The 123061-nt window shown below is 49.1% G+C and overlaps 2 protein-coding genes and 1 long non-coding RNA gene across 9 annotated transcripts; 1 reads left to right on the forward strand and 2 right to left on the reverse strand.

Annotated features, from left to right (window-relative positions):
• Positions 1-45753: 45753 nt before the first annotated feature.
• Positions 45754-53987, reverse strand: LOC119707350 (coiled-coil domain-containing protein 81-like). Of its 2 annotated transcripts, none has more exons than XM_038152180.1 (11): positions 49851-53987; positions 49338-49491; positions 48888-49144; positions 48275-48360; positions 48042-48115; positions 47846-47942; positions 47512-47635; positions 47323-47439; positions 46644-46780; positions 46432-46557; positions 45754-45942 (listed from the first exon to the last, which is right to left on the reverse strand). In XM_038152180.1, the coding sequence occupies exons 1-11, from the start codon at positions 49863-49865 to the stop codon at positions 45918-45920; spliced, it is 1212 nt and encodes a 403-aa protein (XP_038008108.1). In that variant the 5' UTR covers positions 49866-53987; the 3' UTR covers positions 45754-45917. The 2 variants fall into 2 exon arrangements, with proteins under 2 accessions (XP_038008108.1, XP_038008107.1); XM_038152179.1 differs by lacking the exon at positions 45754-45942 and adding an exon at positions 45966-46208.
• A 1188-nt stretch (positions 53988-55175) lies between these two features.
• On the reverse strand, positions 55176-105233 carry MORC2 (MORC family CW-type zinc finger 2). Of its 6 annotated transcripts, XM_038152172.1 has the most exons (26): positions 104953-105233; positions 98731-98784; positions 97226-97260; positions 96202-96270; positions 87866-87956; positions 86187-86295; positions 84815-84974; positions 84622-84733; positions 83277-83402; positions 78944-79023; positions 74021-74103; positions 73060-73145; positions 69250-69390; positions 68678-68832; positions 68422-68550; positions 67061-67166; positions 61865-61997; positions 61386-61460; positions 60899-61273; positions 60341-60481; positions 60193-60247; positions 59298-59439; positions 58782-58973; positions 58594-58687; positions 56345-56533; positions 55176-55490 (listed from the first exon to the last, which is right to left on the reverse strand). In XM_038152172.1, the coding sequence occupies exons 1-26, from the start codon at positions 105036-105038 to the stop codon at positions 55422-55424; spliced, it is 3087 nt and encodes a 1028-aa protein (XP_038008100.1). In that variant the 5' UTR covers positions 105039-105233; the 3' UTR covers positions 55176-55421. The 6 variants fall into 6 exon arrangements, with proteins under 6 accessions (XP_038008100.1, XP_038008102.1, XP_038008104.1 ...); XM_038152174.1 differs by lacking the exon at positions 56345-56533 and having other exon boundaries at positions 104953-105046; XM_038152175.1 differs by lacking the exon at positions 55176-55490 and having other exon boundaries at positions 56424-56533; positions 58572-58687; positions 104953-105046.
• Positions 105234-105547: 314 nt separating this feature from the next.
• LOC119707659 lies at positions 105548-110666 on the forward strand. The gene is made up of 2 exons (XR_005258803.1): positions 105548-106326; positions 109134-110666. It is a non-coding gene; the product is annotated as an uncharacterized LOC119707659 (long non-coding RNA).
• The last annotated feature ends 12395 nt before the right edge of the window (positions 110667-123061 follow it).

Consider the following 123061-nt stretch of genomic DNA (forward strand, 5'->3'; position numbering starts at 1 on the left):
GAGTTGGCACAGGTGGCAGCTTGTCCCTGGGCGGCATCTTGATTTTGGCGGAAATCCAGAAGGCAGCAGGCCCCAAAGGACCAAGGACCTACCTGGTACTGCAAATGCTTCTGCCCGGGGAAACAAAAGTCAGCACCCCACATTCCTGGTCTCAGTTTGCAGAGCTCCATGGGCACTCTCAAAGCAGCCCGAGTCTGCAATGGTGGCAGCTTGTCCCTGGGCGGCATCTTCAGATTCCGGAAATCCAGCTACCAGCAGGCCCCTAAAGCCCGAGCGCCTACCGGCTAATGACAAAGGCTTCTGCCTGGAAAACAAAACTCACCACCCCACATTCCTCATCTCACGTTGCAGAGCTCCATGGGCACTCTCAAAGCAGCCCGAGTTGGCACAGGTGGCAGCTTGTCCCTGGGCGGCATCTTGATATTCGTGGAAATCCAGAAGGAACCTGTTGCCGAAGGGCCGAGCGCCTACCTGGTACTGACAAAGGCTTCAGCCCGTGGAAACAAAATTCGCCAACACACGTTCCTGGCCTCAGTTTGCAGAGCTCCATGGGCACTCTCAAAGCAGCCCGAGTTGGCACAGGTGGCAGCTTGTCCCTGGGCGGCATCTTCAGATTCGCGGAAATCGAGCTGCCAGCCGGCCCCAAAGCACTGAGGGCCTACATAGTACTGAGAAAGGCTTCTGCCCCGGAAAACAAACCTCCGCACCCCACATTCCCCGTCTCAGTTTGCAGAGCTCCATGGGCACTCTCAAAGCAGCCCGAGTTGGCACAGGTGGCAGCTTGTCCCTGGGCGGCATCTTGTTATTCGCAGAAATCCAGCTACCAGCCGGCCCCTAAAGTCCGAGGGCCTACCGGCTACTGACAAAGGCTTCTGCCTGGGGAAATAAAACCCACCACCCCACCTTAATAGTCTCAATTTGCAGAGCTCCATGGGCACTCTCAAGGCAGCCCGAGTTGGCACAGGTGGCAGCTTGTCCCTGGGCGGCATCTTCAAATTCGCGGAAATCCCGCTGCCAACCGGCCCCGAAGGGTTGACGTCCTACCTGGTACTGACAAAGGCTTCTGCCCTCGAAAAAAAAAAACTCACCATCCCACAATCCTGGTCTCAGTTTTCAGAGTTCCATGGGCACTCTCAAAGCAGGCCGAGTTGGCACAGGTGGCAGCTTGTCCCTGGGCGGCATCTTCAGATTCGCGGAAATAAAGGAGGCAGCCAGCCACGAAGGGCCGAGGGCCTACCTGGTACTGAGAAAGGCTTCTGCCCGGGAAAACAAACCTCAGCACCCCACATTCCTGGTCTCAGTTTGCAGAGCTCCATGGGCACTCTCAAAGCAGCCCGAGTTGGCACAGGTGGCAGCTTGTCCCTGGGCGGCATTTTCAGATTCGTGGAAATCCAGCTGCCAGCTGGCCCCGAAGGTTCGAGGGACTACCTGGTACTGAGAAAGGCTTCTGCCCGGGAAAACAAACCTCAGCACCGCACATTCCTGGTCTCATTTTTCAGAGATCCATGAGCACTCTCAAAGCAGCCCGAGTTGGCACAGGTGGCAGCTTGTCCCTGGGCGGCATCTTGATATTCGCGCCAATCCAGAAGGAAGCTGACCCAGAAGGACCAAGGGCCTACCTGGTACTGAGAAAGACTTCTGCCCAGGGAAACAAAATTCGCCACCCCACGTTCCTGGTCTCAGTTTGCAGAGCTCCATGGGCACTCTGAAATCAGCCCGAGTTGGCACAGGTGGCAGCTTGTCCCTGGGCGGCATCTTCAGATTCGCGGAAATAAAGCAGGCAGCATACCCCAATGGAAAATGGGCCTATCTGGTACTGACAAAGGCTTCTGCCCGGGAAAAACAAAACTCACCAGCCCATCTCAGTTCCTGAACTCAGTTTGCAGAGCTCCATGGGCACTCTCAAAGCAGCCCGAGTTGGCAATGGTGGCAGCTTGTCCCTGGGCGGCATCTTCAGATTCGCGGAAATCCAGCTACCAGCCGGCCCCTAAAGGCCAAGGGCCTACCGGCTACTGACAAAGGCTTCAGCCTGGGGAAATAAAACCCACCACCCCACGTTAATGGTCTCAGTTTGCAGAGCTCCATGGGCACTCTCAAAGCAGCCCGAGTTGGCACAGGTGGCAGCTTGTCCCTGGGCGGCATCTTGATATTCGTGGAAATCCTGAAGGAAGCTGACCCTGAAGGACCAAGGGCCTACCTGGTACTGAGAAAGACTTCTGCCCAGGGAAACAAAATTCGCCAACCCACGTTCCTGGTTTCAGATTGCAGAGCTCCATGGGCACTCTCAAAGCAGCCCGAGTTGGCAATGGTGGCAGCTTATCCCTGGGTGGCATCTTCAGATTCGCGGAAATAAAGCAGGCAGCCGGCCACGAAGGGCCGAGGGCCTACCTGGTACTGACAAAGGCTTCTGCCCGGGAAAACAAACCTCTGCACCCCACATCCCTCGTCTCAGTTTGCAGAGCTCCATGGGCACTCTCAAAGCAGCCCGAGTTGGCACAGGTGGCAGCTTGTCCCCGGGCAGCATTTTCAGATTCGTGGAAATCCAGCTGCCAGCCGGCCCCGAAGGTTCGAGGGACTACCTGGTACTGAGAAAGCCTTCTGCCCGGGAAAACAGAACTCAGTACCGCACATTATTGGTCTCAGTTTTCAGAGCTCCATGGGCACTCTCAAAGCAGCCCGAGTTGTCACAGGTGGCAGCTTGTCCCTGGGCGGCATCTTGATATTCGTGGAAATCCAGAAGGAAGCTGGCCCAGAAGGACCAAGGGCCTACCTGGTACTGAGAAAGACTTCTGCCCAGGGAAACAAAATTCGCCAACCCACGTTCCTGGTCTCAGTTTGCAGAGCTCCATGGGCACTCTCAAAGCAGCCCGAGTTGGCACAGGTGGCAGCTTGTCCCTTGGCGGCATCTTGATATTGCCGCATCTTGATATTGGCGGAAATCCAGCGAGCAGCCGGCCCCTAAGGGACAAGGGGCTACCTGGCACTTACAAATGCTTCTGCCTGGGGAAATAAAACCCACCACCCCACAATCCTGATCTCAGTTTGCAGAGCTCCATGGGCACTCCCAAAGCAGCCTGAGTTGGCAATGGTGGCAGCTTGTCCCTGGGCGGCATCTTGATATTCGTGGAAATCCAGAAGGAAGCTGGCGCCGAAGGGCCGAGGGCCTACCTGGTACAGACAAAGGCTTCTGCCCAGGGAAACAAAATTCCCCAACACACGTTCCTGGCCTCAGTTTGCAGAGCTCCATGGGCACTCTCAAAGCAGCCCGAGTTGGCACAGGTGGCAGCTTGTCCCTGGGCGGCATCTTCAGGTTCGCGGAAATAAAGCAGGCAGCCGGCCACGAAGGGCCGAGGGCCTACCTGGTACTGACAAAGGCTTCTGCCCGGGAAAACAAAACTCACCACCCCACATTCCTGGTCTCAGTTTGCAGAGCTCCATGGGCACTCTCAAAGCAGCCCGAGTTGGCAATGGTGGCAGCTTGTCCCTGGGCGGCATCTTCAGATTCGCGGAAATAAAGCAGGCAGCCGGCCACGAAGGGCCGAGGGCCTACCTGGTACTGAGAAAGGCTTCTGCCCGGGAGAAACAAAACTCACCACCCCACATTCCTGGTCTCAGTTTGCAGAGCTCCATGGGCACTCTCAAAGCAGCCCGAGTTGGCACAGGTGGCAGCTTGTCCCTGGGCGGCATTTTCAGATTCGTGGAAATCCAGCTGCCAGCCGGCCCCGAAGGTTCGAGGGACTACCTGGTACTGACAAAGGCTTCTGCCCGGGAAAACAAACCTCAGCACCCCACATTCCTGGTCTCAGTTTGCAGAGCTCCATGGGCACTCTCAAAGCAGCCCGAGTTGGCACAGGTGGCAGCTTGTCCCCGGGCAGCATTTTCAGATTCGTGGAAATCCAGCTGCCAGCCGGCCCCGAAGGTTCGAGGGACTACCTGGTACTGACAAAGGCTTCTGCCCGGAAAACAGAACTCAGTACCGCACATTCCTGGTCTCAGTTTGCAGAGCTCCATGGGCACTCTCAAAGCAGCCCGAGTTGGCACAGGTGGCAGCTTGTCCCTGGGCGGCATCTTGATATTCGTGGAAATCCAGAAGGAAGCTGGCCCAGAAGGACCAAGGGCCTACCTGGTACTGAGAAAGACTTCTGCCCAGGGAAACAAAATTCGCCACCCCACGTTCCTGGTCTCAGTTTGCAGAGCTCCATGGGCACTCTCAAAGCAGCCCGAGTTGGCAATGGTGGCAGCTTGTCCCTGGGCGCCATCTTGATAATCGTGGAAATCCAGAAGGAAGCTGGCGCCGAAGGGCCGAGGGCCTACCTGGTACTGACAAAGGCTTCTGCCCGGGGAAACAAAATTCGCCAACACACGTTCCTGGCCTCAGTTTGCAGAGCTCCATGGGCACTCTCAAAGCAGCCCAAGTTGGCACAGGTGGCAGCTTGTCCCTAGGCGGCATCTTCAGATTCGCGGAAATCCGGCTCCCAGCCGGCCCCAAAGCACTGAGGACCTACATAGTACTGACAAAGGCTTCTGCCCTCGAAAAAAAAACCTCACCATCCCACAATCCTGGTCTCAGTTTGCAGAGGTCCATGGGCACTCTCAAAGCAGCCCGAGTTGGCAATGGTGGCAGCTTGTCCCTGGGCGGTATCTTCAGATTCGCGGAAATCCAGCTACCAGCCGGCCCCTAAAGGCCGAGGGCCTACCGGCTACTGACAAAGGCTTCAGCCTGGGGAAATAAAACCCACCACCCCACGTTAATGGTCTCAGTTTGCAGAGCTCCATGGGCACTCTCAAAGCAGCCCGAGTTGGCACAGGTGGCAGCTTGTCCCTGGGCGGCATCTTCAGATTCGCGGAAATCCCGCTGCCAACCGGCCCCGAAGGGTCGACGTCCTACCTGGTACTGACAAAGGCTTCTGCCCTCGAAAAAAAAAACTCACCATCCCACAATCCTGGTCTCAGTTTGCAGAGCTCCATGGGCACTCTCAAAGCAGGCCGAGTTGGCACAGGTGGCAGCTTTTCCCTGGGCGTCACCTTTATATTCGCGGAAATCCAGCTGCCAGCCGTCCCCTAAGGGCCATGGGCCTACCTGGTACTGACAAAGGCTTCTTCCCCTGAAAACTAAACTCACCAACACACGTTCCTGGTCTCAGTTTTCAGAGCTCCATGGGCACTCTCAAGGCAGCCCGAGTTGGCGCAGGTGGCAGCTTGTCCCTGGGCGGCATCTTCAGGTTCGCGGAAATAAAGCAGGCAGCCGGCCACGAAGGGCCGAGGGCCTACCTGGTACTGAGAAAGGCTTCTGCCCGGGAAAACAAACCTCAGCACCCCAAATTCCCGGTCTCAGATTGCAGAGCTCCATGGGCACTCTCAAAGCAGCCCGAGTTGGCAATGCTGGCAGCTTGTCTCTGGGCGGCATCTTCAGATTTGCGGAAATCCCGCTGCCAGCCGGCCACGAAGGTCCGAGGGCCTGCCTGGTACTGAGAAAGGCTTCTGCCCGGGAAAACAGAACTCAGTACCGCACATTCCTGGTCTCAGTTTGCAGAGCTCCATGGGCACTCTCAAAGCAGCCCGAGTTGCCACAGGTGGCAGCTTGTCCCTGGGCGGCATCTTGATATTCGCGCAAATCCAGAAGGAAGCTGGCCCAGAAGGACCAAGGGCCTACCTGGTACTGAGAAAGACTTCTGCACAGTGAAACAAAAGTCAGCACCCCACATTCCTGGTCTCAGTTTTCAGAGCTCCATGGGCACTCTCAAAGCAGCCCGAGTTGGCACAGGTGGCAGCTTGTCCCTTGGCGGCATCTTCAGATTCGCCGAAATCCAGAAGGAAGCTGGCGCCGAAGGGCCCTGTGCCTACATGGTACTGACAAAGGCTTCTGCCCAGGGAAACAAAATTCGCCAACACGTGTTCCTGGTCTCAGTTTGCAGAGCTCCATGGGCACTCTCAAAGCAGCCCGAGTTGGCACAGGAGGCAGCTTGTCCTTCGGCTGCATCTTGATATTGGCGGAAATCCCGCTGCCAACCGGCCCCGAAGCGTCGACGTCCTACCTGGTAGTGACAAAGGCTTCTGCTCTCGAAAAAAAAAACTCACCACCCCACGTTCCTGGTCTCAGTTTGCAGAGCTCCATGGGCACTCTCAAAGCAGCCCGAGTTGGCACAGGTGGCAGCTTGTCCCTGGGCGTCACCTTTATATTCGCGGAAATCCAGCTGCCAGCCGTCCCCTAAGGGCCATGGGCCTACCTGGTACTGACAAAGGCTACTTCCCCTGAAAACTAAACTCACCAACACACGTTCCTGGTCTCTGTTTTCAGAGCTCCATGGGCACTCTCAAAGCAGCCCGAGTTGGCACAGGTGGCAGCTTGTCACTCAGCGGCATTTTCAGGTTAGCAGAAATAAAGCAGGCAGCCGACCACGAAGGGCCGAGGGCCTACCTGGTACTGACAAAGGCTTCTGCCCGGGAAAACAAAACTCACCACCCCACATTCCTGGTCTCAGTTTGCAGAGCTCCATGGGCACTCTCAAAGCAGCCCGAGTTGGCACAGGTGGCAGCTTGTCCCTGGGCGGCATCTTCAGATTCGCGGAAATAAAGCAGGCAGCATACCCCAATGGAAAATGGGCCTATCTGGTACAGACAAAGGCTTCTGCCCGGGAAAAACAAAACTCACCAGCCCATCTCAGTTCCTGAACTCAGTTTGCAGAGCTCTATGGGCACTCTCAAAGCAGCCCGAGTTGGCACAGGTGGCAGCTTGTCCCTGGGCGGCATCTTGTTATTCGTGGAAATCCAGCTGCCGGCCGGCCCCAAAGCACTGAGGGCCTACATAGTACTGACAAAGGCTTCTGCCCCGGAAAACAAAACTCACCACCCCACATTCCTCGTCTCAGTTTGCAGAGCTCCATGGGCACTCTCAAAGCAGCCCGAGTTGGCACAGGTGGCAGCTTGTCCCTTGGCGGCATCTTGATATTGCCGCATCTTGATATTGGCGGAAATCCAGCGAGCAGCCGGCCCCTAAGGGCCAAAGGGCTACCTGGCACTTACAAATGCTTCTGCCTGGGGAAATAAAACCCACCACCCCACAATTCTGATCTCAGTTTGCAGAGCTCCATGGGCACTCTCAAAGCAGCCCGAGCTGGCACAGGTGGCAGCTTGTCCATGGTCGGCATCTTCAGATTCGGTGAAATCCCGCTGCTAACCGGCCCCGAAGGGCCGAGGGCCGACCTGGTAGTGACAAAGGCTTCTGCCCTCGAAAAAAAACTCACCCCCCCACGTTCCTGGTCTCACTTTGCAGAGCTCCATGGGCACTCCCAAAGCAGCCTGAGTTGGCAATGGTGGCAGCTTGTCCCTGGGCGGCATCTTGATATTCGTGGAAATCCAGAAGGAAGCTGGCGCCGAAGGGCCGAGGGCCTACCTGGTACAGACAAAGGCTTCTGCCCAGGGAAACAAAATTCGCCAACACACGTTCCTGGCCTCAGTTTGCAGAGCTCCATGGGCACTCTCAAGGCAGCCCGAGTTGGCGCAGGTGGCAGCTTGTCCCTGGGCGGCATCTTCAGGTTCGCGGAAATAAAGCAGGCAGCCGGCCACGAAGGGCCGAGGGCCTACCTGGTACTGACAAAGGCTTCTGCCCGGGAAAACAAAACTCACCACCCCACATTCCTGGTCTCAGTTTGCAGAGCTCCATGGGCACTCTCAAAGCAGCCCGAGTTGGCAATGGTGGCAGCTTGTCCCTGGGCGGCATCTTCAGATTCGCGGAAATAAAGCAGGCAGCCGGCCACGAAGGGCCGAGGGCCTACCTGGTACTGAGAAAGGCTTCTGCCCGGGAAAACAAACCTCAGCACCCCACATTCCTGGTCTCAGTTTGCAGAGCTCCATGGGCACTCTCAAAGCAGCCCGAGTTGGCACAGGTGGCAGCTTGTCCCTGGGCGGCATTTTCAGATTCGTGGAAATCCAGCTGCCAGCCGGCCCCGAAGGTTCGAGGGACTACCTGGTACTGACAAAGGCTTCTGCCCGGGAAAACAAACCTCAGCACCCCACATTCCTGGTCTCAGTTTGCAGAGCTCCATGGGCACTCTCAAAGCAGCCCGAGTTGGCACAGGTGGCAGCTTGTCCCCGGGCAGCATTTTCAGATTCGTGGAAATCCAGCTGCCAGCCGGCCCCGAAGGTTCGAGGGACTACCTGGTACTGAGAAAGGCTTCTGCCCGGGAAAACAGAACTCAGTACCGCACATTCCTGGTCTCAGTTTGCAGAGCTCCATGGGCACTCTCAAAGCAGCCCGAGTTGGCACAGGTGGCAGCTTGTCCCTGGGCGGCATCTTCAGATTCGCGGAAATCCCGCTGCCAACCGGCCCCGAAGGGTCGACGACCTACCTGGTACTGACAAAGGCTTCTGCCCTCGAAAAAAAAAACTCACCATCCCACAATCCTGGTCTCAGTTTGCAGAGCTCCATGGGCACTCTCAAAGCAGCCCGAGTTGGCACAGGTGGCAGCTTTTCCCTGGGCGTCACCTTTATATTCGCGGAAATCCAGCTGCCAGCCGTCCCCTAAGGGCCATGGGCCTACCTGGTACTGACAAAGGCTTCTTCCCCTGAAAACTAAACTCACCAACACACGTTCCTGGTCTCAGTTTTCAGAGCTCCATGGGCACTCTCAAGGCAGCCCGAGTTGGCAATGGTGGCAGCTTGTCCCTGGGCGGCATCTTCAGGTTCGCGGAAATAAAGCAGGCAGCCGGCCACGAAGGTCCGAGGGCCTGCCTGGCACTGAGAAAGGCTTCTGCCCGGGAAAACAGAACTCAGTACCGCACATTCCTGGTCTCAGTTTGCAGAGATCCATGGGCACTCTCAAAGCAGCCCGAGTTGCCACAGGTGGCAGCTTCTCCCTGGGCGGCATCTTGATATTCGCGCAAATCCAGAAGGAAGCTGGCCCAGAAGGACCAAGGGCCTACCTGGTACCGAGAAAGACTTCTGCACAGTGAAACAAAATTCGCCACCCCACGTTCCTGGTCTCAGTTTTCAGAGCTCCATGGGCACTCTCAAAGCAGCCCGAGTTGGCACAGGTGGCAGCTTGTCCCTGGGCGGCATCTTCAGATTCGCCGAAATCCAGAAGGAAGCTGGCGCCGAAGGGCCCTGTGCCTACATGGTACTGACAAAGGCTTCTGCCCGGGGAAACAAAATTCGCCAACACGTGATCCTGGTCTCAGTCTGCAGAGCTCCATGGGCACTCTCAAAGCAGCGCGAGTTGGCACAGGAGGCAGCTTGTCCTTCAGCGGCATCTTGATATTGGCGGAAATCCCGCTGCCAACCGGCCCCGAAGCGTCGACGTCCTACCTGGTAGTGACAAAGGCTTCTGCTCTCGAAAAAAAAAACTCACCACCCCACGTTCCTGGTCTCAGTTTGCAGAGCTCCATGGGCACTCTCAAAGCAGCCCGAGTTGGCACAGGTGGCAGCTTGTCCCTGGGCGTCACCTTTATATTCGCGGAAATCCAGCTGCCAGCCGTCCCCGAAGGGCCATGGGCCTACCTGGTACTGACAAAGGCTACTTCCCCTGAAAACTAAACTCACCAACACACGTTCCTGGTCTCTGTTTTCAGAGCTCCATGGGCACTCTCAAAGCAGCCCGAGTTGGCACAGGTGGCAGCTTGTCCCTTGGCGGCATCTTGATATTGCCGCATCTTGATATTGGCGAAATCCAGCGAGCAGCCGGCCCCTAAGGGCCAAGGGGCTACCTGGCACTTACAAATGCTTCTGCCTGGGGAAATAAAACCCACCACCCCACAATCCTGATCTCAGTTTGCAGAGCTCCATGGGCACTCTCAAAGCAGCCCGAGCTGGCACAGGTGGCAGCTTGTCCATGGTCGGCATCTTCAGATTCGGTGAAATCCCGCTGCTAACCGGCCCCGAAGGGCCGAGGGCCGACCTGGTAGTGACAAAGGCTTCTGCCCTCGAAAAAAAACTCACCACCCCACGTTCCTGGTCTCACTTTGCAGAGCTCCATGGGCACTCCCAAAGCAGCCTGAGTTGGCAATGGTGGCAGCTTGTCCCTGGGCGGCATCTTGATATTCGTGGAAATCCAGAAGGAAGCTGGCGCCGAAGGGCCGTGGGCCTACCTGGAACAGACAAAGGCTTCTGCCCAGGGAAACAAAATTCGCCACCCCACGTTCCTGGCCTCAGATTGCAGAGCTCCATGGGCACTCTCAAAGCAGCCCGAGTTGGCACAGGTGGCAGCTTGTCACTCAGCGGCATCTTCAGGTGCGCGGAAATAAAGCAGGCAGCCGGCCACGAAGGGCCGAGGGCCTACCTGGTACTGAGAAAGGCTTCTGCCCGGGAAAACAAAACTCACCACCCCACATTCCTGGTCTCAGTTTGCAGAGCTCCATGGGCACTCTCAAAGCAGCCCGAGTTGGCACAAGTGGGCAGCTTGTCCTTCGGCGGCATCTTGATATTGGCGGAAATCCCGCTGCCAACCGGCCCCGAAGCGTCGACGTCCTTCCTGGTAGTGACAAAGGCTTCTGCCCTCGAAAAAAAAACTCACCACCCCACGTTCCTGGTCTCAGTTTGCAGAGTTCCATGGGCACTCTCAAAGCAGGCCGAGTTGGCACAGGTGGCAGCTTGTCCCTGGGCGTCACCTTTATATTCGCGGAAATCCAGCTGCCAGCCGTCCCCTAAGGGCCATGGGCCTACCTGGTACAGACAAAGGCTTCTTCCCCTGAAAACTAAACTCACCAACACACGTTCCTGGTCTCAGTTTTCAGAGCTCCATGGGCACTCTCAAACCAGCCTGAGTTTGCAAATGTGGCAGCTTGTCACTCAGCGGCATCTTCAGGTTCGCAGAAATAAAGCAGGCAGCCCACCACGAAGGGCCGAGGGCCTACCTGGTACTGACAAAGGCTTCTGCCCGGGAAAACAAAACTCACCACCCCACATTCCTGGTCTCAGTTTGCAGAGCTCCATGGGCACTCTCAAAGCAGCCCGAGTTGGCAATGGTGGCAGCTTGTCCCTGGGCGGCATCTTCAGATTCGCGGAAATAAAGCAGGTAGCATACCCCAATGGAAAATGGGCCTATCTGGTACTGACAAAGGCTTCTGCCCGGGAAAAACAAAACTCACCATCCCATCTCAGTTCCTGAACTCAGTTTGCAGAGCTCCATGGGCACTCTCAAAGCAGCCCGAGTTGGCAATGGTGGCAGCTTGTCCCTGGGCGGCATCTTGATATTCGTGGAAATCCAGAAGGAAGCTGGCCCAGAAGGACCAAGGGCCTTCCTGGTACTGAGAAAGACTTCTGCCCAGGGAAACAAAATTCGCCAACCCACGTTCCTGGTCTCAGTTTGCAGAGCTCCATGGGCACTCTCAAAGCAGCCCGAGTTGGCACAGGTGGCAGCTTGTGCCTGGGCGGCATCTTCAGATTCGTGGAAATCCAGCTGCCGGCCGGCCCCAAAGCACTGAGGGCCTACATAGTACTGACAAAGGCTTCTGCCCCGGAAAACAAACCTCAGCACCCCACATTCCTGGTCTCAGTTTGCAGAGCTCCATGGGCACACTCAAAGCAGCCCGAGTTGGCACAGGTGGCAGCTTGTCCCCTGGCGGCATCTTGATATTGCCGCATCTTGATATTGGCGGAAATCCAGCGAGCAGCCGGCCCCTAAGGGCCAACGGGCTACCTGGCACATACAAATGCTTCTGCCTGGGGAAATAAAACCCACCACCCCACAATCCTGATCTCAGTTTGCAGAGCTCCATGGGCACTCTCAAAGCAGCCCGAGTTGGCAATGGTGGCAGCTTGTCCCTGGGCGGCATTTTCAGATTCGTGGAAATCCAGCAGTCAGCCGGCCGCCAAGGGCCGAGGGCCTACCTGGTACCTCAAATGCTTCTGCCTGGTGAAACAAAAGTCAGCACCCCACATTCCTGGTCTCAGTTTGCAGAGCTCCATGGGCACTCTCAAAGCAGCCCGAGTTGGCACAGGAGGCAGCTTGTCCCTGGGCAGCATCTTCAGATTCCGGAAATCCAGCTACAAGGCGGCCCCTAAAGGCCGAGGGCCTACCGGCTACTGACAAAGGCTTCTGCCCTGGAAAACAAAACTCACCACCCCACATTCCTCATCTCACGTTGCAGAGCTCCATGGGCACTCTCAAAGCAGCCCGAGTTGGCAATGGTGGCAGCTTGTCCCTGGGCGGCATCCTGATATTTCTGGAAATCCAGAAGGCAGCCGGCCCCGAAGGACCAAGGACCTACTTGGTACTGCAAATGTTTCTGCCCGGGGAAACAAAAGTCAGCACCCCACATTCCTGGTCTCAGTTTGTAGAGCTCCATGGGCACTCTCAAAGCAGCCCGAGTAGGCACACGTGGCAGCTTCTCCCTGGGCGGCATCTTCAGATTCGCGGAAATCCCGCTGCCAACCGGCCCCGAAGGGTCGACGTCCTACCTGGTACTGACAAAGGCTTCAGCTGTCGAAAAAAAAACTCACCACCCCACATTCCTGGTCTCAGTTTGCAGAGCTCCATGGGCACTCTCAAAGCAGCCCGAGTTGGCACAGGTGGCAGCTTGTCCCTGGGCGGCATCTTCAGATTTGCGGAAATCCAGAAGGAAGCTGGCGCCGAAGGGCCCTGTGCCTACCTAGTACTGACAAAGGCTTCTGCCTGGGGAAACAAAATTCGCCAACACGCGTTCCTGGTCTCAGTTTGCAGAGCTCCATGGGCACTCTCAAAGCAGCCCGAGTTGGCGCAGGTGGCAGCTTGTCCCTGGGCGGCATCTTGATATTGCCGCATCTTGATATTAGCGGAAATCCAGCGAGCAGCCGGCCCCTAAGGGCCAAGGGGCTACCTGGCACTAACAAATGCTTCTGCCTGGGGAAATAAAACCCACCACACCACAATCCTGATCTCAGTTTGCAGAGCTCCATGGGCACTCTCAAAGGAGCCTGAGTTGGCACAGGTGGCAGCTTGTCCCTGGGCGGCATCTTCAGATTCGCGGAAATCCAGCAGGCAGCCGGCCGAAGGGCCCTGTGCCTACATGGTACTGACAAAGGCTTCTGCCTGGGGAAACAAAATTCGCCAACACGCGTTCCTGGTCTCAGTTTGCAGAGCTCCATGGGCACTCTAAAACCAGCCCGAGTTGGCGCAGGTGGCAGCTTGACCTTGGCAGCATTTTCAGATTCGCGGAAATAAAGCAGGCAGCCGGCCACGAAGGGCCGAGGGCCTACCTGGTACTGACAAAGGCTGCTGCCCTGGAAAACAAAACTCAGCTCCCCACATTCCTGGTCTCAGTATGCAGAGCTCCATGGGCACTCTCAAAGCAGCCCGAGTTGGCACACGTGGCAGCTTCTCCGTGGGCGGCATCTTGATATTCGTGGAAATATAGCTGCCAGCCAGCCTCAAGGCGCTAGTGTTCTGTGGCTTCCTTCTTCACCTCCTGCAAACTGCCGTCTCTCCGTCTACCGAAGGCGAAAGAGCCGCTTCTTCGCGCACTGCTACTTGTGCCTGCGGCGGTGCGCTCCGGAGTGCTGCTTCGGGCGAAAGACGCCCGCGAGCGGCACTTCGCTCCGGACAGCCCCGTACCTCCTGCTTCTGCCTCTCTCGTCGTCTGCATCCTAGCCAAAAGCTTCTCCATCACTTCTCGCCGAGAGAGAAAGTGTGCCAGCTCTGCAAACATCTTCCCATCTTGCTTGACGAGTTCAGCCAGTTCTTTGCATCTCGCAGCGCAAAGAGACCCGCAAGAGTTTCCACGGAGTGTTGCAGGAGCACTAGCTAGATGCATTGCAAAGTTGTCCAAAAACTTCTTCCATTCGCATGCTAACGTGATTTTTAAAGGCATGCGAGTGGCAATCCACCATCCCGCAGCAGTTCGAGAGCTGCGCACACAATGCTGGTTATGTGCGGCTTGCTTCTTCACCTCCTGCAAGCGTCCGGCTCTCCGTCTACCGAAGGCGAAAGAGCCGCTTCTTCGCGCACTGCTGCTTGTGCCGGTGGCGGTGCGCTCCGGAGCGCTGCTTCGGGCGAAAGACGCCCGCGAGCGGCACTTCGCTCTGGACAGCCCCGTACCTCCTGCTTCTGCCTCTCTCGTCGTCTGCATCCAAGCCAAAAGCTTCTCCATGACTTCTCGCCCAGAGAGAAAGTGTGCCAGCACTGCAAACATCTTCCGATCTTGTTTGACGAGTTCACCCAGTTCTTTGCATCTCGCAGCGCAAAGAGACCCGCAAGAGTTTCCACGGAGTGTTGCAGGAGCACTAGCAAGATGCATTGCAAAGTTGTCCAAAAACTTCTTCCATTCGCATGCTAATGTGATTTTAAAAGGCATGCGAGTGGCAATCCACCATCCCGCAGCAGTTCCAGAACTGCGTACACAATGCTGCTGTTGTGCGACTTGCTTCTTCACCTCCTGCAAGCCGCCGGCTCTCCGTCTACCGAAGGCGAAAGAGCCGCTTCTTCGCGCACTGCTGCTTGTGCCGGTGGCGGTGCGCTCCGGAGCGCAGCTTCGGGCGAAAGACGCCCGCGAGCGGCACTTCGCTCCGGACAGCTCCGTACTTTTGGTTTCTGCCTCTCTCGTCGTCTGCATCCTAGCCAGAAGCTTCTCCATGACTTCTCGCCGAGAGAGAAAGTGTGCCAGCTCTGCAAACATCTTCCCATCTTGCTTGACGAGTTCAGCCAGCTATTTGCATCTCGCAGCGCAAAGAGACCCGCAAGAGTTTCCACGGAGTGTTGCAGGAGCACTAGCAAGATGCATTGCAAAGTTGTCCAAAAACTTCTTCCATTCGCATGCTAACGTGATTTTCAAAGGCATGCGAGTGGCAATCCACCATCCCGCAGCAGTTCGAGAGCTGCGCACACAATGCTGGTTATGTGCGGCTTGCTTCTTCACCTCCTGCAAGCGTCCGGCTCTCCGTCTACCGAAGGCGAAAGAGCCGCTTCTTCGTGCACTGCTGCTTGTGCCGGTGGCGGTGCGCTCCGGAGTGCTGCTTCGGGCGAAAGACGCCCGCGAGCGGCACTTCGCTCCGGACAGCCCCGTACCTCCTGCTTCTGCCTCTCTCGTCGTCTGCATCCTAGCCAAAAGTTTCTCCATGACTTCTCGCCGAGAGAGAAAGTGTGCCAGCACTGCAAACATCTTCCCATCTTGCTTGACGAGTTCACCCAGCTATTTGCATCTCGCAGCGCAAAGAGACCCGCAAGAGTTTCCACGGAGTGTTGCAGGAGCACTAGCAAGATGCATTGCAAAGTCGTCCAAAAACTTCTTCCATTCGCATGCTAAGGTGATTTTCAAAGGCATACGACTGGCAATCCACCATCCCACAGCAGTTCGAGAGCTGCGCACACAATGCTGGTTATGTGCGGCTTGCTTCTTCACCTCCTGCAAACTACCGGCTCTCCGTCTACCGAAGGCGAAAGAGCCGCTTCTTCGCGCACTGCTGCTTGTGCCGGTGGCGGTGCGCTCCGGAGCGCTGCTTCGGGCGAAAGACGCCCGCGAGCGGCACTTCGCTCCGGACAGCCCCGTACCACCTGCTTCTGCCTCTCTCGTCGTCTGCATCCTAGCCAAAAGCTTCTCCATCACTTCTCGCCGAGAGAGAAAGTGTGCCAGCTCTGCAAACATCTTCTTATCTTGCTTGACGAGTTCAGCCAGTTCTTTGCATCTCGCAGCGCAAAGAGACCCGCAAGAGTTTCCACGGAGTGTTGCAGGAGCACTAGCAAGATGCATTGCAAAGTTGTCCAAAAACTTCTTCCATTCGCATGCTAACGTGATTTTAAAAGGCATACGACTGGCAATCCACCATCCCGCAGCAGTTCGAGAGCTGCGCACACAATGCTGGTGTCGTGCGGCTTGCTTCTTCACCTCCTGCAAACTACCGGCTCTCCGTCTACCGAAGGCGAAAGAGCCGCTTCTTCGCGCACTGCTGCTTGTGCCGGTGGCGGTGCGCTCCGGAGCGCAGCTGCGGGCGAAAGACGACCGCGAGCGGCACTTCGCTCCGGACAGCCCCGTACTTTTGGTTTCTGCCTCTCTCGTCGTCTGCATCCTAGCCAAAAGCTTCTCCATGACTTCTCGCCGAGAGAGAAAGTGTGCCAGCTCTGCAAACATCTTCCCATCTTGCTTGACGAGTTCACCCAGCTATTTGCATCTCGCAGCGCAAAGAGACCCGCAAGAGTTTCCACGGAGTGTTGCAGGAGCACTAGCAAGATGCATTGCAAAGTTGTCCAAAAACATCTTCCATTCGCATGCTAACGTGATTTTCAAAGGCATGCGAGTGGCAATCCACCATCCCGCAGCAGTTCGACAGCTGCGCACACAACGCTGGTTATGTGCGGCTTGCTTCTTCACCTCCTGCAAACTGCCGGCTCTCCGTCTACCGAAGGCGAAAGAGCCGCTTCTTCGCGCACTGCTGCTTGTGCCGGTGGCGGTGCGCTCCGGGGCGCTGCTTCGGGCGAAAGACGCCCGCGAGCGGCACTTCGCTCCGGACAGCCCCGTACCTCCTGCTTCTGCCTCTCTCGTCGTCTGCATCCTAGCCAAAAGCTTCTCCATCACTTCTCGCCGAGAGAGAAAGTGTGCCAGCTCTGCAAACATCTTCCCATCTTGCTTGACGAGTTCAGCCAGTTCTTTGCATCTCGCAGCGCAAAGAGACCCGCAAGAGTTTCCACGGAGTGTTGCAGGAGCACTAGCAAGATGCATTGCAAAGTTGTCCAAAAACTTCTTCCATTCGCATGCTAACGTGATTTTCAAAGGCATGCGAGTGGCAATCCACCATCCCACAGCAGTTCGAGAGCTGCGCACACAATGCTGGTTATGTGCGGCTTGCTTCTTCACCTCCTGCAAGCGTCCGGCTCTCCGTCTACCGAAGGCGAAAGAGCCGCTTCTTCGCGCACTGCGGCTTGTGCCGGTGGCGGTGCGCTCCGGAGCGCTGCTTCGGGCGAAAGACGCCCGCGAGCGGCACTTCGCTCCGGACAGCCCCGTACCTCCGTCTTCTGCCTCTCTCGTCCTCTGCATCCTAGCCAAACGTTTCTCCATGACTTCTCGCCGAGAGAGAAAGTGTGCCAGCACTGCAAACATCTTCCCATCTTGCTTGACGAGTTCACCCAGTTCTTTGCATCTCGCAGCGCAAAGAGACCCGCAAGAGTTTCCACGGAGTGTTGCAGGAGCACTAGCAAGATGCATTGCAAAGTCGTCCAAAAACTTCTTCCATTCGCATGCTAACGTGATTTTTAAAGGCATGCGAGTGGCAATCCACCATCCCGCAGCAGTTCGAGAGCTGCGCACACAATGCTGGTGTCGTGCGGCTTGCTTCTTCACCTCCTGCAAGCGTCCGGCTCTCCGTCTACCGAAGGCGAAATTGCCGCTTCTTCGCGCACTGCTGCTTGTGCCGGTGGCGGTGCGCTCCGGAGCGCTGCTTCGGGCGAAAGACGCCCGCGAGCGGCCCTTCGCTCCGGACAGCCCCGTACCTCCTGCTTCTGCCTCTCTCGTCGTCTGCATCCTAGCCAAAAGCTTCTCCATCACTTCTCGCCGAGAGAGAAAGTGTGCCAGCACTGCAAACATCTTCCCATCTTGCTTGACGAGTTCACCCAGCTATTTGCATCTCGCAGCGCAAAGAGACCCGCAAGAGTTTCCACGGAGTGTTGCAGGAGCACTAGCAAGATGCATTGCAAAGTCGTCCAAAAACTTCTTCCATTCGCATGCTAACGTGATTTTTAAAGGCATGCGAGTGGCAATCCACCATCCCGCAGCAGTTCGAGAGCTGCGCACACAATGCTGGTGTCGTGCGGCTTGCTTCTTCACCTCCTGCAAGCGTCCGGCTCTCCGTCTACCGAAGGCGAAAGAGCCGCTTCTTCGCGCACTGCTGCTTGTGCCGGTGGCGGTGCGCTCCGGAGCGCTGCTTCGGGCGAAAGACGCCCGCGAGCGGCACTTCGCTCCGGACAGCCCCGTACTTTTGGTTTCTGCCTCTCTCGTCGTCTGCATCCTAGCCAAAAGCTTCTCCATGACTTCTCGCCGAGAGAGAAAGTGTGCCAGCTCTGCAAACATCTTCCCATCTTGCTTGACGAGTTCAGCCAGTTCTTTGCATCTCGCAGCGCAAAGAGACCCGCAAGAGTTTCCACGGAGTGTTGCAGGAGCACTAGCAAGATGCATTGCAAAGTTGTCCAAAAACTTCTTCCATTCGCATGCTAACGTGATTTTAAAAGGCATACGACTGGCAATCCACCATCCCGCAGCAGTTCGACAGCTGCGCACACAATGCTGCTGTTGTGCGGCGTGCTTCTTCACCTCCTGCAAGCGTCCGGCTCTCCGTCTACCGAAGGCGAAAGAGCCGCTTCTTCGCGCACTGCTGCTTGTGCCGGTGGCGGTGCGCTCCGGAGTGCTGCTTGGGGCGAAAGACGCCCGCGAGCGGCACTTCGCTCCGGACAGCCCCGTACCTCCTGCTTCTGCCTCTCTCGTCGTCTGCATCCTAGCCAAAAGTTTCTCCATGACTTCTCGCCGAGAGAGAAAGTGTGCCAGCACTGCAAACATCTTCCCATCTTGCTTGACGAGTTCAGCCAGTTCTTTGCATCTCGCAGCGCAAAGAGACCCGCAAGAGTTTCCACGGAGTGTTGCAGGAGCACCAGCAAGATGCATTGCAAAGTTGTCCAAAAACTTCTTCCATTCGCATGCTAACGTGATTTTCAAAGGCATGCGAGTGGCAATCCACCATCCCGCAGCAGTTGGAGAGCTGCGTACACAATGCTGCTGTTGTGCGGCGTGCTTCTTCACCTCCTGCAAACTACCGGATCTCCGTCTACCGAAGGCGAAAGAGCCGCTTCTTCGCGCACTGCTGCTTGTGCCGGTGGCGGTGCGCTCCGGAGCGCTGCTTCGGGCGAAAGACGCCCGCGAGCGGCACTTCGCTCCGGACAGCCCCGTACCTCCTGCTTCTGCCTCTCTCGTCGTCTGCATCCTAGCCAAAAGCTTCTCCATCACTTCTCGCCGAGAGAGAAAGTGTGCCAGCTCTGCAAACATCTTCCCATCTTGCTTGACGAGTTCAGCCAGTTCTTTGCATCTCGCAGCGCAAAGAGACCCGCAAGAGTTTCCACGGAGTGTTGCAGGAGCACTAGCAAGATGCATTGCAAAGTTGTCCAAAAACTTCTTCCATTCGCATGCTAACGTGATTTTCAAAGGCATGCGAGTGGCAATCCACCATCCCGCAGCAGTTCGAGAGCTGCGCACACAATGCTGGTGTCGTGCGGCTTGCTTCTTCACCTCCTGCAAGCGTCCGGCTCTCCGTCTACCGAAGGCGAAATTGCCGCTTCTTCGCGCACTGCTGCTTGTGCCGGTGGCGGTGCGCTCCGGAGCGCTGCTTCGGGCGAAAGACGCCCGCGAGCGGCCCTTCGCTCCGGACAGCCCCGTACCTCCTGCTTCTGCCTCTCTCGTCGTCTGCATCCTAGCCAAAAGCTTCTCCATCACTTCTCGCCGAGAGAGAAAGTGTGCCAGCACTGCAAACATCTTCCCATCTTGCTTGACGAGTTCACCCAGCTATTTGCATCTCGCAGCGCAAAGAGACCCGCAAGAGTTTCCACGGAGTGTTGCAGGAGCACTAGCAAGATGCATTGCAAAGTTGTCCAGAAACTTCTTCCATTCGCATGCTAACGTGATTTTTAAAGGCATGCGAGTGGCAATCCACCATCCCGCAGCAGTTCGAGAGCTGCGCACACAATGCTGGTTATGTGCGGCTTGCTTCTTCACCTCCTGCAAACTGCCGGCTCTCCGTCTACCGAAGGCGAAATTGCCGCTTCTTCGCGCACTGCTGGTTGTGCCGGTGGCGGTGCGCTCCGGAGCGCTGCTTGGGGCGAAAGACGCCCGCGAGCGGCACTTCGCTCCGGACAGCTCCGTACTTTTGGTTTCTGCCTCTCTCGTCGTCTGCATCCTAGCCAAAAGCTTCTCCATGACTTCTCGCCGAGAGAGAAAGTGTGCCAGCACTGCAAACATCTTCCCATCTTGCTTGACGAGTTCACCCAGCTATTTGCATCTCGCAGCGCAAAGAGACCCGCAAGAGTTTCCACGGAGTGTTGCAGGAGCACTAGCAAGATGCATTGCAAAGTCGTCCAAAAACTTCTTCCATTCGCATGCTAACGTGATTTTTAAAGGCATGCGAGTGGCAATCCACCATCCCGCAGCAGTTCGAGAGCTGCGCACACAATGCTGGTGTCGTGCGGCTTGCTTCTTCACCTCCTGCAAACTACCGGCTCTCCGTCTACCGAAGGCGAAAGAGCCGCTTCTTCGCGCACTGCTGCTTGTGCCGGTGGCGGAGCGCCCCCGTGCGCTTCTTCGGGCGAAAGACGCCCGCGAGCGGCACTTCGCTCCGGACAGCCCCGTACCTCCGTCTTCTGCCTCTCTCGTCCTCTGCATCCTAGCCAAACGTTTCTCCATGACTTCTCGCCGAGAGAGAAAGTGTGCCAGCACTGCAAACATCTTCCCATCTTGCTTGACGAGTTCACCCAGTTCTTTGCATCTCGCAGTGCAAAGAGACCCGCAAGAGTTTCCACGGAGTGTTGCAGGAGCACTAGCAAGATGCATTGCAAAGTCGTCCAAAAACTTCTTCCATTCGCATGCTAACGTGATTTTTAAAGGCATGCGAGTGGCAATCCACCATCCCGCAGCAGTTCGAGAGCTGCGCACACAATGCTGGTTATGTGCGGCTTGCTTCTTCACCTCCTGCAAGCGTCCGGCTCTCCGTCTACCGAAGGCGAAAGAGCCGCTTCTTCGCGCACTGCTGCTTGTGCCGGTGGCGGTGCGCTCCGGAGCGCTGCTTCGGGCGAAAGACGCCCGCGAGCGGCACTTCGCTCCGGACAGCCCCGTACTTTTGGTTTCTGCCTCTCTCGTCGTCTGCATCCTAGCCAAAAGCTTCTCCATCACTTCTCGCCGAGAGAGAAAGTGTGCCAGCTCTGCAAACATCTTCCCATCTTGCTTGACGAGTTCAGCCAGTTCTTTGCATCTCGCAGCGCAAAGAGACCCGCAAGAGTTTCCACGGAGTGTTGCAGGAGCACTAGCAAGATGCATTGCAAAGTTGTCCAAAAACTTCTTCCATTCGCATGCTAACGTGATTTTAAAAGGCATACGACTGGCAATCCACCATCCCGCAGCAGTTCGACAGCTGCGCCCACAATGCTGCTGTTGTGCGGCGTGCTTCTTCACCTCCTGCAAGCGTCCGGCTCTCCGTCTACCGAAGGCGAAAGAGCCGCTTCTTCGCGCACTGCTGCTTGTGCCGGTGGCGGTGCGCTCCGGAGTGCTGCTTCGGGCGAAAGACGCCCGCGAGCGGCACTTCGCTCCGGACAGCCCCGTACCTCCTGCTTCTGCCTCTCTCGTCGTCTGCATCCTAGCCAAAAGTTTCTCCATGACTTCTCGCCGAGAGAGAAAGTGTGCCAGCACTGCAAACATCTTCCCATCTTGCTTGACGAGTTCAGCCAGTTCTTTGCATCTCGCAGCGCAAAGAGACCCGCAAGAGTTTCCACGGAGTGTTGCAGGAGCACTAGCAAGATGCATTGCAAAGTTGTCCAAAAACTTCTTCCATTCGCATGCTAACGTGATTTTCAAAGGCATACGAGTGGCAATCCACCATCCCGCAGCAGTTGGAGAGCTGCGTACACAATGCTGCTGTTGTGCGGCGTGCTTCTTCACCTCCTGCAAACTACCGGCTCTCCGTCTACCGAAGGCGAAAGAGCCGCTTCTTCGCGCACTGCTGCTTGTGCCGGTGGCGGTGCGCTCCGGAGCGCAGCTGCGGGCGAAAGACGCCCGCGAGCGGCACTTCGCTCCGGACAGCTCCGTACTTTTGGTTTCTGCCTCTCTCGTCGTCTGCATCCTAGCCAAAAGCTTCTCCATGACTTCTCGCCGAGAGAGAAAGTGTGCCAGCTCTGCAAACATCTTCCCATCTTGCTTGACGAGTTCACCCAGCTATTTGCATCTCGCAGCGCAAAGAGACCCGCAAGAGTTTCCACGGAGTGTTGCAGGAGCACTAGCAAGATGCATTGCAAAGTTGTCCAAAAACATCTTCCATTCGCATGCTAACATGATTTTTAAAGGCATGCGAGTGGCAATCCACCATCCCGCAGCAGTTCGAGAGCTGCGCACACAATGCTGGTTATGTGCGGCTTGCTTCTTCACCTGCTGCAAGCGTCCGGCTCTCCGTCTACCGAAGGCGAAAGAGCCGCTTCTTCGCGCACTGCTGTTTGTGCCGGTGGCGGTGCGCTCCGGAGCGCTGCTTCGGGCGAAAGACGCCCGCGAGCGGCACTTCGCTCCGGACAGCCCCGTACTTTTGGTTTCTGCCTCTCTCGTCGTCTGCATCCTAGCCAAAAGCTTCTCCATGACTTCTCGCCGAGAGAGAAAGTGTGCCAGCTCTGCAAACATCTCTCAGTCTTGGTCCTGATTTTTGTCGTGGCTGCGCAGTGTTGAAGCATTTATCTTTTTAATAAAGCGACGAATTTATTTCGAGTTGGCTGTGATCTCTTCATACTTATCCTTGTTCGGTCAAGACACAGCAACAATACATTTATCAGAAACAAAAAGATGTCGAGAGATATTCCTGTCCATTGGTGTGGCGCAGCTGCTGAAAAAGGGCAAAGCTGAAGAACCTTGCTCAGCTTAATTTCTGTGCAGCTCACAGCATGCGAAGCATGAGGTAGCTGAGCACTGCGCTTTTGTGCACTAATGGAATTGCAAAAAATCCCGCAGCTTTTCATCCACAAGCACAGTCAGCTGCATTCGCTTTTGCTTCTTGAAAAACTCACCGCTCTCCTTATATCGGTGTAGATCTTGATCTCTGGTTCCTGGGACTTTACCCAAGTGATTGCTGTTTTGTACTTTCTTCTTTGGCATTTAGAAACTTGTGGTATAATCTGGTACATGTTTCTTGGAAAACATTTCCTGTCTAAAAATGATACATAGCTGCAATTTACCCGACTGTACATAACTACTCTTTTACTGTATAAAAAAAGATTATTAGAATGAGTCACCACCTGAATTTCAATGATTGAAAAAAGCGTCTTACTTCTTTTTCCTATTCTTTGTATTTCCTTCTCTTTGTCATGTTTCTTTGGCTATTATGTGCGTGCCCAATGGTTATTCTGTTCCTGTTGTCGGTCAGCAAATGTTCAGGCTCTTCTAATTTTGTCACTAATTAAATAATCCATCTTCCCCGCTGGAAAGATGCTGGATGTGTCTCATTTTCACTGCTCCTGTTTCGTTTCCTTATTCTTTTGAATGGCTCCTTGTCTTCCTACTCACACTCTGAGTAATGAATTTCTAATTTTCTTTCCTATCTGCCTTTACCAATTTTTCTCTGACTTGGATGCTATTGACTTAAGCCATGCCAAGTTGAAGAATTGCATCAAGAGTGCTCAATGAAAAAGAAAAAACATTTAGTTTTGGAGTTCTATCCACAAGAGGGTACAAAGACTCTTCCCATGTGAAGAATATCTGATGAATATCTTTAAAACTATCATCTCTGTGTAAGTATTTTGCATCCAGTTCTTGCTCTAGTCCTTGCTTTGGCATATTTGACACAAGTGCGGCATTGTGTGTTTTGCAGCTTCTAGGGAGATGGTTCCAGGTCTTGAGAAAGCCGTGGGCATTGTCTCAAATTTAGACATCTGAAAATCATCTAGGCACCCCAAAGACACATTAGAAATACAAATACCTGCAGGGAACTGGAGGTGAGCTTCATCTTACCATGTGTCTTGAACAGGGTGTTCTATGTGTGAAAGAGATTCTAGTCAGAATTCTGCTCAGTACAGTCCATCAAGTTGAGAGAATTGATCATTTTAATCTAGGCTTTATATCCACAGATGCTGAAGGCGTCTCCATGCTCCAGTGCCTATCAGTCTTCTCAAATATTTCAATCCATGAGTTGAATTCTAGCAGCAAAAACTTTTCTCCAGGTGACCTTTACCAAGAGACTCAATGTTAGGTGGAATCAAACAACTCCTTTTTCATCCGCTTTATCGAAAGTGATCTTAAAGATTCAATCCATATGCTTAGGTGAGAGAAATCCTACCATTGGCAGATGGCATGTATTGGCCAGTATTGACAGCAGCAAGAAGCAAAAAAGCATGCAAAAAATGCTGAATGCAGTCAGCAGACCTTCAAGCAAACCGGTGGAAAAATAGTTGCTTTGTATGTAAGATGAATCTGAGAGATACATATGGAGTTCTTCATGATGTTTTTCATTGACATTTAAAATAGGAAAGAGGTTAAACAATGATGGAACGGATTAATGGCTTGATGTTAGAGTATTTCTTTAGAGAGACGTACCAAGTGAATACATGTTTAACCGGTTATCAGCTTCCCATCAGCAATGGGTGCACTTTAATTGACTTTAAAAGCTGTAATGAAATACTTTTTAAAGCAATTTTTCCCCCTATCTTTGCATAAGCTTTTTTTCTGTTATTTTTGAACAATAAGGAAAAATTTCCAGTAAAGGATCAACTGGCTGCTCTGTCATTTAATATTAGAAAACACATATGGTATACTTTCTAGAAGAAAAAGTACCTAAATATAGGAGTATTCCCATTATGCTTGTAAAACATTTTTCCAACCATAGGAAAAACAAAAATTATACTATTTCCAGAATCCCACACTCATAGAACACATTCATTTAACACACTCATAATTTATCAAACACAGCTTGTAATTATATATTAAAGAGTCCAACAGAGTGTTGTATCCACAGGCAATGTCAGAGCAGCCTGAGTTGGCACAGGTGGCAGGTTGTACGTGAGCTAGATCTTGATCAAAGCGGAATTACAGCAGCCAGCCGGGCCCTGCACGCAAGGGCCTTTGAAAAAATGTGGTGGACTATTTCCAAGGGAAACAAAACTCAACAGCTCAACTTCCTGGAGTCAGGCCCCAAAGGGACACAAAAGTACTGTGCGGGAATCAGCCAAGGAAAAAAAACTCAACAGCTCAACGTCTAGGTCTCAGTTTGCAGAGCTCTGTGGGCACTGGCCAAGCGGCCAGCGTTGGCACACCTATCAGCCTTATATTGGATGGCATCCTGATTATTGAAAAAATGCAGCAGGCAGCCAGAATCACCGTGCAAAGGGACACCAAGGTACTGTACAGGATAATGCCCAGGGAGACAAAACCCACCACCCCACGTTCCTGATCTCAGTTTGCAGAGCTCCATGGGCACTGTCAAAGCAGCCTAGGTTTGCACAGGTGGCAGCTTGTCCCTGGGCGGCATCCTGATCAATGTGGAATTTTAAGCAGCCAGCCGGCCCCGGGGGGAAGGGGCTTTCCAGATAATATGGCGGCTTTTTCCCAGAGAAACAAAACTTACCACCTCAGGTTCCTGCTCTCATTTTGCAGAGCTCCGTGGGCACAGCCTAGGGCATCATGAGTTGGCATAGGTGGCAGCCTGTCCCTCTGAGGCATCTTGATTATTTTGGGAATCTCACCAGCAGCCAGCCCCTGCAGGCCGAGGGCCCCCAAGGAATTTTGGAGGTGTGCTGGATTTTTCCTAGAAAAACAAAACTTACCACCTCACCTTTTTGGTCCCAGTTGGCAGAGCTCAGTGGGCACTGTCCAAGCAGCCCGAGTTGGCAAAGGTGGTAGGTTCTCCTTTAGATGCATCTTGATCAAGACAGAATTTCTGCAGCCAGCCGATCCCCGCGGACCAAGGCCATAACAGGAAGTGTGCGGGCTTTTTCCCAGAGAAACAAAACTCACCACCTCAGATTCCTGGTCTCAGTTTGCAGAGCTCCATGCGCACTGTCCAAGCAGCCCGAGTTGGCACAGGTGGCAGCTTGTCCCTGGGCAGCATCTTGATCAATGCGGAATTTTAGCAGCCAGCCGGACCCTGCAGGCAAGGACTTTCGAGATAATATGGCAGGATTTTCCCAGTGGAAAAAAACTCGCCACCACATGTTCCTGGCGTCAATTTGTGGAGCTCCATGGGCACTGTCCAAGCAGCCCGAGATGGCACAGGTGGCAGCTTCTCGTTTAAAGGCATCTTGATCAATGCCGAATTTCTGCAGCCAGCCGGCCCCCGCAGACCAATGCAATAAAAGCTGGTCTGCGGACTTTTTCCCAGAGAAACAAAATTCAAAACCTCACGTTCCTGGTCTCAGTTTGCAGAGCTCCATGGGCACTCTCCAAGCAGCCCGAGTTGGCCCAGGTGGCAGCCTGTCCATGGGTGGCATCTTGATTATTTCGGAAATCCCGCCAGCCGCCAGCCCCTGCAGGCCGAGGGCCTCCCAGGTATTTTGCAGGCTTCTGCCCAGGGAAAATAAACTCACCACTTCACGTTTCTTGTCTCAGTTTGCAGAGCTCCATGGGCACTGTCAAAGAAGCCTGACTTGGCACAGGTGGCAGCTTGTCCCTGGGCAGCATCTTGATCAATGAGGAAATAAAGCAGGCAGCCGGGCCCTGCCGGCAAAAGGGCCACCCAGGTACTGTGCAGGCTTCTGCCCAGGGAAACAAAACTCACCACTTCAGGTTTCTTGTCGCAGTTTGCAGAGCTCCATGGGCACTGTCAAAGCAGCCCGTCTTGGTACAGGTGGCTGCTCGTTCCTGGGTGGCCTCTTGATCAATACGGAATTTCTGCCGCCAGCCGGCCCCTGAGGTCCAAGAGTTTCCCAGGTACTGTGCAGCGTGTTTCTTGGGAAACAAAACTCACCGCCTCACGCTCCTGTTCTCACTTTTCATAGCTCCATGGGCAGTGACCAAGAAGCCCGAGTTGGCAAAGGTGGTAGGTTCTCGTTTAGAGGCATCTTGATCAATGCCGAATTTCTGCAGCCAGCCGGCCCCCGCAGACCAATGCAATAAAAGCTGGTCTGCGGACTTTTTCCCAGAGAAACAAAATTCAAAACCTCACGTTCCTGGTCTCAGTTTGCAGAGCTCCATGGGCACTCTCCAAGCAGCCCGCGTTGGCCCAGGTGGCAGCCTGTCCATGGGTGGCATCTTGATTATTTCGGAAATCCCGCCAGCTGCCAGCCCCTGCAGGCCGAGGGCCTCCCAGGTATTTTGCAGGCTTCTGCCCAGGGAAAATAAACTCACCACTTCACGTTTCTTGTCTCAGTTTGCAGAGCTCCATGGGCACTGTCAAAGAAGCCTGACTTGGCACAGGTGGCAGCTTGTCCCTGGGCAGCATCTTGATCAATGAGGAAATAAAGCAGGCAGCCGGGCCCTGCCGGCAAAAGGGCCACCCAGGTACTGTGCAGGCTTCTGCCCAGGGAAACAAAACTCACCACTTCAGGTTTCTTGTCGCAGTTTGCAGAGCTCCATGGGCACTGTCCAAGCAGCCCGTCTTGGTACAGGTGGCTGCTTGTTCCTGGGTGGCCTCTTGATCAATACGGAATTTCTGCCGCCAGCCGGCCCCTGAGGTCCAAGAGTTTCCCAGGTACTGTGCAGCGTGTTTCTTGGGAAACAAAACTCACCGCCTCACGCTCCTGGTCTCACTTTTCATAGCTCCATGGGCAGTGACCAAGAAGCCCGAGTTGGCAAAGGTGGTAGGTTCTCGTTTAGAGGCATCTTGATCAATGCCGAATTTCTGCAGCCAGCCGGCCCCCGAGGGCCAAGGCCATCACCGGAAGAGTGGGGGCTTTTTCAAAGAGAAACTAAACTCACAACTTCACGTTCCTGGTCTCAGTTTGCAGAGCTGCATGGGGACTTTCCAAGCAGCCCGAGATGGCACAGGTGGCAGCTTCTCGTTTAAAGGCATCTTGATCAATGCGGAATTTCAGCAGCCAGCCGGCCCCCGCAGACCAATGCAATAAAAGCTTGTCTGCGGAACTTTTCCCAGAGAAACAAAATTCAAAACCTCACGTTCCTGCTCTCAGTTTGCAGAGCTCCATGGGCACTCTCAAAGCAGCCCGTGTTGGCACAGGTGGCAGCTTGTCCCTGGGCAGCATCTTGATCAATGCGGAATTTCTGCAGCCAGCCGGCCCCTTAAGGCTCAGGCTATCACAGAAAGTGTGGGGGCTTTTTCCCAGAGAAACAAAACTCACCACCACGCGTTCCTGGTCTCAGTTTGTAGAGCTGCATGGGCACTGTACAAGCAGCCCGACTTGGCAGAGGTAGCAGCTTCTCACTGGGTAGCATCTTAATTGTAGCGGAAATAAAGCAGGCAGCTGGACCCTGCCGGCCAAAGGGCAACCATGCGACAGTGAAGGCTTTTGCCCAGGTAAACAAAACTCACCACTTCAGTTTCCCGGTCTCACTTTGCAGAGCTCCATGGGCACTGTCAAGGCAGCCTGAGTTGGCAAAGGCGGCAGCTTGTCCATGGGCGGCATCTTGATCAATGCGGAATTTCTGCAGCCAGCCGGCATCTGCGGGCATGGGCCTTTCAGATATTATGGCCGCTTTTTCCCAGAGAAACAAATCTCACCACCCCAGGTTCCTGGTCTCAGTTGCCAGAGCTCCGTGAGCACTGTCCAAGCAGCCTGAGTTGGCGCAGGTGGCAGCTTGTCCCCGGGCAGCATCTTAAACCACGCGCAATTCAAGCAGGCAGCCGGCCCCTGCGGGCCTCACGGCAGCCCAGGCAGAGCGCAGGCTTCTGCCCGGGGAAACAAAACGCACCACCTCACGTTTCTTGTCTCAGTTTGCAGAGCTCCATGGGCACTTTCAAAGCAGCCTGAGTTGGCGCAGGTGGCAGCTTGTCCCTGGGCGGCATCTTGATATTCGTGGAAATCCAGCGAGCAGCCGGCCCGTAAGGGCCGAGGGCCTAGCTGGTACCAGCAAAGTCTTCTGCCCGGGGAAACAAAACTCACCACCCCACGTTCCTGGTCTCAGTTTGCAGAGCTCCATGGGCACTCTCAAAGCAGCCTAGGTTTGCACAGGTGGCAGCTTGTCCCTGGGCGGCATCCTGATCAATGTGGAATTTTAAGCAGCCAGCCGGCCCCGGGGGGAAGGGGCTTTCCAGATAATATGGCGGCTTTTTCCCAGAGAAACAAAACTTACCACCTCAGGTTCCTGCTCTCATTTTGCAGAGCTCCGTGGGCACAGCCTAGGGCATCATGAGTTGGCATAGGTGGCAGCCTGTCCCTCTGAGGCATCTTGATTATTTTGGGAATCTCACCAGCAGCCAGCCCCTGCAGGCCGAGGGCCCCCAAGGAATTTTGGAGGTGTGCTGGATTTTTCCTAGAAAAACAAAACTTACCACCTCACCTTTTTGGTCCCAGTTGGCAGAGCTCAGTGGGCACTGTCCAAGCAGCCCGAGTTGGCAAAGGTGGTAGGTTCTCCTTTAGATGCATCTTGATCAAGACAGAATTTCTGCAGCCAGCCGATCCCCGCGGACCAAGGCCATAACAGGAAGTGTGCGGGCTTTTTCCCAGAGAAACAAAACTCACCACCTCAGATTCCTGGTCTCAGTTTGCAGAGCTCCATGCGCACTGTCCAAGCAGCCCGAGTTGGCACAGGTGGCAGCTTGTCCCTGGGCAGCATCTTGATCAATGCGGAATTTTAGCAGCCAGCCGGACCCTGCAGGCAAGGACTTTCGAGATAATATGGCAGGATTTTCCCAGTGGAAAAAAACTCGCCACCACATGTTCCTGGCGTCAATTTGTGGAGCTCCTTGGGCACTGTCCAAGCAGCCCGAGATGGCACAGGTGGCAGCTTCTCGTTTAAAGGCATCTTGATCAATGCCGAATTTCTGCAGCCAGCCGGCCCCCGCAGACCAATGCAATAAAAGCTGGTCTGCGGACTTTTTCCCAGAGAAACAAAATTCAAAACCTCACGTTCCTGGTCTCAGTTTGCAGAGCTCCATGGGCACTCTCCAAGCAGCCCGAGTTGGCCCAGGTGGCAGCCTGTCCATGGGTGGCATCTTGATTATTTCGGAAATCCCGCCAGCCGCCAGCCCCTGCAGGCCGAGGGCCTCCCAGGTATTTTGCAGGCTTCTGCCCAGGGAAAATAAACTCACCACTTCACGTTTCTTGTCTCAGTTTGCAGAGCTCCATGGGCACTGTCAAAGAAGCCTGACTTGGCACAGGTGGCAGCTTGTCCCTGGGCAGCATCTTGATCAATGCGGAAATAAAGCAGGCAGCCGGGCCCTGCCGGCAAAAGGGCCACCAAGGTACTGTGCAGGCTTCTGCCCAGGGAAACAAAACTCACCACTTCAGGTTTCTTGTCGCAGTTTGCAGAGCTCCATGGGCACTGTCCAAGCAGCCCGTCTTGGTACAGGTGGCTGCTCGTTCCTGGGTGGCCTCTTGATCAATACAGAATTTCTGCCGCCAGCCGGCCCCTGAGGTCCAAGAGTTTCCCAGGTACTGTGCAGCGTGTTTCTTGGGAAACAAAACTCACCGCCTCACGCTCCTGGTCTCACTTTTCATAGCTCCATGGGCAGTGACCAAGAAGCCCGAGTTGGCAAAGGTGGTAGGTTCTCGTTTAGAGGCATCTTGATCAATGCCGAATTTCTGCAGCCAGCCGGCCCCCGAGGGCCAATGCAATAAAAGCTGGTCTGCGGACTTTTTCCCAGAGAAACAAAATTCAAAACCTCACGTTCCTGGTCTCAGTTTGCAGAGCTCCATGGGCACAGTCCAAGCAGCCCGAGTTGGCCCAGGTGGCAGCCTGTCCATGGGTGGCATCTTGATTATTTCGGAAATCCCGCCAGCCACCAGCCCCTGCAGGCCGAGGGCCTCCCAGGTATTTTGCAGGCTTCTGCCCAGGGAAAATAAACTCACCACTTCACGTTTCTTGTCTCAGTTTGCAGAGCTCCATGGGCACTGTCAAAGAAGCCTGACTTGGCACAGGTGGCAGCTTGTCCCTGGGCAGCATCTTGATCAATGAGGAAATAAAGCAGGCAGCCGGGCCCTGCCGGCAAAAGGGCCACCCAGGTACTGTGCAGGCTTCTGCCCAGGGAAACAAAACTCACCACTTCAGGTTTCTTGTCGCAGTTTGCAGAGCTCCATGGGCACTGTCCAAGCAGCCCGTCTTGGTACAGGTGGCTGCTTGTTCCTGGGTGGCCTCTTGATCAATACGGAATTTCTGCCGCCAGCCGGCCCCTGAGGTCCAAGAGTTTCCCAGGTACTGTGCAGCGTGTTTCTTGGGAAACAAAACTCACCGCCTCACGCTCCTGGTCTCACTTTTCATAGCTCCATGGGCAGTGACCAAGAAGCCCGAGTTGGCAAAGGTGGTAGGTTCTCGTTTAGAGGCATCTTGATCAATGCCGAATTTCTGCAGCCAGCCGGCCCCCGAGGGCCAAGGCCATCACCGGAAGAGTGGGGGCTTTTTCAAAGAGAAACTAAACTCACAACTTCACGTTCCTGGTCTCAGTTTGCAGAGCTGCATGGGCACTGTCCAAGCAGCCCGAGATGGCACAGGTGGCAGCTTCTCGTTTAAAGGCATCTTGATCAATGCCGAATTTCAGCAGCCAGCCGGCCCCCACAGACCAATGCAATAAAAGCTTGTCTGCGGAACTTTTCCCAGAGAAACAAAATTCAAAACCTCACATTCCTGCTCTCAGTTTGCAGAGCTCCATGGGCACTTTCAAAGCAGCCTGAGTTGGCGCAGGTGGCAGCTTGTCCCTGGGCGGCATCTTGATATTCGTGGAAATCCAGCGAGCAGCCGGCCCGTAAGGGCCGAGGGCCTAGCTGGTACCAACAAAGTCTTCTGCCCGGGGAAACAAAACTCACCACCCCACGTTCCTGGTCTCAGTTTGCAGAGCTCCATGGGCACTCTCAAAGCAGCCCGTGTTGGCACAGGTAGCAGCTTGTCCCTGGGCAGCATCTTGATCAATGCGGAATTTCTGCAGCCAGCCGGCCCCTTAAGGCTCAGGCTATCACAGAAAGTGTGGGGGCTTTTTCCCAGAGAAACAAAACTCACCACCACACGTTCCTGGTCTCAGTTTGTAGAGCTGCATGGGCACTGTACAAGCAGCCCGACTTGGCAGAGGTAGCAGCTTCTCACTGGGTAGCATCTTAATTGTAGCGGAAATAAAGCAGGCAGCTGGACCCTGCCGGCCAAAGGGCAACCATGCGACAGTGAAGGCTTTTGCCCAGGTAAACAAAACTCACCACTTCAGTTTCCCGGTCTCACTTTGCAGAGCTCCATGGGCACTGTCAAGGCAGCCTGAGTTGGCAAAGGCGGCAGCTTGTCCATGGGCGGCATCTTGATCAATGCGGAATTTCTGCAGCCAGCCGGCATTTGCGGGCATGGGCCTTTCAGATATTATGGCCGCTTTTTCCCAGAGAAAAAAATCTCACCACCCCAGGTTCCTGGTCTCAGTTGCCAGAGCTCCGTGAGCACTGTCTAAGCAGCCTGAGTTGGCGCAGGTGGCAGCTTGTCCCCGGGCAGCATCTTAAACCACGCGCAATTCAAGCAGGCAGCCGGCCCCTGCGGGCCTCACGGCAGCCCAGGCAGAGCGCAGGCTTCTGCCCAGGGAAACAAAACGCACCACCTCTCGTTTCTTGTCTCAGTTTGCAGAGCTCCATGGGCACTTTCAAAGCAGCCTGAGTTGGCGCAGGTGGCAGCTTGTCCCTGGGCGGCATCTTGATATTCGTGGAAATCCAGCGAGCAGCCGGCCCGTAAGGGCCGAGGGCCTAGCTGGTACCAGCAAAGTCTTCTGCCCGGGGAAACAAAACTCACCACCCCACGTTCCTGGTCTCAGTTTGCAGAGCTCCATGGGCACTCTCAAAGCAGCCTAGGTTTGCACAGGTGGCAGCTTGTCCCTGGGCGACATCCTGATCAATGTGGAATTTTAAGCAGCCAGCCGGCCCCGGGGGGAAGGGGCTTTCCAGATAATATGGCGGCTTTTTCCCAGAGAAACAAAACTTACCACCTCAGGTTCCTGCTCTCATTTTGCAGAGCTCCGTGGGCACAGCCTAGGGCATCATGAGTTGGCATAGGTGGCAGCCTGTCCCTCTGAGGCATCTTGATTATTTTGGGAATCTCACCAGCAGCCAGCCCCTGCAGGCCGAGGGCCCCCAAGGAATTTTGGAGGTGTGCTGGATTTTTCCTAGAAAAACAAAACTTACCACCTCACCTTTTTGGTCCCAGTTGGCAGAGCTCAGTGGGCACTGTCCAAGCAGCCCGAGTTGGCAAAGGTGGTAGGTTCTCGTTTAGAGGCATCTTGATCAATGCCGAATTTCTGCAGCCAGCCGGCCCCCGCAGACCAATGCAATAAAAGCTGGTCTGCGGACTTTTTCCCAGAGAAACAAAATCCAAAACCTCACGTTCCTGGTCTCAGTTTGCAGAGCTCCATGGGCACAGTCCAAGCAGCCCGAGTTGGCCCAGGTGGCAGCCTGTCCATGGGTGGCATCTTGATTATTTCGGAAATCCCGCCAGCCACCAGCCCCTGCAGGCCGAGGGCCTCCCAGGTATTTTGCAGGCTTCTGCCCAGGGAAAATAAACTCACCACTTCACGTTTCTTGTCTCAGTTTGCAGAGCTCCATGGGCACTGTCAAAGAAGCCTGACTTGGCACAGGTGGCAGCTTGTCCCTGGGCAGCATCTTGATCAATGCGGAAATAAAGCAGGCAGCCGGGCCCTGCCGGCAAAAGGGCCACCCAGGTACTGTGCAGGCTTCTGCCCAGGGAAACAAAACTCACCACTTCAGGTTTCTTGTCGCAGTTTGCAGAGCTCCATGGGCACTGTCCAAGCAGCCCGTCTTGGTACAGGTGGCTGCTCGTTCCTGGGTGGCCTCTTGATCAATACGGAATTTCTGCCGCCAGCCGGCCCCTGAGGTCCAAGAGTTTCCCAGGTACTGTGCAGCGTGTTTCTTGGGAAACAAAACTCACCGCCTCACGCTCCTGGTCTCACTTTTCATAGCTCCATGGGCAGTGACCAAGAAGCCCGAGTTGGCAAAGGTGGTAGGTTCTCGTTTAGAGGCATCTTGATCAATGCCGAATTTCTGCAGCCAGCCGGCCCCCGAGGGCCAAGGCCATCACCGGAAGAGTGGGGGCTTTTTCAAAGAGAAACTAAACTCACAACTTCACGTTCCTGGTCTCAGTTTGCAGAGCTGCATGGGCACTTTCCAAGCAGCCCGAGATGGCACAGGTGGCAGCTTCTCGTTTAAAGGCATCTTGATCAATGCGGAATTTCAGCAGCCAGCCGGCCCCCGCAGACCAATGCAATAAAAGCTTGTCTGCGGAACTTTTCCCAGAGAAACAAAATTCAAAACCTCACGTTCCTGCTCTCAGTTTGCAGAGCTCCATGGGCACTCTCAAAGCAGCCCGTGTTAGCACAGGTAGCAGCTTGTCCCTGGGCAGCATCTTGATCAATGCGGAATTTCTGCAGCCAGCCGGCCCTTTAAGGCTCAGGCTATCACAGAAAGTGTGGGGGCTTTTTCCCAGAGAAACAAAACTCACCACCACACGTTCCTGGTCTCAGTTTGTAGAGCTGCATGGGCACTGTACAAGCAGCCCGACTTGGCAGAGGTAGCAGCTTCTCACTGGGTAGCATCTTAATTGTAGCGGAAATAAAGCAGGCAGCTGGACCCTGCCGGCCAAAGGGCAACCATGCGACAGTGAAGGCTTTTGCCCAGGTAAACAAAACTCACCACTTCAGTTTCCCGGTCTCACTTTGCAGAGCTCCATGGGCACTGTCAAGGCAGCCTGAGTTGGCAAAGGCGGCAGCTTGTCCCTGGGCGGCATCCTGATCAATGTGGAATTTTAAGCATCCAGCCGGCCCCGGGGGGAAGGGGCTTTCCAGATAATATGGCGGCTTTTTCCCAGAGAAACAAAACTTACCACCTCAGGTTCCTGCTCTCATTTTGCAGAGCTCCGTGGGCACAGCCTAGGGCATCATGAGTTGGCATAGGTGGCAGCCTGTCCCTCTGAGGCATCTTGATTATTTTGGGAATCTCACCAGCAGCCAGCCCCTGCAGGCCGAGGGCCCCCAAGGAATTTTGGAGGTGTGCTGGATTTTTCCTAGAAAAACAAAACTTACCACCTCACCTTTTTGGTCCCAGTTGGCAGAGCTCAGTGGGCACTGTCCAAGCAGCCCGAGTTGGCAAAGGTGGTAGGTTCTCCTTTAGATGCATCTTGATCAAGACAGAATTTCTGCAGCCAGCCGATCCCCGCGGACCAAGGCCATAACAGGAAGTGTGCGGGCTTTTTCCCAGAGAAACAAAACTCACCACCTCAGATTCCTGGTCTCAGTTTGCAGAGCTCCATGCGCACTGTCCAAGCAGCCCGAGTTGGCACAGGTGGCAGCTTGTCCCTGGGCAGCATCTTGATCAATGCGGAATTTTAGCAGCCAGCCGGACCCTGCAGGCAAGGACTTTCGAGATAATATGGCAGGATTTTCCCAGTGGAAAAAAACTCGCCACCACATGTTCCTGGCGTCAATTTGTGGAGCTCCATGGGCACTGTCCAAGCAGCCCGAGATGGCACAGGTGGCAGCTTCTGGTTTAAAGGCATCTTGATCAATGCCGAATTTCTGCAGCCAGCCGGCCCCCGCAGACCAATGCAATAAAAGCTGGTCTGCGGACTTTTTCCCAGAGAAACAAAATTCAAAACCTCACGTTCCTGGTCTCAGTTTGCAGAGCTCCATGGGCACTCTCCAAGCAGCCCGAGTTGGCCCAGGTGGCAGCCTGTCCATGGGTGGCATCTTGATTATTTCGGAAATCCCGCCAGCCGCCAGCCCCTGCAGGCCGAGGGCCTCCCAGGTATTTTGCAGGCTTCTGCCCAGGGAAAATAAACTCACCACTTCACGTTTCTTGTCTCAGTTTGCAGAGCTCCATGGGCACTGTCAAAGAAGCCTGACTTGGCACAGGTGGCAGCTTGTCCCTGGGCAGCATCTTGATCAATGAGGAAATAAAGCAGGCAGCCGGGCCCTGCCGGCAAAAGGGCCACCCAGGTACTGTGCAGGCTTCTGCCCAGGGAAACAAAACTCACCACTTCAGGTTTCTTGTCGCAGTTTGCAGAGCTCCATGGGCACTGTCCAAGCAGCCCGTCTTGGTACAGGTGGCTGCTCGTTCCTGGGTGGCCTCTTGATCAATACGGAATTTCTGCCGCCAGCCGGCCCCTGAGGTCCAAGAGTTTCCCAGGTACTGTGCAGCGTGTTTCTTGGGAAACAAAACTCACCGCCTCACGCTCCTGGTCTCACTTTTCATAGCTCCATGGGCAGTGACCAAGAAGCCCGAGTTGGCAAAGGTGGTAGGTTCTCGTTTAGAGGCATCTTGATCAATGCCGAATTTCTGCAGCCAGCCGGCCCCCGCGGGCCAAGGCCATAACAGGAAGTGTGGGGGCTTTTTCAAAGAGAAACTAAACTCACAACTTCACGTTCCTGGTCTCAGTTTGCAGAGCTTCATGGGCAGGGTCCAAGCAGCCCGAGTTGGCACAGGTGGCGGCTTGTCCCTGGGCGGCATCTTGATTATTTCGGAAATCCCAGAAGCAGCCGGCTACTGCCGGCCGAGGGCGTCCCAGGTATTGTACAGGCTTCTGCCCAGGGAAACAAAACTCACCACTTCATGTTCCTGGTCTCAGTTGGCAGAGCTCCATGGGCACTTGTCACGATCCGCCCTTATGGACGATATTGTGATGGTTCGTTATCTGATCTCAGGGTACAAAACACCAACACAGCAAGGGGGGTTTGCAGAAACAAAATCAATGTACTTTATTGGACAATCACAGCAAAATGCATTGGAGGGAATTGGGGAGAGAGAGAGAAAGAGAGAGAGAGAAAGAAGAACCCTATAGGAAAGGAAGGGAAGACAGAGTAGGTATATCTACCAACATAGAGGCGATGCAATTCTTCGAGGTCCAGTCGGTTTCCAGTCGAGGAGTCGCCTTTACGTTGGGGAGATCTCGAAAGGCTAGCTGACTTGAGGGGCCTTTTATATTGAAAGTTGGGAAGGAGGGGGGAAAGAATACAATAGTCTTATGATCTCAACAGTGGGGAGAGCTATTATTTTCCTGGTTCACTCCCTGCAGGCAAACATGATCAGTTTGATTAGCTGTTCTCCACACACATACTGCCCTCCTCCCCCCAGATTACAGGTTTCAGTCCTTGAGGAGAAAAAGAGTCTTGTCCACATAGGGGTTTCATGTCTCAGTCTTCGAGGGAGTGGTTCCTCCCATCTCAGTCCATCTGCCACGGTGGTTGTACAGTAGATGAACGGTCTTCTGTGGAGACCACCAAAGGGTAATTCCAGAAGAGAGTCCAGCCAGGCTTGGGGGTGGAAAACTCCAGGCCATTGTTACAGAGCAAGGCAGGCGAAGGAAGGTCAAGATGCTCCTTGTCCTTTTCACTGGGAGCAGTGTAGAGTGAGGTACAATAACTCAAGTTCCAGTCCCGGGAACTTGGCGAACCCCCACCAAACCAGGATGTAGGATCCTCTTTCTTTCGGTGGTCTCAGTCTTTTTTTTTACTACGATCGTGAGGCAGATGAGAAAGCAATCTTGGGCAGAGTCTTACAGCACTGTCCAAGCAGCCCGAGTTGGCACAGGTGGCCTCTTGTCCCTGGGCAGCATCTTGATCAATGCGGAATTTCTGCAGCCAGCCGGCATCTGCAGGCAAGGATCGTCCAGATAATATGGCAGGATTTTCCCAGTGGAAAAAAACTCACCACCACACGTTCCTGGTCTCAGTTTGCAGAGCTGCATGGGCACTGTCAAAGCAGCCCGACTTGGCACAGGTGGCAGCTTCTCACTGGGTGGCATCTTGATCAATGCGGAAATAGAGCAGGCAGCCGGACCCTGCCGGCCAAAGGGCAACCAAGGGAAAGTGAAGGCTTCTGCCCAGGAAAACAAAACTCACCACTTCAATTTCCCGGTCTCACTTTGCAGAGCTCCATGGGCACTGTCCAAGCAGCCCGAGATGGCACAGGTGGCAGCTTGTCCCTGGGCGGCATCTTGATTATTTTGGAAATCCCACAAGCAGCCGGCCACTGCCGGCCAAGGGCCTCCCAGGTATTGTGCAGGTTTCTGCCCAGGGAAACAAAACTCACCACCTCACGTTCCTGGTCTCAGTTTGCAGAGCTCCATGGGCACTGTCCAAGCAGCCCGTGTTGGCACAGGTGGCAGCTTGTCCCTGGGCAGCATCTTGATCAATGTGGAATTTCCGCAGCCAGCCGGACCCCGCGGGCCCAGGCCATCACCGGAAGAGTGCGGGCTTTTTCCCAGAGACACAGAACTCACCACCCCAGGTTCCTGCTCTCATTTTGCAGAGCTCCGTGGGCACTGTCCAGGGCATCATGAGTTGGCATAGGTGGCAACGTGTCCCTGGACGGCATCTTGATTATTTCGGAAATCCCGCCAGCCGCCAGCCCCTGCAGGCCGAGGGCCTCCCAGGTATTTTGCAGGCTTCTGCCCAGGGAAACAAAACTCACCACCCCACGTTCCTCGTCTCAGTTTGCAGAGCTCCATGGGCACTGTCCAGGCAGCCCGTGTTGGCACAGGTGGCAGCTTGTCCCTGGGCGGCATCTTGATTGTTGTGGAAATCCTGCAAGCAGTCAGCACCTGTAGGCCAAGGGCACCCACGTATTGTGCAGGTTTCTACCCAGGGAAACAAAACTATCCCACCTAACGTTCCTGGTCTCAGTTTGCAGAGCTCCATGGGCACTGTCCAAGCAGCCCGAGATGGCACAGGTGGCAGCTTCTCGTTTAAAGGCATCTTGATCAATGCGGAATTTCTGCAGCCAGCCGGACCCCTCGGACCAAGGCAATAACAGGAAGTGTGCGGGCTTTTTCCCAGAGAAACAAAATTCAAAACCTCACGTTCCTGGTCTCACTTGGCACAGCTCCATGGGCACTGTCAAAGCAGCCCGAGTTGGCCCAGGTGGCAGCTTCTCCCTGGGCGGCATCCATATCAATGCAGAATTCCAGCAGTCCGCTGGTTGCCCCGAACCTCAGGGCCCTGGGAAATTCTGCAGTCTATTTTCCTGGGAAAACAAAACTCACCACCTCATATTCCTGATCTCAGTTTGCAGAGCTCCATGGGCACTGTCAAAGCAGCCCGAGTTGGCACAGGTGGCCACTTGTTCCTCGGTGGCTTCTTGATCAATGTGGAATTGCAGTGGTCTGTCGTCCACTCCTGGCCTCAGGAGCTTGAGCAACTGTTCTGGCTTTTTCCCTGGGAATCAAAACTTACCACTTTATGTTCCTGGTCTCAGTTGGCAGAGCTCCGTGGGCACTGTCCTAGCAGTTGGCACAGGTGGCAACTCTTGTCTTGGAGGGATCTTGATTTATGCAGAATTTCAGCTGGCAGCCAGCCACTCCGTGCTGTGCATCAAACGCAGCCCCAGGCTGGGATGCAGTCACTGACTGCTTTTTTTGGGACGAAACCCTCTTTGTATGTGACACCGGCTTGTCCTCTACCTGTGGGACCTCCAATGTCCATGACCAGCCTCATTTGGTCAACGTCCAGGTTCTGTGTTAGAGCCAGAGGGGTCAAGGCTTTTCAGAACCATAGGTTCCTTTAGGTTGGAAAAGCCTTCTAAGGTCATTGAGCCCAACTGTTGCCCATGCACTGCCAAGCCCCTCCCAGATCCCTAAACACGACATCTACACATCATTTAAATGTCTCCTGGGATGGGGACTTCCCTGGGCAGCCTGCTCCAATGCCTGGCCACCTTTTCAGTGAAGAAATTTTTCCTATAATCCAATCTAAGCCTTCCCTGGTGCAACTTGAGGCCATTTCCTTTTGTCATGTCACTTCTTTCTTAGGAGATCTCATTACTTAAACCTTACCTGCTTGTTACCTAGGAGGCCTCTGGATTGGCTGGATGAGAGGAGAAACACTCCCACCACAGGAATGGGAGCTCAGGATATCCCACACCAAGGCAGAGGGAGCAGCAATCCTCACCAGAGCTCAAATGTCAGTTTTCAGTGACTGGCTCTGCTTTTCATCCCAGGCAGATCTATGCAGAGTGCTTCAAAATTGGCTGGGGGGAAATTAGGTTAGCCAAGTTTTTTATCCAGACTTATCTTATGTCTTTGCCTGCTTTGCCTCTTCCTGACTTCCTTCTGCTAAGAAAACAGCTGCCTTTGGACTTCTAGGGGGAGCTTTTATGCAATGCTCAAAAAGGAACTACAGAAAAATGCCTTAAATTTAAAGACTCAGCAAAGAAGACAGATAATTGCAGCTTCTCCATCCCCACTGCATGCAGAGCTGTGGCACCAGACCAGCTCTGCTCCTACTTCAGTTTGTTTCCAAATCTGCTGGAAGAACTGAAGGCTACTTCAGTGTTCCATTGCTCTGGTTTTCCTGAAAAAGATATTTCAGTGCTGTTCTCCCTCCATGGGAAGGGCCTTTCTATCTCACACCCCATGTGACACAAGGCTACATGAAGCTGCAGCAGCCTCTGCTCCAGACGGGAAGGGCTTTCTTCCTCCTCTGGCACCTGGCTGGCACAGGCTGCCCACAGGATGCTGTGGCTGCCTCATCCCTGGAAGTGTTCAAGGTCCACTGATGCTCTGGGATGAGGCTCTGAGCAAGCTGGTCTAGGGAAAGATGGCCCTGCCCATGGCAGCAGGATTGGAATGAGGTGATCTTCAGAGTCCCTTCCAACCAGAGTTATTCCAGGATTCTATGAACTCAAAAAACCTGGAGAAGCAATCTGTAAATGTCACTAAATACATAACAGCACATCCCCATCAGCATATTTTTGAATGAAAACTAATTTTACAAAGAGGGAGAAGTATTCTATGTATTTGATCTTTCTAGCTTTCAGGTGTCATTTTAGCTATCACTTAAAGTTTTAAAATATTTTCTTTTGAAATAATAAACAGTATTAAAATAGCATTGTCACACTATTGCAGAAAGAAAAATTGCTGACAATCAGGCCATGTCATTCTTTATGGAGCAGAGCCATAAGGACTGAATTTCTGTGACAGAAATTTTACAGGATGTCACTCCACCAAGTGTCCCACCTTCCTTCCATACCAGGTGGCAGTTCAGCTCCTCCACCTCAGAAAGCTAACTAGGACCAGCCAACCTCGGACTTCACGAATGGCAAGGCAATAAGAGACATAGTGAGGACACACCTTAATAATATCATTACAATTCCCACATTGAGGAAGAGGATGGATGGCGCAGGATGCAGATTCTTTTCTCTCCCACGCTAAAAGTCCTCCAGGCCACAGTAGATGCTTGGGGCCTGTGTCCGGTAGTTTGGAAACTGAAGGTGCTTAACTCTGCCAGTGAAGGCTAATGGAGGCTCTTTAAATAATAAACAGGTTTGTAAAGGTGCAGGTTGTCTCTGTCCCCGTGCTGAGCCAGCTGGAGGCCAATGGCCACAGCCGTTGGTGTCTTGGGTCTGGGCTAACTCACTGTCACACCTTCTCCACCAGGCAAAGTGGCACTGATTCCCTGTGCTGCCTGAAACAGTCCCTGGCACCCCTGGCCAGGCTTTGTGCCCCACACATTCCTCGGTCTGCAATTCCAAGGCACGTTGCAGGACAGTTTTTAGGCAGTGTAAGTGCTGCTTAGAGACAGTACAGCCATGGGTCCTGCTCTTCTCAGCTCTGCTGGGGGAGGATTCCCACCCCATTGACTCCTCCTTTGAGCAGGACACGATAAAGCCCCGCCAGCAGCAGCCACAATCCCTAAACCCTCCCTGCCTTTGTGAGCACCAGCTCCCAGCCGTGTAATCCACCTGGCTGGGGCTGGGATCAGCCACCAGCAAAGGATTTAATGCCATGGCAATTACACCTCGCAGATTAGACTGGGGCCTGATGACATGGAGCTAAGAATGCCTGTGGCAACCAGGAGCCTGGATGGCTTAGGGCTGCTTGCAAGTGAGAAGGGATTCCCCTGTCCCACGATACTGTGTGCTCTTACATTCTACAGAATGATGAGCCACAGAGTCTTTAAGAGGAGGAAAGGATTTTGAAGACTCCTGCTACAAAGAAAAGATACCTGAGGGAAAAGGAAATGATATCAAATACCCCTGAAAATCCCATAGGAGTAGGCTACAGAAGTATTTTTATGGGTGTGACAGTTTGAGAAAGAAATAAGCGCAAACAGTGTAGAAAGAGATAAATTCTAGATTTGATGTGTTGGGATGAACAGGACCTTTAGGACTTCTCCTTGTGTCAAAGTCCGTGTGGTCTCTCTGGGAACATGTGTGGAATGGGGATTGCTCAGCTCAGATGACAGATCTGGGGGCAGAGCAAAGCAACCTGGCCAAGGGGAAGGTGTCCCTGCCCAGGACAGGGGGGTAGAACTATGACGTTTTTAAGGTCCCTTCCAACCCAAACCATTCTATGGTGTTGTGAAACAGAAGAGTTCTAGGGGAGAAGAAGGATGAATTCCATTGCAAGGATAATTTTTTGCCTCTCTAGTAGCAGGCTTTCGTTGGAAGAATGGTTTTGCTCTTACATTGACCTTGGCTGAAGGTTTTTCACTGTGCAGAGAGTGGTCACAGCCTGGTGCGCACGCTGTTCTTGGGCCAGATCACACGGGGCTAGAGGGGAAAAAGCCCCCAGTATTTCTGTAACAGGAGAGGTGCTCCTCCCCACCTTTGGAAATCTCCATTAGGAATTTTTCTAGCGGATGGCAACAGCAGACCGGTTTTTAGTGTAAGGCTAGACTTTGCAGGCTGCCTAAAACCTAGCTGGGCTGTACGTAAAGCATCTTCCAGGTCTGCTTCTCCTTCTGCTGGTATTGAGCCTACCCGGTACTCCAGGGAATGGGTACTGTAATGTAGAATAAATCAGTGCTGCAGGAAACTGCACTACTGATGCAGTCTTCAGGGCAGCCAGGACTTGGTGAAGAGACAGAGAAATCTCTTGAGTCCATGTTTCAGAAGGCTGGTTTATTATATTATGATATATATTATATTAAAAAAGACCACACTAAAACTATATTAATAGAACAAATAAACACATCAGAAGGCGAGACAGGAATAGAATGGAATGTATAACAAAGTTCTGTGACTCCCAGAGAGTCTGAGAGCTGCTGCCTCCTTGATTGGTCAGTAAGTAGAAACATCTCACATTGACCAATCAAGGAAGCACCTGTTGCATTCCACAGTAGCACATAACAATTTGTTTACATTTGTTCCTGAGGCCCTCTCAGCTTCTCAGGAGAAGAAAATCCTAGCAAAAAGACTTTTATAAAAATATCATGGCTACACACTACTATCTCTGGAGTTCTTAGTGTGTTTGCAGGGCTTAAAACACATGTGGTGCATTTTAAACAGATGAAAATTATGGCTCACCCTGAAAAAAACCAATTTCTCTCCTAGATATCTTTTTGAAAAATAATAATTCAAGGGGTGATCAGAATGGGAGCACAGAAAAACACAAAGAATAAAAAATACAGTCCCTGATGTTTTATCAAAAGGTGTGTCTTCCCTACCATGTCCAGAAACTGGATTGATGGACCAAACTTTTCACCACATCCTTGTCATTGCTGCTGAGCCGTCACCACCAGCTGCTCTTGGGAATTGCTGGTTATTGCCTTGGAAAGGTGATCATCCTGCTTGAAATTGTAGGCTCCAGGGGGGAGCCAGGGCCGAGCTCCACCTCTCTCTGCCCAGGCCCTGGCGAAGATGTGGGAGTTATTTTTCAGAATAATCACCCCTACAATCATCACCTCCATCAAAATTTTGAGAGCACTATCGTTTTAAATAAATAGCAACACTGTTCTGCCATTTGCAAATTACAATACAAATGGACCTGGAAGACATAACACAAGATAAATTTACAGCTGAAGTTCAAATCTTTTTCTCCAAAATGCAATCAATGTGTAGCTTTTTCCTTAAGCTGAAGTGCGGGCAAGATTCATACAATCATTCAGGTCAGAAAAGACCTTCAGGCAGTGAAAATGAGCATTTGGGTGTGGTACAAAGCTTGGGGAGCACTGAAGAGGCTGTAAAAGTCAACTGATATTTTTTGCAAATGAAAAAAAAATGGAAGTAATTAATTAATAATGAATCCCCTGCAGAAATGACATAAGGGACAGCTTGCAGGGGAGATGCCTGAAAGCCAAAGCTGTGCTTCAGTGGCATCTAAGGTGGGAATTTTGCAGAGTGCCTGTACACAAGTTTGTTTTCATCAGTGGCCACCCCAGAGCAGAAGGTGTTGTGGCTCAGAAGACCTGGCTGTAAAAAATACAAGTTATTGTCCCCAGGCACATGCCAGTGGTCTGGAAAAGGGTGATACTGGTTGACATTACTGTTGTGTTTGCTGAAGGGAGGAGCTGCTCAGTCCTCCTCACTTAACTGATGCTCTCAGTTGGGGTGCAGGTGAATGGCACCACTTGGCTGTGTTTCACCTCCCTTAGATCCCTGGGTACTTTCTGTGCAGGGATCTGCAATGCTATTGTAACTTTTCTGCTCTCACATAATTCTTCCAGAAAAAAAACCAGTATGTTGAAGGGGCAACTGCCTTGTCCCTGTCCCAAAATCCTCTATCACTTGTGGTAACCCAGGGCCCACTCCCTGTGTTATCTTTATGGTAACACTGTTTACAAGTGCTGTGAATAAACCCAAATCCAATTGAGAAAGTTGCTCTTTGCTCACATTTCAATACAAGGGTGGAACTATCACCTTGGAAAGAACTTTAGTGTTTTTCTCTAAAGAGAGAGGGCTTCAATAACTCCCCTTTCTTCTGCCAGTGAAAGAAATAGATACCTGGGGGTAGAAGTGAAAAAAAAGAATTTTTTAATTTTTTTATTAAGAAAAGAAAAAAACCAATTAGGGTGCCCACAAAGCACAGGGAAAAAAAGAAAATAAAAGAAAAGGAAAAAAAAAAAAAGGAAAACTAAAAAAAAAAAAAGTTTGAAACCTTACACTACACCCCCACCTCGTCATGTGGCCGAGGCAATGACAGCGACCACCCTTCTATATCTATGGGGATGGGAGGACATGTACACTAGCCATTCCCAACCAATGAACTGAATTTTATTGGATTGCTGGCCAACTAAGTTAAAACATGATGCCTTCTGATAACATATAAAAATGAACTGTGTGCAATAAAAATTTGGCTTATCGGCACAAAGAAACAGGTGTCTTGTCTGTTTCAATTACAACAAAACCCTTGAGTTTTTTGGCTGTGATTCTAGTTCTAGGGATGCAATAAGCCTTGCTGAAATGATAGGTGTTCATTCTCACAAAGGCACTGACAGACCAGACTGGAGAGCACAGAGATGTGTTGGTGCCTTTTCTGCCCAGGGGAGGTACAGGCCAGGACATTTCTGGCCCCACATCTTATGTGTGGGAGCAATCCCTGAATGTGTTGAAATTTTGGAGGTGGTACCCAAATTTGGGATGTGGGCTCATGAAGGAGAAGGACAGTGCCTTCCCTTCTTGTGGAAGGAAAATACCCAGGCCCAGGGTTGGTGGGGCAGATGTTGGGCCCAGAGAGGTTAAAGGCCACTGACAGCTTTCTGCAGTGCTCCACAGTCTCCCCAGTGCTCTCAGGGTCCTCCTCAGGGCTCCCAGTGCTCCTTCTGTTGCTCCCTGCCTCCTGCACTGCTCCCAGTGTTCTCTCCAGTGCTCCTAAGTTTGCCTCACTGCTCTCCAGTGCTCCTCCTTCCAGTGTTCCCCAGTCTCTCCACTTGGATGGTGGCAATTTGCTGGGCAGTGACCTCCCAGCAGGCATCAATGGTCCCATGGGCGATCATTGCTCCCCAGGCACCTCTCCCTCTGGGTTCCATTTCACCTGTGCCAGGAAATGCACTCTGGAGATCTCCCAGATATCTGGATTCTCCTCCTATCAGGTACCAGGGGAGGGTGGGGATCCTGGGAGCTGGCTCAGGTCCCCCATGAGGACCAGGGCTTGTGAAGGAGCCTCACCTACCTGTGCCTCCTGAAGAGCAGGTACCTGCAAACATGGCACCCACCTTGGGCTATTCTGCTGCTCCTGAGCAGAAGGCAAAGAGGCAAACCCACTTCCTCACCCTCCTGAAGAGCCCGTGCCCCCCCACCATGAGGCCCCCCTCCCCGTCCCAGCCCCCATGGTCCCAGCATGATCCCAGCCACTACCCAGCTTCATCACCAGGCCTAGACACTCAGTCCAGGTGGGAACAGAGGTATTTATTTTGTATCCACAGGTGGACCTCAGCAGGTGAGCAGCCTCCCAGCCCCATCAGCAGCAGCCTCTGCTGCAGCCACAGCTCCAGTCCCAGCCCTTCATGTGCTGGACCAGCACCTGGAGCTGAGGTGAGAGGGAGAGAGAGGGAGAGAGAGAGAGAGAGAGAGGCATTCGATCAAACGGGCAGGCAGAAGGCAGAGAATTTCTGTAGGGTTGGCTCAGGCCACCTGGGATCAGATCATGTTAAGGTGTCCATGGAGATGCCTCTGGAGATTTCCCAGCCCATGAGAAGGTCCCTGGTACAGCTGAGGCAAAGCCAGGTTGAGCTGAGACCTTGGGTGTCCCATACAGGTGTCCCCACTCAGGACAAGGTGTTGTGGGGTAGGATTCTGCCAGGGAAGGACATGCTCTCAGGTTTGGGAAGGGGATGGCCTGCCATCAAGGTCCCTCTGTCTTCAGGCAGGACTTTTCTGTCCCGCATGGGAAGCCGATGCTGGGTGTCCAGGTGGGTGCCAGGGGAGTCCAGCCCACAGGCAGCCTCCAGATCCCACTTCTGTCCCCCAGGGCTGCCTCAGCAGAGGAATGTGGGAAATCCCATTCCTGTGGAGTTACCTGCAGAACTGCCTCTCCTGCTCCTGCCGCCGCCGGTTGTTCTCAGCCAAAAACATGAAGATGTTCCTCCGTGTCTGATGTGGCTCCAGCCCATGGAGCACCTGGATGGCTCGTGGGGAAAGGTGCCTGCAACAACAGGGAATCATCCCAGAGCTGCCAGCTGCCTCTCCCCTCACTCCACCCTGCACCCACACAGTCCCACATCCACCCACCTGGTCCCAGGCTGGAATCTCTCTGCCATCTTCTCTGTGGGGAGGGGGGTTCCAGCTGTCCCCCACCTCACAGTGAGCCCCTTTCTTGGGGGCTGGGATGGACGGTGTGGAGCCCAAGCACCTCCAATGCCAAATACCTGCCAAGGAGGGGACACTCTCAGCAAACCAGAGGTGCCACTTCCCAGAAGACCCCTGGATTATGTGGAAGCCAGGAGACTTGGCACCCTACCATGGCTGATGGCTGCTTTAGCCCCCCAGAGTTCTCCCTTGCGGGACATATAGGCAAATCCCTGCCCTGCATCTGGGTGACCCCCAACTGCACCCCTGGCACACCCATCTCTTTGAGTCCTAAGAGTCCCCTTGAAGCTCCAGGACACCCTTAACCCCATCTGAGACTCCTCTCTTAATCTGGGTCCCCAGGGACTCCTATCACCTGGGGTCCTAAGAGTCCCCCCCAGTCACCAGGAACTACCTCTAAACTAGCCCAGGAGTGCCTAAAAGCCCCCTGGGACACCCTAAGCCCTCTAGAAACATCCAGCCCCTCTCCAAGGGACCTGTCCCATGCCTCATTAGTCCTTTGTGGTCCCTCCTGACCTCTAATTCCACCCACTGTACCCCTGTCCCAGAAGGGTTCTAAGTCCAGCCAGGGTGACCTGACACAGAGGGTCTCTGCCCCTACCTGTGGCATCTGTTGGTCCTCCCCAGCAGCCCAGGATTCCCATGCCGCCCATTCCACCTTCTGTTCTCTCCAGCGGGAATTCCCATGCTCCCATCCTGCACACAGCTGCCAGACCTCCTGGAGGTGTCAGGCATGATTAGGCTCAGCTTTTGAGGGGCTTCCTTCAGGTCTGATCCATCTGGCACATACCTGCAGTGCTCTCTGGCAGTTCTCAGAAGCCAGGAGTGTGATGTCAGGCCTGGCTGAAGGAGCTAACTTCTGCCCACTTGCCTCCCTCATCCTCAGAGAGCTGGCTGGGCATGGGGCGAGCACACTGCAGAAATACCAGCAGTCATCAGGATGAGCATGGGGCAGATAGGGAACCCATTTCCCTCGGGGCCAAAACTCCACAGGTGTTCAGGAGAAGTCGGGAGCTAGGGCTGTTCCCATGGACCTTCCTGAGTTGCTACACAGTCCAAGTGTCTGAGGGGGATTTCACCCAGGGTGCAAGGATGCCTCCAAATCATTCCCACAAGAGTTTCACCTGGCAGGTGGCTTTGACCTTGGCTCTTGTTGCCTTGTGCCTGTCCTCTGGTGTGGCAGCACAAGGAGGGAAAACTTTCCAGGATGCTCTTGTTCCCCTGAGAAAAGAGGAAGCTCTTGGAAGCAGTCTGTGAGGTTGTGTGGTCACAGATGTGATCACCCCATGTGTGACAGAGCAGCGGGAACCCATTCCATACCTGTTCTGATGCTGTGTTTCTCTGCAGCCTTTGCATGTTGGGTGGAAAAAGCATCAGACACAGCAAGCTGAAACCTGGAATCACAGAATGACAATATGCTGAATTGGAAGGGACCCACAAGAATAAGTGAGGCCAACTCCAGAAGCAAATGATGCCACAGGCTTGAGGAATGGCAGACCCCACACTCTGCCGGCAATGGAGGAACCAGAAAATCAACAAGGAAATGTACTCACCTGGGGAACATGTGGGCCTGTGCAGCCTGCACCCCCTGAGCAGTGGTCACTCCATTGTTGACACCAGAACCTGGCATATTTAGACTCTGCAGAGTGACAGGGAGCTGTCAGGAGTTTTCCATGTAGAAAGCAGACAGGTATCCTGCTCCTATAGGAGTCACTTCTCCAAACTTCTCTTCCCAAATCTCATTTGTGAACATCATGGAATCAAAGAACCAGTAAGAAGAACCCTTGGAGGCCAACAAGTCCAACAATGGCCACATCCACATGTCTCTTAAATCTCTCTAGGGATGATGAGTCCACCAGTGCCCTGAGCAGCCTGTGTCAGGGGTGGACAGCCTCTTACATGAAAAAATTTTCCTTAAAATCCCACCTAAACCTCTCCTGGTGCAATTTGTCTTCTAATATCTGGGAGAACAGGCTGACTCCACCTGGCTTCACCCTCCTTTCATGCAGATGCAGAGAGCAAAAAGGTCTCCCCTGAGCCTCCTTTTCTTCAGGCTCAGCCCCCACAGCTACTCCTCATAAGACTTGTGCTTCAGACCCCTTCCCAGCCTCTCTGCCCTTCTCTGGGCACTCTCCAGCACTTCAATTCCCCCAGATTCCAGCTCACCGTGAGCAGCAGAGCCACCCAGGTGTCCTGACTCTCCAGTCCTGCAATGCAGCTGCAGTGGAATTGCATGCACAGAACGTTGTCCTGGCAGGACAGGATGCCAATATTCTCAAAGGCGAATGCGGGGCGCTGCCTGTCCCTCAGCTGGAAGGAGTACAAGAGAATGGTCTCTTCCACACAGCCCCTAACCATGTCAGGTGGGAGGGAATTGGTCTGGGACAGCCACCAGTAATCCAGTGGCATTGTCACGATGTCACCTGCAAAGAGGAGAGCATTGTCACTGCCACAGCTGAGAAAATTTTCATGTGAGATTAATGGCAAAATGTCAGAAAGACAGGTTTGGTCTGGGGGCAACTCAAGCTGTCCTCCAGCTTTAGAGGCAATTCCCCCCTCCCCCAAAGAGCAGAGTGCACACAGTCCCCCCAAATGTGGAGCTAGATCTCTTCTCACCAGGGATCATCACTGTTGGGAACACCAGCTCCCGTAAACAGGACATGTCCATGTCCAGCTGGAACACTGGTCTTCGAACCACATACATCTCTTCTGTACTATTGATTTGCTCAGGGACCACAGCAAAGGTCCCCAGACCTGGGACAAGAACACCCTGCCCAGGAAGAAAACAAAACAGTTGAGATAGCTGTCACATCTCAGACCCTTGAATCCAGGGGTTAAACTCAAGGTTCCTTTACTCTAGCTAGTGCAAAGGAGAAATCCCTACCAGCTATTTTCAATAGGTGAAAAATCACACAAAAGGCGAAAATATAGAAAACTAAGGCTAAAGAAGAACCCAAGCCATTCCAACCCAGGGAAAGATTCCCAAGGATGATCCTTGGCATAGACCCTGTATCTCTCTGCTAGATCTCTCCACCCCTGGCCGATCAGGGCACACTAAGATGAGTTCTCTCGGGGTGGTGCCATGATGCTTGGGGAGGGGGACCACAGGGGTTCAAGACACCAGCCAACCTTGCCCAGCTTCATCTGTCCTAGGATGTAGGCAGACACGACATCCCAGATGGCCACCACCTCTGGAAAATACCAGAAAGGGTCGTCAGGTTGTACTCATGGCATTTTGGGGAGCTCTGTGGAGTGACAGATGGGGCTGACAAAGAGCCTGGACTGGACTGGGCCCCTGGTTCTACTCCCCAAGGGAGCTGGGTTCTCTCTACTCCCCAAGCAGGGCTGGGGCAGAACTGGGGGTGTGAAAAGGTCTCAGAACCAGGGCTGTGGTCATCTAACCCCCAAAAGGAGATGGCAACCCAAGATCCAGCTGGCTCCTCAGAGCCCAGTAGGAGCTGTCAGACCTCCAATAAGAGCCAGAACCTCGAAAGGTCAGAGCTCCCACAGCTCAGAAGTTGGCCCTGGCCCTGGCAGGGGGACATGCTGTGCCCATGGGACCCTCAGAGCAGCCCCAGCCCTGTCCCAACCCTCCTTCTGGCCCCTGAGGGGCTTCCAAAGCCCTTACCTTTGGTGGAGAGACGCAGGAGTGTGGGAAACAAGTAACTCTGCTTCTTGCTGATGCTGATGGTGCAGCACCCCTCCATCGTGCTCCCCAAATTCCTCTCGGATGGAAGGAGAGGAATTTAATGGGAAGGCCCTGCCTGTCCCTGAGAGCCCTCCCATTAAAGCTCCCACACCCACCAGAACAACCCCCCAACACTGCTTGAGGCTACAGGCAGTGCCCAGCAGCCCCCAGTTGTCACCATGGGGGTGCCACCTTGTGGTGTCCCTGGTAGACTAGGGAGGTGCTTTGTGATGTCAGCAGAAAGATGGCACCTTGGAGATGGGGGAGGGGGGTTGTGGAAGGAAGAGCCTGTCCTGGCCCACTTCAGGTGTCGCCAGGTATCAAGAGGTGTCATGGCTGCTGAGCTGTGCTGCCTTCCTAAAGAAAATCATAGCAAGTAACCAAAATAAACATATAAAAATACAAATAATTCAATAATATCTATTAAAAATTATGAAGAATCTGTTTTCTGGGCTTTTTTTTTTTTTTTTTTTTTTTTTTTGCTATGAAATGTAACGGATTAAGGGCTCACACATTTCCAGAGGTCCTCTAGGAAGCGGCACCTCTGGTTTGCTGAGGGTGTTTCTGTTGCTATTGAGGTAGGGACAGTTGATAGAAAGCAACATTTTACTCCATTCTCAGAAGGCAGAAAAACGGACTTTATTAGAACTTTGTGGTATTCACATTCTGTGAACAGAGAGAGACATAATTCTCTCTCCCAGGATTTTTCCTGGAGAAGGCAGTGAGAAGCTCAGAGAAGAGAAAACAATTCTTATCTCTATTCACTGCTCCTGTTGTTTGGCACATGTGGAATGTGTTATGGAGATTGTTTACCGAAGGCAATGGTTGTTTGGCTTGATTGGCCAATTGGGTCAAAGCTGTGTCATGGCTGTCTCCAGACAGTCACGGGGGTTTCTTGAGTATCTCTTTAGTATAGTTATAGTATAGTATCAGTGTAATGTAGAGTAGCTTAATAAAGCATTTCTTCAGCCTTCTGAAATCATAAAGTCAGAGCATGTTATTCTCACATCGGGGGCTGCCCTGCATCAATAGAACTTCACATTTTTAGGCAAAATTGTTCACCCGGAACTTCTGAGTTTTTACATTGCCTGAGAGATGCAATGCGTTGCCATACACCACTAGATCCTAGATCCAAGATAGGGATACAGCAGCTAATAAATTTATTTTTAGGGCAATCTATGGGAGATATCAGGAGGAAACTTCAGAAGCTCTGGGGACCAGAGGGAAGGAATTTGGAGGCCTCGCTAGATGAGGCATGGAGGGTTTTCAGCAATCAAGAAGAAGGATATAAGCAAGGGATGAGAAAGTTAATGGCAGTAGTAAAAGAGGAAGGCAAAGGAAGGTGGAGACAAGGACCCCCTAGGCAAGGGCCACCCTGGCTGGGCAAAGATCAGTGTGCAAATTGCAGACAATCTGGACATTGGAAAAATGAGTGCCCTGAACAAAAAAAGAAATAGGAAAGGGAACTGAGGAAGGGATATGGTGGTTGCTCGTACAAAAAGCGACTGCATGGGATCAGGGGACCTTACGCCAGGGGATCCACTGGTTATAAAAATGAAACTGGGGAAGGAGGGAAAAGAGGTGGAACTTATAGTGGACACAGGGGCAATATTTTCAGTTTTAAATAAAACTTTGGTGCCAGTGGGGAACAAATATGTTAGGGTAAGGGGAGCAACTGGCCAATCTGAAACAGCATATTTTTGCAAGCCACTCAAATACAAGTATGGAAAACAGTGGGGCATCCATAAATTCTTATACATGCCCAATTCCCTGGATTCGCTCCTAGGGAGAGATTTTTTGAAGACGTTGGAGGCAACTATTTAATTTAAAAATTGAGAGGTTACTCTGGAAGTGAATGAGCAAAAATATGTAGAAGTGCTGAGTTTAATACTGACAGCCATTAACGCTAAAGAGGAAATTAACGAAGAGATCCTGAATCAAGTGTTTCTGGGAGTATGGGCCTCCAATGTACCAGGGAGGGTGAAAAATGCACCACCAATATAAATCAAGCTTAAGGGAGGAAAACAACTGGTTAGAATGAAAGAGTATCCTTTTAGATACTGTTGAGAAGATAGAGAAGGAATTAGCCCGATAACTGAAATTTTTTTCACAGCTGGGATTATTGAAGGAGTGCCAATCTGACTTCAACACTCCTATCCTGTCTGTCCGCAAACCTATGTGTCATACTGGCTCATGTAGAACTTACGAGCTGTTAACAAGATAACTGAGGATCTCTACCCTGTGGTGGCTAACCTGTACACCTTGTTAATGTGTTTAACACCAGAGCTAACTTGGTTTACTGCTTTAGATTTGAAGGATGCCTTCTTTTGCCTCCCTCTCCATGAAGCCAGCCAGAAAATTTATGCATTTGAGTGGCAAAATTCCAAAAGTGGATGAAAAACTCAGCTCACATGGATACAAGAACTCACTCACCCTGTTTGGATAACAACTTGCGAAGGATTTGGAATCCTGGGAAGCTCCACCAGAAGGGAAAATATTGCAGTATGTAGATAACATCCTAATAGCTTCCCCTACAGAAGAAGGGTGCATGGACTGGACGGTAAGCCTTCTAAACTTTTTGGGGCTTCAGGGGTATAGAGTATCAAAGAAAAAGGCTCAGGTAGTAAAACAAAAGGTGATCTACCTGGGTTATGGGGTCAGTGCTGGACAACGGACTTTGGGGAAAGAACACATAGAATCAATATGCCAAGCCCCGAAACCTCAAACAATGAAAGAGAGCTGTGGGACAGTCTCCACCCCTCATTTTAAGAGCTCAACAGGAAAATGCCCTGATCCATTTGATAAAGCTTTGGAGTATACTTCACTTGGAGCCAGGAGTTTGGATCCCCTCTGGAGGCATTCTGAGCTATGGGTTTTAGAGGTGTTACTGAAAGCTGATGTTACACACAGACTTGCTTAACAAATTTACAGAAACAAAATCAAGAAAAAGAAAAAAGCAGCTGCAGAGCATTGTCCAAATGGGTTTTTAGAGTGAAAAACTTATTTTGCTGGCACTTAAAAGTTCTTGGCTTGCTCTTCCTAGCAAAAAACCTTGGTAAAAGATAAAAAAAATTAAATGCATTAAAAAACAAGAGTTAAAACTGGAAACGTGAAGTTCTACAGAATAGAGGGGAAAGAAACCAAACCTCAAAACAATTGCACTTTCCTAACATGTAAGAAGTAGGAAATCAAACTGTGCCAGGAAGCTCAAGAACTATGTAAGAACAGGTAGCCCCATACTGGTGCCCTCTGGGTGTCAGAAATTAAAGCCTGTGTGCAGCAGCAGCTCTGAACTGCAATATAACAAAGTCTTCTTCTTTAGAATGTCTGCTGTCTCCTGGGAAGGACAAAGACTTCTTTCACCTTAATAAAAAATGTATCTTCTCTGGATTATTTTCATCAGAAACTGCAGTGTATCATCACAACTAATAAACCTCCAGTATGTGTGAGGAAATGGGAGTCCGGTGGAACCTATTCCTTTGCTTAAGGAACGTTGCCCCTTTGCGCAGGAAGGTGTATGAGGATAGGGGACTACTCCCTACCTTTATCTATTGTGGGATGTCAGGCCCAGATTCTGGATGGAAGCAGTCATCCAGTCTCACCATGTGCTGTGACAAGCACCTGGAATTTAGGGATTAAGCAAAAGCCTTCCCCCTCTTCTGTGGTGTGTAGAAACTTGGGAGTTCTTCAGGACTATAAACAATTAATGCCAAAGATTTTTGGTGCAACAGATATTTAATTTGGAAGGGTTTGCTGCAAAAGATCTACTACACATCCAGGTGTCAATCCCCAGGGTCCATTCCACCTACCTCCCTGACAGTGGGTACCTCTTGCTTTACAACATGTTTACAACCATCTGGCTTGCAAGGGACTCCAGTTTCTGAACATGAGTCCACACATACTTTGTCCTAGCAGGCCTGAGAAGCCGCTGGCCAGCTGACAAACTCTGACCGAGTCCCCTTGGCCACAAGTGGCCTACCAGGAGTTGGCTGCAGCTGAAGGATAAGGGACAGGTGTTTTCCTTGCTGCAGGAACAGGGCCAGATGCCAATCAGCGGTGTAGGGCCCCGGAGGCTCCAAATAGCCTCTCTCTAATAATTAGAAATCTCTAATAATAAAATTACCTGGTAGAGCAAATTGATCAAAGCAACACAAACCTGAGGGGGTGAAAATAGAACACGGGTCACTTTACTGTTAGGTGGACAAGGAGCTCTTCTGATGCTGTCATTATGTCTCAAAGAAACAGCAGCAGAAGTGAGTGATAAAGTGACTGCAAGCAGAGAACCCGAACACCAGCATTCTTCCTCTGATGCTCACAGCCCACTGTGAGCAGTCCAGGAGGTGATCCTCTTCTAGAAGGACCCTCAGCCTCTTAGCTATTACCACAGTGGCAGTTTCACCCATTTCCAGCAACCTCCTGTTCAGGAAGCTCTCTGCAGGTGCCAGTGCCAAATTTCCGAGTTCCACCTAGTTTCCATCCCCTCTATTCACACTCCTACAAGGACATCTCCTTTCTATAGCTCCAATTCATGGCTTGGCTTTCTCTACCTCAAGTTCAGTATCTTCCTGATACAAAAAAAGCCTGACTCCCTCTGCCACAACTCAAGACTTATTTTTTAATTGCTGCCAGGTTCTTGCTGGAGAACCAGTAAGCTAAGCAGGGTGCTCCAAGCTCCCAGGTTTAGCATATGAATATACTTGAGTTGCAAAAGGGGTACTCACACTTCCACATCACTAAAAAACCCATTGTATCAGGCACAGTTCCCATTTCTTTTAAAAATAAATATTTATAAACAAAAGGAAGAGATTCAGAGAAGTACAAAGTTAAAAATTTTCCTGCCAACAGCACAAATATTTCTCATGTACAGTCACAGGAACAAGTTGTACACCAACATGAGCACTGTCAAAAAAACTCTCCTTATCAGCTGCCTCAGTCCACCCACAGAGAGATCCACATCTCCCTTTGCAGCAGCCAGCTCTTCTGCACTTCTTCATGACTTGTACTGGAGCTGCTCAGTCTCCTTTCATGATCAAGTCCTCAATATATGCATCCAGTTCATCATCCGTATTAATATCAATGTCCTGAAACCAAAGCAACAAGGAATACCAGTGAGAAGTGAATGCTAAGGAACAGCACAAGAACAGGGGAGCCAGAGCAGCTTAGCACCCTCTGTTAGATCTGGCCTGCTCAACCTTTATGCCCCAACCTCCAGTACCCTCCAGCTGCTGACAGCTTGCAGTGACAGCACCCCTAACTTTCCCTGTCAGCATCCGAAAAACACAGGAAACCCATCAGCACCTGATGCTCAAACAACACACTCAAGTGATGGATTTACTGTACTGATTTTGGTCGAGGCAGATTTGGCTGGGGTTCTCTTAGATTTAACACATTTTCCTAGCAGGGTGAAATTGCTTCCAGACGTTTTCAGTAGCCTTTCCAGGTTGATTCTGATTTTATTAAAGTAGTTTTTTAGTTTAGAGTTAGTTTCTTTATTTAAATGTTTTAATAATATATTTTCTATTTTAATTTAGTAGTATAACTAATATATCAATTTCACCACAATACTTTTTTATATTGTTTGTTTAAAGGTTTGCATTTCTGTATGTGGAGTTCAGAATCTGCCCAAGACTGTGGCAAAAATTCCCTAATGAGCACTGCCTACACCTGGGGAAATTCTCAAGCAGCCTCACAGCAGAGAACAAACAGAACCTGTGCATTACATACACACCGTGAGAAATCATTCTGTGAGAACTAACACACATCAGACTCTCAGGGCCCGGATCCCAAGTGTGGGCAGTGACAGCCAAGCTGTTCCTGACTGAGGAAGTTGGAGCCCAGTGAGACACACTGGAGTGAAACACTTGTAATGCCTGGAGGGGATGAGCCAGGTGGCTACTCTGAGACAGCTCAGGGCTTGCTGCTACTCCTCACCCACCTCCTGCACTTTCTGTAGAAGGGCCATGATATTAGTCCTCAACTTCTGCAGTTTCTCCTCTGTTTCCCTCAGCTTCCTTTCTAAGTTCCGGAGGTTTTCCTCAGAGGCTTTGGCCCGGGCATCGGCACGTGTCTGATATGAATTGCACAGGTTCTGCAGACCCACCTCATACTGCTTAAAATATTCTTTCTGTAGTAGACAAAACATAACAGATGTCATGTTAAGAGAAATCACAGAATCACAGAATTTCTAGGTTGGAAGAGACCTTTAAGATCATCGAGTCCAACCCATGTTCTATCACTTTAACTAGATCATGGCACCAAGTGCCACATCCAGTCTTTTTTTAAACACATCCAGGGATGGTGACTCCACCACCTCCCTGGGCAGATGATTCCAGTATTTGACCACTCTTTCTGTGAAAAACTTCCTCCTTAATTCCAGCCTGGATCTCCCTTGGCGCAGCTTGAGACTGTGTCCTCTTGTTCTGTCTGTTGTTGCCCGAAGAAAGAGACCGACCCCCAGCTCACCACAGCCACCCTTCAGGAAGCTGAAGAGAGTGATAAGGTCACCTCTGAGTCTGCTTTTCTCCAGGCTGAACACCCCCAGCTCCCTCAGTCATTCTTCATACCGCTTGTGTTCCAAGCCCCTCAGCAGCCTCATCACTCTCCTTTGGACACGCTCAAGCATCTCAACGTCCCTCCTAAACTGAGGAGCCCAGAACTGGACACAATACTCAAGGTGTGGCCTCACCAGTGCCGAGTACAGGGGAAGAATGACCTCCCTGCTCCTGCTGGCCACACTATTCCTGATACTGGCCAGGATGCCACTGGCCTTCTTGGCCACCTGGGCACACTGCTGGCTCATGTTCAGCCGACTGTCAACCAGCACCCCCTGGTCCCTTTCCACCTGAGCACTGTCTAGCCATCAAGCATCACAAAAACGTGAGCACTCACAGGCTGTAGAAGATCCAAACTCCTGGCCCCCATGATCAAATCCTCCCCGCAGTGTGCCCCTGCACACCTTGCCCACGCTCATATTTACATCTGATTTGCCTACGCCAGCCAGCACAGAATTCACACAGCTTTTCACGTTCTTCCAATACCAGAACTGCCCCCAAAGCTGCTTGAATTTAATTTAAAGGTACAGTGTACTTTAAAAAGCGTGAACCCACATGTATGCTGCAGGCCTGACATCCCCTGTAAACTGTGAGTATCCTTGGTACAGATCACCCAGCCATCACAGCTTCTCACTTGCAAGGTAGGGACAGCTACACTAACCAAAAGCCCCAGACACAACCAAGGTGTCCTATGGAAGAAGCAGGAACAGTAACTCCAGCAAATGCCAGCAGATGCCTGAGTTAACAGAAGGGGAGGAGACAAGAGAGAGACTGCCAATACACACTCTGGGAATTTTGCACTGGAGGGCAAAACAGAACTGGCTTTGGTCATGTGCTCATCTGCAGGCGGTTTTTACATGTGCCTCCTTGGTGGTATGTTGGAGAAGGAAAAAGTAAGAGAGGCCAGCTCCCTTACCCTGCATTCTAGCCAGCACTGATACCAGGTAACATTCCTCCCAGTACCGGGCTGCTGGTGGAAGCTCAGTCCCATCTGTCCTGTGCTCAAATAAACAGAGGTCAAAAGTCTTATGGGGTGCAGCTGACTTGCTGGCAGTCAACCTGCTCTCCCGGGGAAGTGAGAAAGGGTTTACTTCCATGTTCTCCCACACTAAAGTAAATGGCCTATAAAGGGATTGAATCCACACTAATTTTGTGTGGGCCATTTACCTAAGAGTTGGACTCAATGATCCAATGTGGCCTCCTTCCAACTCAGAATATTCTGTGAATCAGGGGATAATTATTCGTTATTATTTATAATTTTTAAGATTGTCTCCAGATATTATAAGGCTGGGAGCAAAACAAGCAGATATGTCTACCTCTTGCTTCTACAAACCTGTAACCTGGTCTCTCTCTTTTCTAGAAGTTTAATAGCAATGGTTAGAATTTAGGGTAGTAGCAGCCAACGGCATTCCCACACACATGCATGGTAATTAGAAAAATCCTCAGACAAGTCTTACAAGTCAAGGCATCTCTCAGAGCTCTCATTCTTTTCCTCAACTATGTTAGTCTGCCAAGGATCCAAATTATTTATTCAAGAGTGCACTTCTGCATTAGCAAGATGCACATTTGCCATAAGAATGGAATATGTGTGGGAAAAACACATAAACTTACTTTTCTAGAATACTGAACTCACCAAGGGAAATGCCAACAACCCTTCTGAGCTCATGGAACTCAGCTCATTCTTGGAGATTGGAAAACTTGGAGGCAAGAAGTATCGCAAACAATTCCTTTGCAGGAAAACAAAACATAAAGCCAGAGTTAGGAGTTTCACAGACTGAAGCAATCAGACTGCAGAGTTCACAAGATCTGCAGTGAACCCACCGAAGCATCTGGACTAGTAAGTCAACTGTTTCTTGGCTGCTGCTGGGACCAGTGGTGTCAGGCTCGATTCTCATGCAATCCGAGGTAGAAGGTTCAGCCATGACCACCTCCTCTTCCTGCTGTGTGTCTGGAGCCTGGTACTCAGGAGAGGGAGGCTTCATAAGCCTTACATCCTCACTGCCCTTCTCTACCCTGAGAAAAAGTATTAAGGAAATGTCAGGAATCTTTTTTTACATTGGATATACCTGAAACATGGTTAACAGTTTCATCAGAACCTGTACCCAAGTATCACACAGACCTCTAGACACACAACAGCTGTCCCCAGGGCAGGCATCAGAGTGACAAACTGATGGAGTCTGTCATGCCCATTCCTTATGAAGCCCTGGACAGTCCTAACCTCACACGTTTCCTGACATGACAGCAGTATACTTGTCTTCAGGATCTATGGCAATAAAACAGGCCCTTCCTCCCAGAAAAAACCCAAGCGTCCAAAATTCAGTAGCTCGAGATAGTTACCAGCGATCCCTTGGTGTGGTGTCTGTAGGAACATAATCAAACTTCACCTTCCACCGGATTGCATGCCTGACCCTTTCCACAGCTGTGACACGGCCTGTGAACCATTCCTTGTTCACACGCACTTCCACGTGCACCCCCTTATCTGGGAGGGGAAAGCAAAGGTGTTTGCAAACATTAAACTGCTGAAAAGCACATTCTACAGGAGCTCTAGAGATTCAGGCACCTCAGCAGGGAGCAAACCTGAACCTGTGACAACGCCCTCAAACAGTAGGGACACCATCAAAACACAATGGGCATGCAGGTCAGCTCCTGGTGAGAAACATGAAGATGCATGGAAATGAACTGGCAATTCCAGATGGAAGGTTTCTCCTGTACTCCAAGCTGTTTGACATTGGCTTTATAGTCTCATGATGGGCAATTTGCCACATGTCCCTAGTGGGCCACTTTCCAGACAGCTCCCTGGAAGCATGCTGAAAAGATGCTCTGGCAGATGGTGCAGTACCACCCCAGCTATCACCTTTCCTGGGGTCTCCCAGTCACTCTTCTCTCACAGCAGTGCAGCTCTGGATACAGTCCTGAGCATTTTCCAGCTGGCATGGCTGCATGATCTACTCAGGATGGGTGAACATGCCATCAGCTACATCCTGCAGCCCAGCCCCACCCCTGACAATATGTCACAACGATTGATCACAGACCTTTCCATGCCACAAGTGCCACTTATCAAAGGTTTCTCAGCCAAAATTTTTCATACAAGTTAGAGTAATCTTGGGGTTTGGAATTCAAATCTATATTTATTTTTTTAAAAAAATCTCATTAATGAAATCACACATTTAACTGCTACAACAGTTCTTTTCTACGTCAGATACTGGTGGCAGCCCAAGGGCTCATTTCTCACCTTTCTGTGCTTTCTTCAGTTCCAACAACTCTTCCTCTCCAGCACTGTCTGTGAGCTGGGAGCAGAGAGAGCTCACATTAGCCACCACCCATCAAGATTACAAACACCTGACAAACACCTTCTGCTGGGGAAACTAGCACACTCTTACCTCCACCACCACCTCATTGGAATCCTTGTCTTCTTTCATTGCCAAAACTTTTCCTCGTTTTGTCCTCTCCTTTTTAGGCTCACCCTCCTCCTCAGACCCATCCTCTGGGATGTTCAAGGCCCTTTTTCGAGTGCTGGAGGCCTGAAGGAAGCAAACAAGCTCTAGCTATTAATTCCAGCCTGTTCCAAACAAAACCTTCTTGCAGACAAGTTAAAAAAAACAAATCAACAAAAAAAACCAAAAACAAAATAAACCACCAAAACCCAACATCCAGTATTTAATTTGGTAGTTAATGAGCTTTTCTGGAAGGTTTTAGAGATGCTACATCATCATGCAAACACTCACCTGGGGAAACACTTTCCCTGGGGAAACAATCTTGTCTAACAGGAAAGAGATGAGACCAGTCTTCTCAAGGGGTGTAAATGGCACCCTAACCCAAGAGTAAAGTAGTTTTCTTGTCCTATGCAGTGCCCACAGTGCACATATCACAATATAGAACAGACAGGCTTACAGGACAGTGGCTGAGAAGCTGAGGGATTTCATCCCATTGATTCTTACCTGTAAACTTTTGCCAGAGGCAGATTTCCTTACTGCTGGCACTTTGGCTGCTTTTGGATTGGGTGTCTCACGTGAGCTTTTGGGGCTCTGTTGGCCAGAGAGCGACTTCATGCTTGTACCTGGTTTGGCAAGAGTTTTTAAAGTGCTGTTAGACTTCCCAGCTGTCACAGTGTGATGGTGTGTCCTGGAAGTGCTGGCCTCCTCCTTGAAGAGCATGCTGGCTAGCTTGGGGGAGCTGGTATTTGGACGATCTGAAGAGCTCTTTTTCAGCTGAGTGCAGGACTTGTGAGGAGGTGAAGATCCTGGTGGCCTGCTGGGAGCATTCTTGATTACATCAGGCAAAGGAGGAGATCGTGGGCGCTGAGTTCGGGTGTGCTGAAACAAAGGAGGGTAGAGAGAAAGGAAGGGTAGAAGAGTGGGGAACTGCTGTTCAGAACAGCTAAGGAAGCATGAAAGAGTAAAAAGCCCACAGCAGGATCCCATTTACCTCCCTTGAAGGCCGTGTAGTCACTTCCAGAGGCAGTTTCTTTAAATCAGTCTGAGATAGAACTGGAGTGGTTTTCTACAAAAAAACAAAAAAAAAAAACCAAAACAAACCAAACAAACAAACAAAAAAACAACAAGAAAACCCCAAAAAAACCCAACAAAACAAAACAAAACAAAACAAACAGATCAGAAAGTTCACGTTTACAAGCTGCCAGGGGCTGCCTGAACCCATCCCAGCAGGTTTCCAGGCTAAACCCAACAATTATATGATGTGTTTTGTGTCCTTCAAGAGACATCCCTTCAGCTGTCATTTCCATTTTCCCAACAGAAAATTAAATGCAAGCTGAGATGGTCAATTTCTGTTATTACAACAGCCCCAGCCCCATGAGGCAGCATAGATGGTTTCAGACTTAGCAGCAGCCCTTTGCACAAGGAAGTCCATCACACATGCTCTGCTTAGCTGAAGACCTCCAGACTCACCTGCAGAGCTTCCAGCTTTTTCTGCTGCTGGTGGATTTTCTGTGACAGTTGTTTCTGCTTTTCCTCATTTGATTTCAAGTCTTTTTTTAGAGTTCCCAGTGGTACCTTCTGCTTCTGCTCTGCAGCCTCGCATCTAGCATGGAGGGAATGCAAGACAACCTCAGCAAGGACAGCAGAACCTGTATCATCTCATGCAGGATTATCCCAACATCCCATTCCAAATGCAGCAGGAAAGCCACTTGCCTTTCTGCAGTAGTCACAATCTCAAAAGCAGTGGTTTTCATCTTGGAAAAGAGATATGAATTAAGGATCAAAAGCATAGTTGCTAACAAAAAGGCATTTATGCTGGAAATCACCAATTCAGAGTCCAGGAACTATGACAGTTGTAACAGCTTCTGTACTGCATCTGTACTCCAGACTTTTTCAGCAATTTTCCTTCCTATCAGCTTATTTCTTCATATCAGTTCTTCTTTCTATAGACTTCTTTCCCTTCATAAATGAAAGCACAGTACCAGAAACCCATGACTAAGACATTACCACAAGCCTTCCAGTCTCAGATGCCTTCTGCCTTGCCATTCAAGGCCAGGCAGTGTCCTTTGCAATATCCTGTAGCTATTCACTTTGAACTTTGCTTTCCTGTAGCTGTTTAGCCCAGGGCCTACAATAGTGGTGAGTATCCTACTCTCCCAGGTCCTTTCAGGTGCAGAATCCTGGAAGAGTCCTTGAGAGAGAAGGAAAACAGAGGTAGGAAGTACTCTCTCAAATGGACTAGCATCATCTTTGAAGTGCTGGATGAGCAGCTGGCCCTCAGGAGCACTGCCAGAAGAGGAGGGGACTGAGCCCAGGCTCGTCTCCTGTCACCAAACAGAGTCATGGAAAGACAGACAAGGATCAGCACTACTGGGGTAAAGTCATGGAAGAATGATTTGAGCCAGGAAAGCAGCAGACAGCCCTTTTACAACAGATCCAGCAGATCTCACTGGGTGCTGGAACCAAGCTGGTAACCAGCAGATGTAAGTCTTACTAGTAAAAGGAGAACCCTGTTCTCACTGTAGAACACTCAAAGCTCCAAGAAGCTGGGGAGAGATGATTCTATCAAGATCTCTATCTACCAGATAGAGTGGTTACTTCCTTGGCTAAGGAAGTGTGTGTCATCACTGCAGAATGACTGCCTGACATGAAACCTGCAATTCCCAAACATGAAGTTGAACAAGTGGCACCATAAACAGGTTTCCCAGCACAGAAATGCGTCTTCCAGGTCATGGCAAGGCTGGAAGCATTGCCAAGCTGTGTCTTACAGCACAGTAAAGAATAAAAGCTCCTTGAGTTCTGTGACAAGAAAAATTCAGACTACTAATGGCATCCAAACCCAGAGACTGCATCACTGGAGGCAGCAAATCAGAACAAATGTATTATTCTGGTAGTCAGAATGGACTAAAACCAAGACTCTGATAGTGCTCAAGGAGCTTTGAGACACACAATCATCTTCAGCTGGTGCTTCAGCCACCCATTCAAATGACATTTGGGATCCAACTGGATATCAGATATGAAAATAGAGGCAAGCAAGCCTGACATTATTTCACAATGTGGAACAGGGACACTGCTTTCTCTGCAACAAAGTGAGCGATCAGGGGGCACCTGATGCTGACCTCAACACAGACAGTGGCACTGCTGAGTGACTGCTTCCCACAACACAGACTGAGAAGGGCATTCAGTTCCTGAATGATCTGGAACACCATGCCACGAGCAGCCACTGAAGTGCAGGTGGACAAACCAGAAGGGTGGGGAACAGCTCAGTGCCAATAGTAGACACTGTGCTGAGGCAGCCAAAACTATCATATGACCTCTGATGCCAGAAGAGTCTCAACACCTGATATTGCTCTGACATTGCTTCATTTCCAATTGAAACCCTGCACAGAGCCTCAAAGTACACTAGCTTCAGGATGCCACCCAGTGCTTCTCAAATCCTGTCATCCTTCAGACGCTACAAATAACTGTAATGGTCAGGACACAGATATGAAGGTGTCCAAACTCTGCACAAGGACCCAACAGTGCATCACTTGGAATTATATGATGTGTTTTGTGTTACTTTGGTATCGTTGCCCCAGCCAAAAGCCAGAGGAGTGCTGGAGAAACTTCTGCTTCATGTAAAGGACACAATTGTACTCACTGCTGGAAAGCACATGTAAGCCTACTTAATCAAGAAATGTCCTGGAGTTATTTATTCTCCCAGAGTAAGACTCCTGAAATCCCTTTCGAAGAAAATGACCAGAAGTTTGGCTCACCAGTGCCAAGTGCCCCACCTGCCCTTTCCCAGCTTCCTGCATGGGGGATGTAGGATGGCACAGCATGCACTGCGGAGCTGTTTGGAGGACTCACTCCAAACAACACCTTTTCAATGTGAAAAGCAACCACCCACTCCCACCCACCCCCAATTTTGAAGGTATTGCAAATAAAAAAAATCTGAATTCTTTCATCAGTAAATCAAGTTCCTGGTAGGTGATACAATAAAGACCCCATCTGCAGACAGAAGTGCACAAATATAATGGCAGGTGAGGGGACCTAAATAACACCCTTCCATGGCTACCATCAGGCCATCCCAGGAACTGCCATCCCAGAAGCTACCAGCCCATCTAGGGTCCATTTCCAGAAGCCCAGAGGCCCAAAGGCAGCTCAGGGGATGTGAACTGGGCTTTTTGGGAATTGTGGAATGCAAACCTGTTCAGAGGAACAAAAACCCTTTTGGGATCCTGCCAAGACTGTCCTATGGCTGCCTCAGCCCCAGTGTCTGGCGGATGGGGGCAGTCCTCTGAAACATCTTTTGGACCAACATGAGGAACCAAAGGCAAGTAAAAGAAAGGACTGAGATTATTTGGGAAGAACAAATATGAGAAAAATACACTATAACAAGGGCCCCTTGTACATAAACCTTTGGCTGGTCAGTACACCTCTGTGTACTAACCTCCATGTCTCCCCCTTTCCTAGGCAAGGGCCTCTGTTCCGCATGCACACCTGTGTACTGGGGTGCAAGTGTCAGTAGCTGCAGAGGGACCACTGGTCCCAGTGACTCATGTGCCTGCGTGCCACCAGCTGCTGTGACTACAGGCAAGTGAATGAACACGAGCCACAGGAACATCAGGCCAGAGGAGCCAACCAGGAGGCTACCTGGGAGGAGGGAAGGGGATGTCCAAGGGTGTCCCGCAGGAGCTGATCAATGTAGACATGGGTGAGTCTCCCAGCTTATGGAGATGGGTATAGGGGTGTAGGCGGAACTGTGGGCATCTCTAGGCAGAAAGCACGTTGGGAAGAGCAAGGACCCCGATCCAGTCAAGACAGAGAGATCCTCAGTGTGAGACACTGGGAGGTCTGGAGTGTGTGTGTGCTATGCGTAACCACAGAAGGAGGTCTGTACACCTCTCCCCTGGGACTGCAGGCCTCAGGCCCATCTATCCCAGTGGAAGTAACCAGAGGCATGGGATCTGAAGGCCAGGTATGGACATGAGTATTTCCACTAGTGGTTCTTCATCCTAAAGAGCCAAGAGAGAAAAGGATGAAGCTGCTGGTATGGTCTGTGGGAGCACTGCACATGCCCACTTGTGCAATCTGTGGGCCTGGATGTGTGTATATACATGGTCTGTGTTTGCATGTGTCTACAAGCAACAACTTCTGAACCTCGCTACTCCTTCCACCTGAAGGGCTGAGGATGTGCCAGCCCCTTAGGTTCCAGGCTCAGCCCTGCCCCAGCATTTTGTCCAGGAACATCTTCAGCACTGCCACACTCTGCAGAGCTCTACAGCAGGAGCTCTATATACACATGGAGCAAACAAAGAAGTCAGCACAGGTATTCTTCAACTGGGAGATACCAAAAGGAAGAAGCCAGAAAGTCAATGCTTTGAAATAGCATCAATATTCTGGGAAATTTTTGGCCATAGATGTTAAATTTTTTATTGCAATCAAAACTTACTGCCTGGATTCATCCCCTTTGTCTTTAAGCCCTGAGCCAAGGGACCTGAGTTACAGAGGAGCAGCTTCCCTCCCTTGCACAATACAGACAAGAAGTGGCTTCCAGCAGTACTGCTTTCCACAGAGAAGCAGCCTAGAACAATAATTTCCCTCACTCAAATAAATGACTACATTCTACCTACCTTTTGTGACTGTAACACATATCACTGGAAAGTGAACCATTGTGCTGGTTCCTCAAGCATGCAAAATGTCCCTCCTGGGTTCATCCCAACCAAGTGGAATTGCTGCAGTTTGGTGTCTGATGGGTGGGAGCAGCAGGAGCAATAAAGACAACTGCAAAGCCCCCCTGAACTCACCAAACTCCCAGCCTGCACTATGACAGTTCTCCAACTGCCATCTATCCTGCCCATGGCAAAATTAATATAATCTAAACCTATAATGGTATTTCCGGTGCCAGTGCAGAAAAACAACCAATGATTCAAATTTCACCATATCATTTGGTTGACAGGCTAGAGGCAGCTCTGGGGTCTACCTGGCTCCACCCTGCTCAGGCAGGGGCATCCAACACCAGGAGCCCAGAACCACGTCCTGGAGTATCTCCAAGGATGGAGACTGCACAATCTCCCTGAGAAACCTGGGCAAGGATTTGGTTACCCTCACAGGGAAAAAAGTGTTTCTGATGTGCAGAGGGACCCTCCAGCATTCCAGTTTGTGCTCCTGGTATCTGGTCCCGCCACTGGGCACCACTGAGAAGAGCCAGGCTCTGTCCTCTTTGCAGCCTGCCTTTATATGTTTCTATACATTGATGAGAATGCACTGAGCCTGATCAGCTCTGGGATGGACAGCACATACCAGTGCTGGGGCTGTCCTCCCTAAGGACAGGACTTTGCATTTTCCTAGTTGAATGTCAGGATAGGTTTCTGCTGGCCCATTTCTGCAACCTGCAGGTCCCTCTGGAGGGATCTGTGACTGCCTGGTTTGTCAGCTGCTCCTCCCAGTTTGGTTTCACCTGTCACTTGCTGAGGATGTCCTCTGCAATTTGCACAATGCAAATGCCCACCCAGCATTCAGCTCCCTATACAGTTGCCATTGCCGCCTTTTCACAGACTGTGAGCACAACTTAAAGGTACAGAATCCCTCCAACTGTTTTCAAAGAACACACAACCAGAAAAAAGTTCCAAATGTGCAGATAAAGCACGTTGCAGAAAAGTCTTAATATTAACTGATTCTTACCTGTCTTGTTGAGGATCAGGGTTCATGGAGCACACCCAGTTGTCAGGGTAGTTCTTCTCCACTGAGCTCAGCTGGAACGGGAGAGTCCGCCACTTCAGACAGACATCTGTTAGACAGACACTTTGCAAGTCAGAAATACGCAGCATGAGACACATCATTTTTTCCCATAGCCCATTTAATGCCCAAGGACCACACCAAAGTATATCCAACAACAGTAAGACTAGTGACCAAAAAAAAAGTGAGACAGTCACAGAATATATTGAGTCAATTATTTCTTTGTGCTCACAAAACGCTTGAATGAGACCCTCAAAGACAACCCTAACAAGAATGCAATGAAGCCTGGCACCAATCAACACCAGAGGATCTCACACTCCTGCTGCAACTACGAAATATACAAACTGAAATGAACAGCCAGTCCAGATATCACAGCTCAGCCCAGCAGTCAGGCTGTCTCTCAACGATACCAAAGTAACACAAATCACAGACATATCCACTTAAAAAAATTGTACTAAATTTTTGATGAACCAGGAACATAAATCTGTCTTCCAGAGTATTGCTAGCCTACCAGGAAACCAACAGCTTCACAAAATCAAGTTCTGCCAAGAAAATCCAAATGTCCTTAAATCAGGCTCTGGAAGGATATCAACAAGGGAAGACAAGAAGAAGAGCAAAGCCCCTCCTCCTTCTGAAGAACCTTGAAAAGACTGACACAACCATCAAGGCAGAAGAGCCTAACAACTAATTCCGCAAGAATGGCCTCACATTCCTTCCTACAGCCACATCCTCAAGTCCTGGGGAGAAAATAAGGGAGTTTGGTGTCCCTCTACCAAGTGACAAAGTGACGGTGGGGAGCTTCCCATTACTCTAACAAGGGCTTAGCCAGAGCTGCATAGAGTTGCACAGAAGAGAACTTGCATTAAATTCCAAGGCAACTGTAAAAGGTTCCCTCTGTGCTGACACAGTGCAGGCCAGTGCATCAGGGTACAAATTACCTGGCCACTTCCCATTGCCTGTGAGGATGTTTCAGGTCTTATTCTGGTGCTGGGATGGGTGCCTTTGGTGAGTTGCTGTTCATATGACACTTCTAAACCTGCTCTCAACACTGTTACTGGCCATACCTGCCCTGCTCTGTCAGAAGATCAGTTGTGAAGATCAGTTAGTGAACTGTGCAGGAAAGGAGCTTTATGTCTGGATGTCACAGAATACCACTGAGTGCAGACAAAGGCAAACTGCAGAGGAGACAGGCCCTAGGAAGGGATAATGACAGTCCAACCCAAATCTCCTCTGCATTTAACTGTCCCCATCTGCAGCCAGGAGTGTTCCCCCCCTTCCCCAGAGAGAAGCAGCTGGATCAGACGCACCGCACTGAATTGTGGTGGGGATCTCCATGGCTCTCCTGCGCTTGTAGCGCAGTTCACTAGACGGAGGCTGGTTCCAGTTTGCTGATAAATAACCAAATTCATCCCAGAACTTGATGATACCTCTCTGGGCTGGAAAACAAACCACATCCTGCTCAATATGGAGCCATTATCACAAAATCAGTATCTGCACTTTTGGCTGACCTCCAGCAACGCAAATTTCTCCTTCCAGAATCTAGTAATTGTGAAGCTTCATTACCTATTGCAACATCCTTCCAATACTGAGCCAAATGCTCTCCCATGGCCTTTAGCAAGTGTCGATACTCCTTGGCATCAGCAAAGTCTTGTTTATTATGGGTTGGCTCCAGAACCAAATAGGGCACATCCACCACGCCTACCACTCCTCCACATGCCCTGGAAGAGGGAGACAGAGGGACACAGATTAAACTGACAGGCTGGCAACCTGAACTGTTATGCAAAATGTAAGATGGGCTCAAATATCTGTACTTGCTGTCAAGACCTATTTTGCCTGTCTCTGGAATGAAGAACTAGTACTACCAGCACTCATCAGCACCAAGTGCCAAGAACCTCATACTGCTGCAGGGATGACTAAAATTTGTGTAAAGAACTCTCTATCAAGAAACCAGAGAAATATGAGGCAGTATTAAATACAATTTATTTGTCAGAATGGAAACTGAAGGCTGACAAAATGAGCAGGCCTCAGGCTCATGAAGAATGATTAATGCAAAACATGGTTATTGCACAGCCTAAGTCAGATATAGAAATATGCCAAGCTAAAGCAAAGATTGCAGAAAAATCTGCAGGACTCACATGCCACCCTCCAGCTGTGGGCCCACCTTCTCATACATCTTGATCAGTCGACTGCAGTTATAAATGAACATGCCATCCAGCTCGCGCTGCTCAATGTTCACCCCAAAGATAAAATTCAGCTCCTTGGGCTCCTTCAGCGCCCTGTAGGGGACAAAACAGAGCCTCTAGGGATGCTGGAAATAAAGCATACTATTTGCTGGTGTTAGAGAGAAGATATGGAAATCCAGCACCCTTGAGCATTAAAGTGCTACTTCTGAAAATACAAAACATTTGCTGAAATAGCGTTACAACCAAATATGAACAAAATACAAAAACTTTGCAATACAAATACTAACTCAGGCTGGACAGATAATTTTTCATTTGAATATGTTTTCTCCTCCAGAACAGATTCTGGTTTTTACTTCAGATGTTTTTATTCAGTGAATTTGTTTTATGAGAGTTCTGTTGCATCCAGACTGGTCCTTTCCCGTGCTATTTTGGTTTGTATTTTCCAGATATATATCCCTTTCTAGATAAAGCATGGAAATTCAGATTTCAATACAAAACTACAGTCCTGATATTCTGATTCTAGAAAGTTCTCCTAATTCCAAATTTTACAAGTCTGCTCCTTAAGTTCAAAAGCTGGAGGATACAACATACAGCCCAAGCAGAGCTTTTTTTTTTTTTTCTGGAATGTCAGGATATCAATTTGCATGATTTCTCCCTTATCTATGCAGCAGATGACTCCAACAAAAGCTGGCCTTGAGTATGCTTGTGAGCCCATAGGGATTTCTCAGTTGGAATCTTTGGTTACCAGGAATTCTATCTCCACTAAGGCCAAAAGCCTTAAGATTTTGATCTCTTTGCGCTATAAATCAAACAAAATCCCTGTGTCTCACAAACAAGTCCTGCTCTTCAACATACTAAACTAGTCAGGTTCCACAGCTTCCCTGATATCCATGCTGGGAATTTTTCATAAGAAGGATCCTCAGCTTCAGGATGAAGGTATCCTCAAATGTGAGGTCCAAACCAGTAACTACTGCAAGGCAGAGCCTATAACATGGTCCTGCCCACCCCTCTCAGTTTTGACCTGCATTATACTCCTCACCTGCCCCCATCAACTCCTTTGCAGTTATGTACCTTATCTTAATGAGGAATTTGACTTCTGCTTAAATGGTTAGCCAAAGATGGTGGAATTCTTTAAAATGTTCTGTTGACTGTCTACTAATATCAAATATTAGGAAGACCTGAACCATGCACGCATGAACCCTACACAATGATCACCTGCAGATATGAGATCTGAGTCTGTCTTAATGGTGAAACTTTTCAAAATAAATACCAAAATAAATAAAATTCATACTCATTTTTTGTTTAAGGCCATCATCCCTCACACAGATAAAATGGTACCCTGTGACACAACTTCATTTAAAACAGGTGACTGTAGTACATTCCTAGGAAAACACCTGAAATAGCAGCTTTCAGTAATTTTAAATCTAAACCTTTGCCAAGAGGGATTTTGAACACTGCCAACTGCTGGGCTGGAATGTGACCCTTTGGTCTCAGCTCACTGAGGTAGAAACCATGATTCAAGAGCATGAGCAAGTGTGGTAAAACACCCATCTCAGGGATTAATTTTCTCTTTCTAACTTCTGAAAAGAATGTAGAGCCTTATACTTCAAGAAATAGCATGTACGCACCTACAAAACAAAAAGGACATCTCCTCATTTTTATCAGAGAGAACAGGAAGTAAAATTATCATCCAAACCATGGAAAATGAAGTGGTGGGTCAAAAGCCAGGGATTTAATGACTAGAAATTTAGTACCTGTCCTACTGTCTGGATTCAGATCCAACCTGATTTTACACAGCCTTTGGAAACCAGAAAGCACTTCTTTCATTGATGCAGCCAGCATCAGGGAAACAGGAGAAAACTGTTCTAGGACATCCTCTGTAACTCAAGAATTTTCCAAAAGACAACAGGGATTGGTTAGTACAGAAGCTATCCTATTATACACATCTTTCAGGATTTTTTTTGGTTTTCTCACTGAAGGACAATGCTGTGGGGAAATGCATAATCCTCTCAACTGCTTCTGATCACCAGTGATGAATGCAGGGACACAGGGAAAGCCATGTACCTGTCCAGACTGGTTTTTTGCTGATCAGCTTGGTAACAGGAAGAAGTATTTTGCCCAAGGGCAGGAAGGGCAGAAGACTATTCACAAAATTTTTCGTCGCACACTAATGTCATCAAACCCAAGAACTGTAGAACAAAGGTGTAGATGGAAAAGTATGTGGAAGCTGAAGGAAACAGGTTTCTCACAAGCTTCTGTATCATTCAGATCCTAGCTCTAGCACTTTTATATTAAAGCTGTATTTATTTATTTCTTTTCAGCATCTTAAGATGCATTAGATCTATCTCTGGCAACAAGTCTGGGATAGTTCTGACCTAGGCAGCCATGCAAATGGGCATGCATACACAGGCGGGAATGGAGACGTTCTGTATCCAAATCCCCAACTTCCTCAAACTCAGCATTTGGTTCTGGTTTTCACTTCATTTGAGAAATGCAAAACAAACATATATGAAGAGTAAAATATTCCTGTGAGTACATCAAAAACCAAAGTTAATTGCCACCAGAGCTAAGCTAGAAGAATGCCTTGGGATTTCACAGCACCGACTACACCAAAACTCAGCCTTTTTCAGAAAGCATCCCTAAAATTTCTAAAGCTGTTTCACTGCAACTTGCGAACATTTGTTCATCAGCCTGAATCTTATCTGCAAGTGAAAAAGCAAGAGTGAAAAAAACTGATGTAAAAACTAGCTAAATATTTACAGTAAACTGTGATACTCTGTCCGAAAATACTCTCATCTGCCTCATGATTTTTAGACCACTGAACATTCTGTTCAACATCCTGGTTTGGTGGGGGCTTGCCAGGGCCCTGGGACTGGAACTCGAGTTATTGTTCGCAGGTGTGTTTGTCCATCTCATGGTACACTGAACCCAGAGAAAGGAGAAGGGGCACTTTGCCCTTCTTTGCCTGCATTGCTTTGCTACAATGGCCCTGGGATTTTTCCACCTCCTAACCTGGCTGGACTCTTTTCTCGAATTACCTTTTCGTGGTCTCCACAGAAGACCCTTCATCCACTGTACAACCACCGAGACAGATGGACAGAGATGGGAGAAGCCATTCCCTCCAAGACTGAGACATGAAACCCCTATATGGAAAAGACTCCTTTTCTCCCCAAGGACTGAAACCTCCTTCCCAACTTTCCATAGAAAATTCTAATTAAAACCCCTTGGGTTAGCCTGAGGATCGAGATCTCCCCAGTGCAAAAGTGACTCCTCAACTGGACCTCGAAGAATTACACTGCCACTACGTTGGTAGCTATACCCATTCCTTCTCTCTTCCTTTCCTGCAGGTTTTCTTTCTCTCTCTCTCTCTCTCTCTCTCTTCCCCAATCCCCTCCAATGCATTTTGCTGCGATTATTCAATAAAGTACACTGATTTTGACTGTTACTGCAAACCCCTTGCCGTGTTGGTGTTTTGTACCCTGAGATCAAGTAACGAACCATCACAATCCTGTCCATGAGGGCGGATCGTGACACAAACAACCCAATCCAGAGACCCACATGTCATTCAGCAGGTAAGAGGGGAATACCAGAGGTAACCAGAATAGTGCCCCAGCTACGCAGTTTAACAGCCCAGGCATATAAGATGCCCATAGATATTTAAGCTTTGAGCTGAACTGAAAATACATGCAAAACAGGAGAGCTATATGAGCACCTGGAGCAAACAGCCTAGTTACTCCAGAGTTTGGAAGCCCCTGCACTCACCGCTGCTTTGCATCCTTAATCCTTTTCTTGACATCAGCCTCCCGCCGCATGGTGATGGCCGAGTTCTGGACCTGACGCAAGGTCACCTGCAAACAGGCATTGCACAGTCAAGCTGGGAAATTCATAAAATTCACTCAATTTATGATTTTCTGCTCTTTCAGGAAGAGCTGAGAAATGTTTTTAAATGCAATGAGGTTAAAATTGGTAGATGATGACAACCAGTGTGACTCCACATGTAGGGCAAACTTATGCTAGGTTGTTTAAGCAGCTACACAGTTGCTAGGAGGAAAATGTCTACATGTAAAAAAGGATTAAGGAAATTGAAAACAGTGGCAATGGAGCACAAGGAAACATCCAGGGCACTTGGATACCATTGTTTCCACGACATACCAATAGGAAGCTCAGTGATTTTAAACTGGTGTTATTTACTGCCCTTCCTGGTGTCCCTGCCAGACTTCCTCCCAACTCCTGGCACCAGGGCTCAACCTTGCCCCTCAAAGCCACAGTCCCACTGGAAGGAAGCCAAGAGGCCCTCTGCAAAAACCCCTGCCCAATTGCCGCAGAGACAGCTGCACAGGCAGCAGGGAACAACCAAAAAGCCCATAGCTCTAGGTCTGTTCCCGGGGCCACTTCCACAGAGGCTATCAGCAAACAGCACCTGGAGTCTGGAGGTCACCTTCCCACACAGGATATACTGGGTGTGTAGGCAGGGGAATGCCAGCACACTTCTCACTTGGGCTGCACACCATGTGAAGATGGTGAAACACATCCAGTGGTGATGAAGCCATGGAGATGCTTAAATGTTGCTGGAAGTTCACTGCTGACTGAAGCCACCACCTGCTTAACCAGCACATGGCATGCTACCATGGGGTGCTGCCCAGTCAGCATCGCTCCACCGCCATTGCTCCGAACACTCCTTGGTGCTCAAAACACGACATGCTGCCAAAAGCACAAGGCTCACCCTGGACTCCCGCGTGAGATCCCCTCCGAGGCGCAGCTCAAGGGCACGGGCTTTGCTCTCCGCCTCACGAGCCTTCTCTTCCGCTGAAACAAACAGGGACAAGGATGCTGTCAGCCATTTGGTATGGACAGACATCGTCAGGCATTCACCCAAAGAGAGCAATTCCAGAGAGCCTTTGCTGCACTGATGTGTATAAGAGTACAAAGGAAACACAAAAAGGTACAAAAATCAAACCTTACATGAGAGGGTCCCACTGACATGGCATCTTAAACATGCTCAGAGGTCACAGTCAACACTGGCACAATAGCAGGGATAAACTGTGCAAAAGCACATTTGAAGGAAGGATCTGTGAGGAAGACAACAAGGAACTGGAAAGTCTAAGGATGCCTGTGGCCCTGCCTGCTCTGCTTGGTAATGTGATTCAGAGAAAGGTTCTCACAAAACCAAGACTAAGTTCAGGCTTGAAAAGGAGTTCCAAGCAGGTAATTTTCTTACAAAGATTAAGTGAAAGGACTACTCTCAGAAACACTTTTATCTCTAATAATTGCTAAATTTTGCTTGGAAAAAAGACAAATCTGTGCTACATGTTACATAGGACCCAGCATTCAGAAAACCTACCCTGCACATGATCCTCGCATGCAAGAAACTTACCACAAAAAAGGAACTCCCCTTTTTGTCTCTCTCCTAGAAAAACAGGAATGCTGACGATAGGCACATACCACCCTTATATTACTTAAGATTCATTCAATAAACCTCATTTTCTGCAAGGAGAATGGACTGAGAGCAGTTCTGAGTAAGAAGGAATTGGGGGTGCTGGTGGACGAGAGCTGGACTTGTCCCAGCTGTTTGCTCTGGCCCCCAGAAACTTTCCATGCCCTGGGCTGATCCCACAGCATGTGCAGCAGGGGAGGGGGAGATTCTGCCCCTGTGCCCCGTCCAGGTGAGACCTTATTTGCAGAGCTGCCTCTAGCCCTGGTGCCCAGCACAGGAAGGACCTGGAGCTGCTGGAGAGCGTCCAGAGGAGGCCACGGAGAAGCTCCAAGGGTTGCAGCACCTCTGCTCTGGAGACGGACTGGGAGCGCTGGGGGTGTTCAGCCTGGAGAAGGCTTCAGGGAGACTTCCGACAAAATGAGCTTTAAGATCCTTCCAATACAAGTCATCCTATGATTCCGTAATTTGGCAATACAAAGGGCGCATGCTGAGAGATGGCATTGCTCACATCGAGGCAAACAATGTCTGCTCCCCCCACGTGGGGGTGCAGCAGCCTGGTTACAGCACACCTAGAAGCCACCTCCCTCCTTGCTCTCCTCACAGGGAGATAAACAGTGGCTGTGAGACACTCAAAACAGTGAAACACACCAGTGGAGGAACTACCTTGCCTAAGATTTACATAGGATGAGGTAAGCAAGAAGATGACAGGCTAGCAATTGGCTCCTAGGGACTACCAGTATGTCTCCAAAAAGCAGCACTTGGTTGCCTGCCAGAAAGAAACTGGAGTCTGTAGCCAGTCAGTTCACTTAGACTACAACACAAATCTCTTTTCCTTTCTGTGCATTGTCCCATTGGAGTTTTGTTCACCTCATTCCCACAGCAGCATGCTCTGGGGTTCACAGCTGCTTACCAAGGACTGTGCTGTGTGACTAGCCATCATCAAGAGACAGTGTGGCTAAATCAAGCCAATAGGAGGCTGGAGGCTGCTTAAAGCACTTAGTCCACTTCAATCAGAGCTTGTAGGGAAGTTGCTGGTGGGTTAAAAGTATTTGAGGCTAGTGGAAAGAACACAGTGGTAACTCAGAAGGGCACAGGTCAAACCCGCTCCACTAATGCAGTGACAACTGAGACAGCTGACAGGGACTGATACAGTTACAGGGCTGAGGCCCCAAGGCGTAAAGATGAGTGTCCTATACAGGACAGTGAGCACTGAGCAGCTGGAACCCATATACACATCCTCCCAGGGGACAACAGGCATGGTGTACCCATGGCACTGCCAAGCATGTCACTGGACACACCAAAATAATCTGAAATAATACCTAGAGCAGCACAGAGCTGTTAGCTTCCAGTACTTGACACTTGCATGACTCCTCACCTCTTCCATTTTGTTTGCCTTCCCAAATTTGGAAGGGGATTTCCAGAAGTGAGGCAATAGCAATACCAAGGTGCCTCAGTGCAGTACTCAGTCTCAGTTCAGAAGAACACAGAAAGCAGGTGATGGTCTTTCACAGCTACCTTGCCCAGGAACAGTACTTTTCTCCTAGGTCCACCCACTCACTTAGGAATCTGGATACTACAGCTCATTTGCATGAGGCAGGAAGTTAGTTCCTGGGGAATGAAAAGTGGCTTTTCCTCATCTTAAATATATGTATGTCCTCACTTCTGAGCCATAGCTCTTTTTAGATATGCCAAAGCCATGCCACCAATAGTCACTGCTGCTCATACATCTTCCCCATCCAGCTATTTTTTGGTTATCCTGTTTTGATTCCACAAGCTCATAAGCTACTTCCAGAGATTCAGCAATCTCTCAGTCTGACTGATTCCAACACATTCCTTGTAGGCAGGTATCTCTGGCATCCTGGAACTGCTGTTGGCTCAGCTGAGACCCACCACTTGTCACAATGTACTCCTGGGTTTAAAAGAGCAAACTGCAAATCGTTCCTGGGTGATGATCCCTCTGGAGTACTGGAGACAATGAGAAATGAATCATTTCTACCAGCAGGAAAACAAAAAAGCTTGGTGCTACAGATTAAATCTATTTTCCTGTAAGTAAAGCAATGAGACATAGGCCCCAAAGGATAATACCCTGAGCATGTTTTCCTGGAGGCTCCATATGAGGCTCCATGTGTGGCTCCATGTGTGCTCCAATCTTGCAGTAACAGTCTGAGGTCAGCTGGGAGTTTTCACCACAGTGTCTTAAGTCCTTTGCTTAGCACCCTCTTTCCCCCAGAGGCACCAGGCCCATTCAGTGATCTCTGCACTCCCTGAAGCACTGGGCTGGTTTGGTGATCCCTGCACACTAAAAGCACTGGGCCAGTTCACAGAACCACAGAATCAATTAGGTTGAAAAAGACCTCTGAGATCATGGAGTCCAACCTGTGACCAACACCACTATGTCAACTGGATCACAGCACTAAGTGCAACATCCAGTACTTCCTTAAACACCTCCAGGGATGGTGACTCCACCACCTTCCTGGGCAGTCCATTCCAATATCTGATGATCCCTTCTGTGAAGAAATTAATCCTAACGTTCAACTTAAACCTTTCCTGGCGCACCTTCAGACTATGTCTTCCCATCCTGTGACTACTTGCCTGGGAGCAGAGACCAACCCCCACCTGGCTACAGCTTCCTTTCAGGTAGTTTTACCCGAGCCTCCTTCTCTCTAAGCTAAAGCACTCCAGCTCTCCTCATAAGACATGCACTCCAGACTCTTCACCAGCTCCATTGCCCTTCTCTGGACTCTTAACACCTCAATGTCCTTCTTGAAATGAGGGGCCCAGAACTGGACACAGTACTTGAGGTGTGGCCTCACCAGTGCTGAGTACCAGGCGGGGGGGAAGAATCACCTCCCTGGTCCTACTGGCCACACTATTTCTAGCACAGGCCAGGAAGTCATTGGCCTTCTTGGCCCCTTGGGCACACTGCAGGTTCAGTGATCCCTGCACACCCAAAGGCACCAGGCTGGTTTGGTGATGGAAATGTGTGACATTTTAGGGCCAATGGGACCTGTTCTCAGCACTGGGACAACAATGGACACCATTTTTCAGTGTCATACACTAAACTCCACTTTTAAATGTCATGAAAGCCTCATAGACTGCTTCAGGGAAGAAGCTTCTCTAAATCCCGCTCTTTGCATTTTCTTGAAAAGCAATGGGAGTGTGTGCTCAAGACCTGCCCTGGCTATAGGACTCAATGTAAAAATAAATTCACCTATGAGGATTGAGACACACAATAAAATCTGCTTAAGCTTCATCTTACCAAGTCTATCTTGCCAGGCTGTACTTCCTAAAGGAGGAACAGGGAACATGGCAATTCACACCATTTCACTCTGCTGCTTTTCTTTGGGGCAGGCTCACAATCACACTGCCCTCTGTGATGCTATACAGGCTGCATGCGGCACCATCCCTTGTATATATGACCTGCAGTCACGTGCAGACATGCCTAAAGCAGCTCTGACACAGGGGCAGAGGACATGTGCCTCCAAGTGATTTATGTAGCTGATTTATGAAACCTACCAGAAGATACAGGTCACATATAAATCACTTACAACTTCCAAGATTCTTCCTTCAGTATTTTTGCAACAAGGGTTAGGGAGGGACACTGCTTTTTGTGTAAAATTTCTGGAGATTTAATGCAGTTATAATACAGTTTAATGCTGTATTTATATGTCTGTGTGATTCCTATATGCTGAATATCCAGTTATGACAAACTGAGTTTCCCCTGAAGATTACAGGACTTAACAAGAAAGGAAGATTAGATGGGCAAAAGGTAAGCCTGGAAGGGTTAAAACCAAACAAACCAAGGCTCCCTTGTACACCCTTTACATTAAGTGACAGAATAAAAATCTACTTTTTAAACTGCCTTAACAGGAAAAGTGCAGAACGAAAACACAACCAAAAGCTCATAATATCTCAAAGGTGAGAAAAGAACTGCAGGATGACAGGGCTCAGCCAGGCTTCTGCTGGAGTGGGGGCAAACTGCTGGGACTCCACGGGTTATCCGATACATCTGCTACTCAGATGAAATGGTCTCTGGGAACAATGTACATTCCTTCCATTGCATGAACGTAAGTCTGTGTCATCTGTAGTTGCTCTAATAATTCAGTTCCTGCGCAATTCCAGTGATCCCAGAGGTAGCCAACACCAGGTCACGCCAATCAAGGGTTTAGTCCTTCCCTTAGCAACAGATGAATGCACACCCTGACGACTCACCTATCCTCGCCATGTGCTCTGCTTTCTTCACCTCTTGCTCTGCACGGGTCTTGAAACGGTTTGAAGTGTATTTGTACATCCTGTGATGATCAAAATTTATTAATCAGCAAACTCAGCAGTAAGGTCAGACCAAAATTTCATCACTGCATGAGAGAACAAGGTCCCCACATGCTACTCTACTCCTCCCAACAGATTCAATACATGGAGGAGGCTTACATACCATGAACTGGACATTTTTGGATGAAGCTAAGCAAAATCTTTTTAAATTAGAGATATTTTAGTATTAGCTCCAACCACAATATCCTCTCTTCTCCTGCATTAACCAGTGGGGGTGAAATATATCCATATTCTTGTAGCAAATCTCAAGACTTAGGGAAATCATTTCTTCAGAAGTAAAAAGGAGGAGTGAATATATACGGAAAGCTTCTCAATACCCTCGCACCACAGCTAAATAACCTTTCCTGTGAACAGCTGTCCACGGGTGCAGTCTGACAGGTCCATCTCACACAGGGCTATCTCAAAGTAGAACAACAATTTGATCAGAACTTCAAGTTTCAGGACACTTCTGTGTGTTTTGTATCTGACTCACAACCTTGTAAATTGTGCTGGAGATGGAGCAGCTTGTTTCACCTTCCCTGTATGCTAACATGCCAAATACAGATCCAAATTCACTGACTGCTGCAGAGTGAGAGATTGGTGTTCGTGAGGCAGAAGCTCATGAATGTGTATCATCTCCAAGCATGTCACAGGGAAAGATGACACCTAGGACAAGCAGAGCCTGCAGGAACTCAGAGGTTCCTTAATACGTGAGGTTTTGGATATACCAAGAGGAAAATCTTTGGATATACCAAGAGGTTTTGGATATACCAAGAGGAAAATCCCATCGCAAATGGATGGGATTAACTTTTCCAGAATTTAACTAAAGCAAAAGCCACTAGAATTGCTGTTTTTACAGAGAGGCAAAAACACATGGGGATGTAACACTTGACTGACCAACTGATTGGAATCACACTTAGATCCTAATGAGAGACAAAATTCCTCACAAATGGCAGACAAACTGTCAGGATTCACGAGAAACAACCTTGTACTTATGAAAAGTTTTGTTTAGGTTTGTTTCTGTGGGTGAGCACACATGGTACTGACATCAGACATAATCTCACTGACAGGAATTCCTTGCTCCCAAATCTAGAAAATTAATACCACAAGCACAGTTCCCAGAAATACATTTTGCTAAACTCATCTGCTATTTTTAAGGGTTTCCTCCCTGGGGAAAAAGCAGGCAGGTGCTAAGACTTCCAGAAATCACAGTTGGTGATTTCATCACATCAGGAGCTAAAGAGTCAGGATTTTGGTGGCGTCATCTCTAACCTATGTAAGGTTGATGAAAGCTATCTGGGGCCAGGACACAGCACACTCTGAAAGCCACGCTGCTTTCAACATGTTGGCATAACTACACTACTTCACCCACACCTGCCTGACTTCTAAGGGGATAATAAAAAGACAGAGAAGCAGAGTGAAGCTGAATTATCCCCCCATGCCCAGCTCAGCAGGCAGGGCAGCACTTGGGGGGACCCTAGGGACAGCACTCCTTTGCTGTAGGGAGCACTGTAAGCAACTGTCAGGTGTCCTAGATGATGGCACCATGAACCATCATGACCTTCAAGACACTCATTCCAACTGCCTTGGAGTGTCCTCATGGAGGCACAGGCCGTGCATGTGGCCTGGCTATTTCTACCTGCACAGCCGATATTACTAAACAAGCTCCAACAGGGAAGAGATGGAAGTGATCCTTCAGGAGACACAGGCCACTCCCAGGGAAGCTGGGAATGTGGCAACACAACCGCAAAGGCTGGTGAAGGATCCACACAAAACCAGCCAGCCCCTGCCACTAGGATCAGCTCCAGAAAGGTGAGGAGAAGCCTCTCCCACAGAAACATGGGTGGTGACAAACAGATAACAAGTGTCCTGCTTAGGAGATGCACTGTTATTCCTGAAAAACAGTGCAAGGGCTGCAAAACCTTTTTTCAGTAAAGGCACTTACATACCCTAAATCCACTAACACCAACGCTGGAACCTGCAGACAAGCCACTGTACAGGCTTTTCCTTCAGAGATAAAGGCAACCTGATTTACGGCAGGACGGAGCCCCCTCTGAAAGAAAAGAGCCCTTCAGATGTCCCGGACAAGCACACCAGCTACTCAGGCTGTAAGGCAGCAGCATCTCCACTGTCTGTTCCCCATCCCTTTGCTTGACCAGGAAGGTCAGCATTTACCTGGCCCAGGCTAGTGGGCCAGAAACACAGCCATGCTAAAGAGCTGAGCATCACTGCCACATCAGCTGACCCCAAAGGAGCACCATAATGGAGGTCCCTTCCCCTGTGCATTCACACACAAAACAGTGCTAGCACAAATGCAAGGAATTAACCCAGTATTACCCTGCGGAGCACTCAAAGCCTAGTAGATAAATGGGGATGGTGAGCTCTGGCTTCAGCTCTAAAGGGAAATTGGGGGCATAAGTCCCCCTTTTCAGCAGGTTCAGGAAGAAAAATGTAAGAAAACCCCACATGTGTGGCAGTAAAAGCAAAGTAACCACTTTCAGAATGGACAGATTTACTGGTTTTCCCTTTAGAAAGAGCCACCCAAGGCACATTTGAGCTCTTCTGAGGAAAAAGACAGCTTCCTCAACCTGCCCAGGGCACAGCGTGGTATCTACCCCAAGAGCGGTGCTGGCTCTCAGAACCCACAGTAAAGGTTTTGACGGCTTGTCCTGATGGCCACGCAGCTTCTAGAGCCCAAAGCTGGCATTGGGAAGTCCAGCCAGAAGGGAGCAGTCTGGACACTCTCCAGAGAGGCCCAGTAAAGCCACAATAATTGTCACAAGACTGAGATTTACACTATGCTCTGCAGGAAGGCCTTGCAGTCTTTACTGCTCTGTTGCAGGAATTAAAAACCCCAAGCAGGGTTTTTAAATGTAAATGTCTTTACAATGTTTAGGAATTTGTACTGGCCTATCACTATAAGCAGATCTACAGGAGACTGCTCAGATGCGGCACAAGCAGATCTGTGAGATACACCTGCCACCAGCACACATCAGCTTGGGCTCCTTAGAATAGACTACTGACCACTTGAAGAAGAAGACACTGAGGTAGATGAACATTTGGGGTGACCTGGGACACCTAATATTGTCGTGACACTGGCAGCATCATCTACAATGATGGCATCCTGTCTATGAGTCTCGCAAGAAGCTTGTCTCTGATGAGATAAAAATCTGTGTCCACACCTGGTTTCTCTCCCTAGCACTTTTTGATTACAGCACAAGCAGAAGCAGCACAAGGCCCTCACATGCAAATAAAACACAGTCAAAAATAGAGAAATCCAGAGATTCCCTATCCAGTAAATCAGGATTTATAGTGGCAAGTTCCCTGCCTTCCGCAGGGCAACAACTGGCCTGGCCAGTATGAGGAGCAGTGGGTGTAACATTCTTTCATTTTGGTCAGGTTTCTGATACCGTTTCACACAGTCTCATGTGAGGAGCTGAGGAAGTTTAAGTTAAAAACCAGCCAGGCTCTTCAGGCACTGTCAGTGGCATGACAATCGCCTGTGGCTGCTAAGAGCGCCTAGTAGCCTGAGAGTGAGCCCAAAATGCTATACTAAAAAAGACACAAATACTCTACAAAATTACTACTACTTGATTCAAACAAATTATGCCAGGGTATCTAGAATGCAGACTGTGTGCTCCCAGAGAGTCTGCCTCAAGCAGACTGAAATACAGGTTTCCCTTTCCCCTCCCATCCCAGTAACCTTTTCCAGTCTCTCTTCAGCCAACTGACAGCATACCCCAGCTCACGGTTCACATTTTTTGTTTAAGGAAATCTAAAAGGAATATAGGGAAAGCTTTTTCTCAATCTCTATTCAAACCTGGATTAGCTACATAAAAAAGCAACTGTTTCAAAGCACTCGGTCTAGTTTCTTTTTGGAAATAATCCTAACACCCACCATATGTATTTCCTTCTTCTGCTCAACAACACCACCACAGTTACCCAACAGTTTTGTATGAATATGGTATTTCATACAACCAGGATCTTAATTTCTTTGTTTGCTCTGAAAGGGAGCCAAATTGCACCAATGACTCAAGTGATTTTCAAAGGCATTCGATTTTCCATCATGTATCGCTCTTCGATGTCAACAACACATGCCATTCTCCTATGGTCTGATTCTGTGGCACTAGGGTTAGGAACGGAATTATGCAAGATACACCTGGAGAGCAAAACACTACACCTTTTCTCTAACTCCAAATGGTCCCACATACCCACAGATCTTGGATCCAACACTCACCTTGGCTTGTAGAGGCAGCATGAGAGTCGTTTGGTTTGTACTTTGTGTCCATTGATAAAGATCCTCATCCTGGGATCAATATAAAGCACAGCAGCATAGGCACGGAAGGAGCGCCGCTCCGGCTTGCTGCAAGAGAGCCATCTACTTCAGAATATGCCCAAGAGTTACCCTTAGCAAAACAGACAGGTGAAAGAAAAGGTCTTTCTGTTCTAATCACCATGAAGCTACATTAAGTAAAGCTTTTCTTTAATTTTTTTTCTACCTATGTCTTCTCCAGACTCTTTGTTGAGCTGTACATCATAACTACTGCTACAAGACACTGATACTCATGTTACTGCAACCTGAAGAGGGAGTTTGATTACATCTGGATAATAATGGCCAAAGCTATAAACTGGACTATTTAACACTAAAAGTGTTAAACCTACCAGAGCGTTTTCACCCTTCATTGAGTCAGGGGTACACTGCCTCAGAACCTGCACTACTCACTGACACACATGGTACCACAATATCAGAAAGAAGAGGCCGTGACCAGCAGCAATCCCACCTGCCTTACAAACAGGCATTAACGATGCTGAGATCCCTTAGAGAGCCCCAAGGAATCTGCCCAGTAACATCACTTTAATACATAGACAGAGCTGCTTTACAGGGTCTGAAACTTCCTGTGGAAAATTCAAGCGCTGCAGAGAAGAAGCATGTAATCTCATCAAAAAGGTAAAGCTTGCTAGGTGCGCCCATGGAGCTCTGGGACTTAAGCATTTAGCTCATTTCAGCTCAGTTTTTTGTTTTCAGGCTACAGGTGATCAACTCAGCAAACATTCAGCTCTCTCTAAACAGGGGCCTGTGCTCTTCCAGCTGCCCTCTGAACACATCCTTCTTGCCCCTCTGCAGGAAGAAGGGCTCCCTGACAGATGTGATGATACACCCCACCTGCCTTCCATACTACCCAGCTCCAGAGGCTGACCTCATGTTTTGCCACAAAATGGAACAGCAACTTGGGAGCAGCACTGACTCAGAACCAGCTCTCATTCTGATTAAAACATCTTTGATAAGTGTAGAAAATCAAACATAAAGCTTAGGGCTCCTTTTTTTATGGTGCCTGAAGGACACTGAGTCTTCTGCTTTGGCTAAGCTGAGATCAGCCATTGTAGGCATTCACCCCAAACACAGCCACAACACCCATGGGCTGACACACATGTACCCCAAACTGCTTAAGAAAAAACTACAGATCTTCTAAATTCTCTAATTCTCTACAAAAAGAGAATCTTAAAAAAAACCCCATGCACACAGTATATAGCCAAACCCTACAACAAATTTCATCAGGGCCTGTTATACCAGTCACACTTACGTTCCCTCTGGGGGTGTTTCTGCCATCTGAATATCCTGAGGGTCAGAAGTCACATCCAGCTCTGGCTCTCCATTATCCATTAGTTTGAGGTTAAAGATGATCACCAGAGTGCCTGAGAAAGTAACAAGTCAACCAGATGAATCCCAACCAAAACCCAAATACCTCACTTGTGACCTGCACCATCCAGATGTACCTTTCTCACCACGTATCTTATTGAACTGGTCCATCACTTCCCATTCTGATTTGAAAGGGGAATACTTGTAAATGAGCTCCGTCTCAATAGCAAATTTCTCCATGTTGTCCGTCACGGGTTCACGGCTCCTTGCGTTCCAGGTGGGTAGGGGAACGATGACCTGCAAATCCCATTGTATTGAGAGTGACTCAGCCTCTCCCACTCCAGTCAGCCCCTCCTGCAGGTCATGGTCCAGCGACTTTCCTCTCCTGATAGCCCCCTAAGTCACCATCAGAGCCCCTTCCGGCTCTTCAGCAGTTTGCATGTCTGTCAAATGCTCACAGACCCTCTTTGCCAGCCTCTGAGTTGCCTTCTTAAAATACCAGTCTCAGAGTGAACCATTCCCAAGTCGCATGTATGGTACTGGCTACTCACACACTCAATGGCTTTCTTCCCCTTCTCATGTAGCAACTTTCATAACACAAAAAAAAACCAAAAAAACACTCTGGCTTAATTCTTCTCTTGAACTCAGATATTCTTCACTCATATTTATCCTGATCTCAGCCTCTGATTTTTTTAAGGATGCTAGCAAGGTGGTTTCTGCCATTTTGAGTAAAAATATAGATAGAATTATAAACTGCAGCTGCAGATCAAGGACACAAATCCCATTCCAGAATTGTGGTCAAGCCAAAAAAGTAGCCAGAGCTGGTGTGGGAATTATACTTACTTTACTCTTCTCAACCTGCTTCAGTCATGAGCTGGCTACCACTATGCACTGCCCCCCAGAGCTTCTCTGCACAGGTCCCTTCAACCCCTCCCTCATACTAGAAGGTGCTTTCTGAGATACCACCCCAGTGCAAATTTAAATTATCAACCTTGCCTGGAACAACAATGCCTGAGTTATCTATTAAAAGATACAAGTTTTTCATAGGTGAAACTACACTGACTTTTTATTAAAAATCAAAAATATCTGTAGGAAGATACATCTGCAGCTAATGACCCATGGGTAGCAACTTCAAACACCTTTAATTCTCTACACAAAATCAAATCAGCGCAGTAAAATTAAATACATCTCAAACTGAAATTTTGTGGGAAAAGGAAAATGCAAGATGTTTGGGCATGTCCTGAACTTAGCATAAGCACACCTTTAAGTGACTGAAATAAGCCCTTCAAACTTGCTCTACTCTAGAGACTTCCAAATTAGAATTAAAACCAAAAGGAAAAAAAAGTGTTGACTTTGTAGAGGCCCTACAGCATAATGCCAAAAGAAAACCATACACTGATCCCACTAAAGCCGCAAACAGCCCTGACACAGACTCTTCTGTGAGAGCTGGGCAAGTTCAGATGAGGCAGCATTCATTATATCAGCTCATTACAAGAAGCACACGCAAACCTCGTCGATGCCTTCTTCCTCATGGAACGTCCGTGATAAGAGGAGGCAAGTCATGGTGTTATCTTTCTTTGTGAACAGGATAAAATCCTTCCCAATGCGCATTGAACCCCTGTAGGCAGAGGTCAAACTGTGTGTTACACCTGATGCACCATACTGTTCAGAACACAGACCACATTACTGAGCTTTCTTCCCATTATGTTCAGTTATGAGATGCCAAAACCAGGTTAGGCAGAACGGCTGAACTATCATTTCTCTCTAAACATCTCATTCCTTTCAGAAGGCATATCAGTCTGGGCATTTTCACAATGTTTCAAAACATTTAACACCAGTCACAATTAAAAGGTGCACAGCATTGCAGACTCATACTATGTAGAAAGTTTAAACAAAAATTTAAAAAAAAATTAAAAGACAACTGAGGTGAGATGTGACAATAACCTTCAAATCTCTGAGCAGAAATGTCAATGAGAAAGCAAGCACATTCCTCATTTCACTGTACCCAGAATCAAGTGCAGCAGTCCGGAGACAGAAAATTCATTTCCTAACCTAACTAAAGCCTTACTGACACTTCAGCTAAGGCAGCTTAGCAAGCAGCTTGTTGTCACAAGTTCCTTCTTTCTCCCCACTCTCCTATCCCAAAGACTGTCTTTGCATCTTCTCTACCAAGTTATCCTGTTACCAAGCTCAACCAAAACACCTTAAGAGGTAACAATTAGCATTGCATTGAAAGAAGTATTGGTGTTATATCAGCACATTTCCCTTCAGACTGCCTTAAGTCCCTACCACAGCAATTCCACAACCTACCTTTTGCATATGCTGGGGCTTCAGGCAGCATTTCTCTGATGTAATGAAGTACACCTCTTGCTCAAGGTTAAGAAAGGACAGAGACATGTCCTGGAAGCATACAGTCAGGATCTGGGATCTGTCCTGCACTGCAGCTGAACCGACAGTGTCTCAAGATCCCCTAATTTTTCCCCCCAGGTTACTGAGTCCCACTGATTTCCCAATAGGATGCGTATAATCAAGCCACATGGGTGAGCATAAAGCAGAACAGACGGAGTAAGTCACAAAACCCTGTAACTTTTCCAAAGACACAGCAAACTTCTTCCTCTTTCCCAGCAAATCCAGCAAATCCACTCCAACCAGCAGGATTCCTTTCCCACATGTGCTCCTCTGCACTTAATCCTACCCCTCCTCTCACTGTTTCCATCATTCTCCTTCTCCCTGCATTTGTTTGGTTTAAGAACAAAAAGAAATGGTTTAAGTCCATCTGCCTTGCACCAGATAACTTTCCTGTTGGGAGGCTGAAGCACTACTTTGCTCAAATTTTACTGCCTGACTGTAACAGGGTAGATGACCATTTTGTTTCCAGCTCTTCCATTATTTTCCCCAAGCTCTTCCATTATTTCCCCCAAGCTCTTACCTGCACCCTCTGCCTTATGCAAACATAGTCCCAAATCACTGCTGTCAGCTGTACAGAGCTTTCTTGGCCACTGCATAACTACAGCAGATGTTGAGAGAGCTCCTGTCTACCAAACCAGGAGATCTTTGAGTTCATCTGCTTTTTTTTTTTTTTTTTTTTTTTTCTGGGAAAAAAGCTGTACACCTCTGAGCAAAAAGTACATCGATCACCTGGATCATGACCTCCCCAACCTCAGGAGGCTGGCTCTTGTTGTACCTACGATTTCAAGCCGTTCCCATACTGCCCGATTTGAGTGGACTCAGGTGATCGCTTGGCTGATTTACCAAACTGGATAACACTGGCAGCTTCATCTGCAACAAGAGACAGGGAACAGAAAAGGTTTATTTCAGTGTACAGACACACACAGAGACATTTTTTAGATAAAGAAGGAAGGTAACTCCTTCACACTGGAAATAGGCCAGAAAAGAGGCCAGAAGCCCAAGCTGAAGCTGCATCCTGAAGCTGTACCACAGAGCCCTGTGAGGCACATGCTGCTTGAGGGCATTGATGTTACCAGAAGATTTGTACAGGTGCCATGATGCTGACAGAAAGAGTTTTAGGTTTCAGTCTAGTTCACTGTCCCATCTGAACTGCATGAAGATGTTTCTTTTTGAAAAAAAAAAAAATCCACAAAAATTATCTATTGTGTCCATCACAGTTGTCAATTCTTATTAATTAAGACCTTAGGATGCAGTGGGTCTGTTGTCCCACTGACACCACACACTTGAGAGCACTGGCACAAGAGCGTAAGTCAGGACTATTAAAAAGGTCAGGAATCCAGAATAAACACTGCTATTTCTTCACAGTGCTGAACTGAACACTCTGGTTAATTAAAGCACTAATAGGACGCAAGCTAACTTTGGCAGCAGATTGCTGGACCTCTGGCAGCAGGACAGCTGGGGAGAAAGTCAACACAAACAGGTCCTACAGCAATTAGCAGAGGATTTCATTAGCACAGGACAAAATGAAAGGACACAATGGCTTTACAGCTGAGAGAGTCTGTCAATTTTAGTTCCAGCCTTTCTATTGTTCAAGGGATAGACTTTTAACATCATCCCTAGGACAGAATGATTCCTTTCCCTTCCCCCAAGAGATAGTAATCATTTCACCAGAGTTTACTGGGAGAAATAAAGTTTAATTCCAGAGACAAGGAACACAAAGTGCCTTACTGTGAGGGCTAAAAACAAATGCATACACAAGCTATAAGGGAGCACAAGACATCACTTACCCCACCAGCCAACTGTGGGGAGGCTGAGCCCATGGACAAGCTAGATTTCAGCATGCAGGAGACACACAGGCCTATCAGCATTGACCAGTTTTACAGTAAAATATTCAGTACTAACACCATTGGGTCTGACATGACGTCACTGAGCTGGTGTCAGAACATCATTTTCAGTTGAAACTATATTCAGGTTTAAAGACACAAATACAGGAGAACAACTGTGCAAACACCTTGCTGCCTCAACTGCAATTGTTCTCAATGGAACTCCACAGCTATTCCAGAAACAGCTTTGGACTGGATAAGGGCACTTCTGCCTTCCCTTCAGTCTACTGTAATACTTTCTAGCCAAAGAAAGAAAACACTGGAATGTCTTTTATTTAAGGTCTGGGTAAGGATGTTGGTGATGATGATGATTATGATGATCATCCAATTATTATTACTCTAACTACTATTATTGTGTTATTTTTAAAGCCTGGTAAGGAAAGTAGATATGGGATATTAAAAAGAGAAGGACTATTGGAACCTTTTTGCTCCACAAACATTTTTCAGTAACTATTTTTAAGAAACTTTCAGAAAGCCTAAGAAGGATAAAGAGTAATTATCCAAAGCATTTCCCCTCTCAGGAAAGGTAACCAGATGGTTTATCACTCAATGCTGGATGTCTGAAACCACCCTATTATGACTCCTCTTTCAGGTCAGAGGGACGAAGGTGATGCTGAGCAGAGGGGAATGTGAGGTAGCACCTCTTCTCCAGGCTGTCTTTAGAAGAGATTTAATATTTATATCCTCCCAAGAATCAAGACACGAGATTTAATATTTATATCCTCCCAAGAATCAAGACACTTTTTTTTTTTTCCAGCTCTTTATAGGCTCTGGAGGGTGTTTCCACTTAAGGCTATTTTAATCACACTATTTTTGTTTTGTTGCGCCTCAGAGTTACTGGATTTAAAGAAGCCAAACTCTGCAGCAAGAAAAATAGATAAGGGAGATCTTTGCAAAACAAAGAAGAGAAAAAACAAGCTGAAGAAATTCAACCAAGATGGTCAAGATGGCAGGATTTAATTCATTACGTGGGGGAAATTAGCGTAAAGCCAAGTTGAACTTTCCTGAGGATAGGGGAACAAGGGAAAAGCTTCGAGGTCCTTTGTCACTGTAACAAACACAGGACACCAACTCCACATGGGGCAATGACTGGAAACAGTGACTGACAAACCACTTTGATACATGTTCCTATAATTTGTTTTAAAAATCTGTTAACTTTAGAAGAAACAGCAATGTTTAGATTTAACCTTAAACAAGGTTAAAGAGACATTTTCTCCTGAGAATTGTGTAGACTGCTCCCCTGAAAGTGGCCCCCAAGAGTCACTGTCCACACACAGAAGTGTGTACACACTCTAAAATAGGAGTTGGAGTTCCAGTTAAACATTGTTCCTCACCATTGTGAGCCTTGGAAAAACAGTTTTTTTAAATACAAATAAAGCAAATACTAAACAGCAAATACTAAATACTAGAATACTAAGAAAGCAACCAACACATTACTACTTAACTAACTGCTTCCATTAAAACAAAAGCTGTTTTCAGCTTCCAAACTTCAAAAATACAGTTGAAAAAAAAGCAAGACCTGACATATTTGCTTCAATCTCTCAAAAACCAACAGAACAAGCCCTCTTAAAATTTATTAGAGCCAGACAAGGCAGGTAACTGGGCTAAGTCTGCAGAGATTTACAAAGGCAAGTCACACCTGACTGATTTGGTCACTTTCTACAAGGCAGCACTTTCTGTCCTTATGGAGAGAGTAGTGGGTGTTGTTTGGCTGGACTTCGACAAAGTGTTGGACACAGTTTAACACAGCCTCTTCCTGGACAAACTGGGGAAACACAGACCAGGCAAGTGGTATACAAAACAAGTAGGGAACTGGCTCACGGGTCATGCTCAGAAGTGATCATCAATGGTTTTCACTCCAGCTGGCAGGCTGTCACAAGCAGAGACCCCAGGGACCGCTGCTGTGCCCCACATTGCTCAACATCTCCATACAGGATCTGGACAGTGGGGTGCTTTTGAATCCTCACCAGCTTTGTTGATGGGGGATGGAATGCTGGAATGCTTTCTTAGACACCTGGACCGCCTGAAATTGTGGGCATGCAAGATTGTGTCTGAAGTTCAAGGGAACTGTGAAGTCCTGCGCCCAGGATTACATAACCCAAGAGCCCAGCACAGACTGGAATCTGCAGGTTGGGAGGAACAGCCTTGCTGGAAGGGTCCTGGTGGACAACGAGCTGAGTATGATCCAGCAGTGTCCCACAACAGCAACTGATGCAAACACGATCCTGGACTGTATCCACAGGGACATTGCCAAAGAGATGGAAATGTGATTAGCCCACTCAACTTTGTGTTTGTCAGGCCCCACCTGCTGTACTGTGTCCAGTTCTGTCTCCTCAATTCAGGAAAGATGTAGACAAACTGAACAGGGTGTAAAGGAGATGATCAGAGGGCTGCAGAAACTGCCCTATGAGAAGAACTAGGTCTCCTTCCTTGAGAAGAGAGGGCCCAGGAGGAATCTCATCATAGTATTACAGTACTTGAAGGATAGCTACAAAGGCTACCCTTCCCTAGGAGGAAAGGGTGAAAAAGAGGCAATAGATACAAGTTGTACTGGGAGAGGTTTCGCCTTAAAATAAGTAAGAAATTTTTTAGAGATCAATCAGTCATTTAATCAATCACTAGAACAACCTCCCCAGGTGTGTGATGGAGTCCTTCATCACTGGAAAGACAGAGTGCTAAAGCATCTATTCCCTTTCCCATGAAAGGCTGGAACAAATGATCTTTGAGGCACTTTCCAACCTGAGCACTTCTGTGATGAAAACGCCAGGTAGAGACTTGTTTTCTTCAATTGCTTAAGAATAAAACTACAGTCACTTCCTAAACTAGTTGTTATACTTTCTCAACCTACAAGTTGATTCATTGAATCATTCAACCTGTATTTTGATTCTTTAAATTCATGCAGCACTTGCAGAGCCAGGCATTAGGTAAAATTTCAAGCCTGAGTAGTGATTTCACTGATAGTATGAGAAATGTGATGTGCTGCATGAGATCTATCGTTTGGTTTTCTATCGACTCCTATGCAGTTCCTTACAAAAGAGCCAAAGTTTTGGACAAGTACTATTATTCTGTGTTGGGGGCAGAGGGTATTTTTACTGGATAATAATATATTTATTAATATTGGAAATTAGAAAAAGGTTCTTCACCAAAAAGGTGGTCAGGCCCTGGAACAAACTCCCCAGGGCAGTGGTCATGGTCTCAAGCCTGACAGAGCCCCAGGAGCATTTGGACAACTCTCTCAGGCAAAAGACACCCCAAAATCCCACCCTTCCAACTCAGAAGATTCTATAATTCTGATACCTCTCTGCAGGACATGATGGTCCCTTTGAAAAGAGCTGTCCTGTAACATCACTGAATCCTTGGACCTTATGATAACTCATGACTACAATGTGAGATGTTTCTAGCTTGAGCACAAATGTATTTTGATCTTAAGACCACGCAGCCCAGAGTGATCATTAAGAGAGCCAATGCAGTGAGTACTGAATGCAACTGCAGCAGGAATCACTTGTCAAACACCCCTAATTTTTAGAAATGAGGAGTTGTCATTTGGCTTGCTAATCCGAAGCCATCAAGCAGAGCACTCAAATCTGACCAACTGCCTCACTACACCCTTCCATTCTCAGAGCCTGCCAGACAAATCTAGAATTGCCCAAGACAGAACAAGACCAAAGAGAACAGCAACAAGACAGAGTAACACAAACTGTTACTGGAACAGTTAACTTGAGCCCTTCAGCTCTTCCCGCTGTTTAAAAGTGCCCAGATGCAACTGGGTTTATTCACTCATCATCCCCAGACGGTGCCCCATCCAGCCTTCCAAGCCATCCTTTCAGTTGACTTGGGAAGATCCCATGCTAGCATGGGCTACAACAGCACTACAGCAAGTCATGGAGTTATTCTTTTTAACATGTCAGCTTTATGTACAATAAAACCAATTTTTAATTGAAGTTATCACGCACAAAAACAAAACACTCCCAAGATCCATGATTTCTGTCGAAGCAAAGTCTGTATTGAGGAAGAAAAGTCCAATAAAAAGTTTTCTGCTGACATCTCTTAAAGTCAGATAGGAGATCTTCAGGATATCTTTAAAACTGGTAGACCCTGCATTATGAGAAATTAAGGCTCATATCCCTACAGCCAGGGATGGAACCAGAGAGCCCCATGCAGTGAGTTTGAATGAAAGACTCTCTTTAGCTGCTTCTGTCCATGCTGACAGGCAAATGGTACAGCACACAGAGCTTCCACCTGGCTATCCTTGGTCAAGCATCAAGACAGTCAAAGGATCTGAATTACATGGTATTTACTATATACAATGCACAGTGCTGTGAAACACCCCTGCAACGCACAGTATCTCCTAATCTTCTTTACTGAGCATTTCAGGCTATCAGGATAAAATTCTTCAACATTTAGCTGAAAGATTAAAAGAAGCCACTTAATAGCCATCCTAGGTAACCCAAATATTATTGTATTTCATATCCATCTGTGCTCAAAATTGAAAGTCTCTTTTAAGACCCAGCAGCCAGAATCAGAAACACAGGGTTAGGGATGGGGGCAGGCGAGTGTCAAGCTCTTTAAAGTCAAGGCTTCGTCTCTCCCTCATAGCTTTTGCCCAAGGCAGAGGCTCTGCTTTGCGGTTTTTTTTCCTCTCTTTCTCTCTGACCTCCAGAGGTGGGGGTTGATTCAGGTAGATTTTCTGTGCTCACAACATTAGCAACTGTTGCTACAAAATGGGACCCCCGCATGTCATAATCAAAAACTGCTTTGGAGTGAATTTTGCAACATCTGTCTGCAGCTGTCTGTAGCAAGGTGCTAGGAGGAGTGAAGAGGCTCCAGTCCCTGCAGCTGCCAGCAGCAGCCAGTTGACACAAAAAGTCACACAGTCTGAGCCACCTTAGCTGGCTGCCCTGCCATCCTCTGCCAAGAGGAAGGTGAAGTCCTTCCACAGGTTCTAGTCCTTGACCGAGTACCAGCCGCCAGAGCGTGTCAGTCGCATACACCGACGGAGCTGCTGCCACCACAGAGATAAGAGGGAGGGCTGCCCTCCCTTTGTCTCCCCACACATGTTTGCCCATGGCAAGAGTCATCTTGGGGAAAGGCGTCACTGGCATTTTGAGTTTCTCTTTGTTCCCAGGGAGTCCATGACATTCAGCAATTTTGTATCTAGTGATTATTTACTGTTAGTTTGTACCTGTTGCTGTTTTGCTTGTTAGTAAACTGTTACTTTTTCCCTTATTTTTTACACATTTATTTCCTGTGGAAAGGGATTGGTTAAAACTAAGAGGCTATAACTCATTTCAGACCATGCCCCTTAAATTGTCTTAAACCAAGACAATAGGCAATACTTAAATCCCATTTTGTCATAAAACCAGCACTACAGAAGCAATAACTGCATAAAAGCTGCCATAAAATTCTGTGGCATTAGAACAGACATCTGGCACCTTCCAAAGAAACACAAAGTTTTCAACACAGGCAGAGAAGGTCGTATTTTCCTGTCCCTGATCCTAAGGACTATCAGAAGGCCACACTTCAACCTCAGAGCTTGTTTTTAGGGATGGGGCTTTACTGTTTCCTTCAGCTAAACTGATGGCAGAAATGTACTCTTGGGAGACCCGTTTAGCATCCTTAATTGTATTCCAAAGAATATACAGAAGGTACCTAGATTTCAAAACAAATTCCCTTATGGAAGTCACAAATCTGTGTATCAAAGCACAAATTAAATTGAATGAAATGCTTCATATCTCTACGGGTTTGGGCTTGGATAGAGCTCAATCTCTCCATGCTAACTTGCATAGGACTGTATTTTAGAGAAGAGTGTTGCTAATATAGGGTTTTCATTAGTGCTGAACACAGCTCACATAGCATCAAGGTTCTTTCTGCTTCTCAAACTGCACCACCAGCAAGCAGGCTGGGTTGCACAAGGAGTTGGGAGGGGACAAGTCTGGGATGGCTGATCCCAACTGACCCAAGGGATTCCAGACAGTATCATAAGATCCCAGAATGGTTTGGATTAGAACGGGCCTTGAAGACCATCTGGTTCCACCCCATGCCATGGACAAGGACCCTTTCCACTAGACCAGTCTGCTCCAAGCCTCATGCAACATGGTGTGGTGCTCACCAGATAAAGCTGCGGAAGTAGGAGGAAGAGGGGCACATGTCCCCTTGCAGCATTCCTGTCGCCTTGCAGCATTCTCCTTCCCAAGTCACTATTTTACATGACAGAGGCCTGCTCTCCTGGGGATGGCTGAACAATTGCCTGCCCACAGGAAGTGGGGAATGAATTCCTTGGTTTGCTGTGCTTGCATGCACAGCTTTTGTATTCCCACTTGAACTGTCTTTATTTCAACCCATTAAGTTTTCATATTTTACCCTTCTGATTCTCTCCACCACCCCAGTGGAGATGGAATAAGCAGCTGTGTAGAGCTGAGTTGCCAGCTGGGATTGAACTATGAAAATATCACAAGAGGAACTTAAGTACTGAGGAATCAGTGCAAAAATGTTAGTTGTTGCTTATTTACCCATTTCCTTTGTCTTCTCCAAATTCACCTCCCAATTTCACCCAATTTTTCTGCCCTGTATGGAACTCCTCACAGGTCGACTTACCAGTCCTCAAGACTCAAAGGTGGGTTGACAGTGTTGCTCATTGATGCTAAAGTAAAGCAGAAAAGCTTTTAGCTTTCTCCTGCTAGATAGAACACCAATTTACAGCAATTCTTACAAGGCAGAAATACATTTGCTATATTTTCATATTATTAAGGTTTTATATTGTCGAGTATTGATCTCAAACACAATGTCCATGATGAAACAATGGCAAACTGTTTTCAAAGCAGAACCTTAATTTCTGCCATGGCACACCTTCTGGTTAGAGCTGAGATACACTGATCATCTGGCAGCCAGATGGGGAAAAGGCTTACGCCATCAAACCTTATGCTTGTTCCCCTTCCTGCTCCACTGTTCTCCCTTCAGCCCCAAGGCCAACTTCAGTGTACTGGGAAACTTCAAGCCAGGCTGACCCAACTCTCTAATGCAGCAAAACTATTTTCTTTTGACCAAATTAGTTTTCTGCAATGGAAGAGGTAAATGGCTTGATATGTAATATGATGTAATATAATTCTGAGAGGCAGAAACATGTATACAGGCATAGAACATGTCCTTTTCAATGGAACTAAGCTGTTAATTCAACTTAAACCATAACATGAAACCTCAGCTTGCATATGCAGGTGTAACCTTCTGTCACTTACTTGAATCCATTCCTGTTCCATCATCCAAAAAACACAGCATGAATCCACCTCGTAGGTCGTCTCGTTGCTCTGCAAGAGAAGAGTTATTCACTGCTCCCATAAGCAGAAGTTAAAAGTTCCATAAAATGGGATCGGTGTTAAAAACAAAAGTAACACAACAAATAGGACTTTTAAACCTACAATATGGCTAAGCTGCAAGAAAGAGCACCAGATTTTTGTTACAGAATGATTAAGAACTTCCTCACTACAAAACTGTATTCTGTCAGTGGAGTTCTTAGCATCCACTACAAAGAGCAACTCACTTCACCTGACCCCAGGTGAAGGCTGACTTAATTGCTTCCCCAAGATATTTGTAAAGGTACTCCTTTTTGAAAGACAACAGGCACTATGGCACAGAAGAAACAGTAGAACAATAGAATTATTCAGGTTGGAAAAGACCCTTAAGATCATCAAGTCCAACCAGAAACCTAACACACCTGAGTTCACTAAATCATGTCCCTAAACACCAGATCTACACATTTTTTAAATATGGGTAGATAATGACTCCCCCAATGCCCTGGACAGCACGTTCCAGAGTCTGACTACACTTTCAGTGAAGAAATTTTCCCTAATATCCAATCTAAACTTCTGCTGGCACAACTCGTGGCTGTTTTCTCTTGTTCCTGTCACTTGTTACCTGGGAGAAGAGCCCAATCCCTACCTGACTGCACTCTCCTATCAGGAAGTTGTAGGAGCAAGAAGGTCCCCCCACAAACCTCCTTTTCTCCAGGCTGAGCTCCCCAGCTTCCTTAGCTGCCTCTCATCGGACTTGTGCTTCAGCACCTTCTTCAGCTCCCTTACCCTTCTCTGGACATGCTCCAGCCCCTCAATATCTTTCTTGTCTTGGGGCTCAGTACTGACCCCAGGATTGGGCATAAGCATCCTCGCTCTTATTTAATCAAGGACAACAGACATTTGCAGCCTAAATCCAAGTTAACTACTGACTTAGTTGCTGACATGCAAGGAAGCAGCATGAGTGACTTACCAGTATAAATGTCTATTCTCGTGGCATCTGCATCTCTACAAAGAAATAAAACCACAATTGATATCCAAATGTTAAACAGAAATGAAGTTAAAAATCCAGGCATACACAAGCATTTCCAAAATAACTGGCTGCATAGATCAAAGTCCACAGAGGCCCCACAGTCATCAGTGACAGAAAATATTGTCCTACATTTTGTCTATTTGAACCTAAACTCCAGCATAAGACATTGCTAGCACACAAACAGTTCTGGTGACAGGAAGTACCACTGGCATTCTAACAAAAGTCATTCTGGGGCTGGAAATCAAATGAGTATACACTTCCGAGCTCCCTCCTGTACAAAACAAACAACACCTATAGTTTTTCTGTTGAGCTGCCTACAAAGGATTTAGTAACTCCACATAAAGCTTCATTCCAATACATTCAAGATCGTTACAAGAAACTGTCACTACAAGATCACTGAAGTGAGGCCCTTCACACACTGCATCCTCCTCTGCATTTGAAAGTACAGCATGTACAGCACTACTGCCCTCTTCCCAAACCAACCTTGGTTTGCTGACTAGAGGCGTGGCACTATAGAGCTGTAGCAAAACCCCCCTTGACAAATGACACAGCCACTTTGTTTCAGTTTTGTACCTCCAGCCCAGCCTAGCTACTTCTTCCCAGAAGACAACCTCTCTATAGCCAGAGGGGAACCAACAGCTGAAGGGAAAACCACCCCCAAAGACCCTACTTTTTCTTATCTTGTTGCAACCATGAACACAGCACCAGCTTGCATGCGCGTGCACACGAACACACAGACAGAGCTGATTCTCTAAACAGAAGCTTTCCAACTCAAAAATACCCCAGTTTCAGCTCCTTACATCACAAAACGCACACTGTGACAAATCACATTTGAAAGAAAACAATCCCAAAATACTTCCATAGTGCTTCATGACAGTACTTCCTCTAGCTCAAGACAAAAGCACGCAAGGCTTGGGAGAGGCTTCTATAGCAGGAATTCCTTCCACACACAAGTGAGACAGGTGGCCCAACACCTGCAATTTCCAAAGACCGTATCTCCCGAAATGTCAAAATTCCTTTAGCAGTTCTGGCTCTATTTTTCAGCATCGTGCTTCTGATTTGATTTTCATTGTCATGTTTGATACTATGATTTTTTTAGATACCAGAAGAGTCACAGCTCCTGTAATATTTATTTTAGCAATTTCTTTACACAAAAAGGCAGACTAGTTTTTTCTTTAAATCTCTCTTGTGTCTGCTATCAATTTTCTTTCCAATATGAGTTGCTCCAGGAGTCATTCAAACCTGTCTTTCCAAGAATAATTATTTTCTTTTAGGGGGTTGATGTGGCAATGAAAGAGAAGCAAGTGAAATACTCATACTAAATTAAAATTCTATTTTCTTGTAAAATCTACTAGAAGTGAAAATTGCTTAAGATCAACTAATACATAGGTAAATTAAATCTTAACCAAAGATACTTTGTGAATTAAGCAGTTTCAGGTACATACCTGGCGTTATCTACAAGTTCAGCAAGGGCACCAAACAAGAACTCATGGGTAGTTCTGCAATGAAACAGAAATCAGCAGAGTTACACCAACACTTAAAAAAAAAGAGACACCTTTAAATAAACGAGAATCTCAACTACATTTTAAACACATCCAGTCAAATGGGTACAATGCCACGGTCTGGCTGACAGCAGACTAGGAACGAGTGATTTAGTGTCTGCCAGAGGCAGCCATGCAGCAGCCAGTCTGCCCCAAATTGCAGCTCACTATGGTCTAAAACATATCCCAGCTACACAGACATGATAGAGAACATGATGATCCAATGAACCAGCCTATGACCCAGTCAACAGTTCATGGAAGTCCTTATACAGTACAGTGACAGGTCTTTTCACAGCAACTAAATACTGACTATAAGTAAATATGGCCAGATGAGGATTATCATAGAATCACAGAACAGTATGAGTTGGAAGGGACCTTAAAGCTAATTTATTTCCAAGCCTCTTGCCATGGGTAGGGACACCTTGCTCCAAGCCCTGTCCAACCTGGCCTTGAACACTTCTGGGGATGCAGTAGCCACAGCCGCTCTGGGCAACAAGACACGAACAACGTTATGAACAAGGTGAGTCTCCCCCATGCACACAGTCCCATTGCAGAAGTTGTTTGTGACAGAAAAATGCTTCCAGATCCTGGCTAACATCCAGCAGGTGCAGCTGCTACTAATCCAGGGAAAGTCTTCTGACACCACTGTACCACGCCACCTTCCCAAATTAACACGAAAATAATGAACCCAGCTAACACTTCAGCACAATCTCAAGAGACCATGTTTAGTTTCCAGCCTCTTAACTGCCACCTCTTTTAAGCAGCTCCCATTTGGAAGCCATTAGTTATATGCCTCAACATTGAAACAGATGGTGAGAAAAACTTAAGCAGCTAATAAAAATCATTGTAATACATTGTCTGTTGACATAAATGCTGTATCTCCACTTCATGCACAAGCTGGCAACCTAACTTCAAAATCCAACAACTTTTTCAAACATAGATGAACCACATCCACCATAAGGTTAACAGCAAAGATGTGGAGAAACAGTAGATGGAATTTGTTACTCCTCTAGGTTGTTCAGTGAAGAGACCAAGACCTCAGAAACCGGTTTTATCAACAAGTTTCAGTTTGCACAAAACCCTCACATACAGCCAACAGGTAACCAGAAAGAATATATTTCTTCATATTTTCAGCCTTCCAAGAACAGAGGCATAGGCACTTCCCACACATAAAATATATAGCTGTCCACACTGTTAATAACCACAAAACACACTTTCATAGCCATCTTCAGGGTGATCACACTGAACCTATCAACACAGCTCCAGTCAGAGGAAAACACAGCATGCTTTAAAGTTACCACTAAAACCATGGGAACAGAGATTTCCGTATCTCCACTCTCCTGCAGAGACAAGACCCAACAGGAACAGTGTTTGGAAGACTATCTACCCAATCAGAAAGCTCCCATAGAAACACTATCTTGGTATTCCTTCCTTTGAACAGGATTTCCTGCTGTCCTGGTTTCAGCAGGGATACATTAACTTTCTTCTCAGTAGGTGTTAAGAGTTGTATTTTGGATTTAGTGTGGGTATAATGTTGATAACACACCGATGTCTGGTGCCAAGCCACGCATACCCTAAGTCAAGGACTTTTCAGTGTCCTGCACTAGTCAGCTATACCAGAAGCTGGAGGGGAGCATGGTCAGGGCAGCTGACCCAAACCAGCCAGAGGAATATTCCGTACCACAGAATGTTCTGCTCAGTCTGCAAACCAGGGGAGCTGGCCAAGAGGGGCCAACCACTCTTGGGGGACAGGCAGGGCATGGGTCAGTGGGTGCTGAGCAATTGTACTGAGCATCACTTGACTGTTGGGGTTTATTCCTCTCTCTCTTTTTCCTATTATTATCTTATGTTTCTTCACTCCAATATTTGAAATGTTCTTTCTCAGCCCATGGGTTTTAGCCTTGTACCCTTCACCTCCCTGTTCCACTGGGGAGGTGAGTGAGTAGATATGTAAGATGATTACAGATTTCAAGTGTTCTCTTGAGTTTACAAGTGTCTATTCATCTCCACAGGTCAACATCACCGAAGTTTACTTAAGAAGTAAGCCATAAGCAAATGCATGCTTTAGCACTAGTAACAATGCTTTATGAGCACTTTTTACTCCACAATTTTAGGAATACTTCATAGAGAAGATGCAAATAAGGATTTCCAAAGAAAGATGCTGGAACGAAACAAATGATAGCACAGCTATAGATGACAAGAAAGGGAAAACAAAACATCTCCACATAGCCCGACACACTGATCCTGACCATCTCCCAAAACCGCAGCTTCTTGTGCTGACACAAGCAAAGGGAAACCTTGCTACAAGCCAATGAAATTCACTCCAGCTATTTATCACTAACAGAAATGAATATATACTGTAAATGTCTTCCATTCAATTTATGAATTTGAACACACTTGTCAATACCTAACTTAAGTCAGATGAAGCGCTTTGGCCTGATCTCAAACAAACCCATTGGTCTTGCCTTACAGTCAAAAGCGCCTGAAATATTTCACATCCATCATAATCAACCAGTGACCATTTCTCTCACCTCCTCAAAAAAGTTTGGGATTATTTCACTTGCAGCACAACTTTAAAAAAACAAGACAAACTGTTGGCAAAATAAAGCCTATCAGAGCTGGCTAGTAACCTGCAAACATGGCGAGCTTATTTCAGATAGGCATCACCAGAGGCAAAAACAACCTGCATCAGAGTATCCAAAATACAACTATCACTGCCATATAATGGGTGAAACAACATATAGAAGGGAGGAAAGTAGTATCAAAATCTATAGTGTCAACAACAGCTCATCTGGGTAGACAAAGACTGGCCTGGATCATCCCACAATGTGCACCTTCCATTTGAGCCAGCTCCATGCAGAACTGGAGGCTTGATAAGGAATCTAAAAGGGGAGTGCAACATTGGCAATTTACTGAAACATAGGTGACAAAAGGTCAAGTTAGATGGCTCTAAAAGACAACTAACTTCAAACACCTCTACGAAGAATCATTTGGAGTAATGTCCCAAGGGAAGAAAAACTTGTTTTGTGAGAAGTTCCTACAGGAACCTCTTTCTTGAGCCTAGGGGGACTCCAGACAGGTCAGACAAGTGCCTAATTACTAATGAGAGACTTAAGACTTCACTTTTCTTCTGAAGGAGGGCACATCTGGGAAAATGTTTTATTTTGGTACATGCATCAGGAAAACAGCCATTCCCTAAATAATGCACTCTGTTTCAGGCCAAAATAGACAAAAAGCACAAGAAGAAGAGGGAATTAGGGGCGGCAGGTAGGAAATATTGTTGGTCTGTTATTACTAGTTTTCCTCAAGTCCATCATTTAGTCATCTTAAAGTCTATTCGAGTAACCTTCACCAAGACAATTCTAGTTACACAACAACACACAAGTTGCAAGCTAAAGGCTACCTGCTGCTAGAAGACAATTACAGGACCGTGAATATTAACAAAATAATTCAATTTTTTATTATAAATATTCAAAATATGCAAATATGAATTGGCTGGTCTCTCTTATATTTTTGGCATCATCTCGAAGAATAACTTTGGAAGTATCTTAATGTAACAGCATTTAATTGTTAAGGAAAACCAACGCAAAGGCAAGCAGGTGACGCTGGAAAGTCATAAAACAATGCCCATGTAATTTTCATGTGCTTATGCACACTGATTTTCATTCTAAGATTTAAAAGAACTTTAACATAGCAACATAAGGGTTGAAAAAGACCTTTAAAGGTAATCTAGTCCAACTTCCAGCCATGGGCAGGAACACCTTCCACTAGGCCAGGTTGCTCCAAGCCCTATCCAACCCGGCCTTGGACACTTTGAGGGATGGGGCAGCCACAGCTTCTCTGGGCATCCTGTTCCAGGGCCTCCCCACCCACACAGGGAAGAACGTCTTCCTTCTATCTAGTGTGAATCTACACTCTTGGGTTAAAGCCATTGACCTCTGTCTCATTACTACAGAACTTACTAAAAAGTCTGCCTCCACTCAACTATTCATCAAGTAAAGCAGTTGGAAAAGCACAGCGATATTTTTAATTTTTAAAAATATGGCAACTGAATCTATTCGTGTAGATGCTGGAGGCTCAACTCCATGTGCCATGAGACATGTAAGCATTGAGCTACTACTGGAAAGATCTGCTGAAGGTCCTTCAAGCTCAGGGACCTGATCAACTGTCTACTGTAAAGCACTTCAGACTGAGTGCTCTGAGTCAGACATACGGAAACTTTTCTGAAAGAATGTCTTAAAAAGGGGGAATTTTTTTGTTTTAAAGCATGGTTTTCTTCTGCACCCTAGCAGCCAGATGGTTGGTCTTTCACTGCAATTCAAAGAATTTAAAGAATTTCCACCTCCTTGCTTATGAGAATACACATAGCACTGAACTAGAATATATCCAGATGGATATATTTCAGCTGGACCAGCCAGATGGATGGTCTTCCTCAACAAGAGAGCAGTCCAGAGGAGACCAGTCCCCTCTATCAAAATCTCTGTACTGGCCTTGGGTTGATTTGGGAATTAGCTCGGGGTTTTGTTTTTGCTCATTTTTTTCCTGGAGGAGGAGGAGAGGTTGTTTTTTATGGGTCAGTTTGCTGCTTTCTTTGTTTTTATAATGACTTCCATTACTTCCATTGCCATTCTTAGGGAAGCATTTCACTCATGCACTGATTCCCATAACCTCAAAAGGCTCTTTGCTCACGATGGACAAGGAACTCTGGCTTTGGCTTATCCAAGCTCTGGCTTCCAGCTCTTTCCAAGAATTCGGTAATGCAGGTATCACTGCAGACATGCAGCACACCACAAGCAGACAGCAGCGTAAGCACAATGGCAACACGAAGTAGCTTTAATATACTTGAGAGCAGCAGCAACAACTCAGTCTTTAGCACAGGCTTTATCTTCTCATGAAGATGGACAGAGTTCTAGAACTTTGCAGGCAAACACAAGCTGCTGAAGAAGCACTGCCATCATCTGCACAGTCTTCTTATCCATAAAAACAGATTGTCTTCTGGAGCTGGATTTGAGAATTTCACAAATCAACAACAGCACCACAACATGACTCAGTATTGTCCATCTTCAGGCGCCAGATTGTTCACTCCATATGCAGCGGCCACCAGCCAAGCTAAGGAGCAGACCCAAATGTGACACAGAGCCATTACTAGGTTCATTTCCCTGTTCAAAGCCCATTACTTTCCAGATTATGAAAATGGATTGTAATGGTCTTGGCATATGCTAGATTAGTCTTAACTGCTCTTGCATTGCTCTGCAGATGTATCTCATTACCAACAGAACCAGAAAAAAATCCTTTGAAACCAAGTTGCCCATGTTTCTGTGCCTTCTTTAGACTGCTGTAGACCACTGTGATCCTTCACATGTTGAAAAGGGAAACAAAAAGATAAACCTGCACTTTATTTATTCTTCTATTGATGGATAACAGTAAGTCAATTCTTCTACAGACCATCAGCAGACAATCTTACACCAGTGACCAGCTGATCAAAATGAAGCAATGCCAAGTGGTTCCACAGAGTTCTTCCAGTTCAGGCAGAACGAGCTCTTCCATCTCCTCTATACATGCCATTACAAGGCTCAGGAGCAGGCAAGTGTTGATGGGCACCTGACCCTGCTTAAGTGCTGCTCCCTGATAGTGCTCCTCATTTTCTAGACATGCGCCCACAAGAAACTTGTCTTAAATAATGGCTTTGCCTCTTCTCAAGAGGTGTTATTTTGGGGGATTCACTGGCGACACACAAAAATCTGACTGGAAAAAGAGTATCATAATCCTGTTAAAAATAAACCTGCAAAACACTCAGTCACAAAGCCAGATGCTGCAGAGGGATGGTGGCCGGCACGACAACGCACACACACTGTTCCACAGAGGTCCGACCATGCGGGCTTTGTTGCCCAAGGGGCCTCCCCGTTCCTCCCGGAGCCTCGTCCCCACGCACCGGCTTTCCGTGACCCGCGGACCTGCCCGCGGTACAAAAGCCGGTCGCCGGAAGGACCACGAGGCGCCCGGGCCGGGGGCAGGGACCCGCTCAGCCCCACCGGCCCTCGTGGCTTTGGCCAGGCCCATCGCACTGAGCCGGGGTCCCAAGCAGGCCGGGTGCCGCGGGCCCGCCCCACCCCAGCCGGTACTCACGAGTTAGTGTGCAGGTATTCGAAGGTAAGCTGGGCCCGGTTCAGGCTGCTGTAATTACCCAGGGACATGGCAGCAGCGGCCGCCATCGGGCCTGGGCCAGGGCCTGGGCCTGGGCCCGCGCCGCATGCACCGGCGGCCGCGCGCGCCTCGAGCCCGCCCCGCCCCCTGCCGGTCACGGCCCCTGCGGGTGCGCAGCCGGCGCTGCGCTTCGCTGTGCCGCGCCCCGCCGCCCCCTTGCGGCGGTGCGGGTGCGGCGGTGCGGGTGCGGCGGTGCGGATGCGGTGCGGATGCGGTGCGGGTGCGGCGGTGCGGGTGCGGGTGCGGGTGCGGTGCAGGCCTGCTTTGTCTCCGACGCGCTGGGATCGCACCCGACACCGCAACTGCTCCCGCGGGGCGGAGCTACGCGGCTGCCCCCCATTGGTCAAGAAGAGGCACGTGACGCAAGTGCCTCGGCGCGGCCAATGCGCGCTCTGCGCTGCCGCATGACGGGCGCGCGCGGCCGGGTGGGAGCGGCGCATGTGGGTGAGTGCGGCGCGCGCGGCCGCTGCGGGGCCCGGCGCGGGACCCCCTGCGCGGGACCCCCTGCGTTCCTCAGGCTCCGTCCCGGCGGCAGCCGAGCGCCTTAGCGTCGCGGCCTCCTGGGGCGGGGAAGCGGCTGTGCTGGGGCCGGGCTACGCCCTGAGGTGGCCTTGGAGCGGGAGCCCCCTGTGACCTTTGCCGGGCTCTCCGGAGCTGGGGGGCCCGATCGCCGCGGTGCCGGCGGCGTGCGCGGAGGGCACCAGGTGGCAGTGACTGCCGGGTGCCGGGGTGGAGCGGGTGAGGCCCGCTGCTCCCATCGGGAGCGGGAGTGGCTCCAGGACCCATCTGGATGGAAGGATCCCGCCGCTGATCTCTTATGAAGGTTCCGCTCGGATTTCGGCCGGTGCCGGTCCTGCTGCGCTGGTGAAGGCTCTGCGAAGTTACCGAGGAAAAGCTCCTGCCCGCACTTACCAAAAAACATTAATGTAAAGGGTGTATAAAATCATAAATATTCTTGCTTCAATTCTGTGCTTTTCGTTCATCTTGAAATGTGAAAGGATTGAGCTCAGGGGCTGTCCTACCTCTGTCCTGCACCCATCATTCCCCCCCCCTCCCCCCGCGAAATGCAGCCTGAACGCGGGAGCCCTGAAGACTAGGAGTACTTGTCTCAGCATCTGACTTGTCCGATGGAAAAACTACTCCAATCGTTCTTCTGAAATGGACACTGAAGCAGCATGGCTGTGTCTTGGATAATAGGAATCTGAACTTAATATCCAAAATCTGAAGGAATTCAGTCTGTGCAGAAATTATTGTGGTATATTTCTTCTTGAAGAATGTCCAGCAAGAAAAAAACATGTAAGATTGCACATTTAAAAAGGATAAACATTATTTGATATTTTATTTGATACTTTATTTATATGGCACCAAAGGGAAAAGGTACAGGTTTTGTTAAAAAAAAAAAAAAAAGATAAGCACTTTAATTTTGTCTGATAGTTTTCCAACAATATAATCTAATTCATTAGAGGAGAAAAAAAGAAGGTTATGGGAGTTGGGATTATTCAGCCTGGGGAAGAGAAGCATCCAGGCTGACCTTGCTGCAGCCTTTCAGTACCTCAGGGGGCTCCAACGGAGCTGGAGAGGGAGTTTGGACAAGGGGTAATGGATTCCCACTGCCAGAGGGCAGGGTTATTGGAATAATAAGAACTTTGTGGGAGAGTGGCGAGGCTCTGGCACGGGGTGCCCATAGAAGCTGTTGCTGTTCCATCCCTCAAAGTGTGCAAGGCCAGGTTGGACAGGGCTTTTGAAGCAACGTGGCCTAGTAGAAGGTTTCCCTGCCCATGGCAGGGGATAGAACAAAATGAATTTTAAGATCCTTTCCATCCCAAACCATTCCATGATACTGTGGGCTCCAAGGCATGTGGTGTTACATAAATCTGTTACTCATGACTGGTAAATGGCTAAAACCTGAGTTTCATATTTGAGTTGTATGACCCCCATCCCCAGTTGTGTATGAGCCTGAGCTAACAAGTCTGCAGCTTTGGCCTGAGAACTTCACTTCCCAGAGCAGCACTTAGTTCTGTTTACCCGCAGTTTGGCCTGTTCAGGCCAGCAAGTTGTATCATTCCTCCTGGCAGGGATTTCTCTGTGTGTTAGAGAAAACGCTTTGTGAAGGCATCAGAAAATCACTGTGCATGTGTGTGCAGTGGCTGTTTTAATCCTTATCTCTGAAAAGCTGTGCACAGCAGGACATTGAACTGCATGAAAGAATTAGGAAAATTACTGTCGAGAACTGTGTTTAAGTGTATTAGGTTTTTGACAATCAATGAGTCTATTACAGATTGTAGCATCATCTGTTGTGCTCACCTTTTATTTTGTTACATTGTAGTCAATGTCAGCAGCAGATGTTCAAAAGCAATATAAATCCTATCAGTGTAAAGGCAAGGTAATTATCCAAGTATATGTTGCTGAGGAACATGAGCCTGAACTTATGCATCCTATCAACCTTGTCCTCTTAGGTAATCAGAGTGTCTCTGTGCCTACCAGGAATTTTGTCTCGTCGCCTTACCTTCAGGGAGGAACCAATGTTTCTTTCCTGGTGTTGGAGAGATTGACAACATTGTCTGAGTACTGCAGTGCTGTGGACAGAGCAGTTGAATACCTTCCTGCTGCTCCTACGGGATCTGATCTGTTCTGTGGATGGGCTGTCTGGATGCCAGTCCTTTCCATCTGGCCCTTCATAGAAGACCAGTACAATGCAGTTCTATTTCATTTGGCCAGCCCAGGCAGGAAATTGCTCATTACCATCTCACTATTTGGTGGTGATCAATTTGACAAAAGTGAAGTGAAAATTTAATTCTTACACTTTCCCTAGCTGTTCTGCAGTAGGTTTCAGACATGTTCCTGACTTCTGCTCTTTGGTCTCTCTTGCCCAAGTCTTGAAGGATTTATACCTTCATTTAATGGCTCTCTCAGCTGCCAGACATTGGCCCAAGGTGTAATGAAATGAATTCACCTTTTGCAAAGCAGCATTTAGATTACATCACGGCTCTGCCTTTGCCCTGGCAGAGCCATGCTTTGATAGGAACCTCTCTGTCTGTGGATGGAGACATAACAGGCTTGTTTGGCCTGTGTCCCACTGCTGCAAAGTGCTGAATTTCTCAGTACGTTAGAAATGAAAGTCTTCCCACTGGCAATTCACCTTTGTCCTCTTTTTGGCAGCCTTTTTTCCTTGGAAACTCTCTACCTAAACTTTGTTTAAATAGTTCCAGATCTTTCAGTTATACTGGTTATGACAGACAACCTCCCTTTTTGTTTTTGGTTTTTTTCTTCTGCTACCAGCACCGTTTCCCTGAGTTTCTCTTCAGTCCCAGGATCTCTGCATCTTACAGTGATAAGCAAAACAAGTCTGGCTGCTCAGGTGTCACAGGCAGTACCCCCTCATTTTTGAAGTCTCCAATGCAGTAGAAGGCAGCAGTTTGCTCTGGTGCATGTAACTTTCCTCATAAATGACCTGTGGGTTGGTGGTTTGTGCAGCCTGTACAAGCCTGTACAAGTGGAGCTTGGGGCAAACTGTACTGCTCTTCGTTAACCCTAAGGCCAAGTTTCTTACTCTGAAATAATCCCCAAGTCCTCTTGTAAAACTAGTCTTTTGATTCCGTGCTGTTCAAAATCTGCGGTGTGAGTTCCCATGCAGTCCCATGTAGTGTTTGCTGGGTCCTTACTCTGGCACAGCATTTTGTTAAGCCTCTTTCCACTGGAGTCGAGGCCATAGCCTCTTGTTCTGCAAGTTGAAGGTAACTACTTCTACACCTGTGTGGGTCTTGAGTCGACAATTGTTCTTTTTCTCCCTATTTTTTAAGAAGTTAGCCTGCTAAGCCAATACTTAATGCCGGAGTCATCATAGTGGTAAGTACTAGATTCTGCGCCAGACAAGTGCCATGAGTGCAACAAAATGTCTTTTTCACACACCTGTAAGGCCTCCCAAGTGAACTGTAGCTTTATTCTGTGTTTATGTAGGTGAAGAAATGTAAAAATTTGCATTGTAGAAATTAGGTTTTCAGTGTCAGAGTGAAATTATCAGGCAGTGAAAAATAAATCTGAGACATCACCAGTAATCCTGAGGTGTTAACTGGTCCTGCCTTTATCCTTTGTTTTTCTGGAAGGAAAAAATGGCATTGCCTTTGGATGCAAAGTCCTCTGTCTACCTCATGATGGAAGCTGCTGAAGTTCTAGGTCAGTGCTGTTCTACTGAGCATTCACCTTGGTACTTCTAAGAAGATTGGGTGCAGTTGCAAGCCCCAGTAACCAGATTGGCATGGACCTCTTTTCCATTGCCCTGAGTTTGTTGAAAGAATTTCAAAGCAGCTTCCTTTAATGGGCTGGAAGTCATGTTGCCTCACAGCTTTTTGGTTCATTCTTTCATGTCATGCCATATGCTGCCTCTGCGGTGTGATGAGTTCTCATTGTCTCCCAGTACAGAATGGGAACTTCTGCCATGAGTGCAGAATGCTGCTGCCTCCAACATGGAGTGTTCTCCTTTAGACAGAGCATGCCAGTCTCACTCACAGAGAAGAGCTATGTCAAAAAGCATCAGAAGCATTCCTTTTCTTGGGCAAGAGTTGTATCTCCATGTCAATTCAATACAATCCAAGAACACAACCCTGAAGTCAAACGTTTAGAAGGAAGTGTTTTCCTCCTGGCTTCTCCTAGTAAGGAGCTATTCCCTGTATGACCTGGGGCAGCCCGGTTTATTATGTTCATAGGCACATCTGCCCAGCTTCTCCATCGTTTGCATCAAGTAGCAGAGCAATTTGCTGACTAAATGTAAGTATCATGAAGTTGGACCTCTCTTCATGGAAGTGTCTTTTTCTCCTGTGTTGGGAAGTCTAAATCCTGCAGTTCTTCTCTGGAACAGTAGTTTTATGAAGAGTCTGTGTATCAGTCCTTACAAGACATGCAGAGCAAGATGTTCAAAGATGAGCACCTAAACATGTGTGGAAGGTACTGGCATAGCAGCTCAGAGACCTTTTCTGTAGTACCAGGCGTCAATCTCTCGATGCTTTGTTTTCAGGGAATGTCACATCATGGATTTAAGTTCATTATTTCAGTCTAGGTACCATTCTCAGTGAGACACTGGTTGTCAGGAATTACTTCGTAAATGAGTTTGCAGAAGAGTGGAAAGGGTGATTGAGAGCAGGGAGACACCTTGGAGTGAATTGTCAGCAGAATGGTGAACAGGGAGGATCTTCTACTGCCAGTCAGGCTCCCAGTGTCCTGAGCCCAGGTTTGATTAATGAATTAATAACATGAAAAAAATGTCACAGCTGTTACAGCATCGTGTCACCACCTCAGTGCTACTGCAGAAAACACTCTGTGCCTTGGCAGGAAAGAAAGGCAGAAGAGCCTACGAGAAGATGGTAGAAAATGAGCGATTGCGGTGTCTTACAAGACTTTTCCTCACAAACTTGAAAGAGTTATGGATGGCATGAACTCATTGCCAGAAATTGATAGTTTGGTCAAGCTTGGATGGTTTTCCACAGGGATGCTGCAAAGGACCTAAGCCCAGAGGCTTTCTGCTCTGAGCTGTAACTGATGTTTTTAGTGTCTTTGACCAATGTAAGAAGGTGTGCAGGCTTTTTAACAAGGTAATTAACTAGTACAATTCTTTTTATGAATAAATAGTTTTTCCTGTCTCATTATTTGAAATATGTGGACTGTGTTTCTTGTGGGTTTGGTCCAACTCAAGAGTGTCTGTTTAACCCAGGCTGATGGATGTGTGCCTGACATGGGTAGTTCAGGTAATTTCAGTCTGGCAACTTGAAAGCAACCAAAAACATACTCTCCTAATGAAAAGCTTATGGAAATCTCTTGGGTGTCTCATTGAAGCAGCATCCAAGTAGATTGAGCTGTGGTAGCAATGAAGAGATGAACAGATGTATCACCACATCTAGTACAGAACACGCACAGGTAGTGCTACGGAGAGAGCAGGGCTTTGCCAGTCATTCCCATCAAAGCATCTCTCAGTGGTGACTAGATAACTGCTCCTCTAGCATTTGCTGGGAATGCCACCATGGATCAAATGTCTTATGTTGTCTCTGAAGGCATTCATCTCTCCTAGCTTTAGCTCTAGACAAGTGCTAGGTGCACAAGAACCTTGGGCTGCCCTTCTGCCTTATAGGAATCTGACATCCACATGAAGAGCTGACTGCCTTGGTGGGAGAGAATGAGGGGAACTTCACAGATGTGTAATATATTCCCTGGAATGTCATGGTTTGCAGGAAACTGATCAGTCTGGCAGTCAAGAGATGGTGTGAGGAGCAGAAGTACTGTAGGAAACAGCTGTCAGCACTCTGTCAGTACACAGCTCTGGAGACAGTCCCTAGCCTGAGCTAGGACTATCAGGAAGCTGGGAAGTTCTTGGGAGGCGAAAAAAAGAATCTGTGACGCAGTGTCATTTTTTCAGCAACTTCACCCTGAAGTTATTTTTTGTCACTCAGATCTTCCATCCAAACCTAGTTATTTTCTTTAAGATAAACAAACTCAGGAAATGTTTTATCAGCACAGTTGGATCATCTCATGATGGTTTGACCAGTCCTCATCAATCCTATAATCCCATCCATTTGGAGGATATCACATATCATCTTGCTTGTTCAATACATCCTAAGCCTCCCTTCTTTGTCCTGCATTGGTGATCTGCATAATACATAATCTGCATCATATTTTGAAACGACAAAGGATTTTGTTTTGTGAAAGTGGCTTTGCCTGTGTGCCTCTCCCAAACTGTTTCCCTAACCCTGCCCCACCTAATGTAAGGTACAGAAGAGCAGAGTACCCATAGGCTCACAGGAGTGTCATGGTGGCTTGTTTCCTACTGGCCTGTGGGATAATGGGTATGTGAAAGCCAATGAAGAGACTCCAGCCTGTGTTGAAAGACAGTTTTGGTGTTGCATCAGGTGGCACTGGCTGAAATGTCGGAAAATACCAGCATTAATGACAGTAGTGCAAAATTTAAAGGAGGTGTCTGGCTTTGGCCTGAGGTTAAATGGAGAAGTGACTGCTAGGCCAAAGATATGCCAACCCTGTTCAAAGGCTAAGCAAAAAGCAAGAAATAGCCAGACAAAGGGGTGAGAGTATCAGCAGTGCTGCCTGACTGGGATCACTCACCAAGGCTACAATCACTGAACAAGGTGCAAAATCAGAAATTGAGACTGAGAGAGAAAGAACTGGGCTAGGTTGTTCATATGGTAGGGGGAAATGGGGGCAAAATAGAAGGCAAAGCATGTGATGGGGCTGTTTGGGGCCAGAGTGGGCATCAGCTTGGGAGCATGATACCAAATCTGCTAGGGTTCTGTGGGTGGGTTTGCCTTGCTTCTGCAGCCATGGTAGTGGGATTTGACCCCCAGCATCAGTGAACAAGTCTTCTGACATGGCAACTGTGAGTGTGACTTAAATTAGCAGCTCAGTTCATCAGAATCTCAGAAAAGGCCATTTAAGGAATCTCATTTGTGTCCACATCCCTCTGCAGCTCTCCACACAGGACTGAAAGACAGAGGAAGGTCATAAACTGCCCTCCCGCTTCCCAGGAAGAGCTCTGCAGGCCCTTTCCCAAGCTGCTGCTAGCGGGGTCTTTGGAGTTGACAGCACATCTCACACTCCAGCACACCTCACACTCCAGCACACTCAGCCATTTGGTTCAAACTGGGAGGTGACCCTTGCCAGGAGGGATTCAGCATTTCCAGGCCACAGGGATACATGCCACCAGACCTGTCAGTGCAACTTAGTCCCACCTGCAGTCATCCCAACTTCAAGCACAAAATGGGAAGCTGCCTGGAAAATTAAGGAACACTTTTGCATCAGGAATTACTGAAGGGTTTGGTAGTGTTCTCAAATATTTGTTTCAGTGTTCTTATAAATGTTCTATTTGAAGAAAAATCTTGTAATTAGCCAATATTCCACAGAATCAAAATATTTTGCTGTAAGACAGTACTTCCTTTCCCCACCTCATAGAGATTTAATCCTTTGCTGATTATGTGGCTCAGGTTCTGGCCATGATGAGGGCTTCTCTCCACTGTTCACCTATAGCTAAGGTCTTAATCCAGCCACTGTCATAGCAAGGGGGAGACAAGAGTTTATCCTTAGTTAATCCTGGGAAAAGTTTTCCATCTGACTTATGCACTTCGAATGAAGAGTATGAAAGGACGCACATCGGAAGAGGATGGGAGAATTAGGGGGCAGAAACCAAGCCTCTCTGCCCCCTGCATCAGCTGTGCAGGGAAGGGGTCACTTGCCAGGAATGGGGAGCCCTTGAAAGAGAGGCCATGGGATCTCAGAGCATGTGAGATCCCTGGAGCTCACAGCATAGTGAAGAGCAGGCAGTGTGGGTCAAGGGCCACAACTGGAATTTGTCCCTGCCTGCTCCTCCCTGAGGTTCTCCAAAGCCTTTGCTTGTTGAGGGACTTGCCTTCCCACTGGATGGCAAAGGTGCTGCCCAGTTTCATAGTGCAGAAAGGGTTTTAGGCACACCACATGGTCCCTGCTGTGGAGAAACATCCTGCCCTGCACCCAGGGCTCTGCAATGTTCACAAGTGTCTGGAGGATTCATGGTCTGGAGATGCACCAGGCAGAGGGGAGTGTGAGCCTGCACTGAGGGATGCACCTTGGCATGACTGCCATCGGAGCACACAAGTGGTTGGCCATGCTCTCCCCTCTCCCAGGTTTGTGGCAGAGCTGAGGTCAGGCTGCTGGGCTGTAGCTGTTGGAATGAGCAGGTGCCAGCTTCCAGGTATGCAGACATGTGAAGCCTGACTTCCTTTTGGGATGCCAGTAACTGGTAGGAGCTGGGTGTCTCTTGAGCAAGTGCATCCCTGGAACATGGAGAAAGATGAGGGGACTGGAGACCAAAGGATTCAAGAGAAGAAGTAACAACATGCAGTGTGTTGGTGCAAGATCTGCCCAGCACAGGGAAGCACATTCAGCTGGGAGCCCACCACCCCAGCCTTGTGTTGAGGTGTAGCTGATGGGCTTTGGACCAGCTGGAGGCTCCTGCTGCCACTGAGGCTGAGCCACAAGACTAGGCATAGGATGTGGTTTCAAGGGAACCTGGAGCAATGGTGTCTGTCACGCATGGTAGTTGGTGGGACAAGCTGCCTGCTCTTTTTGCTTTCAGTGGGAAGTTTGGCAGTTACAGTGTGTGTTCTGTGGTGTTTCCTCAGTGACCAGTCTGGCAGTACCTGCTGTGTTTCCATGGGGTGGTTTGAGAAGTCCACTGTAGGAGCATCTTAAGAATTGTGAGGAATTTTTGTAACATCAGATGGAGACTTTGATCCATTTTATAATCTTGGTGGATGTTGGTGATAACCTTCATTATTCTGCTGATTCACTTTACCATGTGTACCTGGGCCCAGGAACATCTTAACAGGTACTGGGAGAAGAGAAGGAGCCTTGTAACACCACCTGCTGACATGCAGAATGTTAAAGGTGTGTGGCATTAAGAATATAACATAAATGCTGTGAGGTTATTGGGGCAGGCTTTGCTTTGTGACAGCTGGTTTTTGTGTCCTGCATCACAGCTGCTGGAGTGGGGACAGGAACGGGGCATGGTTTGAGTGGCAGGTAGAGCAGCTTCTTGAGGGACCAAACACAGCCAAAGGGACATTGAAATGCGGGCACAACTTGTGAGGAATGGCAGAATTTTTGTGAAAAGTTATTTTAAGATTTCTCTGTGTGCCATCATACCACTGAGGAGGGAGAAGGAATATCATGGAAGGAGACAGCTGGATTGGAATGCACCTGACAGCTCTAAATGAGTCAAAAGGAGCAAAATGTTGGTTTTTAACTGCCATACATGATGGAGCTGCAGTTGCCCTTAGTTCAGTGACTGAAGTTGGGACTTAAGAGAATGACCTCCAGAAAAGGGAAGGGTGGGAAAGCACTCCACGGGGAGTCAGCAGAGCACCATGGGATGCTGGTGGGAGTTTTTGCTGCATACTTGTTCACACTGGCTTTGCAGTGGATAAATTAATCTTCTATCTCCAAAGTGCATTGGAGCCCACATGTGACATGCTGAATGGAGTACTAGCGATCTCAGCTGGTCAGTTACTAGCATGGTGCTAGTAATTCCGAGGCTGTGGGTTTGATCCTCCTGTGGGCCATTCACTTAAGATTTGGACTTGATGATCCTTCTGGGTCCTTTCCATCTCAGACTATTCTGTGATTCTGGGAAAAGCTCTGTGAATCTCGTTGTGTGTGGATAGGGCATTTCAATGCAACAGCTCAGCCTTCCTGCTGTATATTAGGCATAGCAGCAACGATTAGGAGTCCAATGCAAGTGTTGGCAGAATCACAGCTGGGCAGGGAAGACTCCTGACCAGGTGGCTGTTCGGTTCTTTCTTAGCCATCTGGACAAGAAGACAAGAAGAAGCAATGCCCTGGCCTGAGAGTATTGCTCCCTACACAGATGGTCTCCAGTCTACAGCTTTCATATCTGAACTTGTGCAAAGCAGGGAGGGAACAGAAAAAGGATGTTGGTAGTGCAGCCAGCTAGGCATCAGAGAAAAGTCTAACAACCACTATAAAAAATAATGGAAAAGAACAGCAACTAGTGAGATTTATTACAGCTAGGAAAACATCTGATGTTTTGCACACAGAAGATGCAGCATTACCAAGAAATATCTCCTCATCGTGAGCCCACAAAACTCTGGTAGTGCAAGAGGACACAGCATGGAGCTGCAGGAAAGGAGAAGGATGATCCTGGAGAGGAGCAGCCCTGAAAAATATACTCAGCAATATTTTTCCAAGTCTTCTTAATTCCTTGTTACTGTCCCGGGCAGAGTCAAGTGTCTATGTGTCAGAACTCAGAATGTCCCACAGACATTCTCGGACGTTCCAGACCCAGGTCAAAAGCATCTGAGACCCTGGCATGCAGCCAGAGACCCCTGTGGCTTTGAATCTGACCCATGGAACAGTTTACCAACTTTGCAGGAAGAACAAGAAGTCACAAAAGTTTAGATATTGTAGTAGAAGTAGTCACGAAGTGAAGGGTAGGATTTCTGAGTGCTGTACAGGGGGGTTTTAAGCCATGTACGCAGGGGTCCAAGTTTTGTACATGGGGGTCAGGGATTCTAAGATGGAGGGACTTGGGTGTGCCCTGTCCTCTTTCTTTCGCCTTCCTAACCTCCATGTCTTTGGTGATGTTGGCACTCACAGATTGGTCTAGAGTAGAAAGTCACCATTCAATATAGATAGTAGGTATTGGGGAAAAAGTATAAACATGTAGTACGTAATATATGATATAAAAGATGGCACCAGCCCCCTGAGAGGGCAGTGTGCCTTTGTCTGACCTGCTGAACGGGCCACAGCAGTTCAGGAGAAGAATCTTTTAGATAACCAACAATAAACTACCTTGAGAACAGACAACAGAAGACTACTGAGTCTTTCTTCGAAGACACGGGTTGGAGGAGGGACTTTTCCATCTTTTGGGGTCATCCCAATCCGGGGGTGAAACCCCACATCTATGAAGAGAAAATATGTTCAGAAAAGAATCTGGTCTTGAAATAGTTTACATGGTAAATGAGACAGAAGGGCCCCTGCCTGAGACAGGTGCAGAGGCAAATAGACCTGTCACCAGAGAGTAACAGATGAAACCTCATCCTCTTGATCCATAAGGACATGGTAGTCCTGGAGCATGGGGCAACCATCACCAATCACAGGCAGCAGAAAGCCCAGGGGTGTGACACACAGCCAGGCCCTCCACCTGTTGGTAGAACATGACCCATTGGGAGCAGCACACCCAACTGTCTTGTGTCAGTGTGTGATGTGGCTCATTAGCAAATATCAGGTCTGGTCATGTATAGGTGTTCCATAACATTACAGCTTTCAGGTTTCTTGGGGTCATACAGCACTGGTGCCTCTGATGTGGTTTCCATGTTTCCAGTGACCACAAGAGAGCAACTTCTGAGTGCTGAGGCAGATTTGTCCCCAGCTCCTCAGTCCTGATGGTGAAATTGTGTCATAGCAAGGGCTGCCTGCAGCCGTCTGAACCCTGCACTTGGGGCTGTGTCTCCCTCCATGTAGGCAGTGTCACAGCTCCAGGACAAACACTCTGTTTGCCTTGGCACAAGGCTGCAGAGAAGACCTGGGCAGTCCAGGGGGTTTGGCCAGACCTCTACCCAGGTCTGTTTGGCCTTGCTTATGGCAAGTGGCACATGCTTGTGGCACAGTAGTGCTACTTTGGTCTCTAGTCCCAGTGATTTGGGGGACCTTCCCCAAACCTATCCCTGCCAGAAGGGTCGTCTTGCTATTGACATACAGCTTGCAAATAAAGCCATTTTTAGGGCAGTCTAGAAAACAATTCCTTGATTGCCTTGCAGTGTATTGGTGGTCAAAACCCCTAACTCCTAACTGACAGGCAGGATTCTTGGAGATGCAGATGGCTGCTCTAGTCTTCTGAGAAAGCCCTTAAAGGGTTGGTGTGTTTCACAAAATAGTCTGGGACCTCAAAGCTCATTTCATTTCATTCCCCTGCCATGGGCAGGAACATCTTCCATTATCCCAGGTTGCTCCAAGACCTGTCTAACCTGGCCCAGAACACTTGCAGAGATGGGGCAGCCACAGCTTCTCTGGGCAATGTGCCAGTGCTTTACCATCCTCACATGGAAAAATTTCTTCCTAATATCTTATCTAAATCTTTCCTCTGTTTTAAACCGTTCCCTCTTATCCTAGCACTACCTGCCCCCACTAAGTACTGGAAGGTCTCCCTAGAGCCTTCTCTTCTTCAGGCTGAGCAGTATTTGGAGATGTTTGGAGCCTGGGTTTTAGGGGTAAGTGACCAGGAGTGGCATCTTTCCTGAACCCCTCTTTTTTTTCCAAACCCTTCCTTTCTTGGCCACAGCAGATCTAAACATTTGATTTATGGGCTTTTGAGGTGTGTCAAAAAGGGAAAAAAAGAGTTGCGTTCATTCAGTATGACAGAGAAATTGGAAAGGCAGGAGGGAAGATTGCTGTCAGGTCACCTCTCAGGAATGTCTTGTCTGTGGAAATACTGAAGCAGCCTCCCTTATTGTAACACACAGCCAGGGCTTCACGTGAGATCCCAGAGCTGCAACTGTGCTGGAGCCTCCCTCGGTTCTGATAGCACAAATATATTTCTCTCCAGCTTCAGGTGGAGCTTCTGACGTGGCCAGGAGCTGAGGTCCCCCTGGGAACCTGTTTCCTGCCACTGCTCAAGGTGCAGAGAAAAGCAGGATGAGAGGTCTGTAGGTCAGCACAGCGGGAGGGATATAACCCTTTGGAGGAAGGACAGTCAGACAAGGGACATTTGGAGGTCTGGGCAGGCTGGAGGGGAAACTGCAGCCTACCAGTGCCATCTAAGCAGGGGCACAGGTCCGTAGGAAGTTCAGATGCCACGGAGCAGCTCTGCAGGCCCTGGCACCAGCAGCTGTGCAGCAAGACAGGAACTATGCGCTCAGCCTGGGTACACATGTTGTCAAGCACAGATCCATCTGGAAATGCCTGCATACAGCAGGGAAGGGAGGCTCCCACTCTTTGCAGGCTGGCAGCCCTGTGGTTGCTGGAGATGCTGACACCAAGGCCCTGACAGTTTTCAAGCACTCTAGTCATCTGAGCCCACTGGCAGGGAACAGGCTGCAGCCTGGGGAGTCACGTCCTGAGCAGATGCTAGTTCCAAGGCAGCCTCTGCCTGTGGGCTCCCTCTGCTTCTGGTGGACATGGCTTATGGCTACATCCTGCACTGTGGGGTGCTATGCAGCGCCCTGGACTCCTGCAGTGCTGGGTACTGAGAGTGTTTCCCTTTCCCCTCCTTCCTAGGGCACAGGCAAGGTAGACTCATGGCCAAGAGGTGCCAAGGTAGGAGCAGGCTGTGTCAGGCACTGCAGCAGAAGCAGATCCAGGCTCCTGTGGTGGATGTGGTGCTGAAGGATAGACACACTGACTCCTGTGGCAGGGCAGGGAATGGGACAGACTGTGCTCGCTTCTCAGGATCCTTGGGGGATTCTGTGCAGGACAGGGGCCAAGGGTCAGTGGAGGGAAATGGATTCACTTATCTGGGCTTTAACTCCTACAAGCCAGGGCTGTGGTGGGGCAGAAGCTCAGTGCCCCAGTGCTGCAACGCCCACAGCACAAATTGAGCTGGACCAGGGTGGGCATGGACAGGAAGGGTGCTAACCCAGCACCTCATGTGTGGATCTACCCTCTGGAGAGGCTCCACCAGGAGAGCAGGTGCATGTCCTGAGCAGACTGAGCCCCCAAGTATTCACCAGCATTACTCCTGTACCAGCATAAGCAACAGACAAGAGCCTGCAGATAGAGGGATAGACCTGCCCATTCTCTTCCTCTGTGCAGGTAAAGAGGCACCACAGAGATCCAGCCCCTGAGACCCACCCCTGGGGCAAATTGCTTCTAGCTCATAGGGAAATGGTGTGTGCTTTCCACATGCTGGTCCCCATACCAGCCTGCCAAGTGGGACAACCAGAGCCCTCTGTATGTGGCAGCACTGATCCTTCTTGGCCAATGTAGCACCCCAAAAGTGGGACCTTCCTTGTCACATGGCTCTTTCCTATCTCAGATGAAGCAGCACCCCCGGGAAGGTAGGAGGCTGCCCAGTGCCCCTGCCAGCAGCAGGATGTGAGGGATCCATCACACTTGTTCCTGCCCTGGCTCCTAGCAGGATGTGAATCATGCCTGAGAAATGGGGGCATGTTTAGGCATGAGTACCCTGTCCTAAGCAAGTGGCACCAGTTCTGTGCAGGCAGATGGTCCCTGTGGCAGGTCTGGCTGCAGCAGAGCTGCCATACTGCTGCCCTCCTGCTGCTGCTACCCTACAGCTGCACTGTGTGTCCCAGGACACCTTCCTGTGCATCACCCTGGCCACTCTGTGCTGCCCAGCCTCCATCCATACCCAAGGACAGCCCTTAACCCATCCCTTGTCCTGATCCATCTCTGGGGTGTGCCCATGCCCAGGTTCTGCCGTCTCTCAGAGGGCACAGCACTACATCCACCCCAGGTCCTGCTGCTCTGGCCTCTCTTCATGCCAGCCTCTGAATTAAACAAGCCGCATAGTTCCCAGGGACCTACTGTCAAGGAGGATCTTGGCACATCATCACACCCAAGGCTGCAATTCTCAGGAGTGAGAGGAAGAAGAGGAGGCAGGGAGAGCCCGACTTCTGCAAACCCAGGCAGATGGAGGAGCTTTTCTCCTGCCCAGAGGAGCTAGGAACCACGGAGGTACTCTGCCATGGGAGGCCCTGGGAAATAGTTCTGAGAGCTCCAAAACTCAACCACCATGATGTCACTGTTTATAATAGCATGGTGTCCTGTGGGACCTGTTGTCAGCATACAGAGGAGTGGCAGCATCAGGGTTCACATGTGCATGCCATGGGCAAACAGCACAGTGCAGTGAAGCCCCTTTTTCCTCCTCCTTCTCGTCCTCTTCCTCCTCCTCCTCTCCGCCCCCCTCCTTAGCTCATCCTGCTGCTTTGGTCAACCAGGAGTGGGTGCCTGGCACAAACATCCACCTGGAGTGACAAATCTCCCCTCCCTGGCTTCCTCTGGGACTGATGCCAGCCAGGTCAAGCCAATTTGTGATTTTGGGAGCAGTCACAAAATATTGGGTGTGAGGACAGTGGGATGGACAAAAGGCTGTGCGTGTCAGAAGTTCCCAGGAGAAGAGGTATGAAACCAGGAAAGCTTCAGGAGGAAGAAGAAGAGATGGATTCCAGTACCCTCCTCTGCCCACTGCAGCCTGTGTGGCCCTGCACTGCCAGAGGGTCTGTGAAGCCAGAAGAGCAAGGTAATGCCAGCCCCACACTGTGCTCCTGTGCCCAGAGGAAGGGCTATGCCCCAAATGAGATTTGATTTGAATTGAATTGAATTGAATTGATTGAATTCTCCCTGCCTGGCATTACAGTCATGTCCCTACCCTCGTCTGCATTGTCCCATCCCTGAGTCAGGCAGGTGCCCAGACCAGTTCCAGACATGTGCTTGCACAATAAAATTCCATCGCTGATATTTAACATTATGTTTAGCATCCCCAAAGGGAACCCAAAGGATTCTTGCCCCTCCTCCCTTTGCAGCACTCCCTGGCTGAGGGAGCCCCCAGGACCTGTGCACCCACCCAGGCCTCTGCCCCCTGATGCAGGTTCATCCCATCTACTGGGTAATATGACCACCCTTGTCAGCACAGAACACATAACAGCATGCTGTGATTGCTGCAAACTGCTGAGATCAGTCCCTCACCTGCCCTGCACCAATGCATAGGCCTGGAGCTGGAGCCCTGGGCTCTCCAAGGGGTTTGTAAATATCTCCTCACTCCACTTCATGGAATAAGGAGGTCTGCTTGGAGTCTGTGCTTGGCTGGCTGCATTTCCACCCCACCCCCGGGGAGCACTGCATCTGCCGTGTGGTGGGTGGTGATCCTGGGGAAGTGGCAGTGAGTCAGTGAGGATGTGACAGGATCACTACCTGGGGGGATGGAGCCAGGAGTGGTGCAGACCTGGGGGAGCACAGGCAGGATAGGTGCCGCTGCACATGCTGAGAGCTGTGCACCCAAGGCTACTTTATCCACAAAGCTCAGCATGCTTCTGCTTCCAGGTGCTCCATATGGGAAGACTACGCACAAATCCATCTGGAAATGCCAGCATACAGCAGGGAAGGGAGGTTCCCATCCATGCTGCCAGCCGATACACAGCAGTATCCATTGCCCTGCCCAGTGCTGCTGCTGGCAGAGGGGCTGGGGAACAAACCTGATGTAACTTCAACAACTTAAGGTTGGCAGTGGGGTCCCCCCTCATACTTCAAGGGCAGATGAGCTGCTGCCAGCTGTGCTGCCTGAAGGCCAGGAGCTGGGTATGTGGCAGTGCCTGCTCCCATGTGACAGCAGAGCTGCAAGCGATGCAGACCCCTGAATGTGCTGGTGCCTGGTCTCGGAGGGGCTGTGTGACAGCAGAGATGGAGGGCACAGCAGACTCCAGACCCCTGTGTCGCAGCTCTGTGGCAGACATGGCAGGGATTATCCAGCAAGTAAAGATGATGTTGCTGCTGAGACTGGTAGAGGGTGATGTTATGTTAGATGGCACAGTGCTTGGAGGGGCAAGCTTTAGTGTAGTTGCTTGGGCAAGGGCTGTCATGCTCCAGTGGAGCCCAATGCAGCTCAGACCTGGAGAGTGGAGAGCTGCTGAGGAACCTAGGGCAGCAGAAGGCTCTGGGATGCCAGTGCAGCAGGAGACCACCCTGGCAAACAGGCCTGAAGTGAGACATCTGAACCAACACTCCCAGTAGGAAACTGCTGGACCTTCTAGGTACCTCTACCACACCCCATCTTTCTGGCCTACCATGGTGGGTTCTTCCTTGTGTCAGATGATGCTGTGGTCCTGCTCCATCCCATCCATCTTCCCAGATCACTGGGAAGTCCCAGAAAAGCAGTAAACTTAATCTCTATAACCTTCTCTGGAGAAGCCCCTTAGTCTCTGCGTTGCTGGACAAGGCAGGGAGCAGCACCTATCCCCCTCACCTAGAAGCTGGAGGCAGATGGCAGCTGCCTGCTTTGCAGAGCCCACAACACCTCTGGGTTATGTCAGGTACTTAGTCCTCCCCAGGGAATACTTCTGGCCTTTGTCCAGAAGCAAGATTGAGCCCCAACAAGTTTGTCCTCTACAGAGCAAGGCTGCACTTCAACTGCAGGTAAGGAGCTTGGGGTCTCCAGGGGAACCTCTCGACACCAGGGCCTGGCTGTCCCGGCACTGCCTTCTAGGACCTGGAACAGGATGTAGTGACAAGGACACCACAAGCAGCTTCTTGTTGGGAGCAAGCAATAGGACATCGTGAGGGGCACAACAGATCCTCAGGGAGCCTTCACAAATTTTTGGGGGTGCCCTGGGCATTAATCCTGCAGCGGTGTCAGGGAGCAGCTCAAACAGCTCCCCAGATCATTCAGGGGCATCCCACGGTGTGATCCCCCGGGCTGGTGGGGAGGACCCTCTGACCTCTGGGCAGGAGGTGCTTGTGGCTCTGAGCCCCGCATCCCGAGGGGCGCAGCAGCTCCTGCGGGTGGGGAGTCCCCGCGGCTCGGCTGGGCTCG

Source organism: Motacilla alba, chromosome 15 (genome assembly GCF_015832195.1).
Source record: "Motacilla alba alba isolate MOTALB_02 chromosome 15, Motacilla_alba_V1.0_pri, whole genome shotgun sequence".
NCBI classification, from domain to species: Eukaryota; Metazoa; Chordata; class Aves; order Passeriformes; family Motacillidae; genus Motacilla; species Motacilla alba.

Bases quoted from the DNA above. Each gene is read 5' to 3' on its own strand.
- LOC119707350 (XM_038152179.1), bottom strand. The intron at 47,440-47,511 runs GTATGTGCCAGA...TGACACCTCCAG, and splicing joins ACTGCCAGAGAGCACTGCAG to GAGGTCTGGCAGCTGTGTGC. The intron at 46,781-47,322 runs GTAGGGGCAGAG...CCTCCTTGGCAG, and splicing joins AGGACCAACAGATGCCACAG to GTATTTGGCATTGGAGGTGC.
- MORC2 (XM_038152172.1), bottom strand. From the start codon at position 105,038: ATGGCGGCCGCTGCTGCCATGTCCCTGGGTAATTACAGCAGCCTGAAC. The intron at 96,271-97,225 runs GTAAGTCACTCA...CTTCTCTTGCAG, and splicing joins GAGAATAGACATTTATACTG to AGCAACGAGACGACCTACGA. The intron at 58,688-58,781 runs GTGGGTTCACTG...TTTCCTGCAAAG, and splicing joins TTACTAGTCCAGATGCTTCG to GAATTGTTTGCGATACTTCT.